Genomic DNA, 144,179 nt, shown 5'->3' with positions numbered 1-144,179 from the left:
ATCCAATAATTTTGTGACCTGATCATAGAAAGTAATGAGGTTGGTCTGACAGGACCTGCCCCTAATAAACCCATGCTGGTTGCCCTTGAGCATCCTCCCCTCTACTGGTACCTCCCAGATGTGATCCTGGATAATTTTTTCAAAGACCTTCCCTAGGACTGAAGTAGGACTAACAGGCCTATAGCTGCCTGGGTCCTCTCTCCTCCCTTTTTTGAAAATGGGAACCACATTGGCCTTCTTCCAGTCTTCTGGCACCTGGCCAGAGCACCACGAGTGCTTGCAAAGCCATACCAGGGGCCCCGCGATGATCCCTGACAATTCCCATAGCACCTTAGGGTGGAGAGCATCTGGACCTGCTGATTTGAACATGTCCAGCCCCTCCAGAAGTTCCCTAATTTGGTCCTCCCTGACTGTAGGCCTGGCAGAGTCACTCCTGAGTCTGTCCTGAATCCTGGTGGGGGAGAAGTCCTAGTTCCTACTCAGAAAAATGGAGGCAAAGAATTTGTTCAAAAGGTCTGCTTTTTCATCTGGTGCAACCACCAGATTGCCAAGCTTATCCTGCAGGGGACCCACATTGCCTGGTGCCTTCTTTTTACTCCCTATGTATTTAAAAAAGGACTTTTTGTTGTCCTTGATGCTAGCCCTAGTTCTGTCTCCACCTTCCTACAGACTCTTGTTATGGAGATATAATCCTCTTTAATGATAACCCCCCCTTCCACTAGATGTACACCTCCTTTTTGGCTTTTAGACATTCCTGAAAGCCTTTGATGAGCCAAGGGGGCTTTTGAGCACCCCCTTTGATTTACATTGGGACTGTCACCCCTTGGGCCCAGAGGATCATCTCCTTAAGGAACAACCCACTCATCTTGGGCACCTAATTTCCCTACTCTCTGGGACCACAGCATCTCACCTACCAATCTGCTCAACTCATTGAAGTCAGCCCTCCTGAAGTCAAGGACTACTGCCTTGCTGCAAACAGCAAGCACCTGCCCAACCCAGGTGGGATTTGAACTCATAATCCCCAGCTGCAGAGGCTGATGCCTTATCTATTAGGCCACTGTGCCTGACTTGTGGGCTGGACCTGGCCTATGGCATCCTATAATCTGGCCCATAGGTCTCGGGCAGATTCAATGTGCTGTATGCAGCACCTGGAGCTAGTTTGGCATGTGGGCTGAACCTGGCACCATAGGTGCTGCACACAACACAGGACCACACTCTGGTTTGCACTGTCAGAACTAGTGAATGGGACTGGTCTGGCAGGGTGCCACAGGTGGTATGCTCCCTTTGTCAGTCACCCAAGCCATGTGCAGCACACACTGGCCCTGTTCCCAGGCTTGTTCTACATGTGGTGCACAAGGGACATGCTGCATAAGGTGCCACCAGACTGGCCCTGTGCACTGGTACCGGGGCAAACCCATCCAACTTCCAGATTGGCCCACAACCCCATCCAGCTTGCAGACTGGCCCAGTGATCCTCATTCAGGCCATGGGGTCAATAAGTTAAACACCTCTGCCGTAGCCAATTAGCACAACAAGGAAGTGCCTCCCCATAATTAATCTAAGACATGGGCCAAGAGGGGCAAGGGAAACAAGAAGCTCCATCTGTGTGTGTTCACACCCACGCCACATGTGACAACGTTAACGATTGATGTCTAATGAACCTGCTGTTTTGTGATGACCCTTTTTATATAAAAAATTCATTATATGCAAGGTAAGTTCACTCTTATGTGATCAGTGTGGTAGAAGCCCGCAGTCAGCTGCTTTGTGCGATGAATTGTAGGAGTGACACACATCGAAATATAGTCTCCTGTGTGGATCTGTGCTCCTCTCTTGTTGTCTGCGACATGTGTTTCTGTAATTGACTTCCCCATTATGGTAACACTCATCACCACCCTGTGCTTGTGTGCACTGTCTGCTGCTGGTGACTACCAAAATTGTCTTGTAAAAGTGGTAGAAATGGGTCTGGGGGCCAGTACAGTCGAGGTCTTGAAACGTATCCCTATTTGTTACATTGTAAAGTGGGTTTCCTTTATGCGAATTCAAGTTATCTGCCATTTTCCAGGAATGCATGTACAGCATAAAGCGAGGGAAACCTGTATCTCATTTTGCATTTCTTTAATGGTGCCATTTTCTGTGTACTACCTCTTTGCTTCTTGCAGCAATGTCTGTTGCATTCAGGTTCCAGGGAAGCATGGTTGGCCCTTCTGATCTCCAAGACTAGGTACAAACATTCATAAAGCCTGAGGTGGAATCAATCTAAGTAACACGTTTTTCTGTAAGCAGCATAATTTAGATTGGTAGCGAACAGAACACACATTCACTCTCTGGTGGGGTGAGGCAAATCTTAGACCGGGTTCTGACATTTTTAAACTAGTCTATACATGCCGAACTCCTATTCTGTTATGGGTGCAGCCTGGTTTCCAGTCACTTATACCAGTAAAAGCATTAATGTTTGTATCTGGCCCAAGTGCTTACAAAGGAAGACAGAGTCCAGTCAATACTGGACTCTGTCCAATAACTTGAAATGGACAACAAATTGCTTATTTTTACCAGCCTGGGTTCACAGATATTTTTCAGTCTATCAAGGACAAACATTTGGGGAGTCCCTGAATGGAAACAAGAGGTGGCATTCCAGGACAGGTGGTATTACAGGTCAAAGATGATTTTTAAGGGTTTGGTAACAACTCTGTCTGCAAATGGGGACTAGTCAGTTATTGAGGTAGACAAGCAAAGTTTGTCCTACCAGATAATCTAACTGATCAACTAGAATGCCTGCTGCACGCTAGATTTGCAAGCATCAACTCCCAGCTTTCCCAAAAAGAGACTATACTCCCTCTACCACCACCTTGAGCCACCTTTAAAGAAGGAACACAAAAACTGAATAGTGTTGGCTTTGCTATTGATAGTAATTTATCTCCATAGAAACTATAAAAGCTCAACAGGACTTTTGCTGAAGAGGCAGCTTCCATGGAAAGAGACTTGCAAGGAAAGAACTGATTCCTGGTGAATGAATACAAAAACACTGTCCAGCAAAGTGGTCGCCATTTTCTGCAAAGTCAGATGACTCCAGCAAGATAAGCATCCAAATGTTTCTTAAAGGTATTCAAAGTAGGTGCTTGCACCACTTCTTGGGGGAGTCTATTCCAGACTCTGGAGACTTGGATGGTAAAAAAGATTTTCCTTATGTCCAATCTAAAACAGTTTTCCAGCAGTTTGTGACCATTAGACCTTGTCTTCCCTTGGGGTGCCCTGTTGAACGTTTTCCCAGTTCCTGATGCACATCCCTTATATACTTATAGGCTGCCACCCAGTCACCCATCAGCCTTCACTTCTTCAGACTGAAGCATCCCATGCCTCTCCATCTCTCTTCATAAGGCCTGTTCTCTTGACCTCTAATCATGAGCACGGCTCTCCTCTGAAAGCTTGCTAAGAAATTTTTTTCCAACTATTTCAGTTGGTCTAATAAAAGATATCAGCTTTACCCAAATAACCTTGTCCAGCTCTCCTCTGGACTTTGTCAAGCTTCTCCACATCCTTTCTAAAGTGTGGTGCCCAGAATTGGATGTAGTACTCCAGCTGCAGCCTCACCAAGGCCAAGCAAAGTGAGAGGATGATTTCTTGGGTTTTGCTTGAGATGCAGAAGAGATGAGAAGTTTTATTTGCTTTGCTGGCTGCAGCAACGCATTGGTGGCTCATGTTCATCTTGTGGTCAATCATGACCCCTAAGTCTCTTCAGTCATGATGCTAGTGAGCATAGCACTGCCAAGCCTATAAGTATATGTGCCTGCACCTTGCATTTCTCTGTGTTGAATGTCATCAGGTTTTGATCCACTCACCTTGTGAGCCTGTCCAGGTTGGCATGAATTGCCAGCCTATCCTCTAGTGTGACCGCACTTCCCCATAATTTGGTGTCATCTGCAAACTTAGCCAGTCCACTTCTGACACCCAAATCCAGACCATTTATGAATATATTAAAGAGTATTGGTCCAAGTACTGAGCCGTGGGGGAAGCTAATAGTCAACATGGTGCATGGTTCTATTGACTATTACTCTCTGGGTCTGACCACAGAGCCCAGCCATCAGACCATAAGGTTGTCGAGGCTCAAATTCTCCATTTTTACCATGAGGACATCATGGGAGACCAAGTCAAAGGCTTTTTTGAAATCTAAATATATGACATCAACCTCTTCTCCTTTGTCCAGGTGATGCACCACCTGGTCATAGAAGGAAATTAGGTTGGTCAGGCAATACCTACCCACAATGAGGCCATGTTTGCTCTCTCTCAGACTGTTGCCTCTCATTAGCCTGTTGTTGACGGTTTCTTTGATGATTCTTTTCCAATATCTTTCCAGAGACTGAGATCAAACTGATTGGCCTGTAGTTCTTTGGATCTTCCTCCCTTCCTTTCTTAAATAGGCACCAGATTGGCCGTTTCCAATCTTCAGGAACCTCTCTCAAACACCATGAGTTCTCAAATATCCTTACCATTGGTAGTGCTATGATGCCAGCCAACTCTTTTAGCACTCTTGGGTGCATTCCATCGGGGCCAGCTGATTTGTAGATGCCCAACCTCTCAAGGTGGTCCCTCACAAGATCCTCACCAATTATAGACATATGATCACCCTTACCTTGGTAGTCCTGCATCCTGTCAGGCAGGGTAATCCATTTGGACTTGTGGAAAACTGATGCAAAGTAATTATTGAGGAGATTAGCATGTTCCTGCGTGGCGGTTGTCAGCTGCCCCATTTGGTTCAGCCAGGGCCTGACGTTGCCCTTTTTTTTATTGACTTTCCATGTATTTGAAGAAGGACTTTGTCCCAGGGACACCGGGGCTAGAGGGAAACCCTGGCCCAAAACTAAAGGAAATGAAAATGCATACTTACCCTCTGCAGGAGTCGAGGGCAGCAGAGGCGTGCACGCTGGGAAACCACCCGCGCGGTTTATTAGCCATGCTTACATTCAGCTGAGGCCGGGTGACGTCAGTGAGAGGTACCACCCAGCGGGAATAAAGCGCGGCCCCAGGGACACAGGAGGGGCGCTGCAGGAGAACGCAAAGCCCGGAGGGAAGCCCGAGGACGGAAGCAGGCACCCACGGGGTGTCTCTGCCTTGGGCAGGATAAGCTGCAGCAGCGCCGGGAGCAGCGAGAGTGGCGAGAGCTGCAGCCACGAGGATCCCAGCTGCGGAGCCAATGCGAGAGCCGGTAGGAGAGCAGGGACGGGAACCACCGGTGAAAGAACCGGTGGAAGAGCCAGCAGGGACGCCGGTGAGGGAGCCGGAGGGAATGCCGGCAGGGACGCCGGCGAAGAAACCGGTAGAAGCGTCAGCAGGGACGCCGGTGAAGGGACCGGTGAAAGCACTGGCAGGGACGCTGGTGAAGGAACCAGAGAAGGAGCCGGCAGGGACGCCGGTGGAAGAACCGGTGGGAGAGCCAGCGGGACGTCGGGGAGGAAGCCCACAGGGGCAACAGAATCTCGGGCCTCGTACTCCTCAGACCGGAACCCAGCTCAAGTCACCAAGCCAAGCGGGTCGGGGACAAGGGAAGAGCCAAGGCAGGGCCGGTGATAAGAGGCTGAAAGGTCCATGACTGCAGGTGGCGTTGGCCGGGGTGTAGGGGAGGTTGGAGCCCCATGAGTGCCCGCCAAAGGCGTGTTGGCACTGGAGGCCGCAGAGAGGGGGACCCCACCACTGAGGGTCCAGTTAAGACCGCGGCTGGTGAGTTCCGGGGGTCTGCCACCGTCACCCGGGGCACCCTCTGGGGACCCTCCCGCGGGACTGGGGCAGACCCGGTCAGCTACCCGCGCAAAAGTAGCCCGGGAATGTCTTTTGGAGCAGAGGCGGGCACAGACATTTTATTGTCTTTGATTCCTGTAGCCAGTTTGAGTTTGGTTTCAGCCTTGGCTTTTCTGGTCCACCCCCTACAGATGCGGGCTGGTGCTGCATAATCCTTTGTAGTGGTAGTTCCTGACTTCCATCCCTTATTAACTTGTCTTTGCAGATTCAGGTAATCTATGAGTTCCTCTTTGAGCCAAGGGGGTCTCCCAGTCGTTTTGCTCCCTTTCCTACAGGCCTGAATGGATTTCCTTTGTGCTTTTAGGATCACATCCTTAAGGAGTGACCACTCATCGTGGACTTTTTATTATCCTGTAATCCATGAACAGTGTACAAAAAACAGATGCTCACACTGCCTCAGGGGGAAAAAAAGAAAACATTACACTTTCATTTTCTATAACAAGTCCTGAGACCCGTGGGTACCTATACACATGCCGGACATCCACTCAAACGTGTGCTAATTAGCTTGCATTGAAACAGACTCGATTAATGGAATATGCTAAAGCATGCTAATTAGCAAGCTCCAGCAGCCTCCGCATCATGTGTATTCAGTGTCTCTACACTTCAAAATGGTGCCAAGCGGCGCTTTAACTAATGCTTGTTGAATGAGCTTTAGTTAAAGCACCCCTACCACCATTTTGAAGCTCAGGACTCTGAATATATATAATGTTTCAGGCACTTTAATTAAAGTGACTCTTAGGGAGCCCCTGCTTCCACCCTGGAGCAAGTGTCAAGATATTCCATATGACCATATAAGTGTGATTAAAATCAATAAGACAATAGAAGAAATTCCATTTACTTTTACAATATTTTTCACTGCTTGGTGGCTGTCTTGGGAAGGCTGCAGGCCTGGGAGGCAGGGAAAAGGACACAAATTGCTGTATAAACCTCCTATGTGGTTTTCACTCTGACCTGCAGCTGGCCACACTGCCAAAACCCTCTGTAAATGTAAATTAATTAGCTAGCTACAATGAAATCCCTTCTCTCTTCTTCTAAAACTTCACACACAATAACAACTAATATGGCAGGTGGCTATAAGGCTCCACTTTTTCTTCTTCTATTTCTGCAGGGGTGTCTGTGGGATCACCATCAAACAGGGCCTCCTCAGAATGTCTGGGGAAGCAGTTTGCAGAGCAGATTGTTCTGGGTTCACTGCAGACTGAAGCACTGTAAAGGTCACATCCTGGGAATCCTGTCCAAGAGCTTTCTTTCTCTCGTTCTATCTGTGAAAAACAACTCCTCTGGAAAACTGGTTGTGGGAGTGTTCAGAGCATTGGCAAACACCTATCATGCTGCAAATAACAGGCATGAAGTGGAGGCATTTACCAGATCATTGGTTTGCATCTTTTGCCTTTTGGGTATTTGATATGCTCCTGTTACCATGGCCTGGCCTGGCACTGAGCAAGCTAGCTAGAAATGGTGTCATGAAGATTAATGACCTTATTACTTTGGCCAATATACAGTGTTTGAGTATTCTTTCCAGTATTAAAAAAAATGCACATATGCTGTCCTGACCAGGGAGCTGTCTAGGAGGAGTACATGCTCAGTGTGGCAGAAGAGAGCTTTCAGGCAGTCAGGAAGAGTCCACAAAGAAAATGAAGAATTAAATACCAAACAGGGTGATATAAAGTGCAATCCAGATTCAGAATTATGGGCTTACCCACTGAGGACTGCTTGTATTAGAGCCCTGTATCTCATAGTTATGCTGTAACCACATTGCAGATTAGGGAGAGGGAGAGAATAGCAACTGAGGTGAGCACACACCTATAACCTGAGCAGTGTTAGCCCCAGGATATTTGTGCAAGGCCTACCAAAATGGGTTTCCAGTTCTGAGCGAACCTACAAATTAACTGATTAATTAATACTAAGAGAATGCTACTATTCATTTATTCTTTTTTCCAATTGATTTGAAATTATTTAAAATTAACTAGGAGGAATGGGATGGAACTGAACAAAAGGACAACTAAGCTAAATAGCAGACAATATGTCATGGATGCAAGCCGGACATGTGGAAGGTTACGGTCACAGTGCTACAATAGTCACAGACAGAGGAGACATCAAAAAGACTGAGGCTGAATCAATTCAATCTTCACAGGTTAGTCTAAGATGCGGAGATTTAATTGAGAAACAACTGGGCGTACATTCACTTTTGATTCAGGAAATGCAGCCACATGCCTGTGGTAGCTCAGGCCTGAAGCTGGGGGGTGCTAGAACATAGACATGTAGCACATAGACAGCATGGGCTGTGTATTCATTTCCTCTTCCTGCTGCCCCCAAGGTCTCTGGGATTTGTGGTCCAGAACAACAGAAGCAGGACTCTGCAGGGTTGCTCATCATTTCCTTTTTCTGCTTTCAGGTGCTTCTGGGATTTGTAGTCCACAGTTGCAGCCAGCGGTAACTTTCAGTAAGTTTAGTAGAGCAGAGCAGCTCTGTACTCAGGGGGAGTGGGGTTTAACCTGGCCCCAGATGGGGTTTGCTGTTGGGGGGGGGGGGAGCAGTCTTTGCCTTTTCCCCACTCTCCCCCACAACCCTTCTCTGCTGGAGCAGGCAGCAGCCCAGCACTGCAAAGCATGCTGGGATGCTGGGGAATTCTGATTCAACTTAAACCAGGAAGGGGTCTGGGACAGCAGTTTCATAAACTGGTTTAACCTAAATCAGTTAAGTCTGATACTACATTTAATCAAGTTTATCTTAAACCAGTTTCAACCATTTTGAAACTGGTTTATGTGCACTGAACTTCTGTTCTGTTACAGGTTTAAACCAGTTCCTGATGACTTAAACCAGTTTATGTGTAAGTTCTGTCCCTAGCCAGGGAGTCCAACACTGAGGGTCAAGGCAGGGGAGGCAGGCTAGGATTCAGGCAGAAAAGTAGGGAGCCAAGGACCAAGTACTCTACAACAAAACAAGGGGAAAATGTGCTTTATTGCAAGCCCACAGAAAATTTCAGGAGCTACTGCTTATATGTAGCAATGACACAAGCGCTTTAATAGGGGCCAGCAGAGATCACTGTGGTAGTTGACAGCCAGTCCCATCTAAGCCATCAGGGCCAGCTGGAGCTTGTCTGGGCAGCAGGCAGCCAGACTGCTGACGCAGTAAACACTATCAAATCATGGAATAGTCCCATTATAGACAACTCTGCTACTTTATTCACTGAAAAACAGATTGCCTAAGTCCTTGAAGGCCTGGTCCATCCTGCTGCAGAGAGCCTGTCTTTATGAGTGCTCTTACACACCCTGGAGCTGGATGGTCTTGTGAGGATGCTTCAGACTGATCCCCAATGCCCACATCCTTAGAAAAAGACCCTATTCTTAAAAAAATCTTCCCAGAGCCACCCATCCTAGCCTTCAGACAAGCACCGAACCTCGCCAACCTCATCACCAGAAGCAAACTTCCTCAACCCCAGAACACACCAAAAGGATCCAGACCGTGCCATGACAAGAAATGCAAAACCTGCCCCCACATCTCCACCACACCCACCATTACTACACCCCACAACAGAGCCATCAGCATCCCAGGATCTTACAGCTGCACCTCCAGGAATGTGATATACCTCAGCCAATGCACCAAATGCCCTGATGGAAGATATGTAGGAGAGACCAGACAACAACTGCGCACTAGAATGAACGCACACCGGAAATCCATCAAAGACAGAAACACCCAATTACCGGTGGGGGCACATTTCTCACAGGAGGGCCACTCTCTCTCCAATCTCTCAGTCCTGATCCTCAAGGGAAATTTACACAACACTTCCCAGAGACGAGCCTATGAGCTCCATTTCATCAACCTGCTGGATACTAGAGATCAGGGACTAAACATAGACATTGGATTTTTGATACATTACAATCTGCCTGGCAACTGACTCCCCAGCCCAGCCCCTGGCTTCTTTACTTTTCATTCCATCCAGGAAGAGCACGCAGCAACTGCTGCAGCGTCTTTAGCCTGACGAAGGGTTTTTGAACCCAAAAGCTTGCTTAATAACTATTCTCCAACCATTTGGGTTGGTCTAATAAAAGATATCAAATTCACCCAAGGAACCTTGTCTGCCCACATCCTCCACATAAACTCACTGCCAAACTTCCCTCTCTAAATGGGTTAGTAGGCTTAGCACAGGATCCCCTCAGGCCCTCTGGTGTTGTTATATGCTGCTACCATAGCATCAAAAGCTCAGAGGTGTAATCTAGCAGGCATGATGCACACCAACAGTACTGACCCAAGCACAAAGCATAGCAACCACAGCCATTTCCTCTCAAAACCAAGGATTGAAGAGAGGATGTAGGTGCCTGTGATCACCTATTATACAACAGCTTGATGTTTAGAGTTTCTTCCACTAGCTGAGGGAGTCCTCTAACTATAAGGCTAGTATGTAAAACAGGGGTGGGCAAAATGTGGCCCACGGGCTGGATGCAGCCCACCAGGCCATTCTATCTGCCCCTACCTGCCTGTTATGCGGCCCTTGATGGCTTGCCAAAACTCAGTAAGTGGCCCTCCACCCAAAATAATCACCCACCCTGATGTAAAAGGTAGGTACAACCACCACCATAATCATCCCACTCAGTGAAGTGTTTACCCTCAAAAGAAGGCAGTGTACTCTGGGTTTTGCATATCACAGGCACTTCATACACAGCCCTGAATCATGAACAGTACAGAAGTTTGATGCACCAATCTAACCTAGATCAATCTGATTTGAGTGTACTTCAAACCAGGTCTGTCTTAAACCACTTGTGCCATTTTTAGATCAGTCTATGTGCCACAAACTTCTGCATGGTTATGGGTTTAGATCTATTTCCAATCACTTAGACCGATCTAAGTGTAATGTCTATGTGCAGCCCATATGTCTAACCTCTAGAGAGGGATCTGACATGCCCCTGTGTCTCATGAGGCTTTCTACTGAAAGCTCAGTATTTCCTGTTGGCTCTGGGTTGTTCTCCAGACTGAAGCTTAATTTACATCAGTGGTTTTCAACCTTTCTTCATTTGAGGACCCCTAAAAAATTTCAAATGGAGGTGCAACTCCCTTTGAATTGTAAGTGTGGGTATTCACATACTTCTGATTGATCACAGTCATCTTTCATGGACCCCTTAGACATAGTCCATGGACTACAGGTTGAAAACCAGTAGTCTACATAGTAGGTCTGTGTTCATGGCAGCTGTTGGAGCAGTGCTATGGCTGCAGAGTCCTCTGGTATAAACGGAATCCTGAATTCCTCTGCTCGAGTTACACCAGAAGTTACACCAGCTGCTCATGAATAACAAAGCTCTGCTGTAGGAAATGCATCCACACTGAGGATTTTGCCGGCATAGCCATGTTGGCTACAGGGTATGATCTTTTTCATACTCTTAGCCAATATAGCTGTGCTGAAAGAACTCTGTACCTGGCCATATGAATATTTGGGACACCTTAAGCTGCCTAAACCTAGACCAGGAGCAGTGCATGCAGGTGTTTGCCACTGTTGGAAGCAACACAGGGAGCCTGCAGTAAGTAACTTCGGGTCAGGGAGAGGGGCAGTTGGGATTGGGGGAGGCTAAAAATAGATCAGTCAGGGTTGGGTGGGGCAACGGGGGCAAGGGTAGGGGCAAGTGGCTGGGCTTTCCCAGCCCCAGAGTTATGCTGTGAACATGTACAGGCATTTACAGGATTGTGTTAACCTTTCGTAGATTGGGTTAACTCTTTCTCCATCTAAAGTTTGTTCACCTCCTGAGGTGAAATAATTTAGATAGGAGCACCATTTTTTGGATTATTTTAGTCTCATGAATGCCTGCATGCCTAGGCATTTAGATCAACCTAACCCTAGTTTGGTCAATCTATATGTAATACTTGTACATACCCATAGGCAAGGCCTGACTAGCTCCCAAACTCTCTCCATTAACTATATATTGAGTCTGTGCTGAGGCTATACTTGAGGCTATACTTGCCTCTGATGATTTGCTAACTTTTAAGTAGGCAGAAACCTAAGCTGAAGGAAACTGAGGGGCACGATTTGTTTTTAAACAATAGGCCTTGAGGGCCCCAAATGACAGTTTCAATAACTACTGTGAACAGCAGATCTCTGTTCACGGTTGGCATGCCTACATGTGCATATTGTGGTACTTATTGCACTGGAGTTTACTGCTCCCAAGTACCACAGTTACACATGTAGCAGGTTCACCTTTCAGAGCTTGGGTTGAGTCCCAGGCTTAAGATCCTGCTGTTTTGATTGATGGAGCCCATCCACCAATCAGGAGGCAGCAGGAAAAATAAAGTCACGCCTCTTTCCTGAGGGGAGGGGACAAAAGCTCCCCCAGACCTGATTGAAAACTGTAAACTGTCAGGTCTGGAAGACTTCAGGGGTGGAGCCCTGGAGCATATAAAAGGAGCTGCGTGCCCAGCACAAGGGTCAGATGCCACGAGGAACTCAGGAAGAGCGGAGCCAAGAAAAGCTGGGGAGCTCTCCTTCAGCGGGCAATAGGCCCAAGGCTCCTGAAGCTGCCACTGAAGGAGCAGCCTTGGGAGTGGTGCAAGACCACTCAGGCTGTTGACAGCACACAGAGACGGTGCATGAGACCCAGCCCTGGGAGCAGCGTGAGATTGCTTGGGCCCACCATGGTGCACAGTTCAGTGCATGGAGCCCAGGCTTCGGGAGCTGCAAGCGGCGGCTTGAGCCTGCAACCCCGGCAGGGCATTGGGGGCCATAGTGAGGCAGCTCAGGCCCCATCTCCCAGCAAGTGGCCAGGTCCTACGGTGTGCAGGGTGGCACACAGACCCAAGACTTGGGAGCCAGGGAGCAGTGGAGGCTGCTTGAGTTAACCACCCAGCATAAGGATGGCTGGCCTGAGCCTGAAAAGCCCAGCCTGTGCTAAAAGAGCCCTCAGTGCTGAGCCAGGGCACAGGGAAATGGTAGTCCTGTGGCTTGAGGCCCAGGAGCCAGCAGCTGAGAGGAGCTGAGCCCCCGGTGCTCAGCGCGGGGCACAGGGTGGGGAGGAACCCAGCAGCACAGGAGAGGCCTGGAGAGGCGCTCCAGCAGAGGAGACCCCATCAAGCTGTGCCCTGACCCCCGCCACCTGAGGGGATGAGTCATTAGGCCCTGGGGTCCCACAGGGGAAAGACATTTGGGACGGGCTAACCCAGAGAAGGGGCTGGGTAAGCAGCCCCCCGCCTAGGCAAGGTCCTAAGGGGAGGGGCCCCTGGTGCTTCCTGGACACCCACTCCAAAAGGGCCCCATTGGAAGGAGGACTATTTCTTGCCATGGGTCAGGGACTATATTAAGGGATAAATGTTATTAAGATTGTTCATGTTTGCGCCTTATATTTTGTAATTGAAATGTTGTATTGTGATGTTGTAAATAGTGTTATTTAGGGTTTGACCTTGGTTATTGGTTAGTGTTCACTGTGTAAATACATGTATATGATATTTAGTTTTATGTTCATGTATATTATAACTTAATAAATTGTATATAGTTAAGAACTTTGGGCTTGGCCCAACTTTATAGAGGAAAGAAGGAACTGCTTGAAATTCTGGCATCTGTCTCACAGCACCCGCTTCTGCCTACCCATCCCATTCAATTGAGAATAGGGCACACCCTTGGGTGTACCCGGGTTACATACTTGTGCCTGGGACTACATCATGTTGAGCCAAGTCGGACCAGCCCTGGCTGGCAGTGGGTCAGGGGTCAGCCTTCTAGCCCAGGGCTACTCTGACCCAACTTGATATGCAACAGAGGGGCTGGCTGGGGCACAAGTGTGCTCCAGCATGGGGCTAGCTGGCAGGCAGCCCCCACACTGAAGCACCCTTGTGCCCCAGCCAGCCGGGTGAATGTCTACGCATGCAATGCTGTGAAGTAAAAACTCTGCAGCAGGACAGTACTTGTATTTACAAGTACTACCCTACTGAGGAGTTTATTAGTTTACTCCAGCCTAATAGCACTGTATGTGTAGACACCAAGACATTTCCTGCAAAATTAATTTGTCAACTCCGCAGTAAATGTCTCATGTAGACATGCCCAGTAAGTATCAATTCTCTGCCAGCATAATTAATTCAAGGGAATTACAGCAGCAAAGACCTTGGCCCAAGAAACCCGGCACAGTTCTTAGGGAACTATCCATTTCAAAGGTGTTAGACATGTCTAGCAACAGTCTACTTGGGTGCACACAGCAAGAGAAATTTCACCTAGGGCCAGAGAGAAAATGTGCTGCAGAGAAAAAAAATGAAAAACCTGCCTGAAGAAAAAACATAGAAATACAAATAGTCATCCTCTTTCCCCTGGTAATGTCAGAGAAACAATGGCAACACAGATGTGATGTATCATCTTATAATGGGAACAGGTTTGGGTGCTACCATTCAGTAAGCTGCATGGTGAAATGTTAAAAGCATTTTTAAAAGACCAGCAGCTAGTGCACCTTCCTTTTGTGACTTTAGCTTTTAGAGCAAAGGATTTGACAGCAGAGTGGGGGAGGCCTGGCAGCTCCAAAACAGATTTATTTATGCTGTTACTACTCAGTCTAAAACATCCTTTGTTTTGTTTCATAGAAATCTTGGGCTTGTACAGGTGTCTGCCATGCTTGCTTCTTGTTTCATTAAGTGCAGATAGAACAAGTCTTGGTATAAGTGCCATGTCACCTCAGACCTACCGTGCTGAATCATCATACAAGCAGCTGACCTGATTCTTTATTGCAGAGCCAATTGGAGTCTTGCCATTGATTTCAGCGGGTCCAGGGCAGGACTTAAATTCCCTGCTTCCTGCAGCTTTTATATACTGAATATCTGTAATAGGGAAGTATGGGGGTTTTTTTATACCATAGTAGCACTTGGCTTTTAACATGCCTATTACAAGCTGGGCCCTGCACTGATCTTACACAAGTTCTTGGTGAGCTTGGAGTAAAGGAAGTACCTCGATTATTGTCCCCATCTCTTAACCTGGCAACTTTGATTCCCTTCTTTCCAGCTAAGCCCCCACCAAAACATACTGATCCTTCTGGTTTCCAAGTTCATCCTTGATCCACTGTTCTCTTTCCTTCCCTCAGCCAAACCTAAATTACTTCTTGGCTAATTTATTGCAATCACTTCCTCTGAGGCTTGTCTGACTTTCACCTGCCTGCTGTTCCCAACTGTCCAAAGTACATCTGCTACAATATTCTTCCTTTCTGTCTGCTTGTCCTGTATGGCTTCTTTTCAGAGCTCTTTGCTGATCAACTATGACTTCATTAGGAAGGAGGTCCAAACAATTTTCCTCTAAGAAATTCCCATACACAATAATGCTTATCTTTCTGTGGTCATTGTTTACTGTTTCCTTCTTTCATACCTTATTCCAGTAGCATAAGGATGGACAGACAATTGAGGCACAAACCCCAGGCACTGACTAACAGGGAGTGGAGCACCAGAACAGAATTGGGCGATGCTTTGTCCTCCCCCCCCCCCCCCTCCACCTCCTCCTGCAATCTTCCATCTTCAGCTTGCAGCAGTGGCTGTGTATGAGCGAGTGAAGGGCATCCTAGGAAATGCAATTCTGTGGAATGGCAGGACAGGGGGATAAGCTGGAGCTCATTGTTGCTGGGGACAGATGTCACCACATATTTTGCTTCTGAAAACAGAAGGGTTTTTGGCCCTTCAACGTGGGTGTTTGTGGCTAAAAAAAGAGGTGACGCTCTCCATAGAAGCAGCAAACTCAAACTACTGTTTCTGCCCCCCAGTCTGCTGCAAGAGCCCTGCAAAGAAGACACAGGAGGGAGAGGGGGAGGGACTGCCCCAGGCACAGTCCTGGCCAATCACACCTCAGCCTTATTCCACGCTTTTTTTCCTTCTATTGACATTTCTTTCTCTCCCAGGAAGTTTACACATGATAACCCTGTGAAGACTATAAAGCTGTACATGTTGCAGTGCAAGAAGAGCAAGCCCACTTATGTTACTTCACAATCCTTCCTGCCTTGCCTGTTGGTTGCTTTTTCTATTACAAATACGCCCTTCTGTCAGTTCCATTACTCCCACTTCTGGGCATATACACAGAATCTGATTCATAATATATACTGTCATGTACCTTCAACTAAAACAGAACTAATGCAAAAGGTCAAATTTCTTTCCTTGATTGCAAACCCTTTGATGTTATAGTTATAATTGGGGCTTATTCCAGTTTACAGGATTTACATATCATTTGCTTGATAAAAACAAATTAAGCATATCAGAGCTGAATTGAGCAATTCACCTTGAAGATTAAACCAAAAGCTAAGAAGGAAACAAGGCAGAATTTCAACAATCTTTTTTAGGACAGTATAAACCAGGGGTAGGCAAAATATGACCTGGGAGCTGGATCTGGCTCACCAAAGTATCTTGTCTGGTCTGTAGCAGGTCCCTTGGCCCTGCCTAGCCCAGGCGTGAGGGGCAGCCTGGCTGTGGTGCATGTGGCTGGCCGTGCCTCCCCCAGGTGTGCAGCAGTCCTGGGGTGTTATGGCAGCCAGACTCTGTTTGCTGGCAGCCCCAGTGGTGGCTCCTTCTGGTTGCTGTTACAGGACTCAGCCCCACAAGACCTGTGTGAGCAAAGTGCACAGCCAGGCAGATGGGATGGGAATGCGGACAGGCTGGAGGTCATGTCCAGGAGCGGAATGGGCGGGTAAGGCCAGGGCTGGGGTAAAGGCTGGGATCGTGGGGCAGAGCCATGATCAGCTCCCAGCACACCCCTGTAATGGACACTGGCTCCAAGGGCAGGTGCATGCAGGGAGTGGTTCACAGCTCTGCCCTGGGCCATGACCCTGTCCTGTCACTGCCCTGTGATCCTGATCCCTGGCCCTGCCCACCTGTCCCACTCCTGGAAGTGGTTCCATGCCTGCCCACAGCCCCATCCCATCTGCCCAACCATGCACCCTGTCCACGTGGATCCTGCCAGGTCTCTAGGAAGACCCCGGGATCACTGGACAGCAACGGTGTGGGGCCACGGCCTGGGGCAAAGCCGTGATCTACTCCTTGCACATCCCTGTCCACAGGGACATGTGGGGAGTGGATCATAGCTCTGCCCCAGGCCTAGGTCCCAGCCCCACACTGTCACTGCCCTGTGATCCCAATTCCAGCCCCAGTCCGCCCACCTACCCCACTCTTGGATTCCGCTCCCCACCCACCTGCAGCCCCATCGCAGCCAGCCGGCCATGCATGGGGACCACTTAGGGAGTTCTGATGATTTGCTGTGGGGAAGGAGAGGGGGGTGCTGACCTGACCTGTGACCACTCACTGTAACTCCCTAGGTGGCCCCCTGGTTTAAGCTGTACATGGGCAAGTACTGTAAATGGACTTCTAGCTTTGAAGAGTCTTTTTCATTAATTTCATTGATTGAACCTTAACTAGCAACCAGGTTACCCAGAGATACTCCCCTCCCCTCTCTGATTTAGAGTATTGTAGTTTTTAGAGTTTTGTTTCTTTTTACTTACCTTTCAATTGATATTGTTTCATAGTTTCATAGTTGGTAGGGTCGGAAGGGACCTGAGCAGATCATCAAGTCCGACTCCCTACCATGGCAGGAAAGAGCACCGGAGTCAAACGACCCCAGCAAGGTGTTCATCTAGCCTCCTCTTAAAGACCCCCAGGGTAGGAGCCAGCACCACTTCTCTTGGAAGTTGGTTCCAGATCCTAGCCGCCCTGACAGTGAAGTAGCACCTCCTGATGTCTAGTCTGAATCTACCCTCTGCCAGCTTGTGGCCGTTATTTCTAGTCACTCCTGGTAGTGCTTGGGGGAACAGGGACTCCCCAATGCCTGCTGTCCCCTCTGACTAGTTTGTAAACGGGCACTAGATCCCCTCTCAGCCTTCTCTTGTGAAGGCTGAACAGGTTCAAGTCCCATAGCCTCTCCTCATAGGGTCTGCCCTGCTGCCCCCTTACCATGAGAGTGGCCCTCCTCTGGACCCTCTCCGTGTTGTCCACATCCCTCCTGAAGTGCAGTGCCCAGAACTGGATGCAGTACTCCAACTGTGGCCTGACCAGTGTTACATAGAGGGGGAGGATCACCTCCTTGGACCTGCTTGAGATGCATCTGTGGATGCATGACAAGGTATGGTTGGCCTTCCTGACTGCGTCCCCACACTGTTGGCCCATGTTCAATTTGGCATCTATAATGACTCCAAGATCCTTTTCTGCCTCTGCACTGGTGAGAAGGGAGTTCCCCAGTCTGTAGATATGTTGCTGGCTCCTCATCCCCAGGTGCAGTACCTTGCACTTCATAGTTTCATAGTTTCATAATAGTTAGGGGTCAGAAGGGACCTAAATAGATCATCTTGTCTGACCCCCCGCCACTGGCCAGAGCACACTCTGGGATCACATGACCCCAGACAGGTGTTCATCCAACCTCTTTTTTAATTTACCCAAGGTAGGAGCAAGGACCACTTCCCTAGGAAGTTGGTTCCAGATTCTAGCCACCCTAACAGTGAAATACTGCCTCCTAATCTCTAACCTGAACCTATTCTCCAGCAGCTTCTGGCCATTGTTCCTCATCATCCCAGGTGCTGCTGGGGGCAATAGAACCTTTCCTATTTGCTGCTGATCTCCCCTAACGAGTTTGTAGGCAGCCACCAAATCCCCCTTCAGCCTCCATTTGCTGAGGCTGAACAGGTTCAGGTCCCTCAGCCTCTCCGCATAGGGCCTGCCCTGTTGCCCTCCAACCAAACGGGTGGCCCTCCTCTGAACCCTCTCAAGGCAGGCCACATCCTTCTTACAGTGCAGTGCCCAGAACTGGACACAGTACTCAAATTGAGGCTGGACCAATGTTGCATAGAGGAGGAGTATCACCTCTCTGGACCGGCTTGAGATGCATCTTTGGATGCACGACAAGGTGCAGTTGGCTTTGCTGGCTGTGGTCTGGCATTGGTGGCTCATGTTCATCTTGGAGTCAATAATGACTCCAAGATCCCTTTCCACCTCTGCTCTCAAGGGGGGAGCTCCCCAGCTTGTATGTGTGCTGTGGATTCCTTCTCCCCAGGTGCAGCACCCTGCACTTATCTACATTGAAGTCCATCCTATTACCATCTGCCCACTTCTGTAGTCTGTCTAAATCTAATTGCAGCTTCTCTCTCCCTTCGAGCGTGCCTACCTCTCTCCACATCTTGGTGTCATCAGCAAACTTGGACAACGTGTTTTCCAAGTCACTGATGAAGATGTTGAATAGTGTAGGCCCCAGGACCGAGACCTGGGGGACCCCACTATTCACATCCCACCAGGTCGAGTAAAACCCGTCCACCACCACTCTCTGGGTACGCCCCATCAGCCAATTTCTGACCCATCCAACTGTGTAGGCATCAATGCCACAGTCGCTCAATTTATTAATGAGAATGGGGTGAGAGACAGTGTCAAAGGCCTTCTTAAAGTCCAGAATGACTATGTCCATGGTGACACCATCATTCAGGGATTTAGTTACCTGGTCATAAAAGGCCATCAGGTTGGTCTGGCAGGACCTGCCTTTGATGAATCCATGTTGATTTCCTCTGGGCATGATCTCCCCTGCTGGCCCCCCACAGATGTGATCCTTGATAATTTTTTCAAGGATTTTCCCCAAGACTGATGTGAGGCTTATGGGTCTATAGTTTCCTGGGTCCTCCTTTCTCCCTTTCTTATAAATGGAGACCACATTAGCTAGTTTCCAATCTCCGGGCACCTGGCCCATGGACCATGATCGCTCATACAGCCGGGCCAAGGGCACAGCAATGACCCCTGTGAGCTCTCTCAACACCCGTGGGTGGAGGGCATCAGGACCAGCAGATTTAAAAATATCCAGCCCTTCCAGAAGATCCCTAACTACATCTGCGCAGACCCAAGGCCTGGCAGTGCTATCCCCAAGATTGTCCCTACCCGTGGTTGGAGAGCTGTCCTGGTCCCTGTCCAAGAAAACAGAGGGAAAGAACTTGTTAAAAATTTCAGCTTTCTCATCTGGCGCAGGCACAAGATTACCATTTGAGTCAGTGTTGTCAGTGTTGAAACCCATCCTGTTCTCATCCGCCCACCCCCGTAAGCTATCTAGGTCCGATTGCAGCCTATTCCTCCCTTCTAGCATGCCCACTTCCCGCCACAACTTAGTGTCATCTGCGAATTTGGACAGGGTGCTTTTTACCCCCTCATCCAAGTTGCTGATGAAGATGTTGAACAGCGTGGGCCCGAGGACTGAGCCCTGGGGGACCCCACTGGCCACATCCCTCCAGGTTGAATAAGACCCGTCCGTCACCACTCTCTGGTTGCGGCCCTCCAGCCAGTTAGTGACCCATTTGACTGTGTAGGTGTCGACGCCACAGTCCCCTAGTTTTTTAATGAGATTGGGGTGAGAGACAGTGTTGAAGGCCTTCCTAAAGTCCAGAAAGACTACGTCCACTGCTACCCCTGCGTCTAAGGATTTTGTAACCTGGTCATAGAAGGCCACCAGGTTGGTCTGACAGGACCTGCCTCTAATGAACCCATGCTGGTTGCCCTTAAGCATAATCTCCCCTGCTGGTCCCGTGTGGACATGCACCAGGATAATTCTCTCAAAAAGCTTACCCAGGATCAAGGTAAGGGTAACTGGCCTATAGTTTCCTGGGTCCTTCTTCCTCCCTATTTTGAAAATGGGAACCACATTGGTTCCCATATGATTAGAAGGAAGGTAAAGATAAGCTACTACCAACCTACTGAACTTCTCATCAGTTTTATGAAGCATACAAAGCTGTAATAGGCTAAACCTCCCCAGATGGTACTACACTGAAGACACCTCAGTAGATTTTTTTGCCTCCTGCTTTCACTGCCCTAAGATTTTAACTGGATTGAATTGGTTAACTGTAAGGGTCTGTACTGCTACAGCCTTACTCAATCACACAGGAAAGTAAAACCACCTCTTGCTCCCATTTTCAACCCTACTCAGACTATGAATGGGTGCACTGAGGAAAGCAGGAGCTACTGGTATTTGTTCTCGTTCTTTAGTCTGCTGTTAAGATTGTAGAGCTCTGAAATGCACTGACCTCAAGGCATAATGCCACATTACATTCAGCCTATAATCTCTGCCTCAAAAAAAGAAAAACAAAAAATAAAAACAAAACAAAAAACAAATCACAAAATCATCCAGCTTTGAGAGTTGAGAGAGAAGAAAAAAGCAATGAATATTCTACATATACTGAACTGTCTTGCATATTAGCACTTACGTGGTCTAATATGTCCTACCATTCCTTCAGCAATCAATACGCTCAACTTTAAAAAGCACTCAAAATGCTAAAGGGATAGTACACAAGGAATTAATGGATCTGGTCCTTTGTAAAAGACACAGCCAAATATTTTACGAAGATTAAGCTTGTGTCTGTCTGCAAGCCGAGTGCATTCAATTTACTATTGGGAGACAGTTCAATTATGTTTTCAAAGAACTATTTAAGTGTGAAACATTATTAAGGACACATACAAACATACTTTCACTTCAGGTTAAATATTCATTTGTGCATATTTTTAAGAAAAAAATGTTGCATTCTTCATTGTGAAAAAGCAGTGTTAAGCAAAATGACCCTTAATGTCCTCCTCATAAATGCAAATTTTGATATTTGCTGGGCTCAAAGGGCTGCTACCTGATATAACTAAAAATGTTAGTTTAAAATGTATGTAAACACAAAGGCAGACAAAGTTCTTTGGGTAAATCTGATTTTTTTTTATTAGACCAACTTAAATAGTTGGAAAAAAAATTTTAAGCAAGCTTTTGGGTGCAAAAACCCTTCGTCAGGCTAAGGAAGTTTCAGCAGTTGGTGTGTGGTCTTCCCAGATGGAAGGAAAAGTAAAGAAGCCAGAGCTGGGCTGGGCTGCATGCAAGATAAGCAGTCAGTGAAGATGTAGATTGAGGAGTCAATGGGTGAGAGACAGGCTGGGTGTGGGGGAGAGAAGAGAGATGAATAGCGGAGAAATACCTGGGAAGTCAGCTGTCAGGCAGGTTATAATGTGTCATAAATGCAATGTCTGTATTTAGTCCATGATTTTTAGTATCCAGGAGGTTGATGAAGTGAAGTTCATAGGCTCATCTCTGGGAAGTGTTGTGTAAGTTTCCTTTGAGGATCAGGACTGAGAGATTGGAGAGAGAGTGGTTTTCTTGTGACAAATGTGCCCCCACCGGTAATTGGGTGTTCTTGTCTTTGACAGATTTCCAGTGTGCATTCATTCTGGTGTGCAGTTGTTGTTTGGTCTCTCCTATGTATTTTCCATCAGGGCATTTGGTGCATTGGATGAGGTATATTACATTTCTGGAGGTGCAGCTGTAAGATCCAGAAATGCTGATGGCTCTTTTGTGGGGTTGTAGTGATTGTGGGGGTGGTGGAGATGTGGGGGCAGGTTTTGCATTTCCTATCATGGCACGGTCTGGATCCATTAGGTGTGTTCTGGGCCTGAGGAAGTTTGCTTCTGGTGATGAGGTTAGCCAAGTTTGGTGCTTGTTTGAAGGCTAGGATGGGTGCAACCTACACCCCTGTAAACACAAAGGCACTTAGCAGCACATAAGAGAATAGATAAGAGCTCGGTCATTCCCAGTTGGCAATTCTCTGGAAGTTTCTCACCCTGAAAAACATATGAAAGAGAGACTGGACATTTATATGGAAGACTGGAACATCCACAGTTGGTGTAGCTAATGCTAAGAAAATAGTTTTGGAAAGGCCATAAAATTACATGGTTTTCAATTTAAGCTGATCTCCAGCAAATAGACTAAGGAAAGGCACGTCATCTTACATCTACCTCTGTGGGGATTTTACACCTTCCTCTGAAGCATCTACTATAGGCCACTGTCAGAGACTATTCCTCTAAACCTATGTCTCAGTACAGTGTTTTTTCTTGATTTTGCTATTTAGGTGTGTGGAACAAAGATATGGTTGAGTAGTTGAATAGGAATTCAACAAATGAGTTCTTATTATAAGGAGCTGGATGATTTGGGAGAATTTCAGTTTTTTGGATGTGGGTTCCAATTGTTGCCCATACTTTTAATAGCCATCTGTATGTACCAAGGCTTGAATGGTCAGTTCTAAAAATGTTCATATCTGTATGCTTTGGAGCTAAAACAACATCATCATTGAAATTCTAAATTACTGCCATTCAAAAATAAATTCTTATTTTGCATATAGTCATTGTCAACATTATCATTTCATATAAAATTTCATAAGGAAACAAGTTTTTTAGATTGTGAAACAACCCAGCTCCAAAGGATGCAATTTTCATGCTAAATTTAATAAAATAGTGATTGGGGTAAATCTCCATTATCTAGCATATACCAGAGTTTTCCAACTTAGTTCAGTTCTTATTTAATCTGAACATTAGGAAGAATACATATATATGAACATACAACAAAGCAGTCCTTTAAACCAGACTAGCTGTTACCATAAATTATTTTTACAGGCTTATAAAATAGTATTATAGTACTTAATTTAAATTAATTACTAAGTTAATTAACTCTTGATTTAAAACCTTTTGTCAAACAGGTGCTAGCAAATACATAAACCAATATACTCTCTGATATAAAGAATGTGTCTTGCATATCTACTAGCAGATTCTCTTTGGTTATAGGGGTCACTTTCCAGTAACAATATTTTCCAGTACTTCAAAGCTATTTTCTTATCTTAGATATATGCTCAACTATTCATTCACTAGCCAATTAATAATAGTGATGAGTGAATACCACAAAGAACATACTGGGGACACAGAGCTACAGAAATATATCAAGTAATGAAAGAACAAAGGAATATCAAAACTGTTTCTAAACCAAAAAGAAAGAGAAAGAAAGAAAGAGAGAAAGAGAAGCTTGGTTCAGATTTCTCTTTCAGGATGAAGGTTTGAGTAAATTATTTTGCCCAAACCCTATAGCTTGTGTCTGACAAACCATATGAATATCTTGTTCTTTTGATAGAGTGTCATCAGAGTTACCATATTTACTTGCATACCAGATACACCTTGTTAACAAAAATTAGCCACCCCAAATTGGGCTACATGTTTTAAGTGAGAAAACTGACTTTGTGCTAGAATGGAGGTCTGGGGACATTAGGATGTCTGCTGGGGGTTGTGCTCAGCTCCCAGCTACATGGAGCAGAGTGGAGTCCACTCAATGGCATCACTAACTGTCCCCTGACCAAACCATTCATCACAACTGACAAAAGCCATAAAACATTTTGGTCAACCTGACCATGTATCTTTAGTAAAAAAAAGAACATTCTGGCTTAAAACATTCCCCCAACTGTACTAGCCATTTCTTCCATCAATATCCTAAGCAGCCCCTTAGGCCAGGGGCAGGAGCTAGTGAACAGTAACCCTTTGTGTCACGAGGTAGCACATAAAAGAGAGTGGAACAAGAGATTCAGGTCATGTATCCCAGTAGTTTCTGATCTTTTTTTATACCAAAACTAAACAGTCAGTCATCCCTTAGATGGACTAGGGACAGATATTACACATAAACCAGTTTAAGTGATCAGAAACTGGTTTAAGCCTGTAACAGAACAGACATTCAGTGCACATAAACCAGTTTCAAAATGCCCAAAACTGGTTTGAGATAAACCTGGTAATGTAGTGTCAGACTTAACTGATTTGGTTTATGCAATGTGTGTTCCAGACCATGATGACTAGAAGTAATTGCAACTCTTCTCCTGTGCTTTAGAAGAAGTACCAGGAGTGGTATGTACCATTACATATATCTATTATGTATTGCAATATTCCATATCATGCTTGTCTCCTGTTGTTGCCTGCTATTGTGCTTGAAGAGTGTTCAGCTCAGTCCTTTTGCTTGCTCAGTAAAGATGGTTGCCTTTTTGCTCCCAGTCTGATCTCACTGAGACAAACAGATCCCTTCAGTACACAAAACTGGCAATGGGGATGGGATCTCAGTGAGCAGGAAACTTCTAGTGTTTCTTCCTAAACTGATAAATATCAAGTGCTGTGGGGGAGGAGGGTACCCGCAGCACCTAGGAAGCCCAGACCAGGGTTTCCTTCCCACCAGGTGATTCAAAGCAGCTGCTCTCCACAATGGCTACCTTGGGCCACACTGAGGATTTGATGTGGCTGGGTCTTCATCCTACATGCAATGATACTGACTGCCATTGGTTCACAGCTTTTGACAGTGTTTCCTCATGGTTAAACCTAGTGGTAAGTGATACAATGACATCCTCTGCTAAAAAAAACAAAAACACCTTGTAGTGATTCCATCCACAACAGGTGGTTCCATTTCAACCAATGCAATCACCTGCCAAATGAAAGGATTGCATCAAACAGCTCTGCTGGTTGGCAAGAAAGTACTAGGATTTCTCTATTACCAGAGGATCTGGCCTCACAGACAAAGAATAGGGTTCAACATCCTTCCTTACTTTTAGGACAACCACTGTCAAATGTCACCTCATTTCAGGAGAGACTGATGACAGAAAGGCTGAGAACTGTAAGTTTGAAGATGTCCTCTCATTTGGAATTTATGAAGATATTTATCCAGTAATGGATAAAATGCTTGGCTATCAATGAGTCTATAACACCAATTGAGATTGTCCTTCCAAACTAATAGATTAGCATTTCAGACTGGGAACTGTGCAGAGAATTTTAATTACAAATATACAAAGCTATACCAAGCTACATATTGGCAATCAAGGAATTTGGGTGATGCAGATAATTTCATAGCAAGCAATGACTTAACAAAAAAAAAGATCATGTTATAATATCTCAAAGGGTGACTGATCAAGTTCCCCTGTGCTGCATTTCATTGGTGCATGACAGACCAGCAGTGTGTTGAATTACAACAGGCGTTAGTAGCATGTTCATGATTAAATACATGTCATTAAACAATGGCTTCTGGCTATTATGAAACCATTGGCTATTATAGACTCAGAAATAGAAGCCAAGTGATAATAATTTTCTTGTGATAAAGACTAATTAAAGCACTGTGCCAGATTCCAGATTCCCAATTTGTGCTACTCCAGCAGTCCAAAGAAGAGGAAAAACTGATGCTGACCCAGAACCACAGGGATTAGATTAGATCTGAAATCTCAAGTCCAGATCCACCAATCAGTTGTTGGTGTTTAACCTGGAGATTCCTGTTTGGGCAAGTATTAAAAGTTCCAGCTGTAGAGGCATTTGCTTTTACATCATAAAACATACATGTGTGTGTGAGCAGAATTTAAATCCTTAATCTATCAGAAACAGGTTCTATTATAATTAAAAACATAACTCAATAAAAAAAGCAATGGGTCCAATTAATTCTCAGAAAGACAAAGAATTTTTTTTGTTATATTTTTCAGTTTATGGGCAGTTAATCCGCTTTGCATAGAACAAAGTAGATTATGATTTGTATACATGACTGCAACTTCTGAGTATATTTAATCCTGTGTAAACAGGAGAGTGATAAGCCTATACGGTCAGCAGTTCAGTTGTCACTGTATACAGCAGCAAGTCCTTTCTCATAGAAAAATCATAGAAGAGAAATATTTTTTCTTTGACATTCATATTGCCATTGACATTCGGTGTTATCCTCTGGCAAAAATAAATTTCTGTTTAGAAAATGGACATATTGAAAATATAAATCAGAGGAATGGCAAGATAGGACTGCATTATTGGGGTTTCAAGGCTCAAGAAAGCCTGTGCTAAAGCAGTGGAAGCCCCATTGCTTTCTCCAATTGCTTTGGATTGCTATGACAGAAGAGGATCTGCTTCAGGACCTAAAATTCCTAAAGGTCCTATGCTATTTTCCAAACAACAAATCCCATCATTTAAACCAGGGCGCTACCATTTTAAATTCTGGGCTTTTAAAACAAGAGGGGGGCGTCCAGATGTGTGCGGTGTGGCCCTGCAAACATGTTTGCAGCACCACATACTGCACAATCTGCTGTTCTCTGTGCTGCAAGGGCACACTGCCTCAGTGTGTACTGTGTTGGGTTTTTTTTCTGTGGGTTTTTTTGATTCCTGGATATCCACGGAAAAAAAACCCGGAGCAATGCACACTTGGCCAACACGTGCTGCTGAAAAGCAGAGCCCCACTCCTCTACCAGCCAGGCTCTGTGCAGCAAAATTGCCATGGCTGCATTCCGGGAGGCCCCCAGGACCCCAGGTAAGGCTGCTGGGACCATCTTAGTGCTGGCCCTAGTCTCCCCTACCCCACTTGGGGCAATTTGCTGCATGCCAAAGCATGCATGGCATAGGCATTCTCCCGGGAGAAGTAGCGGCGGCGCAAGATGCACTGCCGCTACTTGTCCCCAGGGAACCAAACGTCTACGTACGTCTGGTTGTGTCCAAGGTGTTTTGTGCACTCTTCAGATGAAAACTGATCACAGGATATTTGCATGAAGCTGAACTATGGTCACTGCAAAATCTCAGAATCACATCCTTCATGCTAGAAACAATAGTAACAGTTCTAAAGGAATGAGATAAATGCTAGAGGAATGGAAGCTGTGCCAATAAAGTTTCTGAATAACATTGGATTTAGTGGTGAACTGAGGCATTTGCTTTTTCCTCATTAAAAATAAAGGAATCTAAACTCTGTAAATGCTTCAATAATGATTATTCTCTTTGGATTACTAAAGACTGCATGAGAAAAGAGACATACTGACAGTCCATATTACTATGCGGCACCTCTCCCGCAAGAAAGAGTAGTACTGTGCTTAAGACAGGCAAGAAAAAAACCTCAAACAAAACCTGCAGCACTGTATAGCTTCACTGATTTCAGTAGAGCCATGCTGATTTGCACAATCAAAGACTCTGGCTCTAAATATGGATATGGAGTTAGGGTAGCTGATAATACAGAGTATCGGAAAGGAGTTTGAAGCAGCTGTTGCTAGATGGTGTGAATGCACTTTTAAATCTATTTCTTCTGAAATGCTTCATGTTCTAAGAGCTGGTTTTATACAATTGTGCCATCATTTTCGGGTCTTTCTTTCTTTTTCCTAACCTCAACTTTTATGGCCAGACATCTCCTTCCTAAATACACCATCTCAGTCTACCCTCACTCAGCTTTTACCCATTAACAATCTTTGCCTGTTGTACCACATACCCCTTTTCTTCCCTTGTCAACTCTGTAAATTCACCTCAGCATCGTTGTCTTTGTCACCTTCATCATGCACAAATATTGCTTCTTCATGGCTCGTGACTCTGATACCACTGATCTTATTACCATCTTGTAGATTGTTTTCCCCATCACAAACCACTCCCTTAACTTCCCTTCATATTATGTAGTAGTATTACTAAGGGTGGATGAGCAGGGCACCAGCCCCAGGCACCGATTTAAAGTTGGTACAAGATTAGTGGTTGCTGTTGCACCAGTTCTGTCACTGCCCAGGGTGCAAAAACTGATTGTTACACCTCTGATTTCATCCCTGCCTTATTTATTCTGCTTCTAATTTTCCTTTTCTATTTCTCCATTTCCTTGCAACACTTGGCCTTGCACATAGATTGTATGTACCAGTACAATAGGTGTGTTCCCTTTTGCTACTCTCTGAAAATATACATGACCTGTACTCCATTTTTCACTCTTGCTGATGTTTGGACTGTACCTTGCCAATTGATGTGTCTCCATTTGTTTGAATAATTCTCCACCTGCTCTCTGCTTTCTGCAGCCATAAAGATTGTATAGGTAAACATCATGCACTAGGTGGCATCCTTCCAAATGCCCTTGGTCAGTGAATCCAGCACTAGCACAAAACAGGAATAGGCTTAATGCCGAGCCTTGATGAATTCAAACCATAACTTGAAAATCCTCCTCTCCCTGCATGGGCTTCTAACTCCTGTTGTTGTGTCTCTTGTACACATCTTGCACAAGCCTTACACAATTTTTTGGTATCAGTTGTTTCCTCATGTGTCACATCACTTATTTTTGTACATGATCATATGGTCTTTTCCATATCAAATAAAGGCAGGGTAGGTCTGCACCTTATAAACTAACCAAAGTAGATTATATATATCTACTGAAAACCAGGTGAAGTTTTCTGTTTTCTGTGTACTTTTTCCTTTGAACTCTCACTGTAAATAGCACAACCATTAACTTCCATAGCATGAACTTAAACTGACTGTCACCAGTTTTGGCTCCTAAGTCCTTGTTTGATTATTATTTTCTGTAATTTCTTAGTATGGCACAGTCATGTATGTTCCCCTTATTCTTAAATAGAGGCACCATTCTTAAATACTGGCATTTTCTTACATAACATGATTTTATTATGCTAGGACTTGAAGGACATTTACAGCTTTGCATCCTGGTGCTTGCTATACTTGTATCAGAATTCTGTCTAGACCTGTAACTACCTGCTTTTTCTTTTATCAAAGCATCAACTGCTTCTTTCTCTTTGTTATTAGTTTGAACAAAACTTGATTTTCTACACCTGTCTAGGCTACACTTCATTCACAGGTCCTCCACCTATTCTTATTCTTTCCTGGTTCTGTCAATAGCTTGCTTCCCTCATCTTTTAAGCAGTGTTCTTCCCACAATATGTCTTTATGGCTAGGGACAGACATTCAAAAAGCCTAAGCCTGAATTGATTCCATCTTTGCAGGTTAGTTTCATAGTTGGTAGGGTTGGAAGGGATCATTAAGTCCGACACCCTGCCAAGGGCAGGAAAGAATGCTGGGGTCAAACAACCCCGGCTAGGTGATTATCTAGTTTAATCTGCCTAGGTTGAACCAGTTTTCAACTGTAGAGTCATTTCCTCTGGATTGAAGAAATGCAGGCTAGAAGTGAGGGGGTGCTAGAGAAGCTCTCCCTTCCCTTCCACAGTGCTGAGCTGGGGGGAGGGGGGGAGAATGGCCAGGCCCCAGAAAGATGCTCTGATTAAGGAGGGATTTAAATCCCCACACTACATGCACCATCCCAGGCTTTTCCCCACTCACTGCTCAAAGGGCGAGAGTGTTGCCAGCCCCCAGCCCCTGGCTAGCACTCTGAGGCAAAGGGTGTGTGTGCAGTGCATGCATCTGTTGATGATACTGAGCTTTTCAATCTCCCTCTCCCTGTCTGCAAACCTGACAGGTTTGCAAACCAGCAGGGGGACTGATAAAACAACTGTGCTATCAGCCCATCAGCAAAAACAAAGTCCCTCTCATTAGTTCAAGCTCTTCTTAAACAGCTTTTCCCAAGGAAGCCCTGAGCAGACACTGTTCTGTCTTCCTGTCCCAGTGAAATTAGACACATTCTCAGACACCTCTCAACATTAGCTAGCATACCAAATGGCTAGGGTCCACAGGGCTGGAGGCCATGCTGTAGGAGATGGGAGGGGGAATCCCTGCTTCAGCAATGAGCAGGGGGTGGGGCAGGGGGAAGCCAGATAGACCCTGCTGTGCCTGCAGTCTCTGCTGGAGCTCCGGCTAGGGAGCAGAGGGGCAGGACCAGCCCTGTTCTCTGGAGCAGACAGCTTAGCCCAGCCAAGGGCTGCAAAGCATCTGGGATACTGGAGAACTCTGGTTTAATTTAAACCAGGAAGGGGTCTGGGACAGATATTGCATAAACCGGTTTGTCTCAAATCAGTTAAGTTTGACAGTACATTCAATCAGGTTTATCTTAAACCAGTTTCAGCCATTTTGAAGCTGGTTTACGTGCACTGAACTTATGTTCTGTTACACATTTAAACCAGTTTCTGATAACTTAAACCAGTTTATGTGTAATGTCTGTCACTAGCCAAGATCTCTTGAACCCTTGCCAGTGGGTATATGTCCTTCTCAGGTTCCTTTGTTTTTAGTTTGTTAGACAGATCATCCAGGGCTTTCATCTTGGTTTCTGTCACTACTTTCTGGATCTCCTTCTTGCTATTTTTGAAAGGATCAGGGTTTAAGTGGTCTGGCCTACTGGTTAGGCCACCAGAGGAGGGGCAAAGGCATGGGTGGAGTCCAAAGCATAAGCCAAGTCAAGATTCAGGAGTCAGAAGCTAGTGCCAACATCAGAACAAGCTGGGAGACAAAAATCAGAGTACATCTGGAACCAGAACTGGAATCAAGAGCCAGAACCAAGTCAGGGTATGCCAAGGTGCAGAGCTGGAGTCAGAGAGTGTATCAGGAGTCAGAGACTGAGTTACCGGATTGAAGGGGGATATCCAGAGTCAAGAAACATTGTCAAGAAGGGTCAGAAGTCAGAAAAATAGGCATACAGGAGTCCAGGGTCCAGAGCAGACCTTCAGAAAAACTGCTGACTAGCCTACAGTCCGCTGCCACAGGTGGAACTAAACGGGGCGGCTGCTCTCCCCAGGAGCCAATCAGGAGGCCCAGACTGGTCAGCTGGGGCCTGTTGCAGCCTCAGACAGGTGTGGCCCAGTAGGCAATTAGCCTAAGATGGGCTGCTTGTTAAGGCCTGATAGCTTTATATTTCTCATAGTTTTCTTTCTTTCTTGTCTTCAGCCATACACCAAACCTTTTCTTCTTTTCCCTGTACTTCCTCCTTCTACCATGATGTTTCCCCCTGAAAGTATAGCTTCTGTTGAGACATATCCAAGGGCTCTTTTGCATGTTTGTTAATGCATTCAAACATATATTTATAATTATTATCAATATTCATTTACACTAATTAATATCAATGCATATCATAATTCATTGATATTCTTGTTTTGATCTGCATTTTTAAGTCTTTCTAGGCCTCTGAATTTAAACTGTTGGCTGTTGCTTTCTTTCAGTTCCTCACATTCATTTTGGGAACTGTATCTTCTCACATACCACAACCCTCACCCCAGATAAAATACACACCTCATTTTTGGAAGGCAGAAAGTTTATACCTCTCCAAGACTGTCTCTTGGGATGCTATAATTCCTGGACACTATGTTCCCAGGAGCACTTGTTCTCTGTCATACAAGGTTAGGCCTCAGACCTTGCAAGGAAAGTAGAAAGACTGTTAGTTTTTCATTGCAAGCATTGTTTTCACATCACAAGCCTCATCAAAATACTACCAGCTTCTCACTTGCTGTTTCAAGCACAAGCAGTGGTGCTCAGCCAATAGCTCCAGCTGTGAGAAGGTTAACGCAGGACTTCACCCCTTCAGCTTGCTGAGCCAGACAAAAATGACAGCCATTTTGGCAACTGCATGACATGCATAGTGTCTCTCGGCATGTTTATTTTCCAGTAAAGAAAATAGCTTCCCTGCTTAAGACATGCTTCCCAATTTTGGGGGGCTGGTTTCAAGGAAATGGGTGTAATTGTGTATGTGAGAAAATACAGCCTATTGCTTTGATCTGCAATGGACCTGCATCTGTAAATACATACACTTCAATAGTTAGTTGTGCATGCTACATGGAAAGGCACTCACTAGAACTAACCCTACAACCCCTTACATGTTTAAGTTAATTTCCTGTGACCTGATCTCAGTACTTTGTGCCACAAAGTTTATCTAACATCTCACCCAACTATACAGTTGGTCCAAAAACCTCTTGTTTCTCACATTAGTGTGAATTCACTCACACTACAGCCCAAAGAACCTCAGTCAGTAATTTCTGTATTAGGCCTGTCACTCTCTCTCAGCTTTTTGCATGTCTTTCAGCCAGTCAGCATTGCATTAAAGACTTCAATTGATGGGGAACCTATCATATAGATTCATAGATGTTAGGGTCGGAAGGGACCTCAATAGATCATCGAGTCCGACCCCCTGCATAAGTAGGAAAGAGTGCTGAGTCTAGATGACCCCAGCTAGATACTCGTCTAACCTCCTCTTGAAGACCCCCAGGGTAGGGGAGAGCACCACCTCCCTTGGGAGCCCGTTCCAGACCTTGGCCACTCGAACTGTGAAGAAGTTCTTCCTAATGTCCAATCTAAATCTGCTCTCCGCTAGCTTGTGGCCATTGTTTCTTGTAACCCCCGGGGGCGCCTTGGTGAATAAATACTCACCAATTACCTTCTGTGCCCCGGTGATGAACTTATAGGCAGCCACAAGGTCGCCTCTCAACCTTCTCTTGCGGAGGCTGAAAAGGTCCAGTTTCTCTAGTCTCTCCTCGTAGGGCTTGGCCTGCAGGCCCTTGACCATACGAGTTGCCCTTCGCTGGACCCTCTCCAGGTTATCAGCATCCTTCTTGAAGTGTGGCGCCCAGAATTGCACGCAGTACTCCAACTGTGGTCTGACCAGCGCCCTATAAAGGGGAAGTATCACCTCCCTGGACCTATTCGTCATGCATCTGCTGAAGCACGATAAAGTGCCATTGGCTTTTCTGATAGCTTTGTCACACTGCCGGCTCATGTTCATCTTGGAGTCCACTAGGACTCCAAGATCCCTTTCCACCTCTGTGCCACCCAGCAGGTCATTCCCTAGGCTGTAGGTGTGCTGGACATTTTTCCTCCCTAAGTGCAGCACTTTGCATTTCTCCTTGTTGAACTGCATCCTGTTGTTTTCTGCCCACTTGTCCAACCTATCCAGGTCTGCCTGCAGCTGTTCCCTGCCCTCCGGCGTGTCCACTTCTCCCCATAGCTTTGTGTCATCTGCAAACTTGGACAGAGTACATTTCACTCCCTCGTCCAAGTCGCTGATGAAGACATTAAAGAGTATCGGTCCAAGGACCGAGCCCTGCGGGACCCCACTGCCCACACCCTTCCAGGTCGAGACCGACCCATCCACCACGACTCTTTGGGTGCGACCCTCTAGCCAATTCGCCACCCACCGGACTGTACAGTCATCCACATCACAGCCTCTTAACTTGTTCACCAGTATGGGGTGGGATACCGTATCGAAGGCCTTCCTGAAGTCTAAGTATACGACATCCACCCCTCCTCCTGTGTCCAGGCGTTTCGTAACCTGGTCATAGAAAGAGACTAGGTTGGTCAGGCACGATCTGCCCGCCACAAACCCATGCTGGTTTCCCCTCAGCATAATTTGCCCTGCCGGGCTCTCACAAATGTGAGCCTTGATAATTTTTTCCAAGACTTTACCAAGGATGGAGGTGAGACTGACTGGCCTATAGTTGCCCGGGTCCTCCTTCCTCCCCTTTTTGAAAATGGGGACCACATTAGCCCTTTTCCAGTCCTCCGGGACTTGGCCCGTGCGCCACGAGCGTTCGAATATTCCCACCAGTGGCTCTGCAATGATGTCGGCCAGTGCCTTCAGCACCCTCGGATGGAGCCCATCCGGGCCTGCTGATTTAAAGGCATCCAGTTCTTCCAAATGACTCTGCACCACCTCAGGATCTACGTATGGAAGTCCGGCGCCTTCCTGCTGCCTCTCTACAACCCCAGTGAGAGACTTGTCGTGCCCCTCACTTAGGAACACTGAGGCAAAGAACTCGTTGAGGAGTTCAGCCTTGTCCCCCCTATCTGTCACCAATTGTTTCTGCCCATTTAGCAGCGGTCCTATTCCTCCCTGGGCCTTCCTTTTACTCCCAATATATCTAAAAAACAATTTCTTGTTGTCCTTTACTTGGGTTGCCATCCTCAGCTCCATGGTAGCTTTGGCCCGCCTAACTGCCTCCCTACAAGCACGAGCAGAGGAGGTATATTCATCTTTAGTGATCTCACCCTGTTTCCACTTTTTATGTGCTCCCCTTTTGGCCCTTAGGCTGCCCTGGATTTCTCTGGTCAGCCATGGAAGCCTCCTGGCCCCTTTCCCTCTTTTGCCTCGCTCGGGGATCGTCTTGCTTTGTGTCCAAAGGATCGTTTCCTTTAGGCACAGCCACCCTTCTTGGGCTCCCATCCCATCAAAACTCCTACTCTGCAGTGCTTCCTTGACTAATCGCCTGAGCGCATTGAGATCAGCTTTCCTAAAGTCTAGCTCTTTCACCTTACTAGTTACCTTACCCACTCGCCGTCTTATATTGAATTCTATTATAAGGTGATCACTGTCTCCCAAGTGGCTACCGATCTGGAGGTCCCCTATCATGTCATCTCCCGTTGCCAATACCAGATCCAGTATGGCATTCCCCCTAGTGGGACCATGCACCTCCTGTGTCAGGTGGAGGTCCTGTATACAGGTTAGAAACCTGCGTGAGTGATGGGACCTTGCTGTCTGCGTCTCCCAGCAGATGTCCGGGTAGTTTAGGTCCCCCATGACTACTGCCTCTTTAGCTTTTATGGTCTCCGAGAGTTGCCTCAGGAGCCCCGCATCTATTTCTTCCCCTTGGTGTGGGGGTCTGTAGCAGACCCCTACCACCAAATCCCTTTCTCCTTGCCCCCCATGTAGCCTAACCCACAATCCTTCTACTTCCTCAACCTCGGATTCTGTCTTGATGAGGGTTGATGTGTATTGCTCACTGACATAAAGTGCAACCCCCCCCCCCTTTCTTCCCCGACCTGTCCTTTCTATACAATCTATAGCCCTCAATATGTACAGCCCAGTCATGGGATGAATCCCACCAGGTCTCTGTTAGCCCCACTAAGTCATAGGTGTTTAGTGCAAGCAGGAGCGCTAATTCATCCTGCTTGTTCCCCATGCTCCTAGCATTAGTATATAGGCACTTGAGCCCTGCGACTGGTGCCTTTGCTACCCCCCCGCTCTGAGTCCCAAGGGGCCCATTGTTTCTTACCTTCTTGTTTCTTACCTGTTCTGTAGTGCTGGTCTCCCCATGGCTTTCAGGTTCCCAATGTTCTCCTTCTTCAGGCTGGGCTGTCCTTGTGGGTGCCACATGGTTTGGTGGTCCACAGCTTCCCCTGCCCTCGTACTCCCCTCCCCACGACAAGCCTAGTTTAAAGCCCGCCGGAGGAGATCCTCCAACCTAGTAGAAAACACACGCTTACCTTTGGGGGACAGGTGAAGCCCATCCCAGCTGAGCATGTCCCTCGTCATGATGTGCGGGTCATTGTCCAGGAAGCCGAAGCCTGCCTCGAGACACCACTGCCGAAGCCGCCAGTTGGTCTCTCTGATGCAGTTTTCCTGCCGTCTTCCTCGTCCGGTCACTGGTAGGATGGAAGAGAAAACCACCTGGGCACCGAACTCCTTCAGCACGCCACCCAGAGCACAGTAGTCCGCCATGAGGTGATCGGGGGTTCTCCTGGCCGCATCATTAGTACCCACATGGACTAGGACCATGGGGTAATAATCGGTGGGCTTGATCCTGGCCTGGATTACCTCCATCACATCCTGAATCTTTGCTCCAGGGAGGCAGCATACCTCTCATGCCGAGGGGTCCTGGTGACAGATGGGTCCTTCCGTACCTCTCAGGATGGAGTCGCCTATGACAAGCACTCGTCGCCTCCTCCTCTGGGTCCTCGTGGATCTCTTGTTCTGTTCGGAGTGTGAAGAACGTGGTGTTTCTTCCTGCTCAAGGGTTTCCTCCTCCCCTTCCATCTCCTGCAGGGTCGCCAGGGCCTCGTACCTGTTCACCAGTCGGACTGGAGAAGCTGGTACCGGTTTGCTGCGAGCTGCTCCGGTCCTCGCTGTGACCGTCTGCCACTCTGCTGTGGAGGGCATTCCCCGGGCTGCTTCTTCCATGGGTGCCTGGGCCTGCAGGGAAAGGAAATATCTGTCAATTTCATCCTCCGCCTCCCTGATCCCCCTCAGCCTGCTAACCTCCTCCCGGAGCTCCCTCACCTGCGCCTCCAGAGCCCTAAGACGGGCACCTGCCGGACAGGTGTGGGGGCCCCCATTCTCCGCCCCCCCTGGCCCTGCTGGGGATCCCCTACAGGCCAGGAGGTAGGGGGACATCAGCTCCCCCATGGGCTCAGTCTGGGTGGAGGCCTCAAACCTGCCCCAGGTAGCCTTGCCCCCCTGGGCAGAGGCCCTAGCAGCACTCCTCGTAGACACCATTCTATAAGCTGCTGTTTGTAGACCTGCGCGGTGTCTACGCCCTACCCCTACAGGAGTCCCACTCCTGGCCCTCCTGGCCCGCCCGCCGGCGCGAACGCCTGCGTAAACGCCGGCGTGCCCTTACAGAGCGTGCCTGTTTGTGTGCTCTGTTCACGCCGCGCAGCTCGGGAGCACGGCTCCCTACCGGCTCAGCTATATGGGACCCGGGGGGCTTCCCCTCCGGATCCGGCTCAGCTGTGCCGGGTCCCTCCGCCCCACTTACCTTCGGGGGATCAGCTGCTGCTGCCCCCGCTGCCGATTCCTCTGCTGCTGCTGCTGCCGCCGCCGCCTCCGGTCAGTTGGTTGGTAAAGGGGCACACGTGCGTGCGGGACACACGTGTGCTGCCTCCTCTCCTTCCCGCTGCTGGTTCCCGAGTGCGGCGGAACAACTTACAATATCTGTAAGTTGTTCCAATAGTTAATCAGCTACTTTCACCATTAAATAATTATGCCTTATTTGTTTAGTTTCATCTTCCAGCCATCAATCCGGTTATGCTTTTTCCTGCTTAACTGAAGAGCTGTCTGCTATCAACAGCCTTCAACTACCTGAAGGGGGGTTCAAAAGAGGATGGCACTAGACTGTTCTCAGTGGTAGCAGATGACAGAACAAGAAGCAGGTCTCAAGTTGCAGAAAGGGAAGTTTAGGTTAGATATTAGGAAGAATTTTCTCATTAGGAGGATAGTAAAACCCTAGAAAGGTTACCCAGAGAGGTGGTGGAAGCTCCATCCTTGGAGGGTTTTAAGGCCTGGCTCAACAAACCCTAGCTGGAATAATCTAGTTGGGGCTGGTCCTGCTTTGAGCAGGTGGTTGGATTAGATAACCTCGTGAGGTCCTTTCCAACCCTACTTTTCTATGATTCTATCTATACCCAGTGTGAGAACGCAGCTTAACTCCGTCTCTCACTAACACCAACTTCTTACTAGTTGTTTTTCACAAAGCATGAATGATTTATGCAAAATACTGATTACTCTTCACCACTTAGGTACCAATTAAGGATTAATTAGAGGACAAACAGTTTTCTCTAGTCTGCCATTTCAGATTTATGCTTCCTTGTGGAACACTATTAGCTATTAGCATATCTGCCTATCTTCGTCCGGGGATGGAGAAAAATTGACTTTGTAAGAAAACCTACATGTAATGAGGTGCTATACATAAAGTTCCTGCCTTCAGGGAATGGATAGAGAAGGAATTTCAAGCCAAAAAAATTGCATTATAGTAACCCAAACCACTTACAGGAGCAAGTCCATTTAATTACACTTTTAAAAATTCATATATTTGAGAGAACTGCCTATATTTTCATATGCCACAGCAGAATAAATGTGTGATCCTTCTATTTTATTGTAACCCTGGTCTTTCCTTATTCCATCTCCTCTTCCCTGTGAGTTCCTGTTGTTTGTTTTTATCAGCTATAGTTTGAATTATGGAAATTCCTAAGGGCTCATTGAGCTTCCATTGTGTTGAGTGAAATACAAATGAATTAAAAAACAAATGTTCTAGCCCAGATTTTACAATATAAGCAGAAAAAAGAAGTATTACTGCCATTTCAGAGATTGAGAATGGAGGCAGAGGGACCCAGACTGGATCTATGGTAGAGGAAATAAGTGAACCCAGGTTTCCTATGTCCTGGTTCAGTACCTGAACCACAAGACACTGGAATAAGCCAAGAATTGTTGGCACAGAATAGTGTTTTGGGAAAAATCTTTTTTGAAATACTCCTGTGAAGCAGGGGACTTTGGTAGAATGCAGGTTAGGATACAAGTGCAGTTATTTAACTTCCAGTTGTTTAAAGTGAAGTCAGTGTTGGAGTTGTACCCCGGGTGTACTCGGATAAGTACTCCCTCCTCTGATTGAAGGTGGATTGTTAGCTGACAAGTGTGCTGTAGGCAAGACTGAAATCACTTACAGTTCCCCTCTGTCCCTATAGATCCAGGTCAGGACAGTTATAAAATTTAACTATGTACAAATGTATTAATATAAGTACAACTTACAAAAGAAAGAATAAAATTAATAATTCTCTCTCTCTCTCTCTATATATATATATATACACATATATTCAACACTCTATTTAGACATATATAAATTGCTATACATCTATAATGAACTTCTAAAGGATTGCTCTGAAGGGCCTTGAACCCACACAGGTAAATAAGAAATCTGGAACAGGTAAATACAGGTGAATTCAGATTATCAACAAACACACTTGGACACACCCAAATAAATACTGGGAATTGAAGGGAGATGTCAACGGTGGGGGGAATGGAGTTTCAACAAGGTATATACATATACTTATCGAGATACATAACAAATAAGCAACAAATGGTTATTAATGACAAATCTGAGGCACTGAATACAAAATATAAGGCACATACTGCCCTTCATGGTATCAACATCACTGTGATTACTAGAATCTCCTCTAGGGGAAAAGAACCTGGCACCAGCTCTCAAAGGGGGAAAAAGAGCCGACTCCCAATATCTCCCCGCTGTCCGGGGTGTGGCCAGGACCCTTCTCCTTCAGGATGCCCTTTTGCAGTTCCTCACCCTGCTCCTTTCCAAGTGGTTTCCTCCCCTATGGGAAACCCTTGCCCAATAACTCATGACTCCGGGGCCATGAAGGGGGATCAGCATTCTTCCATCCAAACTGCTCCTCACTGGGCTCCAGTTCCATCCCAGCTGCCTGCTTGCTAATGGCCCTGAGCAGCGGTCCGTGAGTGCACCGGTTCAGTCTGTGAGTGCGTCGCTTCAGTCTGTGAGTGCAATGCTTTGGTGCAGCGTGGGACAGTTACCGAAGGTAAGCTCCCTGCTTCTCACCCAGGGCAGTCAGTGGGGCCTGGAGGCTGGGGGTTAGGGACCTGGGGGATTGGGGACTGGGGCATTGGGGGCCAAGGGGCTAGGGGCTAGGGCCTGGGGGTTGGGGGCTAGGGGCCTGGGAGCCAGGGGGCTAGGGGCCTGGGGGCGGGGGCCTGGTGCAGGCTCTGCTGGCTCTGGGACACTGTTCTGCTCCCCCGCTTCACCTCGGGGAGTGAGGAGGCATGTGGCATCAGGGCCAGGGAGTGGAGCACTTCCCCAGAGCCAGCAGAGCCTGCAGAGCCTGCACAGCAGTTCCCCAGAGCTAGCGAAACCTCACTTGGGGCAGGCGGCTCCTCCCTGAGGTGAGGCAAGGCAGGGCTGGAGGCTGGGGCTGGAGGCTGGCGCAGGCTCTGCTGACTCCGGGGAACTGCTCTTTGGGCTCTGCCGGCTCCAGGGAAATGCTACACTCCCCAGCCCTGATGCCACGTGCCTCCTTGCTCAGTGAGGTGAAGTGGGGGAACAGAGCAGTTCCCTGGAGCTGGCGGAGCCCACACCAGTCTCCCGCCTCTGTCTCACCTCAGGGAGGAGCTTACCTTCTGTAAGTGTCCCATGCCGCAGCCCAGCTCCTATTCCAGTGGGTGCGTGGCCTAAAAAAGTTTGTGCGCAGCCAGCCTTTTACTTGTGCACAGCCGCACACACACGCACTTTAGAGGGAACCTTGTCCTGGAGGCTACTGACCTCTTGCTGGGGTTAGAGACCCAAGCCGTTGCTATCGGCTCCCAGGGTCTAGGTTCTGCTATGCACTGTCCCTGTGCACCAAGGCTCTGGTCACTTGCCAGGGGTTGCAAACCCTTGCAGCCTCTCACAGCTCCCAGGATCCAGCTCCGTGCAGCAGTGCCTGCACCGCAGTCTAGCCGTATGCCAGGGGTTGCAGACCTGAGCCCCTTGCTCCCAAGGTCTGGCTCCATGCAGCACCACCTGCACACTGTGTACTGGAGCCAAAGCCGACCTCTGCTCCTCCACCCGATTTTGTCCCTCGACGCATCTCTCCTCATGCTGGGCATGCTGCTCTTTATATACTCTTCAGGGCTCCGCCTCTGAAGTCTTCCAGACCTGACAGTGTTGAAGTCTACAGTCAGGTCTGGGGAGCTCCTCTCCCCCTTCACTCAGGAAAGGGGCATGACTTCACTCTTTCTGCTGCCTCCTGATTGATGGATGGGCTCCACCAATCAAAACAGCAGAATCTCAAGCCTGGGGCTCAATCTAAGCTCCAAAAGGTAAGCCTGGTACAAGGTAGATCCTATTCTTGACAGCCACATCCTGCCCAACAGGAAAAAAAGAGCTATCTGATACATTTAAAGAAGGCAGGTTATAGAGGAGATATTGTGCATGTGTGTGTGTGACGTACTTGAGCCAAATGAGTAACAAGGAAAATGTGAAAGAAAGCTAAATATGAAAACATAAACAAAATGAACCATTATCAAATCAATGCATATCCAAAAGGATACAGAGGGCAGTTGGAAAGGGAAGGTAGTCATCCATGGAAAAGCATGTAGAGTCATTTTGATTGTAGTGATATGACTAGACCAAGAATTCAAAAGCTGCCAATAGGGAGAAATACTGTTTTGGTATTTGAGGTGCAGTTCAAGATATAGAAAACTTTGCTCACTGCTCAAGACTCTCTGACTGGGATCACTTCGGTGCAGCTCTGCTATTTGCAAGAAAGGTGCAGTTCGGCTACTTGTCCGTGTAAAACAAAACCATTCCAGACAGTCAAAAACAATACATTCTTGTTATGTAAGGCAAAACCCATAGAAGGAGTGGCCAAGCATACAGCTATAAACCAGGAAGTATTCTAGAAGCAATTCATTTTTTGGCCTTGAGCAAGACACTCAAATTTTCTTCTCCTAAGGATTCCTTGATCTGCACTTAAGGATTCCTTTCCTTAAGTTTAGCACTTATATGTCAAAAGAAATCAGTGCAGTTGAACAAAAAATTTTGAAGGATTTAGTACTAGCTCTGTTGTGAAAATGTTTGAAAAAAACAGTGAAGATGAAAATGTCTTATTATTATTATTGCCATTGTTATTATTATCAATGCCATCTTACTCAAATACAAAATGTATTTATACTGTAAAGAAATAAAACACAACTTGCAACCCAACCAATTTTAATAGCATGCAAATCTAAGCAGCTGGCAGGGTAGATTTGCACCTTGAAAGACTAACTTAATCAAAGATGTATATAGCATAATCTGTTGTGATTCCAAGCTTACTTCATCAGATTCTGTGAGAGGACATGCACAGAGCAGTATACAAAATGGAAAGAATGATTTGAATATAGAAAGTAGGAAGGAAAGGATGAGAGAGGGAGGAGGTAAAGGGGAAGTGCTGGAGGAGTGAAACAAGCAAGCAATAAACCCATAGAAAAAAAAGAGTAGTTATTCAATTAACAAAGCTAGACTCAGACCTCACTCTGATCTGCTACAATACTAACTGTGGGACAAGAAAAACAGAATGCCTCTGGTTGTTACCTACAGCCATAGGTGGTAGAAGGTCGGGGCTAACAGAGATTAGCCCCCACCAAACTAATCTTGTAGCGACTGGCAACAGTGCCACCACCACAACTCACTACTGTAGTGCCATGCCCAGCACCACCCTGTGCACTCCACCTCCACTGTGCATACAGCACCAGCATCCGTCAGCCCCAGCATTGGCCCTGCAGGGGGGAGGAGCATGGGTCAAGTGGACACATCCTGCACCGCCCAGCACTGCCCCCATATAATATTTTCTCCCGCCACCTATGCATACAGCCTCCAGATTAAACCCCTCCAGCAGATCATTAATTATTTCCAACCCTTCCTGGGAAAAGCAACCATCTCAAGGTAGCCATAGGGGACAAACCTGTCCTAGCTTACAAACAATGCCCCAACTTCAAACAGGGTGCATCTACATGCGACATTTCACCACAAATTAGATTAATGTAACGTGCAGTAAAGTATCACTATATACACATGCACTGGACTTAATGTGCATTAAATTAGTCTAATACATCATTTGCTAGTAGCAACTTATATATGTAATAGATAAACAGCGCATTAGGTAATGTGCAGTAGCACACGTGAAGATGCTGACTGGAAGCAATTTTGCCACTGTTGCCTGGCTAAGCCCCAAGTGTGGGGGGTGCTGTACTGGCTGTAGGGGCAGCTGTCTCCCACCCCCATGCATATTGGGACCTGTTGTGGGGAGACAGCTGAGCTGTGCCAGCTATCCCAACATGTACAGGGTTGGGAGACAACTGCCCCTGCAGCCAGCACAGCTCTCCCAGCCCTGTGCACATCGGAACCAGCCCTTGTGCCCACTGCCAGCTCCCAGGCTAGCACCCAGGGGAGCCTGGAGTTCCCCCTGGCTTCTGCAGGGGGGCAGAGCAGGGCAGGAGCAGCCCTCAAATGGGCTGCTGCGACTGCTGTCACAAATCTTTGCCTGACAGGGCACACATGTAGATGCATTCCTGGCCACATCTTACTGCAGCTTATTTTACTCCATAATAGCTTTATTGTGAATTCATTTCACATGTAGATGCACCCACAATGTCCTTCAAGCAACTGCCTGTAGTCTCTACGACTGCTCCTGGCATCATAGGTACTGACTTTAGTTTTTGCTGGTGGGTATTTGCAGACGTAAACCCCTCACCAAAAAAGGTGCTTTACTTTAAACTCAGCGTGTTCCCACTCCAAGCCCCGCACAGATATAGAAGAAACAGCGTATTACTTCAACCCGGCTCTGCATTGTCTGTAAAGATTGGGCACTTTAGTGGGGATTGAATCAGCTTTAGCTAAAAGCACCAAAAAGCCCAGCTGAAGCACCCAATCTTTACAGATGCTGCAGAGATGGGTTGAAGTAACACACTGCTTCCTCTGGTAAAGTGTGGTTTGTTTGTTTGTTTGTTTGTTTGTTTTGGGGGGGGGAGTTTAATGTCTGCAAACAGCCATGGCCATGGTTCATGGATGCTGAACACCTGCTAATTTTTTTGCTGGGTGCTTGAGCCGTGGAGCATGCACAGAGTCACTGTCTATGCCTGGCATGCCTAAATCAGCTGTAGGTATGGATGTCTGAGTACCATGTCAGAATAGCTGGTGGTTCAAGCACTCGTTCAGAACACAAGCCTAGGTTCAAATCTCTGTTCTGACTGACTTGGAGCTCCCCACATCCAGGTGAGCGCAAAATAGCTAGCTCCTGAAGCAGAAGCTGATACTGCAACTGAGCTAACTGGCTTTGCTGAAAGGCACATCAAACAGACATGCTGCTTCTAGTTCAGGATACTTAGGTATTCCTGCTCAGCAGTTTTTTGCCATGTAGATATGATGTCAGTCTCCTTTATTACAAGTGAGTGCCCAAAGGAGCAAGCCTTTTTTGTGTCCCTAATATTTAATATACCTCTAGATTATACTTTTTGCTATTTCATACAGAATTTCTAATACACGTTTTAATCATTCTAATTTGATGGTCTCATAACACAGTCTTCTCTGGTAGAATTTTAAAAAGCTATAATTTCTTTTTAACTCAGGAAAACCTATGGCAATACCTTTTCTAAATACGATATTAAAACAAATATTTCATTCAGACTCAGCAATCTTTTCAGCCTTGTCACTTATTCAACTTTTCTCTAGTCACATCACAGAAAGGCCTTCCTGATTCATTGCATCTCATAGATCTCATAGATTTCATGGGTCAGAAGGGACCTAGTAGATCATCAAGTATAACCCCCTGCCCCAGGCAGGAAAGAGAGCTGGGGTTAAGCAACCCCAGCCAGGTGCTTGTCCAATCTCTTCTTGTACACCTCCAAGTTAAGGGAGAGCACCACCTCCCTTGGAAGCCCATTCCATATTTTGGCAACCCTCACTGTAAAGAATTTCTTTCTGATGTCCAATCTAAATCTACTCTCCTTCAGTTTGTGGCTGTTATTTCTAGTAACCCCGAGGGGTGCCCTGGTAAACAGAGTATCCCCTATTCCTTGCTGACCCCTCCTGATGAGTTTGTAGACAGCCACAAGATCACCTCTCAGCCTTCACTTGTGGAGGCAGAGGAGATTCAGGTCCCTCAGTCTGTCTTCATAAGATCTTACCTGCAGGCCCTCAACCATATGAGTAGCCTTCCTCTGAACCCTCTCAAGGTTATTCACATCCCTCTTGAAGTACGGCACCCAAAACTGGATACAGTCCTCCAGCTGCAGCCTCACCAATGCTGCATAGAGGGGAAGTATTACCTCCCTAGATCTGCTTGTGATGCACCCACTAATACAAGAAAGAGTGTGGTTAGACTTACTTATTACCTCATCACATTGGCGATTCGTGTTCATTTTTGCATCAACTATGACTCCGAGATCCCTTTCCACTGCTGTGGTACTCAGAATGGTAGCCCCAGTCTATAGGTGTATGGGAGGTTCTTTCTCCCCAGGTGCAGCACCTTACACTTATCCTTGTTAAATTGCATTCTATTCTGATCCACCCACTTCCCCAGTCTATCCAAATCCACCTAAATTCGTTCCCTGCCTTCCAGTGTGTTTATCTGCTTATTTAAAAGATGACACTTTTAGAAGATACACTTTGCTTATCTAACTTGCCTTATTAAAACTTCCCCGTTAGTTTCCATGGAAATATCATTCAATATATTTTCATATTTTGGATGCCCAGGAGGTTGGTTTCTTTGTGTTTTCCTAGGTTTTTGCACTACCCTGAATGCAGTCTCCTAGTATGTCCTACAATATTTACTACCCTAGCTCTCTCTCATGCACACCTTCTGGACAAATAGTATTGACTCAATTCTTTCAGATAGAATGATCACAAGTTCTGCCTCAATGTCCATTAAAAGGAATTTTGAGCAAGGTCGTGTGATGGAAGTGTCAAAGGAAATTGTTGATATAAACTATGGCTTTGAATGGAATCAACATACGATTTCTGTGCCATGTGTTTCTGGTACAGCTGACGTTCTGGCCAAAAAAGGTTGCTGTAAACTACCTGTATGTTTCCCAACCCATGGGTTGACTGAAGATTTTAGCAAGATGCAAAAATGTTATTGAGCTCTCTTTTCCAAGTGGTTTGCTTCTATATGAGAAGACAACGTGTATAATGACAACCACCACTACTAACATCCTGGAACATACATGTTGTTGTTTCCCGAGCAGTCTCTTTTCTGTCATGCTAATATGACTTTTCCATTTTTTCTTGCTCTCTGTCTCCTTTTTCCATCCTTTAAGAATGACGTTTGCAATGCCAGTTCTTCCCAGTGATGTCAATGTGCACCCCTTTCTCCTCCATTTCCTTTTTGTCTTTGTTCTCCCTCATCCAATTTCTTTTGGCATTTTTCTTCACTAGTGGTTTCTTGGTTTAAAACACATCAAAAAGATCTATTTTCTATAATTGCTTTTCTCAGCCCATTAGGTTATTTTTTAAAATGCTTTAGCTTGGTTTTATCTGATTTTTTTTAATTTTATTTTTACGCTTATTTTTCCCCTTTTCTTTGAAATGTAGCCTTATATTTTCTTTCCATTTCTGCTTGTAAATGTACTTCAATATCAGTTAGTGACATTTTCTGTCAACATAACTACATTGGACTGTGGTTCTCAATTAGCTGGTGAGTATACAAAAATGGGATTCAATTACTTAAATGAATGAAGTATTACACAAAACAAGATCATGAAGAAGCCTCCATTAGTTCCTTAAAATCATAACCTTACATAAAACCATCCCATTATATGTCTATAGTGTTTACTAACTTCTGGAGAAATGATCAGATTAATAAACAGCAGCTGGTAGCCTAAGACTCTGAATATATATTCTAACTTAAATTTGCATCTACAGCTGTTAGTCCTTTCTATGTTATTGCAAAATAAACGATGACACAAAATGTATGAAATTGCACAATTAAAAAATGCTTATATTCTACAATATATAACACATGTCAAGATATTTAACATGACTCATTATCTCCAAATTAATCCCATTAGCAAACCCTTTCACCCTTCCAGGAGGATCACACTATCAGGAATGGCACAAAGCAATCTGGGAGCAGGTGACAGGCCCAAAATCGATGTAGATCAGGTAAGGGAATACATTGAGAAACTGGACATTCACAAGTCCACGGGCCCAGATGGAATGCACCTGAGAGTCTTGAAGGAGCTAGATCCCCCTTGGCAGATTGCATCCTCCTTGGCAGAGATATTAAAAAAATTGTGGCAGTCGGGTGAGGTCCCAGATGACTGGAAAAGAGCCAATGTGCTCCCTATCTACAAGAAAGGGAGGAGGGATGACCTGGGGAACTGAAGACCAATCAGTCTGATGTCCCTGGAAAAATCTGTCCCTGGAAAAATCCTGGAGAAAATTGTCAAGGGATCCATCAACACCAGACTAATGGAAGGCAAGCTTCTGAATGCCAGCCAACATGGCTTTGTGACAGGCAGGTCTTGCCTGACGAAGCTCATCTTCTTCTATGACCACGCAACAAGTGCCCTGGACATGGGAGGTGACATGGACGTCATATATATGGACTTCAAGAAGGCCTTTGACTTAGTTCCCCATGATGTCCTCATGTTTAAGCGGGGAACTGTTCCAATGGCTAGGCAGTTGGCTACTGGGTCGGACCCAAAGAGTACTAGTTGATGGGAGCAAATCAATGTGGCTCAGGGTGACCAGTGGAGTCCCTCGGGGCTTGGTACTTGGGCTGGTACTTTTTAACATCTTCATCAATGATCTGGATTCGGGAATCAGATGTGAATTGGCCAAGTTCACGGATGATACCAAATTATGAGGGGAGAGTGGTCACACTGCAGGACAGGCTAGGGATACAGGCAGACTTGGACATGCTCTCAAGGTGGGCCGACCAAAACTTTATGGCCTTCAATGCAGAGAAGTGTAAGGTGCTGCACCTTGGTACAAAGAACCCCCAGCATACTTACAGGCTTGGCAGTGCTGCGCTTGCTAACACCACAACTGAAAGGGACTTGGGGGGTCTTGATTGGCCACAAAATGAATATGAGCCACCAGTGTGAAGCTGTGGCTGGCAAAGCTAACCAAACTCTGGCATGCATCCACCAATGCATCTCAAGCAAGACCAGGAAAGTCATCCTCCTGCTTTACTCAGCCCTGGTTAGACCGCAGATGGAGTACTGCATCCAGTAGTGGGTCCCCCACTTCAGGAAGGATGTGGAGAAGCTTGAAAGAGTCCAGAGGAGAGACACTCATATGATCCAAGACCTGGAGGGAAGGCTGTATGAGGAGAGGCTGAGGGACTTGGGACTCTTCAGTCTGGAGAAGAGAAGGCTCAAGGGGACTTGGTAGCAGCCTACAATTACATAAGAGGGGTACATCAGGACCTGGGAGAACAGCTGTTCACCAGAGCTCCCCGAGGGATAACAAGGTCTAATGGCCATAAACTCCCAGAAGGCCAATTTAGACCGGACATCAGAAAAAGTTCTTTACGGTGTGTGTGTCCAGGGCCTGGAACAGGCTCCTCCCAGAGGTGGTGCAGCACCTACTCTGGACTCTTTCAAAGAATAGGTGGATATATTTCTTGCTTGAGTCACTTGATCCCAGCTGACTTCCAGCCTATGGCAGGGGGGGGCTGGACCTGATGATTTCATGGGGTCTCTTCCAGCCCCTAACATCTATGAAATCTATATTGAAAACCTCTACAAAGTATATAGACAATTGCCTTGCCAAGTAGAGATCCAAGGAATGGTTTGAATGTAAGAGGAGCCCTGAGCTTTTTACAGTAAAAACCATAAAATAAAAAAACTATAAAGCTTTATGCTTCGTGCCCTTAACTTGCTTTATGCATTTATAGAGGTCTACCCAACTTAAGGGGACACCAGACAATTTCACGGGCAGATAGTGGGGCCAGCCACCATTTTCACAGATTTATTGTGGTGGCCTCCTGCCTCCCTGCCTCTGATTGGCCAAAAGGCCAGTGGCCCTGCCCCCACCACTGATTGGTGGAAAGGGCTATCCATCATACAGCCCCACCCCTCACTATCATATGGCCATGCCCTGGATTGCTGATTGGTGAAGAGGGGTGAAGACACACAACAGGTAGCCCTCTCAGCCAATCAGCGGTAAGAGGCAAGGGCAGCAGCCATCTTGCCCACTTCCCTTTGTACTGGCAGCCCCCTTCACTCTGGGGTGCATGACCAGGATGACTGAAAGCCCACTAGAGAGCCAGCATTTAATTTTTAGTAAGTTTTTTTTGGGGGGGGTTGTCTCTTCCTCCCCACAGATTTTGCAGAGATGGCCCGATTTCATGATTTCTTGCAAAATCTGTGAAATCGTGATTTGTGTAGGTCCCTATTTATAAAGGAATAAATAAAATCATCAACTTAAAACTGTCCCTGGTACAGGAAATGGCTACAAAATATTTTCATTATTGAAATCACGCTTTCCTCATTTTAGTTTTGAATATAAAAAGAGATGTATGACTCAGATAGGTATCCTATCATTACTGTTGTTGACAACAGCATTCATTGGTATTTTTCTCTGTTAAGGTCAACTGCCTAGGGAGGTTGATGGTACAGAGGCTGTGTATTAGTATCATAACTTCTTAGTACGCTTTCAGGCCTTGAAACACTTGTAGAAAAATCAGTTTGTTGAAACAAGAGAAATAACAATATGCAATTTGGTAACTACAGATAAATTAGTAAAAATGTCTATTGTCATCTTTGCTCTAAAGAACAATTTAATTATTATTCTAAATTGTATCACTTGTTCTCTTTGCAAAACCTAATGGAATGCAATTTCTAAGTAATATGTATGACCAAAATAAATATGGCCAACTGATCCTAATCGTCTCACTGGTGAAAGTTTATCTGCTATAAAGTTAACAATACTCATGGTGTTAAAGGGATATGTTTGCTCATTAAATTGGGTATAATTCTGTTTGCAGTTGTTCTCATATTGGATGGTTTAATTCTGTCTTTTTGATGGTGGACTGTCAGTCCATTACATCTCTCATATACTTATCAGAGTAGAATCATCATATAATGTTGATGTTTATAGGCTTATTTCTTGAGAGATAAGAAGAACCATTAAAATAAATAAAGCTATGACAATTTACTCCAACTGAGCATCTGTACTCTAACCTTGATTGTAGACAGTTTTGTAAAATGAACCACTTGAATTCAAGTGGCTTGTGACAAGGGCTTTTGATTATGTTGGAGATTACTTTCTTGTACTGGAAAGCTGTGGGTTTGGGGGTTTTTTGTTTGTTTTAATGACAGTTTCAAGCAAGAAGTTTGGAAAGGAGGGAGGTGAAGAAAATATGGAGTAAAGCAGAAGGTAGGGCAGGGTGACAGCCTAGATGCTAACTGCTTCAGAACCTCTCTGCCCTACCTTCTGCCTGACTTGAGCCTAATGCAGCTAACCCATTGAGTCTAAGAACATTTTTTTGGTCTTGATCATCTACTTACCACACCAAAGATTTGCAAGAAAATTTGAAAAAGATTAATACAGAAATGATACCTCATTCCACAAAAAAATAAAAAATAAGGTTCTACTCTGTAAAATGACCGGCAGTGCATAACTAAAGGGGGTTACCAGGGAAGCAGCCATTTGAGGGCAGTTGCCACCATTGCCACCACAACCGCTGGCAGCTAGGAAGTGCTGCTGCCCCATGCTCTTCTGCTGCCCAGGGCCCAGAGCTGCCCCGTCCCACCTCTGGTCACTGTCTAGTAGCACTGGGAAGTTCCATGGAGGTGATCACAGGTTTTCATGTGAAAATCATTCAAATTACAAGTAAAATCATACTCCTTTCTAAGTGCTAGACTCCAATACTTAACATTAGACCTGACAACCAATCTGCCTTATGAATTATCACCATTAACAACAAGTCTCCAGGGAAAATAATACCTTCACGCACTGTCGACTCCAACACCCTTCTTAGCAGCAAAATTTTGAAGCTAGGGGATGTATCTACACGTGCCCCTATGGCGTTACTGTTACTGCACCACCATTTAGCGCTTCCTTTTGGAATACTAAGTAATGGTGCAGTAGCAGCCCGTACTGCGCCGTGGTGGTGGCGCATGGTGATTTTTAGCCACCGTGTTGCCATAGCAACATGCTATACCAAGAGAGCATCGTGGTTAGCGCCTGCTGATAGTGATGTAGCTGCAGCATCGTGGTTAGCGCCTGCTGATGTTACGTCACCATAGTGCAACATAGCGTCGCGTGTAGACATGCCCAGTGTGTTCTTACCTGAGCCAACCCTGAACAGCTCTTGTCTGAATCCCCCAGAATCCCCCAGAGGAGATGAGCCTTTGAGGATACAGTTTGTCTGTTCAGGGATGCATAGAAGTGAAAGCAAATAGACTGACTTAGTCAAAGGTTTTCAGCTCAGTTGCTCTTTATTTAAGAGAGAAAGACCAAGAGGGTAAAGATCATGTAGAAAAGCAAGACACCTTGAAGGCACCTTTCCTTGAGGGATCACACAGTATTCAGGTAGACATGGTTCTCCCTGCCTCAGTGCAATCCTACAGCAGTTGCCATCTGCTTGAACTAATAAAAAATGGATGAAGAAAAAGCACTTGCTCTTTTATAATTCTTCAGCCTCTTGTGTCATGTAACCCATCAGCCTTAACAGTTGACTACAGACTGTATCAAGTGACTTTTCTGTCAGGCAATCTCTTAACTAATAACCCAGTATGGATATGAGTCTAAGGTGCTTCCATACATTTCAGTGAAAAAGCACTTATGTGACCTGTCTTTTATTGCTAGATCTATACCATACCCCTGGGAATGCCAGCCCATTATTAAGGTAAAAGGACAACAGACAAGACAAATAAACTGAACACTTAAGATGAAGGACAAGATTCAGATCAAAATGGCAGATTGATTCAAATTAACCTACAGTGACAGAGAATGATCTCCCTGCCTCGAGAAGGTGATCTAAAATGACAGAGTTAAGTATCTAAGTTTCCTTTACAGTCAATGGAGAGAGATTAGAGAACCTGAGGTGCCATGAGATCCTTTTAAGGGTGCCATGAAATATTAGCACTGTTAACCCACATCGGGGTTTTAACAAACTCTGGGTCTAGGATGAGCTACTGCAAAAAACACTAGTGGAAAGGAAGATCAGATAAACCAGTTATATACAGGCTGGAAGTGAGTCCTGCTGCACCGAACCATAAGAGAAATATGTGTCAGTCTGATCCAGAGCTGCAGCTAGGCAGTGTAACAGAACATACTCCAGAGGGAGCAAAGCATACTTACTAGCATACTGAATCCCATCGTATCTGGTTTTGATTATGGTCAGGGCTAACCATGCCAATAACTTCTTTGAAACTTTCAGCAGCAGCCTGCTGAAACCCAGCATGCAGATCCAGGGGCCCACACCCCCCAGGAAGAGCTGGGGAAGTGATCAGAGAGCTGGGGAATCAAACAGAGGGCTGGAGAATTGAACCGGGAGCTGAATGTTCCCCCAGCTCCCAGTTAGATTCCCCAGCTCTCCAAGTTTTCCCCTGGCTCTTCCCAGGAGTCACGGGCCCCCAGATGATGTGGGATAACAGCAGGCTGCCTCTGCCGGCAGGGGTCGGCGCTGGGCACAGCCTGTGCCAAGTGCTGGGAAGACTGGTGCTGTCACTGGCCCCAGCCAGCAGTGGCAGCCTGCTGTCATCCCGCACGTAGAGCTGGGGGCCTGTGTCCCCTGGGAGGGCAGCAGGGCTGTGCCAGACTCCTCCTCGGGGGTGTGGGCCCCCGGATCTGCGTGGGAAAACAGCATGCTACCACTGCCGGTTGGGGCTGGGGCCAGTACCAACACTAGGCTTCCTGGAGCTTGGCATGGGCTGCGCCCAGCACAGATCCCAGCCAGCAGCGGCAACCTGCTGTCATCCTGAGCGCAGATCCTTCGCCCCCCTGGGAGGAGTCTGGTACAGCACCACAGCCCTCCCAGATGGTGTGGGCCACTGGATCTGTGTGCAGGATGACAGCATAATGCCACTGCCGGCTTGGGCCAGCAGCACCAGGCTTCCCGGCACTCAGCATAGGCTGCGCTCAGCGCTGGTCCCAGCTGGCAGCAACAGCCTGGTGTCATCCCGCATGCAGATCTGGGGGGCCGTGCCCCCCAGAAGGAGTCTGGCACAGCCCTGCAGCCCTCCCAGGGGGTGCAGGCCCCTGGATCTGTGCACAGGATGACAGCATGCTGTCACTGCCAGCTGGGCCTGGGGCCAGTGCCAGCACCAGGCTTCCCGGCGCTTAGCATGGGCTGCACCCAGCTCCAGTCCCAGGCAACAGCAGCAGCCTGCTGTCATCCTGTGTGCAGATCGGGGGGCCTGCACCCCCCCAGGAGGAGTCTGGAACAGCCCCTCAGCCCTCCTGCAAGCGGGATGACAGCAGGCTGCCACTGCCAGCAAGTTATACAAGCTTTGTTTTGAACAGTTTGAGGTGCAACTTCCCAGAATTCCCTGCACCAATCTCCTTGAAACTAGGCAGGCTTCATGCCCTCAAAAGGGGCTACCATCTCTGCAATTTTTATCTGAATCAAGCAAGGCATGACAAAGTTATAGGCACTTTCATGATTCCCCATTATAGCCCATGGGTGAAACATTGAAATGCGTCAAAACAGAGAAACAGTTTTGACAAAATGAAATGGGACAGTGCTTCAAAATAAAATGAAACAACAAAATGAAACACCATCCCTTTGAAACAGTGAAACGGAAGTTGAAACAAAATGGTGCTGTTTCTCACAGCCCTAATACACATGCATAAAATGGACTGGCAGACATACACTAAGACAGGGGTGGGAAAAATGAGGCCCAGGGGCCAGATGCAGCCCACCAGGCCATTCTATCTGGCCCACGGGACCCCTAAAAATTTAGAAAATTAATATTAATCTGCCCTGGGCTGCCTGTCATGCAGCCCTTGATGGCTTGCCAAAACTCAGTAAGCGGCCCTCCGCCCAAAATAATTGCCCGCCCCTGCGCTAAGAATTCCACCCTGCTAGCTGATCCATTTTATTTCAAGATCCCTCCTGGCACATCTCCTATTTAGCTCATTCTTATTGAATTGTTTCTTACACTAGCAAGTTTATCTTCAAGGGCGTAATCCTACATCCGTTAGGCTCACTGGAACAATCCTCATGAATCCTCAATGAATTTCAATACAGAGGAACCCAGCTCTACAGAGGGCCCAGGTTCTCTTATATTGAGTTTATTGTGGACTGTGCAAGTGATTTTAATGGGTGCAGGATTAGATCCTTGAATAGAAACTTACTAGGTGATTATTCCCATGGGTGTGATGATCCTTGACTGTGAGGGATCCCTGATGAGTGTTAAAAACAATTCAGCATGAATTTACTAAATAGGAGAGCTGAGCAGCTGTTGATCAGCCAGAGGTACATACAAACAAACGGAGGTGTGGGACCTCTGCTTAACACTTTGGGACATCTGGTAACTGACAGTCAGGAAAAAACTGAACTCCTGAATGCCCACTTTGCTTCAGTATTTCACCGGACCATGGGGAAAGTCAAGCGAGACAAGGGTCATAGGGGGCATGCCGGGACTGACAGCCTCCCCACTGTGGATACTGAGTGGGTGCAATGCCAACTAGAAAAACTAGACATTTATAAGTCAGCAGGACCAGATGGACTCCATCCGAGAGTGCTGAAGGAGCTGGCTGAGGTCATCACAGAACCCGTGGCAAAGCGCTTTCAGAATTCGTGGAGCACAGGGGAGATCCCTGAGGATTGGAAGAGGGCCAACATTGTGCCCATCTTTAAGAAGGGGAAAAGGGAGGACCCAGGCAACTATAGGCCAATCAGATCTAGTATCCCATGATATCCTTCTGGGAAAACTGGAAGATTGTGGCCTCAGCTATTCAACGGTTCAGTGGGTGGGAAACTGGCTACAGGGTAGGACTCAGAGAGTTCTCATGAATGGATCCGTGTTGTCTTGGCGCAGAGTGTCTAGTGGTGTTCCTATAGTTTCATGGTTTCATGGTAGGGTCGGAAGGGACCTAAGCAGGTCATCAAGTCCAGCCCCCTGCCATGGGCAGGAAAGAATGCTGGGGTCAAATGACCCAGGCTAGAGGTCCGTGCTTGGACCGGTGCTTTTCAACATCTTTATCAATGATTTGGATTGGGGAGTTAAAAGCTCACTGGCCAAGTTCGCAGATGACACCAAGTTATGGAGCAGTGTGGTCACACCAGAAGATAGGCTGCAAATACAGGCAGACCTGGACAGGCTAGAGAGTTGGGCAAACCAAAACCAGATGAAGTTTAACACTTCCAAATGTAAGGTGCTCCATCTGGGGGCAAATAACACTCAACATACATACAGGCTCAGAAGTGACAGCCTGACCTGCACTACGGCTGAAAGGGACCTAGGGGTAATGATTGACCACCACATGAACATGAGCTGTCAGTATGATGCAGTGGCCAGCAGGCAAACAACATGCTGGCATGCATCAATCGATGCATCTAGGGTGAAACTGAGGAAGTGATACTCCTGCTGTACTCAGTACTGGTGAGACCGCAGTTAGAGTGCTGTGTCCAGTTCTGGGCGTGGAAAAACTTGAGAGGGTCCAGAGAAGAGCCACCCATATGATCAGGGACTTGCAAGGCAAGCCATATGAGGAAAGGCTGAGGGACCTGGGAAGAAAAGCCTAAAGAAGAAAAGGTTGAGTGGGGACTTGATAGTGGCTTACAGCTTTATCAGAGGAGTGCATCAGGAGCTCAGTGAACAACCGTTCACCAGGGCACCCCTGGGAAAGAGCAGAACCAGTGGATACAAACTCATGGAAGGCCGCTTCAGGCTTAATACCAAGAAAAACAGTCAGGGTGCTCAGACCCTCCTTCACAGTCAGGGTGATCAGACTGTGGAATAAACTCCCTCCAGAGGTGATGCAGTCACTTGCCCTGCAGGTTTTCAAGAGGAGACTGGACAGTTACCTTGCTGGAGTCACTTGACCCCAGTTGTCTTCCTGCCTAGAGTGGGGGGGCTGAACCCGATGATCCGCAATATCCATTCCAGCCCCTAACAATCTATGCATCTATGAATATACAGCCACAGCAAACAGCTGCACAGGACTGCTGAGATGCTGCAGTTGAGTTTTGAAACAAAAGCCTTAGCCAACAGTTGTGCTGCTGCCCTTCATTAAGCAATCTGCTGTGAATTAAACTGGCTGCACACTATTCTGATATAAATTATCCAAGTTCTATTGTAGTAGAAGGACCAAGTTCTACTGTAATAGAAGGAGCTGACCCTCCAACTGATTTCCTTTGCCCTTTGGAGTAAAACAGTAGCAGTAAAGCAGTAGCTGTTTTTTATGACTATTAAAATGCTTATCTAGAAATATTGAATGATCAGAAAAAGCTCACATTCTAAATGAAAAGGTCTCAAAAGGCATGTCTATCTGTGCTGATTTAATGTGCTTTAGCCCAATTTAAGGCGCATTAAGGATGCACATCCACACATGCACACCTTTAATGCACCTTAAAAAAAGGCGATTTTAGGCTATTTGCACATTAATGACCATGTAGACATGTTAAGGCACATTAACACTGTGTATGGACTGACTTGGGACTAACTTTAGTCCCAGATCAGTCCATACACACAGCATTAATACGCTTTAATATATGCACGTGTATACATAAGCCTGAATTGCCTTAATTCGCAGGCAGACAGGCAGGCAGGGGGAGAGGTGTCCTTGGAGGGATCCTGGTACTGCCCCGCTCTGTGATGCAACAATGGGGAGAACACATGGCATTTGGAGGCAGGCACTGGACCTGGGGACACCTGCTGAGTGGCTTTTCCTCCTACCAGGGCCACACCTGGGTCCAGGCCTGGTGCAGGGTGGGTGTCCCCAGGGCAGAGGAAGGAGGTGGCACTGATCAGGAGACAAGCGGGGATCCCATTCTGCCAATCCCCACTGCTGACTCCACCTTAGGCACTCTCACTCACCTCCAGATAGCCACAGCCGCCACTGGGAAAGTTGCTGGTGCTTGCCTGCAGAGTTAACAGGTGCTGTAACTACCTGATCACAGCCCCCTCTTTCAGATCAGCCAGGCCAGCTGCTGCGAGCAGCAGTGGGGCTCAGCATAGCTGGGAGCAACAGCAGTAGCAGCAGGTCTCCCTGGAGGAGCCAGCCGGCCCCTATGGGATCTAAGCCAGCTTGCACCTGGCTGCCCGGCAGCTCCTCTGCTGCCATGGGGCTGTCCCAGATGAGCAGTGCACCCAGGCACAGTGCCTGAAGCTGCTACATGGGGCCCAGGGGCAGTAGCCAGGGCATTACAAGCAGGGAAATGGCCCCAGCCAGGCCAGGCCCAGGGAGACCTCAGGGCCATTTCTCTGTTTGCAGTGCCCTGGCTGCTGGCCCTGGGCCCTGCGCAGGTATTCTGGGTGCTGTGCCTGGTTGCGCAGCTTGGCTAGGGCAGCCCTGCAGCAGCAGTGGAGCTGCTGGGCGGCCAAGTGCAGGCTGGCCCAGGTGTTGTGGGGGTTGGCTAGTTCCTCCTGGGGGACTTGCCACTGCTGCTACGCCTGGTCATGCTGAGCCCTGCTGCTGCTTGCAGTGGCTGGCCCAGCTGGTCTGAAAGAGGAGGCTGCAATCAGGCAGCTGTAGCGCCTGGTAACTCTGCAGGCAAGCACTGGCAACTTCCCTAGCAGCGCCTGTGACTCCCCAGAGGTGGACGAGAGTGACTCAGGCAAAGTCATCACTGGAGACTGGGGGAGAGGGATCCCTGCTTGTCTCCTGATCAGTGCCACAGCCTTCCCCTGCCCCAGCAAGAGGAGAAGCCTCTCTGCAGATGTCCCTAGGTCTGGCACCCACTTCTGAATGCCCCATGTTCTCCCCATTGTTGCATCATAGGGATCAGGCAGCTGCCGCCCCGCGGCAGGCACCCCCAAAGAGACAGTGGCCCAGCAGCAAGGAGTCCCCACCTCCTCCCTGTCCAGGGTGCTGGTCAGGGCCCTCTCTCCCTCTGTCCCTTTAAAATACATGAGTGGGGGGGCCCGGACCCCTGCTTGTGGTTGTGGGAAGCCCACTGGGAGGGAAGGCAGAGATCAAGGGCTGTGCAACACCAGTCCCTGCTTCACTGCATGGGTATGGGGAGGGGTGTGTGTGTGTGTGTGTGTGTGTGTGTGTGACAGACAGAGAGAGACAGAGACAGAGACAGAGAGACCCTTGGCTTCATGCAGCCCCAGCATGGAGGTGACTGTCCTGGCAGGGAAACGGGCCCCAGATCTTTCCCACTCTTCTGTCTGCAGAAGACCGGGGACCTGAAATGCTCCATTCTTGGAGGAGCAGCGCAGGGGGCTCCTCTCTGGATCAGGTCACAGAATCCTAGTGGAGTGGGGCTGGGAGGGACCTGCAGGGGTCACACCTAGCCCAGCCCTTGCCTGAGGCAGGAGCATCCCTGTCCAGACCATCCTCTATACACCCATACTTTAAACTCTACATAAGATGACAGGCAGCCCTGACACAAGGTTCCCCTGTCTCAGCTGCTTGAGTGGTGAGCTGGGCAGGGAAAAGCCAGACAGACCCTGGCTGGGCACCCTGCAGGCCAGGGTGAGGTTTAAACCCCTCCCCAATCACACTCAGAGGCCTTCCAGGGCTTGGCCCCACCCCTGCCCCAGATCAGCTTCCCTCCAGTCTTGCAGCTGCTGCAGAAGGGAAGGGAGCACCCCCTGGCTTCTAGCCTGAGCCTGCAGGCATGTGGCTGCATTTCCTTGCTTTCGAGCTCAATCTACACAGGTTAGACTAACCTGCAAAGATTGAATTGATTCAGGCTTGGGCTTTTTGAATGGCTGTACTTAGCCGAGGAGTCAGTTGCCTGTGAAAAAGGGACTGCTCCAGTGAAGTGTTGAACTCCTCAGTTCCTACTGACAGCTATGGGAGGTAGGGTGCCACCTACCAAGACCCAAGAACAGAAATGTAGGAATTGTCCTGGACTGCAGGATAAAATGTTGGAGCAATAGGAATAGTTCAGTGCCATTCTGTCCACTCCCAAATCTGAATAGCAGCACCTTTGTGTTTTCTTTTAGTTTATCTAAAATACCTGGAGCTGAATAACAGGGATGGAAATCCTACAGAGCAGAATCTCCACTATGACCCAGGTGACACATAACGGGGCTGGCAGGCAAAGCACCTGAATTCTACCTCCAGCCTGCTCTTGAACACTGTGAAGCTGTGAACAAGCAAGCCACCTCCCTGTGCCTCAGCACCCACCTGTTGCATGGGAGTGATTCTCCTTGCTCAATTTTGTAGAGTGTTTTTTTTTTGACAGATAGAAAGTAGAATGTAAAATATTTTCCCTGTTAATTTCTGGTCAGCATGGAAGTGCAAGTAGGCAAAAATGAAGAATAATGGGAAAAACTAACCAAATATATCTAAACCTGTAACATAGTCTGATTCAGATTTTCAACTATGGTGCAGGTAGGCTCTTTTTTCTCATCACTACTTGAAAGTGTATTTTGAAAAAAAATCATTATTTTGCATGTTTGTGTTAAATGAGGATCTCTGAATCTAAAATCTCTTTTGAGGTATAGCTGTCTTTCTGCATTTCTGCAACGTACTATTTCTGGAAATACTGCAGCTCCTAACAAACCGTAAAAAGGAACAACAAACATGCTACAAATGGGGGAAGAGATTATGGATTTCAAGAAGATTTACTCCTCAGACTCCAAATGTGCAACTACAATTAGTAACAGATAATAAAGGGACTTGGGAAAAGATACTACAAAGGGAGGCAGGAGCCCTTTAACTGAGCTACCCACTTTCTCTGTAAAGCATGGAGATTCACAGCAGGCTATAAGACAGGAGCACAGCACACATCTCCAGGTGCACTTGGATTAGGGAATATACAGGTCTGTTTGGATTTTTCATTAGTGGATCAAGCAGGATGATTTGTGGAGTGCCTTGTTTATTCATGGTTTTACTCATTCTGACTGGGAACTGTGTTACTAGGGAAGATTCTTCAAGGGAGAGAAGACTATGAATCATTGAACAGTGTTTATGTGTATTCTCATTAAGAGACAATCGGTGATTTGACAGTTTTATTGCAGCTATATGATCCAGGAGAGAACTGGGAGGGCTTAGGGGTGACAGGACTCTGCAGTCCTAGTGACAGAGCCATTGTCAGGCAAAATTGTGCAGTAAAGTGCAATACCGGTTTTTCTCCTGGTTTCCAAAGTTGGGATGGTTTTAATTTCCTCAACTCTGAAGGGCCTCATACAACTCTGAATACCTCACAGAGTGTAAGGTAAGTGCAAGCCACTATCTTCATTTACACAGGGAAAAGTAACTGTGGGAAACCAGAATTTTAAAATTTATGCCACATTTTTGCAAAATGATCGCACTTCATTTATACCCAGCTGATCAATACACCACATGAGAGTAATCATCTGACAGCACAAAGGCAAAGCTGTGTAAAAGGCTAAGAAGTCTGAGGGTCATGACTCTCTCCCTCCCTTTGCCTCTTCATTCTTGTCTCCACCTCCTCTATTCTGTGATTGCCTCCTGGGTTGGTAGTGCTGGGTCAGCCCAATCCTATGGACTGTTAGCTAGTTGCCTGGGGATTTCTATCAGAATAGGGAAAGGACTCTTCAATTCCCCCTCCCCTTCCTCTCCCCTCAAAGGCAGTCTGTTCTGCAGAGGGAAAGCTCTCATCTGTAGCTGCATTCGTTCTCATGAGTGTCATAGATCAGCTATAGGGAACCTGCTTTTTAAACTGTTCTAATGAAATGGGATCTGAAAGGGACTTGCCAATCTGGTAATTAGACATGTAAGGAAGAAAGTCCAGGAACCTTAGAGCGAAGAAAGTGTGAGGCTGTAACTATATGGAAAATGTGCTATGGAATTATACATCATACATTCCCTGTTGTGTTCAAGTTTTTGCAGGGGAGAACGGAGAAAATGTGCTGAATGCAATTGCCCAGCAGAAACAGCTCCAAGCTGGTGAAGATGGAGAATGGCACAGTGGATGAACAGAACCAAACTGGGCTGCTGCCAAGTCAAGAAATTATCACTACTGAATACCAAGTGGTTACCATCCTCTTGGTCCTCTTCATCTGTGGACTTGGCATAGTGGGCAATGTCATGGTGGTGTTGGTAGTTCTCAGGACTAAACACATGAGGACTCCTACTAACTGCTACCTGGTGAGTCTCGCTGTGGCTGATCTCATGGTGCTGATGGCTGCAGGACTACCCAACATTACTGAGAGCCTCTATGGATCTTGGGTCTATGGTTATGCAGGATGCCTCTGCATTACTTACCTCCAGTACCTAGGCATCAATGCTTCTTCTTGCTCCATCACGGCTTTCACCATTGAGAGATACATAGCCATCTGCCACCCAATCAAAGCCCAATTCCTATGTACTTTTTCAAGAGCCAAAAAGATCATTATTTTTGTCTGGGCTTTCACCTCCATATACTGTATGCTCTGGTTTTTCCTTCTAGATCTCAACACTGTAGTCTACAAAGATACCATTGTTGTGTCCTGTGGCTACAAGGTGTCCAGAAGCTACTACTCCCCTATATATATGATGGATTTTGGTATATTTTATGTTGTGCCAATGATACTGGCCACTGTCCTCTATGGTCTGATTGCGAGAATATTATTCCTGAATCCCATCCCTTCAGATCCAAAAGAAAATTCTAAGACATGGAGAAACAACTCAACTCACCAAAGCAAGAATGTGAACTCCAAGACAACAAACAGGTGCTTCAATAGCACTATTGCTTCTAGAAGACAGGTAGGAAACTCAAAGAAATAGCTTTTTGAAACCTAAATAACATTGCTTTAGGGATCCTCTAGATGTGTAAAAAAGTATAAAATGTACTATTTTTTTGTTAAGCTAGATGATATAAATATGATAAATACTTATAAAACATAGAGAAGCACTCTCAAACATATATATCACTTCTTTAGATTTTATGTAGAAAAATGATAAAAGTAGAGTTGATTAAAATAAAGAAGTATTCTTAGAGCATTTTATGTAGTTTAAAGACATGCAGAAAATCTTAAAATCTACCCATTCACAGCATTCAATTAGAGCATTTTACTAAGTATATTGAACCTATGGACTATCTATAAACTACTGCCTACTCTAGGCATATACAGGATATATGTGTTAAGAGATAACTGAGTGTCTTATTTTGATGTTCCAAGAAGCCAGCTATATATATATATATATATACTGTTAACATGAGGATTTAAATGTGAAGAAAAAAATGCCTTTCCCGTCAAAATGCACTCTGCTAATAATGCAGGCAAATATACCAGGTAATTCCTGAGTTATTTCTGTGATCTATAAATAGGGAACAAAACTGGAAATTCTTGAGACCTGAGTTTTGATGTCTTTCCTAGACTGTTGGAAAATTACTACCTTGTGTATCTCGGTTTCCCCAGCTATGAAATATAGATAAGTAGCTTGTGGTTGTAGAAGTCTGGAAATAGAAAGTGTTAAATGAACTCTAAAGTATCGGTATCACTATTATTCCATCTGTTGGGTAATTCATTGTCACCAAAGATATTAAATGATGATGCTTCAAAGTGGATAACAGATTTGATCAGATTAATTATAACTTGATACATATGCCAACATAGTTTAGAGGTACATAACTGTACCAACAGTTTTCACAATACTAATTAATATTATACTTGACACTGAGAGCAGTTCACACTTTTTTAAGATCCAGTCCTGAGAGGGCACCATTAGCCAACTGACCTCTCAGGGCCATGCCCAGGTCCATAATGTACTAAAATTTTCATTTAAGTGTGAGCACCTATTTCCACCTCCCCCCCCCCCCCCCCCCTTGCCTACTACCTTAGAATCTTCTGCATCAGGCTCTTGGTCTTCTGGTAAGTTCAAAAGGAAGCCTAATTCCTGTAAATATAATGTTTGAAGTTGTCATCAATTTTGAAATGCTCAGTACAGCAGGGGGAGGATGGGGTGTGCAGAGGGATAGGTGTAGGGTATGATCAAAACCTATAAAGGATGAGTAAGATGTTAGTACTTCCTAGTGTAAATTGTTACAGTTTAATGAGACTGGTTGTTTTTCTGCTGTGAGCACTGCATTCACCTCACAAGCTAATTGATCAGCAGGACATTCAACATGAGCAGGTCAAGAGATCTCGTGTTTAGAAATATACAAACTGTTTGCATGTTTGTTATTTGTATTTGGTTTTATGTCTCCCTTTCTACTTCCCTCTTTGAGCTAGAAGTGTTTGCATTGGTTTTGTAACATTAATGAGATTTTTTCCTCTTAGTTAATTTTCAATTTTCAAGCCTTTAATAAGACAGCTCTGTGTGCTTGGTGATGAGTACTTTATATTGGTTAGCATCCTTTGAAAAACTGGAACCATCTTTTTATTTAGGGTTTTACTTAATGTTTCAGACAGGGGTTATTGCTGTGTTATAAAACTAAAATGCAATGTACAATATATATTTTGTGTTTTATAAAAATTGAAAAGATTCTTCATAGAGCCACTAAACTGGATGGATTATCATTGCTGTATTTTTAGTAAAACTAGTGTTTGCATACATGGGGTGGGGACATGAAGGCATGCCATTATTACTGAAATTTCTAATATGATCTATATTATGGCAGCATCCAAAATGTGCTTAGTGCTACAAAATCAAATGGAAAAACATAGTGCCCCCAAGGAGTTTGCCTGCTAAGGGCACACACAAATGTGACATTTCAGCCACTGGAATCACAGTTCCACTGACAGAAATGCTCTGTGGACAAGCATTCACAGCACTTCAACAGTTTAAAAAATGGCCCATGTGGTAGAGATTTCCATCACACTGGATGTGGCTGAAGTGCCAATAACTGGGGTATACATGTTTGAAGGAGAGCTTGCACACAACCCAAACTGACTGGGGATGCAGCAATGCCCTTTGGCATCCCAGTGCACCCTGCTCCCACCTCTTTCCCTTCCCCTCCAGGGAGATGCTTTATGACTGACTGTGGGCTAATGCTGCAACTGGAGTGAAAGAGAGCCCCTCCCCTGACAGCTCAGGGGCTTTTCCCAGCTCCTCTCCACAGCTCAAACCATCAACCCCCAGCCGCTGATGGCAGGAGAAAGCCACCCACCAGCACCAGACCCTAGCCTGCCCTTATCCCAATTCTCTCTGAACTTCCTTAACCATCCCGACACTCAGACCCTGGCCCACCCCCAATCCTGCTGAACCTAAGCCTCTTAACCCTTGCCCCTCCACCTAGACCCTGGCCTGTCTCCGGCTTTGCAGTCCCCAGAGACACCCCCCAGCCCCCCACCATTACACAGGCACACATGGACACAGTCCTCTCCTGCCCATTTCCTCCCCCTTTCATAGACCCTACCTGAACATGTGGCAGGGGGGTGGCAGGGTCTCGGGTCCTGGTGGAGTGGGACCTCACAGTTTGGGGGCAGGTTCTGGCAGATTACACCCATCCTCTCCTGCCCCCAAACTGTGGGAATCCCACCCCACCATTCCTGCCCCCCCCCCGCACACAGACATGGCTCAGCCCCACCCTCACCCCCAGAGAGCCCTGTGTTTCTGGGTTCTCCCCCCCTGCCCCCATTCCCTCCTCCATGCATCCTATCTAGAGCAGTAGGCTGTGTCCATGCTCTGGGGGCATTGTCAGGTCCCAGTGGGATGGGATCCCACAGTTTGGGGGCCCTCTTCTACCACCAAACTGTGGGGGACCCACCCCCATACCTGACACTGCCCTCCACGTGGACATGGTCTGGCCTACCCCTTTCCCCCATTCTTGGAATCCTCTTTCTCCCACCACCTCTGTTCCAGACTCCCCATCCCCACTCACTCCCATTTCCTGCCCCACCTTGTAGCACCTATTCCTCCTCCACCATCACCTCACCCCTACAGACTCTACCTGGATCACCAAGCCATGCCCATGTGACACCAGGGTCTCAGGTCCTGGTGTGGCCTTGCAATTTTTGGACAGAAGAGCATGGGATTTGGTAGACTGACCCTGCTCCCCTGCCCTCCCCCCACCCCCCGCCCCCCGCCCATTCCTGGACCCAAACTCTGGGGATCTCACTCCCCATGGGGATTGGGTACTCTGGACCCACCTCCCTGTACAGACTGACCCCTCCCCAGGGAAGGAAGCTGTACTTTGTGGAGGAAGGGGCGGGATCCATCGGGCAGCAGCTAACTAGCCCTGACCTGTGCCCTGGGTCTCCTATCTCCAGGCAGAGAGAAGAGCCTGTAAAACTGTCTGCCAAGCATGCAGATCACCCTCTGCACTAATGTACAGGACAAGCTGTTTGAAATCAACTGGCTACTTCAGCCAACTGAACTTCAACCAGTTGATTTGAACTTCACCCTAAGTAAACAGTAACACATACCCAGGAAAAACTCCTTCTGACCTCAAGGAGTTATGAAAAGAGAGGGCAGACTTAAGCCCTGCTGGCCACATCTATATGAGATGCTGACTGCACAGTAGCCTGAGACTACTGAGCAGTAGTGTCACATGGCAGAAAGTATGATGCAATGCTACTGCACAGTAGTCTCCAGCTTCTGTGCAGTCAGCGTCATGAAAAAGCCGTTTGACTACACTACTGCATGGTAACTCTGGTTACTCTGTTTAAATAACTGTGCAGTAACAACTATGCAGTCAGCATCTTATGTAGATGTAGCCACCAGGAATATTTTCTTTTCATTCCCAATAGTTCTTTCCCATTCTTTTCATTAGTGTTACACTAGAGTAACAGGGTAGAATTTGATCCCATGTGTGCAAAAAGCAGGAAAAGCAACTAAAACCATGGGGAAAAATTAAGCAGACTCCAGTACCCTGATCATGAGCATGTGAGTGAGCCCAAGATAGAAAAATGCTGATAGAAAAAGCAGCTGACCAGTTAGCAAGATATCCTTAGTCCTGTGCACTTAAATGTGTGTTATCCCACTAGTGGCTTTGGGTGTTTCCTCATGCCTCAAACCACTGAAGTGGCCAAACCAAGGATGGAGAGTACCTGAACTTACATCTAGAACAGCTATATACTCAGGACCAGGAAGGAAACAAGTACAGTGTACAAGGCTTTTGTCAACTGAGAGAGGCAGGAGGCTTTTAAGTGGTCAACCCTTGGGTCTTAGAAGGCTTGCGATGAGCCAGGGATTTGCATCTCAGGTATGACAGAAAAGCAGGTAGGGAGACTCAGGTTTAAGGAGGGAGGTAGCTATTGTAGGGGAACTATGATGGAGAGATGGGACTGAATTTGCTCAACTCACTTTCTTTACTGTAGCATGAGCTACAGAGCGTGCTTATCCACTGAAGTAAAGATTAAATTCAAACTGCCTAGGAAAACAAAAAGTCTCTTTTGCCTTTGGGGGAACTATAAAAAACCTGAAATATTAAAAGTAGTAAAACTTATAGAAGTACAGCATGGAAATTGAAAATCTCTTCTATCATATTTTTCCTGGAAAACTCAATAGATAGCTGCAAAACCATAAGTATTATATTAGCGCAGACTCAGAGTAGCATATTTGAGGTAGAAAGTGATTTTTTTTCTCCATTGAGTTGTTATTTTAATTAACCTTTATTTATGTCAAGTACCTGACAGGCAGAATGCACAAGTATATTTGTCAATGACACAGCTCTGATCCATGCATCTTCAATTAAGGGAAGTCTGTCATATACTGGAGTCCTGTAATGCATACTTTTGCACAACTAGGCAAGACAAGAGAGAGAAAACAAACAGCTTTCTAAAACTTTTCTATTTTTCAAAGTGATTTTTTTTTCCCTCAAAATATGAGTTAGAAGAGGAGGCAAGGCATAGGCCTGGATTTTTTTCTTCCTTCATTCTCCTATTTATAGTACATTTTATATAGCCACTAATGTGGCTATTAGTCAAATACCACCTCTGTTGGGTAATCATTTTTTGTTGATTATGGGCAGTTGGTAAAATTAGGACAATTTACCAGAACTATTAAATAACTATATATTATAGTAGAAGATGATAAGTTTTTATTTTAGTTATAACCTTGTAAAGCTAGAATAACCCTGTTAAAGTCACTTTGGTTTGATACAAAATTAATGGAGAGCAGAATTCAGCTTAGCGTATTTTAAAATTAATTAAAATGAAAACTTCAATACAGTGTTACACATGGAGCTCCATTTTGAATGGTATCCAGTTCATCCTGAAGCTTCGGTCTTCTGCATAGGCCTCTCCATGGGTTCCCCCCTCCTCCCCCCCAGCCCCCTAGTTCAGAATTTGTATTGACTATTCCAAAAAAAACAGGAATCAGCTCAGTCTCCCAGCTGGCTGTATAACATCACCTGGCATAAAATGCAACAGAAATTTAAGATCAGAACCCTCCCTATTTAAGTTAATGGGAGTAGCATAAGTAGGGGTGGGTAAGTGGCACACAAGCCTGGCACTGACTTAGAGCAGGCACCAGAATGCCAGCTTCCTGGGGAGTCTGTACCGTGGCAGTGGCAGTTCTGGTGGGCAGCCTCTACTATGGCAGCAGTACCTCGCTCTCTGGCAGGGTTGTGCTCATGACACAAAATTTGCTAGTTAAGACAATGGATGTCCTCTTCAAAGAGTTTTGAATCAGGCCCTTGCCAGTCACTAAGGTTATGAGATAATACTTAATATAGGGTGGAGAATTGAGTTTTGGGCCCTTTTTCCTTTTTGGGGCGGAATTATAGTTCAGGATCACTTTGGCAGTATGTTGTACACTCTGCTCCTGATCCAGCATAGAGCATTAACCCATTACTTGAGTTTAAGCAGGTTTCCTAACTTCAAGGACATGCTTGACCCCAGTGATTTCTAGTAGATTTCTGAGATCTAATGATGACAGTATGCTCTTTCAATAATCTTGGCAAGATAAAATGGTGTGGTTAATCTGCTGAAACAAAGAGTTTGATGTACTGCTGAGAAATACCATGGGAGAATATTTGGGTTCCTAGAGAAGGGTTCTAATACTAAAGGAAACTTTGATTTAATGTCACCATACTGTTCTCCAGGTGAAATGTGGAAGAAACTGCACAAGTCAACAAGAGTGAAGACATGTCCCTTTGGCTGTCATTGAATGAAAAAAGATTATCTAGACATTTTGCTGGGCGTGGGCCATTTGAGCATGCACAGTTTGTCCAGTTCATTGTACTTGAACCAGTCCACAGCACTTGAAGCTGTTAAATTGATTAGGGGTAAGATCAATAAGAGTAGAAGACAGTATCTTGTCAAGAGTGTCTTTTGAAGCCAGACAGTTCAAAGTCTCATTTGTTTCATGAAGAACAAAAGGGGAGGGTGTCTATGCAAATTCAGTGTTTGAGGTCCCTGATAATTTGGGATGGATAGTTTCAAGACAATGAACTAAAATAATGATTCTGATTGCTTTTTTTCTTGGTGTACATCACTAATTATGAATTTAGGACTTTACCTTTAAATAGATTACTAACAAACATAAAAAAATCTTAGTGCTCATCCCATCCAGGAAGAGCACACACCAACTGCTGAAACTTCCTTAGCCTGACGAAGGGTTTTTGAACCCGAAAGCTTGCTTAATAAATATTCTCCAACTATTTGGGTTGGTCTAATAAAAGATATCAAATTCACCCAAGGAACCTTGTCTGCCTTGGTGCTCTTGGAGTATTTAGAGGGCTATATTTGTTCCTGTATGATCCATACAAGAACTATCCATATCTGATAGCAGGAAGAACAAAGATGGATATTGGAAAGCATTTTTTTAGATACGGGTGAGATCCTAGCTCAATTTCCACAGGCATTTGATTTAACCAAAAGTGATACTCACTTCTCCAAAACTTGCTGTCTAATGTAGTGTCACAACTTGTGGATGTACAAATAGCTTTTTAAGACTCCAGGGAAAAATATTAGAATAGTCATTCTTACAAAAAAAATAAGACACTAAAGCATTAAACAGATATTCCTTTTCTACTTGACATTCAGGATTGAAAAATCATGCATTCCCTTTCAACTGATGGTGAAGCTGATCTCACTAAGTGCATGTTCAATGAAAGAACTGCAAGGACACAATATTGTGAAACAGCAGCAGTGGTCACATGAAAAAATATAGTCCCATAATTAAATGTTTTCAGGACTAGAGCTGTGGTACATTTGTGCATTTTGTATTATTGCCAAATCTAATGCCCCAATCTTGTGGCAATTTCCATGTAAACCTTTCAGCAGAAATTCTTACTCAGTTGATGACTCCTAGTTAGATATTTCCTTTTCAATTTTATATTAGAAAATGAAAAGACTCTGGTGTATACAGGATATGGCTGAATAATTTTGAACATTAGTCATTCAGAAGCTAACTCTTTCACCAGAGATGAGCATTGCAATCTTATTCTTCTGAATTATCTTACTTATGCATATACATCAATAATATACTCAACTGCACTCATGAAGACTACATTCTTTTAATAATTTTCTGCCCTTATTGTCTATCCTGAACTTTTCTAAGGTGCTTTAGAAATCTATTTTAATAACACTTCTACAGAGGAATTGTGCTTTTTCAGTCTTTGAGAGATCCTACTTATCAGGCTTGCATGTTTCCCCAAAGAGCAAAAAGTGAGAGATTGAACCTGAAGAAGCTATTGATGTATTTTCCCATTTAAATATCTTTAACATGTGCAGAGTACAGCATAACAGAGGATTTAATTACACAAATTTGAATTGTCTGACAGCAAACAGATTGGTGCTCAGAGCTAGTGAGAGAATCTGCCTCTTTTCCCTCATGCATTTTATTGATATTAGCCATTTTATGCAAACTTATTCCACAAGCAAAAGATTTGTTCTTTAAAAGCATGTGAACAGGCTGGAAGGATGCTTTACAGTGATGTTTAACATCTCTGAAATTTCTGCACAATAAAGCTAGTTTGGGTCTCAAAAATACCCTGTTTGCTATAAGCCCTATAGAGAAATTTCCTACAAAGTTTGAAGAAAACTGGTTAATAATTTGAATTAAATGTCACTCAAATCTGAGGAACTGGCTTATGTTCCAGCCTCCCTTTGTATCCCCCGAACTCAATCAAACTTCCCGTTGAAAGCAACATGAAGAGAAATTAAACAAAATTGTTAATTACTGTTCTAGGTCATTATAATGCTTATGCAGTAGTGTATATACATATATGTATAAAAATACACACACACACACACTAACACTTAGTCTGTTTACTCATTCTTTTGTGTGCATTGTGTGGATTTTCTTCAGTTTGGAAAACATTAAAAGTGCCCATACCTTGGCTTTGAATGTCCTGCCTATCACTGACAATTGCTAACAATACATAATTCACACAGCAGCCTCCTTTTAATCAAGCAGTGTTAAATACTCAGATTTTACTCACTCGCTTTACATTAGCCTGTATCATAGCTCCCAGTGCCTCTCTTCCAAAGCCAAGTGAAACAAATGAGCCCTGAAGTATGCCAGCAGATCTGGGCCATTTAAACACAGGGTACTTAAGGCCAGATTCAAAATGTCTCAGTGGGCGCATCTACATGTTCATTAATGCACTGTAGTTACTGCTGATTAAGTTTAGCACTTGGTTAACCAAGTACTAAATCAATGCACAGTAACTTGAGCTACTGTGCAGTAGCGCTAGTGCATGAGATTTTGGTGATGCTTACAGCACAGTAGCGTAATACTACTACATGGTAACATATTAGCATGGTTTTTGCCCAGTACAGTACTGCACGGTGTTATTAGCCTACTGCTCCATTAACATCTCACGTAGACATGCCCAATAGGTGCTTAATTGGGAGCAGGTTGGAGTTATTTCAGTTTTTCAAACTCTGTAATATAAAACTATACTGGGGAGTCTTATTCTGTAGCCTAGGGGTTATGGCATTTCTGTACAGAGTGGTTCCTGAGCCCTGCTCCTAATGTTGTTTATGTCCTTTACTTTCCATCATCATTGTGTGCAAAATAGAAATAATGCAGCCACAGGGACTCTAACTTTTAGGTCAGAAAGAGACCATCTCTTCCTTTTTTCTGCAACTCTCTGCTTTTTAAATTTCACAAGTCACAACATGTGATGATGTAAGATGTTGCCTACAAAAACTTATGCCTTTTTGAAACAGTTAGCCTCTAAGGGTGCATCTGGATGAGTGTAGATGTGTGGTTTGTGATGCTGCAGACCCATCTGTGGTGCCACACATCGCACACACCATACATACAGGCATTCCCCGCGCTGTTAATTTGCACTGGGGGGTGGGGTTCAGCTTCTCTATCCCACCTGGGGCATTTTCCCCTGCACTAACCCCACATGTGGGGGGCGAGGAGGGGGATTGTAGGGGGTGAGGGAGGTGTACCAGAACCTTGTGCAGTGGCACAAATTTGTGCTGCTGCTTTTTTCCCCATGGCACCGTATAGCCCTCTCTGGGTATACAGTGCTAAACATCTCTGGGCTGGTTTTTTGTTTGTTTGTCCTTACCATTCCCCACTCATGGCATAGGACACCACAACCTGAATTGCTCTGAGGTATCTCCAAAGTGTCCCCATTGATGCTATGGAAATCCTAGGTGTCTGGATCCTTTGAATCACCCTCTGGGGCAGATGATCAGAAGTAAGGTGGGGTGAAAACTATCATTTGAATCTGACCATTACAGCACATATCCTGCCAGCCAGCACTTCTCTCTTATATCACCTATGATTTAGAACGAGCATGCTTCTGACCACAGAATCGGGATCATACATAAGTAGGCCTGGAAGGGACCTTGGGGGGTCATCTCCTCCAGTCCTCTGCTTAAGACAGGATCATCTCTGGCAGACAAGCATCTCTTGACAATTTCCAGGGATGTAGATTTATAATATATTCACCTACCATATATAGAGACATCATCTCTATTATATTATCACTATGTATAGTTTGCCCTCTGATTGCTGGGCACAGTTCAGGGCATACATAGGATTGTCTAGCATAGTAGTGCTAAGGGTTTCTGTCTGGGGACTCAAAGGACCAGAATTCTTTGAAAATGTTTGCCATTTTTTATTACTGTTTGTCTGTTTATTTTTAAAAACAGATTCACTACAGATTTGCACCCCAAGGTGAGCTGAATTGAATTTGGCTCCATATTCTTATCTAGAAAACCACTAAGATTCAATCTGTTTATTTATTTATGCATTTATTTCTGTATGATAATGCTGCAATTTAGTAATGGATAATGTGATATTCACAGAGTAAATGATCAAACTGCATAAGGAAAAAATGAGCATATCTCATAATGATCCATTCCAGCTGACCAGTGTTTCAGTACAATAGATACAAATACTGTATAGTGTAAGTACAATAAGTGCTGAAGGATGGAACAAACTGAAAAGAAGGAAGCTGTTACTACTTATTTTTTTGCTTGTTGGTGTTTAGTTTGATTTTTTTTCCTCGTCTCTAGAGGAGGGAGTATTGGAGGGAAGAGGCCCATTTCTCTTAAATTCTGGAAGGCTTTTTTCTCTTTCTCCATTTTGAATGGTTTAGTTCCCCTCAGGAAATAGACATAAGGAAAAGTCTTACAGACTAGACTACTGAAAATAGAAAGAAGAGGATGAAACGAAGTCAGATTTCAGGAAGAGAAGGGAGTCCAGGACTTTGCTACAGAAAATTTTCTTTTCTTTGCTTACTCCTCTACTACTCTCAATTCTCCAGTCAATAACGTGTTATGTTTTGCACAGGGAAATGTCAGTTTTTAACAAAATGTTATAACAAAATGGTTATGCAAAAATACAGCCTTAGCCAGCATTGTTTTATTGGCGATGAAACTTGTTCAAATCTATCTGTATTATTATTGTTATACCAATATTCTAGATTCATATCCTAGACCCAATCCTTCTACTTTGTGCATCCAACATTCTCAAGACTTCAATAAGCGTTGAAAGCTTTAGCTTTATGGTGTGGAAAACAAAAGAAGAGAAATACCAGAAGCCCTTAAAACCTTGTAATACTTGTTTAGCACAGTTAGAAAGACTAAACTTTTTATCTGCTGACAATAAAAATAAGATTCAGAGGAGAAAACAATTATCGTAGTTAGCAAAGCGGGAATACTCTGAATATTTAATTCTCTCTCATATAAGAGTACTTAATACAAAGAGGTTTTTGAGGCCATTCATAGAGCAGGAAGTATAAGAATATCAATGCAGAATTAAAATACTAAGAATCTGTTTAGTAGGAGCCTTTTGAAATGTTTTCCAGAACATTTTCAGAACCTAAATCACTGGATCTTAAGAGTGGTAAAGTACAGCCAGAAATATATTCAAACTGAACCACTTCATCCTTATTGAAAGTACGCTGCTAATTTGGCCTAAAATGGATTTGCCCAAAGCCATTCAGTCATGTTTTCAATTTCCTCGACTAAGAATAATTTGTATTCTGAATCTACAATATGAACTGCACATCCCCAAGAAAAGGGCAAACAAACTGTGCTATCCTTCATATGAATAATTACTGAGGGATTTAGAGCCTGGTGGCCTGATCCAAACTCTATGGAAAGCCATCATAAATCTATATGTTGTCTTCAACAGGTTTTGAATTGGGCCCTTTGCGTCATTAGAAGGAAAGTAACAAAATAAGGTTGAAAAACATGTAAATCCTGGTTCCTACAGCAGCCCTGCATTGATTAGCTATTACTCAAAAGAATTTGCCTTGAAACATAGATAAGGTTTAATTATGCTTAATACCCGGCAGCCTGAAAATTGGCACAGGAGCTTTAGTAAGATTATTATACTTAAACACATTAGACTACATTCTCCTTGGTACGCCTGAGCAACCCCAGTGAGGTACGAACAGGAATATTTGGCCCATTATTCCTCAGTAAGTAGAAATCCATAACAGCTCATTCAGATCAACTCATGTTGTAGATTTAAATCCCTTTGAGAACCTGTAAGAAGTATTTCATCTTGGTTTACATGCAACAGACCCCAACCTTCAGTCCTTGGAACTGAATGAATGAGGGGCTTTTAGAGTTGAAACACAACCACCTACAACTTGAGTGAGAATGTCATTGTTCTGTAAGTGAGACTTTTAACAACTCCTATTCTCTGTGACCACTTCTGAGGGGACTAGAAACGCTTACTTACCAGTGTTACAAAAAGAAATAAATTTCCAACAAAACTCAGCCCTTTGCAGTAGGTCTCCCATTCAATAATCCAGATGTAATTAAATTTTACCAGCTCAACTCAGACTTGATGCATACATAAGAAAGCCATGTCTTCATGAATGGTACTTGAAAGTACATTTCTCCTTGTTATTTTTCATGTTAGTCCTGTTTACACCCAATATGCTTTCAGTAAGCAGGCTGTGACCCCAGCAGCACTCCCTGAACTCTCTTCAGCACAGTGGCTGGGGGGTTTAAATGGTGAGGGGGTCAAAGAGTGTCAGACCAGAAAAAGGGACAGAGAGCAGAGATACCAGTGGGCATGCCTACACGAGATACTATGTCACTGTAGCATCAGTGGGCATGAACCATGATGCCAGTGCTACTGTGAGTGAGGTAGCAATAAGCTACTACATAGTATCTGATTACTACTGTGCAGTAGGGTTGGAAAAGACCTGTGTACTGCCAGGATTGCACAGTAATGGTTATTACCGTTAGTCCAGCTAAATGACTGCACAGTAACAACTGCAGTCAGGCACACATGTAGACATGTCCAGTGTCTAGGGCCCAAGTCCAAAGCCCACTGAAGCCAGTGGAAAAATGTCTGTTGACTTGAATGTGCTGTGGCTCAGACCCACAAACCAGGAGTCAGCAACCTTTATGAGTGGTGGGACACTCCTTGTAACCCAGCCACTGCTGTGGGCTATTGATCCCCTGTGCAGTGCCCTAGACCTCCCTGCTCTGTGCCAAGGCTGCTGTCATGGCCCCTACTCCAGCCTCCACTTGGAGTTGCCACCATTCACCCCTACTTTTCATCACTAATTGTGATGGGTAGCTCTGAATTCAGCAGCAAGAGTAAGATTAGGTTGCAGTAGTGGAATGAGAGAACAGTATGTGGCACAAAGCTGGGCACATAGCCTGTGGCAGCCACCTGCTAGACACTGTCCAGGGCACACTGGGCAGGGTATGTAGCAAAGAAATGTAGGAGACAGGATGGAAAATTTTTCCCTGCTGTTGTATGCTGCTGATTCCCCCCAGTCATGGGTCAAATCCAATCTTTTCATGGGCCTGCAGGCCATGCATTCCCAACCCTTGCTGTAGATAATTCATTTTATACCACTATATTATATGAGTTATTTTCCTTAAATCCCATTAGTAAGAACTCTTCATTTCTTGATAAAGAGAGTGTGATTAATTTTCTCCAAAGAGAACAGAGAATTCAAACTTATACCCACTATAACTATTATAAGTGAATGTCTGCACTATTCTCCATACAGCTATGCTAAAATTAAGATGATATTTAAATAGCCTGTGATTGGCTAGAGATGATCTCAAAACCCCTCACTGAACATTTGGTAAGAAAATGCTTTCTATCTGTGAAGATTGTTGCTATTACTCATTCTCTCTTTGAACGCCTATACCAAACTGCGACATTTGCTAGTTGGTCTGGGTCACACTGGAAAAACAACCAGTACAATGAACCACAAACATGATAGAGTTCTTTCTCCCTTAAAATAAGTGGATCATTTCCCATGAAGAGTGGTTATTCTCATCTGAATATACTTGCTTCATTTTAAAAGCTTATCTGCAACTGAACTCAAAACAACCTTGGAGGGAGGAAGGAAAGAAAATAATAACAGTTGAAACTTTGTTATCCAGCCTGGTTCAGTCCTGCCCAGAGTGAAATGGGGTAACAGTATAGCATGGCTGACAGAATTACAAGACACTGTTACCCTGATCCAGAACATGTATGTGTTAAAAAATAAAACTTAGGTACAAGTCAAGTGCCTGAATCCAAGTGAGGGGTTTACAAAAAATACCTACAGCTTGGGTGTTTGAGATTCTGTAGCTATCTATGTGGCTTCAGTGGTGTAAACTTCTGCTACTGCACATGCCCAGAAGCACTGTCAGGATGGCTGAAATGAGCTTCTTGGTACCTGTCTGACATTTTAAGCTGTTTGGCCTTCACAAAAAAAGGTGTGCCCCTATCTAAGGCTTAGGAGAGGCCAGGTCCAATACACATGTTCTGAGCATGTTTCACACAATGGCATTGAGTTCAGTTCAAATCTCACTAATGAGGGCTCATTCAAAAACACATTCCTGGGAAGTGATGTAACTGCCCATCTTTTATACAATAGCCTGAAGATCGTAACCAGGGATAAAATGAGATTAAACAAGTGGAAATGTGATCATGTAGCTCACTGATCAAAGTCACTTATTTGGATCTGGGACTTCTTGTTTCCAGTCCCTGATCCATGACTGTTCTTATGTTTTACCAATACTGGGTGCATCTACACATTCATTAATGCACTTTAGGTAATGCACATTAAATCTAGTACCTCTGGGCTCATCCACAAATGTGCTTTAATGCTCACTAGACTATTTTACTGTGCATTAAAGTATCACGTAAAAAAAAGTTACATTATGCTAATGCACAGTAAAATAGTCTGTTGCACATTGTCACTAAAAAGCATACTAATGCATTACTATACGTTAGCGCAGCCTCTTGTGCATTAATTTAGTACCCCTCATTGGAGGACTGCTACACAAGTGCAGGGAGCCTGCTTTGACATGCTGGAAATCCAGTGCATTGGAGCAGACTCGATTAATTGAGTCTGCTGGAACATGGACATGAATGCGCTCCACCAGACTCTAGCATCACATGTATCAGCATCTTTGCACTAAAAAATGGTGGTGGGGTGCTTTGAACTAAAGCTCATTAAATGAGCATTAAATAAGCTTTAGTTCAAAGCGCCCCACCACCATTTTTCAGTGTGGAGACACATACACATGAAACTCAGGCACTTTTAATTAGCATGGCTTGCTAATTAAAGTGCCTCCCCACGCCTACCAGAGCATGTATAAAAATGCCCAGAGGTACCAAATTTAATGCACATGAGAAAAGATGCATTAATGCAAGTGTAGACACACCCTCTATTGTGAAGTACTAGAAAAATGTGCATTGACCTATTTTAATGTACATTAGCTAAAGAGCATGTTTTTTTGTGACCCTTTAATGCACATTAAAATAGGCTAATGTGCATTAAAGCACACATGTAGCTGTAATCACTGTATAATCAAAATGAGATTAGAAACCAGAATTCAGATAACCCCTCTCTTAGTGGAGAGGGGTTGTATCATCAGGCTACCTCTACTGCTCCCTCTCTCTCTCTCTCTCTCTCTGCTCCTATGCATCATGCATGCCTTTCTGCTCAGTGACATTGCTTCAAAATGGCCAACAGCCTGATGGTTAGAGCACCAACTGGGAGGTGAAAGTTTCACCCTGCATCTGAGGAGGTTACTACAGCTGGGTCTACCACTTCCTGCATGTGTATTTTAAATTCCTAAGCTATCTCATAAAATGTGGAATAAACAGTTACAGGTTTAAAATTGTATAAATATAAATAATTATAAATATAAATATCTGTAAGTAAGATGAGAAAAAACACAAGTGTGGAAAACTAGTTATAGCTGATATGTCTTTTTTTACCCAGATAGGGGAAAGTGTATACCTTGGGCAATAAAACTGAAAATTTTCTACATAATGAACAATCTGATTACAAAACAAGAAAATTATGTCCCCTCCTACAGTTTAATAAAGACATAAAAATAAAATAAGCAAACATAGTCAGAGGGGTTTTAGGAGAGTTAACAATGTAAACGTCAGGCCCGTTGCTGAATTAATTAAAATGTATATCCTTCCTGGAAGCAATGAAATTATACCCACATAGCCTGAATAACACTTATTGCAGTAGGAGCTGCTTTAGCATTGCCATATTTCTTCTGCTACTCAAAGTAAGGAGGCTGGGTATAATGAGTAACAACATTGATCAGCTGGTGATAAATTAGTTTGTCAGTAAGTTGCAATCATTCTATTTTGGCAAGAGAAGGAAAAGACAAAGAAACACAATGAAGACACTTTTTTCAGTTAACTAGTAAGTATCCTGACCCTGCCCAGTTCCTGCATACAAAACTGCATGTGTTCTATATTGATTTACACTGGGCAGTCCTGCTATTGATGTGGTGGTATATTTCCACTGGGCTAACTCATCATCAACAATATGCCACCTTGACTATTAATATGTTTCTTAAACTTTCTTAAATGTTTAACTTGCAAATACTGCCTTTTACTTAGCAAACACTGGTAAACCTAACATTCTTAAAGTGATACGTGCATTTGCAATCGAAAGGATCAGAATAGGAACACATTGATTTTTGCACACACATTTTTCATTCTTTTTACTGAGTTTATTTAAGCTCTTTTGGATCTCTCATAGGTTAATATTTTTAATTTCTTTTATTAAAAGAACAAACTCAGTAAATTTTCCTAGAATTCTAAAACTCAGAAGATTATCCCCAAACTTTAGGATATAATTTAAAATTTTAAATCATGGAATATAAACCATCTGGCAAAAACCTAGTTTTAAATTAAATGCTTAGGCTTTTAAGATTAAAACAAATCTGAGTCAGACATGGATGGGGGTTAACATTAATTTTGCACTCAACCATTACCTTGGTAGTAGCCGTTGAAGTTGGTAGGTAGCTCAGTGGTTAGCAAGTTCTTAATATTACTGAAGAAAACATGAGTTCCTTTCCTTCGAGTGGGGGTAGACACTTCTTCCTGATTATAGTAGTGGCAAACAGCCTTAGATAGGGATTACATATAGGTGACCATCAGCCCTAATGAACCAAACCCTATTCTATAAATGTTCATGGGAGTTCGGATCTGTGAATTTGTCTTATTGCAGCTTAAAAGGAATGGGGTTAAATTCTGAACCAGATGTATTTCAGATCATCGTGAAATTCGGGAGGTTTAAACATGTAGTCTGAAGTTGGCCACATGATATATAGCTTGTAATGTGCGTTTGCCTAGAAAGCACTGAATTCCAATCTTCTGTTTATCTTTGTGTTTCCCATAGGTTACCAAGATGCTGGCCGTAGTTGTAATACTCTTCGCCTTGTTATGGATGCCATATCGGACATTGGTTGTTGTAAACTCCTTTCTCTCCAAGCCTTTCCAAGAAAATTGGTTCCTGTTATTTTGTAGAATCTGCATTTATCTAAATAGTGCCATCAATCCTGTGATTTACAATCTCATGTCCCAGAAATTCAGAGCAGCCTTCAGGAAACTCTGCAACTGCCAGCAGAAACAGTCAGAGAAACCTGCTAATTACAGTGTGGCTCTAAACTATAATGCCATAAAGGAGTCTGAGCACTTCAGCACTGAACTAGAAGACATTACCATCACCAACACCTACCTGTCTTCTGCAAAAATGTCCTTTGATGATACATGTTTGTCTTCTGAGGTAACATTTAGCAACACTTAATATGCTATTCTATTAATAATAACCAATATGTTGTGTGCATATACAAGGAACCAGACCACAAAAAAATAAAAATAAAAATCAAAGCTAGATCCTCATCTGGTACAAATCAATACAACTCCTTTACTTTAGCAGTGCTAATGTGATGTACACCAAATGAAAATCTAGGCCCTTGAAACTCCTGGGAAAATGTACAAGGAGAGCTGCAAATATATTTTACTTGAAAACAGGAGGAAAAATAGAATGTTTTCTTAGACTTTTAGCAGAAGGATTGTTTACCTTTAAAAATATTCTGATTTTTTTTGGCAGACTTGAAATAAATTTTCATTAAAAATTGTAACATACGCACATATTCTTGTAGTCCAAAATTCCCACCATTGTTTGATTTTGAATATACCGCTAATGGCTGTTTTCTAAATTGTTCTCACATATTCACGACTAATTGCAGTCATTTTGCACATTGGACAACTCCATTCTCAAATACCATGAAACGTTCTAATTTTGTTACAGAAAAACTAATTTTATGCTTATTTGAAAAAACTGCCATTTTTCAAAAAATTGAAATAAAGCTGCTTAACTTCACATAAAAGTAAATTATGTGAAAAAAAAATGCAAGCAAGAGCCTGAACCTTCAAGCTCAATGGTTGGACCATTCATATGTGAGGTGGAAGAATCAGGTACAAGTCCATGCTTGTGTGGGTCTCAGACATGAGTTCAGTGCCAAAAAACTTGGTATTATCAAGGTTTAGCTGGCTCTGTGCATGACCAGGGGCAGAAACATAAGTATCAGGGGGCTTTTGTTAGCAGAAACTTAGATGCTCATAAGGTCACGCAAGGATTCTTTAGATTTTGGACTTAGGAACCTAAAGTCACAGTTAGGCACCCAGGTCTTCCTCGTGACTCTAGCTCCTTCTGCCATCACACCATTGGCAGCTGTCCAGTATTAATAAAAATGTCCAAAATCAATTTGCATAAATACATGAAATGGTAAGGAGTTACATTTTCCTAAATGTTTAAAAGTTGGGGGTGGGCCTGCAAGGGTTTGGACTAGATGACCTTCTCAGGTACCTTCCAACCCTAATTTTCTATGATTCTATGGTCCATTTTGCTGTATATTCAAAACACAGAATACATGAGGGAGTTGGAATCAAATCAACTTCTCCTCACCCAAATCAATGGGAGCAATGATACCCAGGACAGCAGCCCCCAAGCCTTCAACTTATTACTTGTGAATTCTTCACATAAAATCACATCAAAGTTTTTTTTCTAAAGACAGTATGCATTGGGCTTGCTTCTCCTGAATCATGAATAATGCAACATAACTCTCTTAACTAATGTACTTTTTCAGTTTTGGGGCTGGAATGTGTTTGCCACCGTTCCCCTATGGACATATATGTTGTGGCTCCTTGGTACACTGACTGCTCATGTGGCTCCTGACTCACCAGCATTGACTATCACTTGTTAGAATGAAATTCATCTCCCTCCTGGTAAGCTCAGCTACTGACCCCCTTCAGTATGCATGGCTGTAAAAAAAGCCAGAGAGATTCAAGGCGCTCAACATATAACAAAAGGTACTTGGTACCCTTCCAGAATCAGCTTTGTGTGGAAGCTGAAGATCATGAAATCCACTCCAACGTGGAGGCAGAGGATGGGCAGCTGCGGCTAGAATGCAGGAACTGAACAGAAACATAGCAGCTTGTACACGCAATGGGGGTTTAATTCTCCCTAAATTGAAATGGTGGGTTTTCTAAAAGACCACTTCAATATAGGGAGAACTAAGCTAAACTAAACCCTCATGGCATGTACACAAAGGTGGGGACCCAATCCCTACCTGCCTCTTGGGGGGGGGGGGGGGGGGGGGAGGAGAAGGTAAGCTGCCAGCGGGCCGAGTGGTCCCTGAGCTGCATGGGGGCTTCCAGGTGACACCAGCCTGCTGTCACCCAGCTCGGGCGTCCCAGGGGAAGTGGTTGTACAGCCGCAGAGGGAAGCACCAGTCCCCATTCAGCCATGGAAGGAAGCACTGGGCCCCAGGGCAGCTCAGGCAGGCAGGCAGGCTCTGGGGAGAAAAGAAAAGAAAAGAAAAGAAAAGAAAAGAAAAGAAAAGAAAAGAAAAAGATCAATCTTGCTGCTTTTTTTTCCTCTTCAGTGGAGCCTGTCTGCATGGGCTGCCGCCAGGTCCCATAGCCCCTGAACTATTTGGGGCCTGCCAACCCCCAGCACATCGGCTTCCAGAGCCCCGTGCACTGTTGCACTTCGTTAAGTAGCAAACTAAATATCTTGCTACGTATCAGTCATTTAAAGTGGAATACGCTGACGAATGTGCAAACAGCAATGCCTTTAAAGCGGAATACACCATCAAACTTGCAAGCAGCAAAGCCATTAAAGCAATGCAAAAGGGCATTTAAGCTGCTTTAAAGACCATTTTTGTGGTGTGTAGAAAGGGCCAGACACTGCACACCCCTCTCCACACACTTTTGCATCAGCAACATTGTTCCCACTATACTGTAAACCAAGCAGCTCCTCAGTTATGTCCTACAACTCCCATCCCTAGAGGGTGTTGTAGAGTCAGCATGAATCAGACTCTTTCTTTCCACACATGCAGCATTGACATGTTTCTGTGGATAACCAGCACCATTTGTTCTTAAAATAGTACCATGCTTGCTTACAACACCAGTAGGGCTTAACTTGGTCTACAACAATATTTCAGATGACCCACAGAGTAGCTAATTTTTTCCATTTCCCTTTACAGGTGATATGAGAATGAAGGAAGCTGTTTCTATTTTCCACTTTGTTGCTCCTCTCAGTCTTACACCACTACAGACCAGCCTGGTCTTATTAATATTTCTATTCACTATTTACAACAACCTGTATTAAAGCCAAAAGTACTCACAGACTCAGAAGTCCACTCAGACTCCAGGAGAGACCACGTATCTCTGCACAATATCTGCTTGTTTGCAGCAAAAGTAGGTTCCTGGGGAGGAAGAAAAAAATATTAAGGATCTGATTCCATAAAAAAGCATCTGAGTTGGACTTCACACATGCTTGATATTACATATGTGCCAAATTGTATCACAGGTTCTCACTTTCTCTCTTAAAAGAACAAGCTTCCCTTTCAGCTACACCTGCAGTCTTTACTTGATTTCATAGAGCCAGAGTTCAATGGAAGTTTTGCCTAACCTAAGACTACAAGATTGGGCCCTATTTGTGTTAAACTATATAATACAGGAAAGAGTGTGCAAATATGATGCCTTTGCCAGTGAAATCAAACTGAACCTGGTAACACTGCAATAGAACAGGCTTATCTAACCAGGATATTTCTTAAACTGCAGAGTGCCTGCTCAAACCTCAGTACAATGGATGCCTCTTGTGACGTGCTGGAATGAGGGTATTCATCATTTTACTTGCAGTGCTCAGTACTTCAGAAGGAAGAAAACTGTATTACCCTATCATTGATAGACAATGTAATTATGGTATTTTTGCAGAACAATTTGGGTTAAGGGTTAGAGAACAGCAAGAACTCTACTGCTGGTTCCAGTAATTATCTAGCTTATCCTCCCTCCTTCCAGACTAGCACACATTTAATGGTACACATCATAACACACTATAATGACTAGATACCTGATGGTCAAAAGCATGAAATCCATTTTCTGACTTTTCATAGCATGAAATAGGAAAACATGCAATTGGTTCACAGCAGGGAATAAACAAGTGAAAAACTCGGTAGGAAGCTTTGCAAAAAATTTTAACCAGAAAGTATAAAGACATTCTGCGTAGAATACATCTCTTCTCATACTAAATCTATCTGGACTTGCCATGTACAGAAGAGTGTTGGAAAAGACTTATATACTTTGCTAGTTTATCTAGGCTAAGTAAATAATTCACAGACTGGATTAGGTTAAGTACTGTCTCAACAGAAACTCTGGATTCTTATTCCATTACCTGGACTAGCTTTTATGTCCCTCTGCGGGGTGGGGTAACTCAGTGGTTCTCAACCTTGATAGACTCAAGGCGCCCCTTGCTAGATTTATGGCAACCCTCAGAAAATGCCAGCTCTTTCTTTACTCTGCCTTTTTGACTACAGAAAAATAACACAGCAACTCTTCTGTTGCAAAGAGCTCAGAAAGACCACAACATGGGTCAGAATGTTTTTAACATTATGAATTCCTACTTGAAAACTTTGGGTTTATCTTGTGAATTAGGTTTGCACGTCTAACAGAGCTCACATTGCATGGGACACCATGGAATCCTTGAAAGGATCCCAAGGCACCCCAGGGTGCCACAGCACCCTGGCTGAGTGAGAATTGTAGGGTTAACTGCTTTGTTTGTCCCTTTTGATTTCTTTGACCCACAATCAGCATTCTCAGCAGTCCCTCTTCCTCTATCCATTCCTCCCCATTTTCTGTCCTTTCTATTTAAATTACTGTTTTCCTTCCTATTTAAGAATTGCTCTAGTATTTTACTGTAGTAAAAAAAAAGAAGTAAAAACTAAGATCTGTCAGGTTTCAAAGAGTGCTTTGAGTCTAACAAGGGGTACCTTGGGTCTAACAAGGTTGAGAACCACTGTTCTAAGGTGCCACCCTACTCTGCCTTCAACTCAACAGAAATTGTTTCTCAGATAAAGAGATTTATGTTTTAATATAGATAATGCCTAGAGCTGATTGGAGAAAGGGGGAAAGCCTAATGAGAAAAATGCCAGTTGTTTTCATTATTTTCTCAATGTTCTCTTTAGGCTTTCCAAAAATTCAAGATTTAAAAATATTTCCTAAAAATTGACTAGCTCTAAATTTGTCTGAAAAAAAGGAATTTTAATTTAAATCTCACTATTTTTTTTAATTCTGAAAATTCAGTGAAAATCCAGGGAACATTGACCAGCTCTAATACTATGTTTTGAAAATCTGAAACCAAAACCATAAGTTTGATATGGGAGTGTAGCACAGCATATGACCCAGCACAAACCTAGACTAGTCCTTGCCCATTTTTTTACCATTGTCATAGATGCTCAGGAGGATGGAATGATGCCAGTGTATACCTGGTTGCACTTCTGAGAAGAAACACTCAAAATTTAACATAAAGTAAAACATGCATCGCAAGCAAAACTAAGGAAGTTATTCTCCCACTCTACTCAGCATTGGTGAGGCTGCAGCTAGAGTGCTGTACCCAGTTCTGGGTGCCATACTTCAAGAAGGATGTGGAGAAGCTTGAGAGAGTGCAGTGAAGGGCCACTCATATGATTAGAGGCCTGAAGAGCAAACCATACAAGGAAAGGCTTACAGATATGGGACTGTTCAGCCTACAAAAGAGAAGACTTCAGGGGAATTTGGTGGCAGCTTACAAGTATATCGGGTGAGTATCGTGGGCTAGGCAAACAACTATTCACCAAAGTGCCCCAGGGGAATACCAGGAGCAACAGTCATAAATTCATAGAAGAAGGTTTCAGACTGGATGCAAGGAAAAATTTCTTCATGGTTTGTGTGACCAGACTCTGGAATAGACTCCCAGCAGGGGTGATGCAGGCACCTACCCTGGATATCTTCAAAAGGAGACTGGATGTACACCTTGCTGGGGTTATTTGAACCCAGCAGTCTTTCCTGCCCAAAGAAGGGGGGCTGGACCCGATGATCTCAAGAGGTCCCTTCCAACCCTAAACTTCTGTGAATCTGTGAATAATCATGGTCACTTGCTCGTTTCCTCGTCTACAATGGCCGCTTCTCACATTATATATAAAATACTGCACAAGTGCTGGGCAATGGTATGTTCATTAAGGAAGCCTCAAACATACTGGGTGAATCTACACATGCAATGAATGCGACATAATAAACTCCGGAGCAGTTTGCTCTGGAGGGCACTGCTCCTGGGCACAACATCTACATGTGCGTCTGGGACAGCAACATTTTGAGCCAAGGCGGAGCAGCCCCAGCCTGGCACTAGGCTCAGGGAGGTCAGCCCTGGGTTGCAGGTGGTAGTGTTGGGCAGCAGAGGGGCTGGCTGGGGCATGAGAGTACTGAAACTGTGGAGCGATGTGGTTGACCCTCCCTGCTAAGCCTTCCCCCCAAGCAGTGTGGGGCTGCTCTGCCCTGGCCCAAAGTGCTGCTGTCCCAAACACTGTCCACATGGGCATTGCAGCGCAGTAAATGACTTCTCTGTAAGATAATACTGTCCCTGACAGTACTATTTTCCTGTGGAGTTAACTAATGTACTGAGCCAGTGCACATGTAAATGGTGATGCTTTACTGAGGAGCTAATTAGTCAACTCCACAGTAAAGCACACATGTAGATTCACCCACTGAAAGATTTCTGCATGAAGTCTTTCCTGTATGTGTACTAACACCTTCCCAGCACATGCCTCTTCCATGTAATCATGCATTCATATTTATATTAAATAAAAGATCGCCAGCATGCAAAAAGCATAATATGACACTATGATCCAAAGTGTAGATTCCCCCTAACGTGTTTAGACACAGCAGTGACATGGGGCATATAAAGCAAGTGGAGAAGAATATGTCACCTGTGGAAAATAACTAAGTTAAAAAGTTAAGACTGGCTGAAATGCCTCAGCTTGCTCACTTAAATCAACAACTGGATGTAGGGAGAGTTTCAAAAGGAACTTGCAATGCAGCAAGGGTCAGTGTTGAATGGAGCACGTGTAATTGTGCCTTTGCTATCATGTTGATAAGGAGCTCCCAATCACTGAAAGGCACCACTAGATGCATTCTATTCCAGTTTGCCTATAATAAGCAGTCTCAGGTATTGCTAGCTGTATTTTTCAATCTGGCTGCAACTCATCTAGCCAGGGATAAATCTCTTAGGAAACAAGACACTGTTTCGTGTGTCTTGAGAGCCTTTTCCTCTTTTTTTTCTCTCTGTGCGTAATAAAAAGTCAACATTTAATGGAACCATAAAAGTTAGCAATAGAAAAGAATTCCTATCTCTCCCTAGCATGCATGCCAGCGCTGGTTATAAATCACCACTGTTAATCACTTTTGGAGCCATGTCTTTTTAACTGGCTTCCCATGTCATGAAGTATTGCGTAGCATTTGTACTAGGCTCTGTACATTTCGTAGAAGAATTGTGACTGAGATTAGAGTCCAGATTTTGAAATTCTTCCTCAAAAGAATTCAAGGAATTTGAATCTGAAGTTTTGGTGGTTAGAAACATCTGGGTTAGTTGCAGAATTTGGATCATAGTGTCATGTTGTGCTTTTTTCACTCTTCAGTGATCTTTTATTATATATAAATATGAATGTGTGATTACATGGAAGAGGCATGTACTGGGAAAGTTTTAGTACATGTACAGGAAAAACTTCATGTAGAAATCTCTTGGTGTGTTTGAAGCTTCCTTAATGAATGCACCACGGTGAAGAACTTATGCAGTATTTGGGTAATCAAAGACCTGGCTGTGAGCACCACAATGAAATACAGCACACCCTTTCTATATGGATTACTTCCCAAACATCTGTAACGAAGCTGCCAGAGCATAGCGTGGGAATACACCGGCAAACCTACCCAACACAGAGAGTTTATTGCTGTGCTACCTGCACCTATATAACACAAAGGTAGCTACATTATATCTGTTTTAGGATGTAACATGTTGGGAATGTCTACATTGTGGTACCCTCTACAGTCATCATTTTGATGGCATATACATACCCCTCAATCCTTTGGAGTATTTTGGAAATAATATGGGGAAAAATAGTTTCAAATTAGTCCACAGAGCAGCAAAGCAATGAAAGGAGGACCTCAGTGTCATGGCAGGAAAAATCTATTTTGTGCTTTACAGAGTGCTTGATTATTATATTTTGTCACCAAATGTTTTTGGGGGGTTAATACTGCACTGTAAAGACATACAGCTTCAACAAAGTCCCAGGTTTGAATGTACGCTTTCAACTCTGCCTTATTTAATTTCTCAAAATAAATGGTTTCCTAAAATGAAGGTCTATGATCATGAGAGAAAGTCAAAGAAGGCACAATTTCCTGAATAAGTTTCTCTCCAAAGTAAGTGTCATTATAAAATGAAATTTTCTGAGCAATCCTACATAGCAATTTATGTTTACTCAGCGCACACATTCAAAATGTAATTTCACAGTGTTATAAACAAATTCTTATTACAGTAACAATGATTATGAACTGAAGCATTTGGATACGCAGAACATTCTTGAAGCATGATATTGTAACGGTGTGCTGGTAGTGTGGGGGCATGGGGAAATACACACAAGATACTGAAAGTCAATTTTGTTATACATAAGACCAAGACTATTTTTTCCCATTGCACAAGCACTCCTCAGTGCAAGTGCAATACATAAAATAAATTAAGAATGCAAGAGAGAGACAGAGGAGTCTGTTAAATCACAAACCAGTCTGCCAAGTTTCCAGACTATTATTTTTATACGAGATGTAAAGCCCTTTCTCCTAGGCAATGCATGCTGTAGGAAGAGAATGTGACATTAAACAAGATATCATAATTAGTACCAGGTTTAGGGGGCAAGCAACCACGGGCAATTTTTCCAGGCCCCAAATCATGGGGGATCCCCAGTAGACTAAATTAATGCAAGTCACCCAATGGGTGGGTGAGAGGCGGGAAGGAATTATACTTTCACCTTCGCTTTAGCCTCCACCAGGAGTCCCCACAAGTTTAGCACTGGCTCTGAGTAGCAAAAAAAATTGGAGGAAAATCTCAATAACAACAAGAAGTTCAGAGCTGTCTATGCTCAAAGTGTCCTATGAAAGCTTTTTGAAAATAGAATAACTTACTCCTAATGGCCTTACATTCTAGCTACTCTTAGCTTGCAAATGATAAACTAAAACTTTGGTCCAGGTACTCAACCATGTATTCTGTGATATGTTGCATCAAACTAAGCATGTACTTAAGTCTTTACAAAGTTAGAACCTATATATTTTATTATGAATATCTTTATCTTTCTCTGTATATCTCTGATGAGACCAGTTCTTCAGGGCTCCATTACCTACATGTAAATAACCCTCTAGTACATGGCTGCAAGTGCACTAGCCCTGCTTTCTAAAAGCATAATTACTGTAAATAATCCAAAATTTGTAAGTATGACTGATCTTTTCCCTTCATCCCTCCATGCTTATGGAAGTCCCTGGAACCAACAACATAATTCATGCTCTGGTAGCAATTGTAAACAAGATCAGTCCTAATGCCTTGCTGTTCATGTTAGAAGCAAATAGTAATGTTGTGAGCAATTTAAAAAAGATTAAATTAATCTAGATATGTTTTTATATTTAAGATCATATATAAATAGATAAGTCCATTAACAGGTGTGAATTCAAATGCATATATAACCTCCTAAAATTCATATTCACTTCAAACCTTGATGGTCTCATTGCATTTCCAACAAGACCTTAAGTCTTGTTAGATGCAAGGCTTTCTCTAGTATGGTGTTAAACAGAGTCAAAGTAAACATTTTAGAAAGCATTTTGAGACCAGGTACAATGAATGAAATCTATCTATCTATGAAGCACATAGGATTATAGGAAAGTAGGACTGGAAGGCAACTCACAAGGTCAACCTCCTGCTCAAGGCAGAATCATCCCTGACCAAACCACCTCCACCAAGTGTCTGTCCAAACTGCTCTTGAAAATTGCCAGGGATGGAGTTGTCGCAATTTCTCTAAGTAGGACATAAGGCCATTCTTCTCCAGTGATCAGCAAAGCAAATACATGACTTATCCCAAGGAATAGTTTTGGTTTTTCCAGCCACGTCATAGGACAGCTATATAAATCTCAGTTATTCAGTATGGAATTTGAGGATTTCATCCTTACAAAAGCAGTTTTCAAAATAAGGTGAACTGCCAAGTGAGGATTTTCTCAGGGTGTGCTTCATGAAAATGAGGAAAGAGATTGTCTTTTGTTATTACACCAGACACCAAAATAAAAATACCTTATCTCTGTTTCTCATGTTCACTTTAACAACATTTCAGTTAAATGACCAAGTCCTCAACAGTTGGAAATCTGTATGGCTCCATTTATTGATTGATTTGGATTTCTAGGAATGAGACTGCCCATCCAATGCAATCGTTTAAAAATACACTAAGTGAATATATTTTAGTGGAATTTCTACTTAGTCACATTAAAATACCATTGCTTCATTAATTATTGAGCTTCTGCTTATAACACTCAGTTTGAAACTAATGTCTTAAATGAAAGCAACATCTGCCTGTATTTTCAATGAATGGTTTTGACATAAAACTCTTAGTTGTTTGTTTGATATTTGAAAAATATTATTTGAAACATACTAAGATCCTTTGTAGATATGGCTCTGATGACTACACTTTAGCACAGCCCTCTGTATCCAATGTGAAGCTCTTAGACCAGACAGACTTTTGTAGAACGCAAATTCTGTGGTTGAGCAGTTACAGATGTAGCCTCCTCACAGTGCCTGGAAGAGGCAGGGGATAGCTCACTGCTTTCTGAAACATCCATTACTTGCTACTTTTGGAGGCAGGCTTCTGGGTTAGATGAACATTTGGTCTGACCCATTATGGTAATGTTTATGTTCCTATGAGCACAATGATCTCTCTATACAGGCACAATCAGGTACGAAACAACATTAGCGCAGTTTCTCTTTCAGGTCAGAGTTAAAAAAAATCTAATTTATTCTGACTGATCTGAGCAAGCTCCTATTAAAATCAATGGTATAATTCCCACTGGCTTCAGTCATGCAGGTTCTTACCCAAATAGTGAGGAACTGATCCTGAGAAGTATTAGTCATTTTTGACTCCCCTAGTGCACAACACCTGCTAAGATTGGCCCCTTGCTCTGTACAAGTGTCATAAAAGTTCAGATTTTAAATATACATATAAATATAAAACAAATAGAGAAGAAATGGTCTGAGCCTTTATGCTGTGGAACAAATCTTTCAAGAGTGGAAAGAGATGTGAAGTCAAAGCAATGTCTTTTAACAATACTGTATGTCCTTATTTATTTGCCAGGTATGGTATAAATTATACTATGTATGTGTGTTATTTGTTACAAGTTGTGGTGGCATTTCAACATTATCTTTACCTGCTCTGTCATGTCTTCAAAAGCTTAATTTCTTTATTGATATGTTACTCTGTTTTTTCGTAATATAGAGTTTTTTAAATGGTCTTTAACTAGGTCTAGGTAATCCTGATGCAGCCAACTAAGGTGAATCAGACAATGCCAGGTGATGAGGACACTAGATTCCCTTGGTCTAAGAGCTGGATCATGGGAAGCTACATACTCATTTGGATTACTCAAAGACCGATGCTTTAGAAGGCCTCCCATTTCTTCTTCTATACAGACCAGTTTTGATTTCATTCTGTTACTGCATGTAGCTTACTATGTAGTTATGAACAAGAACCTGAACTCCTTCAGTCCTGATTCAGAGAAATGGGCTACTGATTAGAGCAATCATTTAAGTGAGGAGAAACAATATTTACTCAGAAGAAACATTTTTTTCACTCTTTTGTGTGTGCTATAGTAATTACTTATTTTGTGACAAGGATTTTTGTTGCTATTCTAATAAAGTGTCAAACAAACTAATTACTTTCCAGCTTTCATTTCTAACAAATTTTAAATGATATGTTTTATTTGCTCTTTTCCCCACTGCAATGGAAAAACAGTACAAATACAACCCTTGCCATATCTAAAATAAGAAATCTGAAAAAATAAGGTACTTCCTGCAAACATAGGGAGGGATCACCTTAAACTGCTGGAGATTCTGTTTAAACTTAGTCTTGCATTTTTTTCTGAATGCATGTCCTTGCAAAACTTGTCAATTTAGTTCCTAAATCTATTTACAAATAGACTCTCTTATACAATATACTTTTATGATCATTCATGCAGCTTGCCAAATACAAGAAAAAATCATCTGCTGAATGAATTGTTCCATAAAATTAAGTTATAGTTTCCCCAGTAAAGTAGTCAGCAAATAGCTTTTAAGCGATTTTATCATTTACATAGCACAAAGAGTGTGCTTGGTGCAGACATACATGACCACTAGCCCTACCCTCACCTTATGAGAAACAATGGCATAACACAAAGACAACATCAGCAACAAGTTAAAAACAGATCAACACATACTGTGCTCCTCTCACTGGTCATTGTCATATTCATTTGCTGAAAGACCGTGATCAGCTATAGAGCACAATGGATAGGGTGTTAGCTGAGAGTTGCCAGAGCCAGGTATAATCTTGGATTCAATTAAGATCTAATAAAAGTGAAACACCTACAGCAGGAGAGAGACCCGCCTAAGAACACAGGCTTGCTTACTGGGTAGGGCACACTCCTAAGAGAGTGAAGGTTTGGATTCTAACAGGGTATACTTTTTTTTTTTGCATTTCTGCCAAGATAACTTTGGTTTCTTTCCCACTTGGAGTGCTGGGTGTTTTGAAGTTCATTCTTAGGCAACTAAATCCCTCCATGCACTGTGGGAAGAACCTCTAAATCTTGAAATCCACTAGGTGGCACAGCACCCCAATGTTACCCTTTTTAATGCTGAGCCTAACCTCCCCCCCCCCCCCCCACTTGTGACTTTAGCCTTCCAAACAAATGTTCTCAAACATTTTAGACTTGGTACACCTTGTTAGAGTCAAGGAACCCCTTGGAAAATGCCAGCTCTTAGTTCTCACTTGTTCTTTGACTATAGAAAAATAATAGAGCAATTCTTCTGTTGCAAAAAAGTCAAGAAGACTGCAGCATGTCTGAATGTTCTTGATGCTATAGATTCTTCTTTGAAAATTCTAGGTTGATCTTGTTAATCATACTTAGAAGTGTTTGCATACTTAGAAGTGCTAACATTGTGTGGCACTTCACAACTTCTTTAAAAGGATGTCAAGACACCCTGGTTGACAATCACTGCTTTAGACCTTTAGGCTAAGTATGGACAGTCAAAAAGCCTGAGGCTGAATTAAGGCCTTTCAGGTTAGCCTAAAATACAAAGATTGAACCAATAAGCAAATGAACAGACGCTCACTTTTGATTCAGGAAATGCAGCCACATGCCTGCAGGGGCTCAAACCAGAAGCCAGGGGGCGCCAGAACATGGCTCTCTGGCATGTAGCCAGCATGGGCTGTTTGTTTGCTTCCTCTTTCTGCTGCCCCTGACGTCTCTGGGATTTGAAGTCCACAATCACAGCAGCAGGACTCTCAGGGTTGCTCATCACTTCCTCTTCCTCCTTCCAGATGCCTCTGAGATTTGTAGTCCACAGTCACAGCCAGCAGCAAGCAAGCAGGACAGGGCAGCTCCATACTCAGGGAAAGGTGCATTTAAATCCCCACCCTGGCCTCAGACCCCCATCAGGGTTTGCCTGGGGAGGCCAGTGAGCCAGCCAATGAGCCAGCACTCACTGCTCCAACTAGGGAGCAGAGGGGTGAGGCCAGCCCTGCTCTCTGAAGCAGACAGCACAGCCCAGTCCAGGACTGCAAAGCATGCTGGGATGCTGTGGGACTCTGATGCAACTTAAACCAGGAAGGGGTCTGGGACAGAAGTTTCATAAACTTGTTTGACCCAAATCAGTTACATCTGATATCACATTCAACCAGGTTTATCTTAAACCAGTTTGGGACATTTTGAAACTGGCTTATGTGCACTTAGCTTCTGTTCTGTTACAGGTTTAAACCAGTTTCTGATTATTTAAACTAGTTTATGTGGTAACTACTGCCCCTAGCCTTACACAACATCATGTTCAGCTTCCATCAACTTAACTATATGGAACCTCAGAGGTCCTTTCAATCAGATGTCATTGTATAAAAACTCATTGTAGCTACTTTCTTACTCAAACCATATTCATGTCACCCACAACTAAAATATCATGTGATATTTTCCTTTATTGCAAGAGTGAGAAGACTTTTTTTTAAATAATTTTGGGACACTGTTTTTTTGACCAAGTTGGAATATATTTGTCACAGCACGTTGGTATGCCTAAATAATCAATTGATGCAGATGGCATATTTTTCTTTTGACACTACTTGCTCAAATTATTTACTGTGAAGTAGCCATAGAGCATAAATTATCTAACTAGAGAGACTATTAGAAAGAAAACTTTACAATACTGCAAGTATAAAATATATAAACTCCATTCATTCACGCTGAGCGAGTCATTCTTATCCTGCAAACACCCTAGGTTTTAACTCTAAAGAAAAGTAGAATAATAGATCCTTAACCACCCACTGCTCCATATCCCCAAGTCTGCCTAGTCGAAAAGCAATAATGTAAATATCTTGTTCAATAAACTTCTGGAGTTAACTAGGCCTGACAGAGACTCCACAGAATAATGGCAGGGCCAATCCATCAAGCTTCTGAGCACCCTCAAATCCTCTTGAATTTCACTAGGAACTGAGGTCACTCTGCACCTCACAGGTTGGAAACCCAGAATTTAGCTTATCTTACCTTCCTTCCTGCATTTTGCACATATATGGCATTTTACCAAAATTAACTCACAAATCTTCACAGTACTCCTGTGAGGCAGAAAAGAATTAGCAATGTCATTTCAAATGTAGAAATGGAGAAACTGGGAGCATTGATGTGCTGGACAGAACAACAAGGGGCTTCCAAGAGGCATCCTGAAAAACTGACACCAAGACAAAGGACATGCAGGCTGATTCCTTACCTGCTGATGGATCTCAGCCCTCTTTTGAGACCACTTGCTATCTTCACCGTTAGAACAATGAGGCAGTGGAATAGATTGCCTAGGGAAGCTGTGGACTTACCATCATTGGACGCGTTCAAGAAGAGGTTGGACAGCCACTGGTTACAGATGATATAAGCATAGCTATGCCTATGTTCAACTATGGGTATTTCCCATGGTCCTGGGCTTTGCTGGTTGCTGCATGGGGCTGTGAGAGAATTCTGCATCTGTCCCTGCCACCACCACTTTCTGCTTCATGTGTCAGGATTTTTTAAAATCTTCTTCAGAGGCATTGGTTGTTGGTTGTAGCCAAGGCTGGGGATTTTGAATGGGGTGTGCCAATGCTCCCACTTGGAGGGATGTTCCTGGATCTCGCCCCTCTTCTCAGGGTTAGACCAATCACCGCATTTGAGGTCAGGAAGGAATATAGCCTCATGGCCAGTGTAACAGGGTGTCAAAGGCCCCTGTGTTACTAAAAAGGGAAAGGCACAGCAGGCTAGCCTGGCGTTGTAGGTAGGCAGGAGGGATCCTGGTTTTCCAAGATAAAAATTGCAAATTCTTGAATAAACCCCCCCAAATCCATGATTAAAATTAAAGGTCCCCCACAGCCCTCCTCCCCCCCCACCTTGCTGGTGCCCCTCACTCCCCACCCACAGCCCCCTGGCCCTGCCCATGCCTCTCACTTCCCCCCACCCCACAGCCTTGCTGGTGCCCCTCACTCCCCACCCACAGCTCCCTGGCCCTGCTCGTGCCTCTCACTTCCCCCCACCCCACAGCCTTGCTGGTGCCCCTCACCCCCCACCCACAGCCCCTGCTTCCCCAACCCTGCCAGAGGGGGGCCCCCAGCTGCCAGGGCTATGGACCTAGGTCCACAGCCCCCTGCCCCCACTCCACCCTGCTGCTGGCTCAGGCAGGAGTTGGGGGAGGGCTGGCTCCCCACCACTGCATACACTCCCAGGAGGCAAGGGTGACCCACACCCCCAGATTTATACATGGGGTAGATGCAGGCTGCGGGCTCTGGCTCCCACCCTGCTTCCCTCCCCCAAGGCCCCCACAGTCCAGCGGGCACAACCCAGCATGGCAGCTGAAATAATAGGGAATGGCATCCCAAGGGGTCATAGTAAGCAGGAGCCACATGTCCACCAAGGGAGCCACAGTGCTGCTGGGCATTGGTCTTGTCCCAGTCAGATTGGTAGGGACTGTGGGTGGTTTTGCCTTCCTCTGTAGTGGGTGGTGTAGTGATTCTTTCTGGTATCTCTTGAGCATATATTAATAACCTTTTACAGAATCAGGACTTTGGCTGGCATGGTTCCCCTACTTTACCTGTGGCAAGTTAGGCTGTTATATAGAGGCGCACCAATACATCAGTACATATCATATCAACACTGATAAAAGTAAAAAAAATGACATTATTGATAAATGGCTTTTTTTAGCTGATGTTGCCAATAATGTCACTGATAAATGCCGTGTGCACGCACGCAGCCACAGCATGCAGGCAGCCAGGAGTGCAGCCTGGCAGATTGGAGAGCAGTGTCCAGCTGGTAAATCAATTCTGTGGGGGAAGGGGTAGGAGGCAGAGAAGAGATGCCAGTGGGGCGCAGATTGAGGCCTCCACTGTGAGGGAGAGAAAGGGGCTGAGGCTGGGGCAGGCACTGCCCAGCTGGGGCAGGGTGCAAGATAGCCATGGGCAGCTCCTGCCACTGCACATCCCCCAGGGGAGGCATGGGGGACATGTGCCCCCCTGGATCTGTGCATGGAGCAAGGGCAGGCTGCCACTGTACCGTTGGCACTGGGGCTGCTCCAGCCTCTTCCCAGAAGCTGCACTTGGGCTGGGTGGGTTGGGGTGGGTAGCAGTGGTACTGAGAGTGGGGAATACAGTGAATTCTGGGGTGGCTCTGGCCCCCTCCTCCCAGCACCACTGCCACCCACCCCGCCCTGCCCCACCAGCCCAAGCACGGCTGCCAGGAAAAGACTGAAGCAGCCCCAGCCCTGAGCGCACAGTGGGCAGCCCAACCTTGTTGCATGCACAGATCTGATGAGGCACATGTCTCCCATGACTCCCCCAGGGGTGTGCGCAGTGGCAGGAGCCACACCCCCTTCCTGCCCTCGCAGGGTCCCCCAGATGAGCCACAGCTCCATTCCATGCCTTGCTTCAACCCAGCTGGGCAGTGCCTGCCCCAGCTCCACTCCCTCCTTTACCATGGGGGCTTCGATCTGCCCTCCCATGCCCCTTCTCTCCCCCACACCCTTTCCCACAACAAACTTATCAGCCAGATGTTGTTCTCCAAGCTGCTGGGCTGCACATTGGCAATTGGATCAGTATTGGCAGATATGGCTGGCTGGTCATTAATTGGCTATTTGTATCGGCCCCAAAATTTTTTATCGGTGTACCCCTAGTGCTATGTCTTGTGTTGTATCAGTGTTAACAGTAGTTTTACTAAGAAGTTTCATAGATTCATAGATTCATAGATGTTAGGGTCGGAAGGGACCTCAATAGATCATCGAGTCCGACCCCCTGCATAAGCAGGAAAGAGTGCTGGGTCTAGATGACCCCAGCTAGATGCTCATCTAACCTCCTCTTGAAGACCCCCAGGGTAGGGGAGAGCACCACCTCCCTTGGGAGCCCGTTCCAGACCCTGGCCACTCGAACTGTGAAGAAGTTCTTCCTAATGTCCAATCTAAATCTGCTCTCTGCTAGCTTGTGGCCATTATTTCTTGTAACCCCCGGGGGCGCCTTGGTGAATAAATCCTCACCAATTCCCTTCTGTGCCCCGGTGATGAATTTATAGACAGCCACAAGGTTGCCTCTCAACCTTCTCTTGCGGAGGTTGAAAAGATCCAGTTTCTCTAGTCTCTCCTCGTAGGGCTTGGTCTGCAAGCCCTTAACCATACGAGTGGCCCTTCTCTGGATCCTCTCCAGGTTATCCGCATCCCTCTTGAATTGCGGCGCCCAGAATTGCACACAGTACTCCAACTGCAGTCTGGCCAGCGCCCGATAGAGGGGAAGTATCACCTCCCTGGACCTATTCGTCATGCATCTGCTGATGCACGATAAAGTTACATTGGCTTTTTTGATGGCTTCGTCACACTGGCGACTCATGTTCATCTTGGAGTCCACTAGGACTCCAAGATCCCTTTCCACTTCCATGCCACCCAGCAGGTCATTCCCTAGGCTGTAGGTGTGCTGGACATTTTTCCTCCCCAGGTGCAGCACTTTGCATTTCTCCTTGTTGAACTGCATCCTGTTGTTTTCTGCCCACTTGTCCAACCTGTCCAGGTCTGCTTGCAGCTGTTCCCTGCCCTCCGGCGTGTCCACATCTCCCCATAGCTTTGTGTCATCTGCAAACTTGGACAGAGTACATTTCACTCCCACGTCCAAGTCACTGATGAAGACATTAAAGAGTATCGGTCCAAGGACCGAGCCCTGCGGGACCCCACTGCCCACACCCTTCCAGGTCGAAACCGACCCATCCACCATGACTTTCTGGGTGCGACCCTCCAGCCAATTCGCCACCCACCGGACTGTGTAGTCATCCAAGTCACAGCCTCTTAACTTGTTCACCAGTATGGGGTGGGATACCGTATCGAAGGCCTTCCTGAAGTCTAAGTATACGACATCCACCCCTCCTCCTGTGTTCAGGCGTTTCATAACCTGGTCATAAAAAGAAACTAGATTGGTCAGGCACGATCTGCCTGCCACGAACCCGTGCTGATTTCCCCTCAGCATAATTTGTCCTGCCGGGCTCTCACAAATGTGAGCCTTGATAATTTTTTCAAAGACTTTGCCAAGGATGGAGGTGAGACTGACTGGCCTATAGTTGCCCGGGTCCTCCTTCCTCCCCTTTTTGAAAATGGGGACCACGTTGGCCCTTTTCCAGTCCTCCCAGACTTGGCCCGTGCGCCACGAGCTTTCAAATATTCCCGCCAGTGGCTCTGCAATGATGTTGGCCAGTGCCTTCAGCACCCTCGGATGGAGTTCATTCGGGCCTGCCGACTTAAAGGCATCCAGTTCTTCCAAGTGACTCTGCACCATCTCAGGGTCTACTCATGGAAGTCTGGCGCCTTGCTGCTGCCTCTCTACAACCCCAGTGAGAGACTTGTCGTGCCCCTCACTTAGGAACAATGAGGCAAAGAACTCGTTGAGGAGTTCAGCCTTGTCCCCCCTGTCTGTCACCAATTGTTTCTGCCCATTTAGCAGGGGTCCTATTCCTCCCTGGGCCTTCCTTTTACTCCCTATATATCTAAAAAACAATTTCTTGTTGTTCTTTACTTGGGTTGCCATCCTCAGCTCCATGGCAGCTTTGGCCCACCTAACTGCCTCCCTACAAGCACGAGCAGAGGAGGTATATTCATCTTTGGTGATCTCTCCCTGTTTCCACTTTTTATGTGCTCCCCTTTTGGCCCTTAGGCTGTCCTGGATTTCTCTGGTCAGCCAGGGAAGCCTCCTGGCCCCTTTCCCTCTTTTGCCTCGCTCGGGGATCGTCTTGCTTTGTGCCCAAAGGATCGTTTCCTTAAGGCACAGCCACCCTTCTTGGGCTTCCATTTCTTCAAATCTCCTACTCTGCAGTGTGTCCTTGACTAATCCCCTGAGTTCATTGAAATCAGCTTTCCTAAAGTGTAGCACTTTCAACCTACTAGTTACCTTACCCACTTGACGTCCTATGGTGTATTCTATTATTAGGTGATCACTGTCCCCCAGATGGCTACCGATCTGGAGGTCCCCTACCATATCACCCCCTGTTGCCAATACCAGATCCAGTATGGCATTCCCCCTAGTGGGACCGTGTACCTCCTGTGTCAGGTGGAGGTCCTGTACACAGGTTAGAAACCTGCGTGAGCGATGGGACTTTGCTGTCTGTGACTCCCAGCAGATGTCTGGGTAGTTTAGGTCCCCCATAACTACCGCCTCTTTAGCTTTTATGGTCTCCAAGAGTTGCCTCAGGAGCCCCGAATCTCTTTCTTCCCCTTGATTTGGGGGTCTGTAGCAGACCCCTACCACCAAATCCCTTTCTCCTTGCCCCCCATGTAGCCTAACCCACAATCCTTCTACTTACTCATCCTTGGATTCTGTCTTGATGAGGGTTGATGTATATTGCTCACTGACATAGAGCGCAACCCCTCCCCCTTTCTTCCCTGACCTGTCCTTTCTGTACAATCTATAACCCTCAATATGTACCGCCCAGTCGTGGGATGAATCCCACCAGGTTTCCATTAGCCCCACTAACTCATAGGTGTTTAGTGCAAGCAGGAGCGCTAGTTCATCCTGCTTGTTTCCCATGCTCCTAGCATTAGTATATAGGCACTTGAGCCCTTCGACTGGTGCCTTTGCTGCTCCCCCGCTCCAAGTCCCAAGGGGCCCATTGTTTCTTACCTTCTCGTTTCTTACCTGTGCCGTAGTGCTGGCCTCCCCATGGCTTTCAGGTTCCCAGTGCTCTCTTTCTTCAGGCTGGGCTGTCCTTGTGGGTGCCACATGGTTTGGTGGTCCACAGCTTCCCCCGCCCTCATCTTCCCCTCCCCCTGACAAGCCTAGTTTAAAGCCCGCCAGAGGAGATCTGCCAACCTAGAAGAAAACATACGCTTACCTTTGGGGGACAGGTGAAGCCCATCCCAGCTGAGCATGTCCTCATTATGATTATGGCTGAGCAAGTTAGATTATGGATTTATATAGGATGGTTTGGATAGGAGTTATTCTGCTTCAGGGAGGGGGTTGGACTAGATGATCTATGGAGGTCCTTTCAAGCCCTACTTCTTTATGATTCTATGATTTACCAAAGATCCCACAAATACAAAGCAGTACCTCTAAAATGCAGATCATTCTACATTTGAAGTGACTTTGATTGCTTTTAATTGCAAGCATTTACAAAATATCTCCCAGAAGGATATAATCCCCAGAAAACTTTATCATCATCATCCTTCTTGCCATATTACCCTGTTGAACTCTTCAGTGCATAATCAATATACTCAGCATATTTTTTCAAGATTGAAAATGTCAACCTTTCCAGCAAACGGCAGGTTTCTAGAAGTCTGGTTTTCAAAGATTCTTATGTTGGACATAGACTTAGAAAGTCACTTTGTTTAAATTGGAAAATAAATTAATCCAATGGCCCCAGTTACTTTTGTTCTCTCAAAGAACATCTCTACCCCTGTGGCCACATCTACATGAGATGTTTACTGCAGAGTTGCCTAATTAGTGCCACAGTAAAGTCTTAGCATCTACATGTGCAGCCCTATTAGGCCAAAGTAAACTAATAAATGCCACTGTAGGTTAGTACTTGTAAACACAAGTACTATCCTGTGGTGGTGGTATTTAGTGCGTTGCAATGCACGTGTAGATGCTGATGGAGCTGGCTGGGGCACAAGGGCAGTCAGTGCAGGTGCTGCCTACTGGCCTGCCTGCCGATTCCTTGGGCCCCTGCCAGCAGGGGGTCCAACGTGCTGCATCAAGAGCAATGAACTCTGGTGTGAACTGAGCCAGAGTGTATTCAATCACATTAATAGCAAGTTTAGATGTGCCCTGTGACATGGAACTGCAAGTTACCTTTGTGAAGCTGGAAGCTGAAGCTGTGCCTGAAGTATCTGAAAAATATGAAATTAGTGCTATGAGGCATTTTGCTGCATATGACCCTTGCTAAAATACAGACGGCACATCACTGACACAGGTTAAATGACAAACTCAAGACCCAGCGTGAGTTAGTATGAGAGGACAAGAACGCATGAGTTTGTGAATCCCAGTCCTAATACAGCCAGCCCAAAGACCCAAGGCATTCAAGATTCAAGTGCCCCCCTCCCCACACCACTTCCACTACCACCTCCCAAAGCATGAATTTTGCTTAACGATTCTGAAATTGTTGGCTACAAATGTCCAACTCGGGATCCTTAAAATTCTAGTTTATTAGGCGGATTGAAACACTGTAATCATAAACCTTGGGGCTGGTCCCCACACACACATGCACACATGCACACACATACACACACACACACAGTAGCAGGCTACAGAGTCAGGTATACCTATCCTACAAGCGCTGGAGTCTGTCGTTGAGGCTTCTTTCAGTGTGGTGTTATCTTCCAGAAGGGGGTCGCCAGCTGGTCCTTCTGGCTGGACAGGTCTGGTCGAGTTGGAGATCAAGAGGGCGCCACTGAGGGTCACTTTTCACTGCCTTTTATCTGTCCTTGGCAGACTTTGGTGACTCCCCAGTTTTCAGGTTTGCCCAATCCAGGGGTCATTGACCCTCGTGGGACTTCCCCCCACTCGGTGGCTACTGGATGGCATCTGTCAGTCCCAGGGGTCGTCTGCATGTATGTGCAGGTTTGGGAGTCTGTTGATGAATTTTGAATAGGGCTCTGGGAGCAGTTGATCTGGAGATATTCAGACCAAAAGTTGGTCCCCAGCGTTGATTAACTCAGGCCAGGGCTTCTAGCCCTTGATCAGTGACGTTTAGAGATTTCCCAGTTGTTTCATTGTCTTCTGTTGAGCTCTTCCGTTGGCTGATCTGCAGCTTTCCAGTTGTTAATTGCTGTGTGCTACCTTGTTACACATTCAATCACTGATTCACTAGCTGTTTCAGAGGCCAGCCTGATACAGAGAAGGACAGTTTGATTCCTGCCCTTGTTAACATTGATGAGTACCCTTGAAACTTTTATTTTTTTTATACTTTGGGAACAGCTTTGTATGTTTTGAAAAAGTATTTTATCTAACCAAGGGCATAGAGTAGGTTGTTTAGGCTGGGGGAGATCGCTTGTTGCCTAGTTGTTTAATTGCTGGCCTTGCTAGAAGGAAAGGCTATATCGGCAAGGTCCCTAGAGGGGGTTGGAAGGGGAGTTACTTGCTGGGCTTGCTGCACAATTTACCACATCAGCAAGTTCAACCTGTCACGTAGCTATATAAGGCTGATGCCCACTTGGGTGGGGGTGCTTGCTTTGCGAACGATTGCCAAGCACCGCTTTCTGCGCAGAAATAAAGTTTAAGTTGGATCCTCCACCCCTGTGTGTTTATTGGCAGAAGCGCACCGGGCACGTACCCGCTGTCCTTTGGGGACAACAACATTGTTACAATGTATAACTTACTAAAACACATTTAGTTGAAAGTTGAAAGGTGAGGAGTATAAAATATAAGCTACAAATGCCATGGCACACAAATAGATAAAAATACCAAACTACAAGGGGAGATACAAAATGCAAACATACAAATTTTAAAACACAATTCCTTATCTTAAAGTGAAAGAGAGAGGGAGGAAGGAAGAAAAGGTAGAAAAAGAGAAACATATCCAAAGAGGGGAAAGCAAATGCAGGCAAGAGGAAAAGGGGGCTTTCTGCTACATTATTCCCCCCCTTGACATTGGCCTTACACAAGGGTGATGTCACTATACTGTTTGAACACCATTGTTCAGCTATATAGACAGGAGGTGTGTCATCTTCAGCTGGTTTGAAGTTAAAACAAAACTTAGGCAGTTAAAAGATATTGAAAGAGAAAAGCCTTGGGGGGAGAGAGAAAATAATATAACAAGGTTGATTTGAACATTTACAATGGTATAGTTATCTCTTTGCTTATTAAAATATGACTGAATGTAGTTTTTTTTACACACATCTTGTTATACTGATATTCTAAATAGCATTTAAATCCTTAAGAGAAGTACAGAGAAAAAACAAAAACAAAAACAAAACAAAACCCCCCAAAAAACCAAAGTACACATGATCCTTAATAAATATTCTTTTGCTAACCAAGTGGAATATAAAACCTTTTGAGAATTCTGCCCTTGTTTCAAATGTCAGAACAACTTTCCAGTCCAACCGGACGGAAGTGTTCTGGTCTGGGATCCACAGACAGGTTCAATTTTTAGAGGAGGTATTACCAATTACTCTTATTATATTTTTATGATATCATATGTATTTAAATTGACAACTTAAAACAAACCAAACAAACAAACACAAAACATATAACAAGACACCACAAACAGACAAGACAATTTTTGCCATGGCTGTGATGAGGAAGATGCTGCTGATGGTAGTGAGGCCTCATGGTTTGTCGGTCACCTTTGACTACACTGTGGTTTCTGCAAGAAAACAAACACACACAAACCTGCCAAGGAAAACTCCTTGCAGTGGCTGATTATTCGTATTTACAAAGTGCAATGCTGACATGTGCAGTGGCAGTGCACACAGCATTTTCCATTCTTTGGGTGCTTTTCTTTTATACTGAAAAAGTGGAGCAGTTACCTACAGGAGGGTGGCCATTCTAAGTTGCAGATTTTTTTTGGCCTTTTCCTGCCTCAACATCGAGGTGGGCACTGATCAGCCCGTCCGATGTGTATTTTCCAACGGCTCAGAGCACCAAGAAGGGTGGCCGGCAGGATTAAGAGATTGGTTGCCCTGTTCCTCGAGGGTCAGGTGGTTGGTGGCTCACCTTTTTTTTTTTTTTTCCAAGCTGGGTCACTGGGATGCTCTGCTCATGACACAAGGAATCCTATTAACAAGGCTAGATTCAGGGTTATTCTGTCCCCTTAAACAGTTTCAGTTGGGACACATGTACCCATTTTCCTGATTCAGGTCCCATTTCCTCCCAAATACATTTAGTGCAGCTCCGGTGTTCAGGAGTGCGCTGCTATGCCCTTGAGTTCCCACCGTAACAGGTATTTGGGGTCTCCCTCCTGGATCCCAAATGAGGGTCCCCAATTTCTCCCATGAGCCAGGGCTTTGCTCCAGGGTCCCATTACAGGGGCTCCGTCAGTGCTCCTCGGAGACCGGGGCTGGGGCTGAGGCTGCTACCCTGTTAGAAAGGGGAGGTGCTGCTCCCTCCCTAGTCAGCTCTGCCATTCTGATAAGCAGCTCGGCTAGAGGCTTTCTATGCCATCTCCCTTTCGGTTCCCCATGCCGCATTAAAAACTTCCACACTGCTGACCGAATCCCATTTTCCCTCTCTTTCCTTTGATACCCTGGGGTTAACCCAGTGTGGGCTGGGGCAATAATTTGGACCCCCAACCCCCGTATCAGTTTTGGGGTATGCACTTTCAATAGAATAGGTAACCATATAATTTGGTGTGTCATTAAGCTTTTCTTTGAACTGGGTGGCTGCAATTGCCCCCCCTTGACATCCAATTAACTTCTCTGCATCCTGAGCCCGGGCGAGGACTTCTCCCAGCACATATCTCCCAGTCTCTCGGAGCGGCCCCATCAGTCCAATTATGGGCTGATGCATCCCCTCCTGTACCTCCTTCCAAAACCCAGGAGGGTAATCTATACTTCTTATGTCCGATGTCCGTTTGTTCTCCTTGTCTAGGGGCAGAACCATCCCTGACAGCAATCCCAACACAACACACTGGATCACATAGTCCCTAACAGGTTCCCCAGGTGTCTGGTGGCTAGCCCCAAACTGACCCTTAAATGTCTTTCTCCCCAAACTGATCCCCAAACCCACTATGCTCTGGAGAATATTGTCTCCCCCAAAGCTGTCCTCCTGATCCATAGCTGCCTGAATCTCTGGGGTGACGCAAGCCCTTAGTAGGCGGTGCCATTCCCAGACACTCAGGGTTTCACACTCCACTACATTCAGGGATTTCTGCAACCACTGTCCCAAATTCCTAATGTTAGCAGATCCCAGGGTCTTGCCCAGGGCTGCTAGATCAGCTCCGCTGAGGGGGACTGTTACCTGTGTGGTTTCTGTGGGTTTTCCCTGAGCATCCTGAGTGACTGAGGTCCGCGTGATTGCGCTCACCTCAGGCACCAGGGTCCTTCCCTGATCTGACCTAGGGTCTTCAGAAGAGGGCTCCCCTACATCCTCTGGATCTCCCCACATCTCCCCACCCCAAATCTCTCCTGGATTGAAGGGGATGTCTGGATCCCTGGCTTAGTCTCCCCAGATGACAGCTGCTACTTGCAGGCTGCACTCCTGGAGTTCCTTTTTTAAACGGTTAATGGTATTTAGACAGGGGCCATGGTTGACCTTGGCCCCCTTCTCAGCTTGGTCTTTAGCCATTGTTTTTACCAATTTTTGCAAGGCTTTTTGGCTAGCCTTTTCTTGGTCCAATAATTCCAACTGTTGGGCATTGTCTTGATTTATTTTTCTCAATTGCTCATTTTCATTTTCCAAGTTCCGAGACAACCCCTTTAGGGTCTGATTACTGGTTTCCAATTGAATACATCTATCTTTTAGTATTTGGATTAGCTCCTCCTTTTCCTCAATTTCAGAGGCTCGCTGAGCTTTTTCCTCAACTGCTGTTTTTACAGCATGCCATAGCAGCCAGACCAAGGCACTGTGTTGCCTTTGAACCAAGGGTGTTTCACAAAGGCAAAATCTTTCAAATTGGGATTCAATGTCCCCTATGGAAAAGTCTGGGGTGCACACATCTTCCCTCCATGGGCTGGGTCCACCCTTCAGAATCTCCCTATGGAGAGGGGAAATTTCCTCCCTCCATACCCACTTATCTTCTTGGCCTCCTGCTCCAACCTTAGGGGTTTTTTTCCTGAACAAAGACATTTTCCTCAACATGCCTCAAGCCTGTCAGCTCCCTTGAGCCCTTGCGCTCCCAACCAACTCTGCCCCTGCCCCTGCAGTTCTACAACCAAATCCCTTCCTTGGGATATGCCCACCCCCTTGGGTGACAACTAAATCCAGACCCTCCTTGAGTCTGCCCACTCCCTTGGTGAGTCTAAATCCTAGTCCACCCCCTTGGGTGACTTCTAAATCCAGACCCTCCTTGAGTCTGCCCACCCCCTTGGGTGAGTCTAAATCCTAATCCACCCCCTTGGGTGACTATTGCCCACCCACCTCCATGGACGTGGGTTCTATCTGGAGACACAGTCTCCCCAATTACCAATCCTAGAATAATGCCTGCGTTCTCCACCAAATAATGTTGGCTACAAATGTCCAACTCAGGATCCTTAAAATTCTAGTTTATTAGGCGGATTGAAACACTGTAATCATAAGCCTTGGAGCTGGTCCCCACACACGCACACATGCACACACATACACACACAGTAGCAGGCTACAGAGTCAGGTATACCTATCCTACAAGCGCTGGAGTCTGTCATTGAGGCTTCTTTCAGTGTGGTGTTATCTTCCAGAAGGGGGTCGCCAGCTGGTCCTTCTGGCTGGACAGGTCTGGTCGAGCTGGAGATCAAGAGGGCGCAACTGAGGGTCACTTTTCACTGCCTTTTATCGGTCCTTGGCAGACTTTGGTGACTCCCCAGTTTTCAGGTTTGCCCAATCCAGGGGTCATTGGCCCTCGTGGGACTTCCCCCCTCGGTGGCTACTGGATGGCATCTGTCAGCCCCAGGGGTCATCTGCATGTATGTGCAGGTTTGGGAGTCTGTTGATGAATTTTGAATAGGGCTCTGGGAGCAGTTGATCTGGAGATATTCAGCCCAAAAGTTGGTCCCCAGCATTGATTAACTCAGGCCAGGGCTTCTAGCCCTTGATCAGTGAGGTTTAGAGATTTCCCGGTTGTTACATTGTCTTCTGTTGAGTTCTTCCCTTCGTTGATCTGCAGCTTCCAGGTGTTAATTTCTGCTTGCTACCTTGTTACACATTCAATCACTGATTCACTCCTCTTTCAGGGGCTAGCCTGATACAGAGAAGGACAGTTTGATTAACATTGTTACAATGTATAACTTACTAAAACACATTTAGTTGAAAGTTGAAAGGTGAGGAGTATAAAATATAGGCTACAAATGCCATGGCACACAAATAGATAAAAATACCAAACTACAAGGGGAGATACAAAATGCACACATACAAATTTTAAAACACAATTCCTTATCTTAAAGTGAAAGAGAGAGGAAGGAAGAAAAGGTAGAAAAAGAGAAACATATCCTAAGAGGGGAGACCAAATGCAGGCAAGAGGAAAAGGGGGCTTTCTGCTACAAAATTAAGATAGTATAGATCCTTCAGGGTCTTATTCTTTGTCTACTGATTTTGGAATCATTAGGCTACATTTGGGTCACATTTTGTAGTATTTCCACACAACTATTAGGAATTTACCACAAAAAGTAAGCTAAGCTTCTCTAATAACCATATAACTCATAGACTGATTCATAGATTGTAAGGGGCTGGAAGGGACCTCCCAAGATCTTCAGGTCCAGCCCCCTATACTAGGCAGGAAAGACAAATGGGGTCAGGTAATCCCAGCAAGGTGACTGTCCAGTCTCTTCTTGAAGATCTCCAGGGTAGGTGACTGCATCACCTCTGCAGGGAGTTTATTCCACAGTCTGGACACCCTAGCTGTGAAGAAGTTTTTCCTAGAGTTAAGCCTGAAATGCCCTTCCAGGAGTGTGTGGCCATTACTCCTGGTTTTCCCCACTGGTGCCCTGGTGAACAGTTGTTTGCCAAGCCCTTAATGTATTCTCTTGATGTAGTGGTAAGCTGCTACCAAGTCCCCTCTCAGCCTTCTCTTTTTTAGGCTGAAGAGGCCCAAGCCCCTCAACCTTTCCTTGTATGGCTTGCCTTGCAAGTCTCTGATCATACGGGTGGCTCTTTTCTGGACTCTCCCAAGCTTTTCCATGTCCTTGCTGAAGTGCAGTGCCCAGAACCTGGGCTCAGTACTCCAGCTGCGGTCTCACCAATGCCGAGTGAAATGGAAGAATCACTTGGTTTTACTTCAGACACATCATTTGATGCATGCCAGGGTATTGTTTGCCTTGCTGGCTACAGCATTGCACTGATGGCTTATGTTCATACTATGATCTATTATTACCCCTAGGTCCCTTTCAATTGTGGTGATAGTCAAATTGGCATCACCAAGCCTGTATGTTGGGGATTTTTTGTCCCCAGATGGAGCACTTTACACTTCTCAATGTTGAACTTCATTTGGTTCTGATCCGCCCAACTTGCCAGCCTGTCTAGGTCCACGTGTATCTGCAGGCTATCTTGAAGTATGACCGTGTTCACCCATAACTTGGTGTTGTCTGCGAACTTGGCCAGTGGGTTCTTTACCCTGACATCCAACTCTAACCATGGAGACTTAAAAAAAAAATCAGAGATCCCAAGCAGAGTCATAACTAGCAATTTTGATGTTTTGGTGCCCTGGGTAGAGATGCCAGAGTGTGTGGGTGTGTGTAAGGGGAATGGGGGCGGAGAGGGTGTGGTGGATGCTGAATGGCAGAGAATCTACTGCAGCCCCACACACACAGCAGCCTCTCTGAACTGAGTCCCAGGGTGCCCTTGCTCACTCCACCCTTGTCATGCTACTGCTTGAGAGGCTCACCACAACCGGCATTACTGCAAGCCTGTGGTCAGCCACTCAGATTGTGATATATATATTTTTTACAGTTTAGAAACTTTTTTCATTATTTATCCTAAGGTTATTTTTTAAATTATTAGCTGCTATATCAAATGAATGGCTGTGTTGTAGAAAAGAAAAGGATCATGATTTAGTTCTCCTATTTTTCTCAAGTCTTTCAAGATTTAATAAGGTAATACCCTCCATTTGCCTCTACAGGGGGCTGCAAATTTTATCATACTGTGTCAAGACCTAATATCACAGCCCCTAGTTATTACAGAGCAGAGCTACTGCTGTACTCCAGGAGAGACATTTCAAGTTGAAATGTCTGGGTTTCCTCATTTAAATTCATAAGCCTCTTTCACATTTCCCAAGGATTTTTGCTGGGAAAATATAGGAGGAAAACATTTGAAAATTATTTGTGTCAACTTTTGCCAATTCACCATACACATTTTCAACACCCACACTCTTCAGATTCTTTCATTAAATTTTAGGAGAGTGAAATGTTTCACAGGTCAACCTGGTAAACCAAAAAATAAAGCTTACTGTCTGCAAAATTTCTATTAGAAAGGTGGATTTTTTTTCAAGGGTACTTGCCAAAATACAGAGATGATAAACTGCGGATTAATTTCAGTTCTTGGGCCAAGAGGATCTAATGGTGTTAATGTGACCCTGGTCATAGTACAGAACTAAACTGTTAAACATTCCTTAGGTTTAGCATCACACCTTCAATTTAACACAAGCAGCCCCATCTTCAAGCAGTTTAGCATGTTTTAAGTGCCTAAACATTGCAAAATTGTCCCCTTTCACAGAAGGATTATCAACTCCTAACTTTAATAGGTCACTATATCCCCATGATGTTGGCAACTGTTGCAAGTGAACCTGAGACAAGGCCCCTATTTTGTTTCCTTGATGGTCTCTAGTGTGCTTAGTTCACCGACTACTGCTCCATATGCTCTAACCTGTAAATGAGGCTGGTGGAAGGTGTGAGGATTGTAAACCTTTAAGGGTCAGACCAGGGGTGGGCAATTATTTGGGCCCACAGGTAACAAAAGGGATCTGCACCTTTCCCTTGCACCACAACTTGCCCTTGCACCACAACTTGCTAAAACTCCCTATGTAGGATAGGGCTGCAGGCGGAGAATACGATAGGCAAGCAAGGCTGGGATCATGGGTCAGGGCTGAATGGTGGTGACAGCATGGGGCCGGGGCAGAGCTGCCATCCACTGCCCACATGCCCTGGTGCTGGGTGCTAGTTCCATGATCAGGGGTTTGCAGGGACTGGATTGTGGCTCTGCCCTGGGCCCAGTCCCATGCTGTCACCACCCCAAGCACACAGCTCCCTGTCCACCCATGCACTCTGCCTGTGTGGCTCCCCGCCAGTCTCGATGGAAACCCCAGGATCATGGGGTGGTGACAGCATGGGGTTGAGGCAGAGTTGTAATCTGCTCCCCATGCATCCCTGCCCACAGGCCCAGGGCTGTCACTCAGATCCTCTCCAGGATATCACCACTACACACAGTTAGAGATGGGTGGGGTTTGAGAGAGAGTGATGAAAAAGGAGTCTGCCTGGGTGCTGTTGGCATGAATAAATACACCTCTTTGCTAAAGTGGCTCCTGACTCAGTAAACTGAACCCACAACACAGCATGATCCCAAAAGAGATTGAGAACAGGTGACTGCATTGTGTGGAGTGAGCTTTGAAAAGAAAAATGGAGCAACTACAGGCTCCAGCAGAGCTGAAACTCTCCATCCATGTGGCAGAGAACTGAATGAGGATCTGAGCAACAGTTCAACCTGTACATGAGGGCTAGTGGAACCACTGAGAGAACGTGAGCAAAAGGGGTTTTTTGGTTTTTGGTTTGTTTTGTTTTTTTAATATGGAGGTGCTAAGGTGCTGGATGCATACAACAGTCTGCAACTGAGCCAAGCAGAGCAGACTGATTATGAGATATTGCTCAAAAATGTAAGGAGTACTGCACTCCAAAAAAGAATGAGACAATATCAGTTCCATGTGAGGTCACAAAATAGGGATAATCATTTAGGGATTTTGAAAAGGATCTCAGGTTGCTGACACAATCCTGTGATTTTGGAGAATTCACAGACTCCCTGATTAGAGATCAGATAGTAATAGGGATCAGAGACATGCAGCTCAGGAAAAGACTGTTGGAGGATTGTAATCTCAAGCTAGAAAAAGCAGTCAGCATGTGCAGAGCTGCAGAGATCACCCAGACGAGAACGAAGTCTTTGGAAGGAAAAGCAGATGCTGAAACTGTTGACAGAACAATAAACCCTCCCAGAAAAGAACAGAGACAAAACAGAAATTTCAATGGGAAAAATGCAATCAAGGAGAGCTTAAGAATAGAGCTGTACATGTTGTGGTAACAAACATAGACCACAGCGGTGTCCTGCTGTTGGACAATGCTGCAATAAATATAAAAGACTAAACCATTTTGCCAGAGCATGCAGAGGAGAGGACTGCAGACATAGAAAGGAACAGAGTGTGCTACTGCACACCAAGTGAACTGCAATGTTGCAAGCACTCAGCTCCCCTCCAGGATATCACTTACACTTAGATAAAAATGGGCAAGGTTTGAGAGAGAGAGCCAAAAAGAAGCCTCATGACTGGGTGCTGCTGGCATGAATAAAGAAACCTCTTTGCTAAAGTGGCTCCTGGCTCAGTGAACCAAACCCACAACATGACATGAGGCTGAAGTTGGTTGTTTATTCCTGGTTCCCAAAAAGGATTTCTAGACAATCCCAGCCCAAAACCAGTTCCTTATTCGAGCTATTATACTTAGAATAGTGGCTGGGGTGCTGTCAATTGGCAGCCTGGGATGGCCAAACAATATTTTGGGCCAGGTAAGTCTCTGGCCAGAGATGTCCAGAAGAATCCCCTGGTGGTACAGAGGCATGGTGTGGAGTGGCCAAAAAAAGATTTCTAACGATAAACCCAGCCAAAACCGGTTCCTTATTGAAGCCTGTATACTTAGTAAAGTGGGCATGGGGAGGATAATGAACTGGCAACCTGGCACACACAAACCACACTTTGGGCCAGGCAAGACCCTGGCCAAAGATGTCCAGGAGAGTCCCCTGGTGCCATAGAGACATGGTGTGGGGTGGCCCATAAAGGATTTCCAATCATAATCTCAGCCCAAAAACCAGTTCCTTAGTCAAGCCATTATACTTAGTACAGTAGGTATGAGGGACTGCCAGTTAGCAGCCTGGGATGAACAAACTGCGCTCTGGACAGGGCAAGACTCTGGTCAGGCGTGTCCAAGAGAGTCCCCCAGTGCCACAGAAGTATGCTGTGGGGTTGCTTAAAGAGGACTCCTATCCATAATCCCAGCCCAAAAACCAGTATTTTATTCGAGCCATTATACTTAGTACAATGGGCAAGAATCATGACATTCTAGCAAAGTGATTTTTTAAATTATATTAAAAAGCTTTTTGAACAAACAAACCCTGTTTAGCTGCCTGAATTGTTGTTTGCTGTATTAGAGGAGTGATACCTATCAGGCACTAATTTTAATTTGATTTAGTTGCTGTAACAGAAAACAGTGCAAAGGCTAGTCCAATAATTTGTGCTTATGATGGTGAATTCAAAATGTGATATGATTTGTGTTCCTTGTGCTTTTTAAATACTTAAGATTGTTTGGGATTATTTGCCTTATCTGGAACCCTGAGCAGGGAGCCTTTTAATTTATCAACAAAATCCTTTTCTACAGATCACATCAGAAATTTTTTCTCCTGGTAAATTCTCATAATAGTCTTAGATCCTGAATATATGTCTACCTTGCGTTTTTTTCTCTTTTGTTGTTGTTCTCCATCTGGTTAGCTGATCTCTTAGTTATTTTGTCTTTGTCTTTCTAAGAGTAAAATTATTCTTGCTGTCCTATCTTCCTGACTCCTTGGGGACTTAATTCTGGACCAGATCACGCAGAAAACGATAACCTGGGAAATCTTTATTAATAGTTCGTGAAGTCAGTTTCAAGGCTGGGTGGGAATATTCTTACTGCCAGCTACATCTAAGTGAAAATTAGGAATTGTTCATGAAATCTCTGTATATTGCCACAATTCCACACCCTATTTACTTCATGAATTAAAAAATGTTTATGTACTTGAGATTTTTTTTCTCTACAAGAATTTTTTCTTCTTACTGAATAACTAGTCCAAGAAATTAACAAGTTTTAGAAAAGACCTGAAAGTCCTGTAGTCTTTTATGTAACATATAGATCTAATTTTTAACGTCTTGATGTGCCTCTTTTTGTTCCATACTAGACCCATCCCTGGGCTTAGAACGATAGTACTGCATTTGCAAACATTTTATATTTGAATCGGGGGTAAAAGTACCATAAGCTTGCACCCTAGGTGGCAGTGGCAGCAGGTATGACAGCAGGGGTCAGACTGCCTATGACAGTGGTGGTGGCTTGTCATTCTTATGGTCCTCTAAATGGGTGCCCTGGGATAGTGCCCTGGTTGTCTACCCTTTGTGTGCAATTGGAGTTGCAGCTCGCAAGAGATGTGAATGGTAACAAGAAAGGTTTCTATAAGTATGTTGGTAGCAAGAGGAGGATCAGGGAAGTGTGGGTCCCTTATTGAATGGGGGAGGCAACCTAGCGACAGAGGATGCAGAAAAGGCTGAAGTGCTCAATGTCTTTTTTGTCTCAGTCTTCACAGGCAAGGTCAGCTCCCAGACTGCACTGGGCAGCACAGTTTGGGGAGGAGGTGAGTGGCCCTCAGTGGTGAAACAATGGGCTAGGGACTGTTTAGAAGAGCTGGACATGTATAAGACCATGGGGCTGGATAGGATGCACCTGAGGGTGCAGAGGAAGTTGGCTGATGTGATTGCAGAGCCATTGGCCATCATCTTTGAAAGCTCATGGCTATTAGGAGAGGTCCCGGATGATTGGAAAAGGGCAAACATAGTGCCCATATTTAAGAAAGGGAAAAAGGGGGATGCTGGGAATGATAGACCAGTCAACTTCACCTCAGTCCCTGGAAAAATCACGGAGCAGATTCTCAAGGAATCCATTTCTAAGCACTTGGAGGAGAAAAAAGTGATTAGGAACAGTCAGCATAGATTCACCAGGGGCAAAGCATGCCTGACCAACCTGATTGATTTCTGTGATGAGATGACTGGCTGTGTGGATGCAGGGAGACTGATGGCTATGGTGCACTTTGATTTTAGCAAGGCTTTTGATACAGTCTCCCAACAGCATTCTTGCAGGCAAGCTAAGGAAGTAAGGGTTGGATGGTAGATAGAAAACTGGCTGGAGCATCAGGGTCAGAAAGCGGTAATCAACGGCTCAATGTCTAGTTGGCAAATGGACAATGTCTAGTTGTCAAGTGGAGTGCCCCAGGGGTCAGTCCTGGGGCTGGTTTTGTTCAATATCTTCTCTGACAACCTGGAAGATGGCATAGAGTGCACCCTCAGCAAGTTTGCAGATGACACCAAGCTGGAGGCAGTAGTGAATACACTGAAGGGTCGGGCTAGGATTCAGAGTGACCTAGACAAATTGGAGAATTGGGCCAAAAGAAATCTCATGAGGTTCAACAAGGACCAGTGCAAACTCTAGCACTTAGGATGGAACAATCCAATGCACTGGTACAGGCTGGGGGCTGACTGGCTAGGCAACAGCTCTGCAGAAAAGGACCTGGGGGTTACAATAGACGATAAGCTGAATATGAACCAATAGTGTGCCCTTCTTGCCAAGAAGGCTAATGGCATAGTGAGCTGATTGGTAGGAGTGAAATCAAGGGAAGTGATTATTTCCCTCTATTCAGCACTGGTGAGGCCATATCTGGAGTACTGTGTCCAGTTTTGGGTCCCCCACTACAGAAAGGATGTGGACAAATTGAAGAGAGTCCAGTGGAGGGCAAAAAAATGGTGAGGGTACTGGGGCACATGATTTATGAGGAAAGACTGAGGGAACTGGACTTATTTAGTCTACAGAAGAGAAGACGGATGGGATTTAATATCAACCTTCAACTACCTGAAGGGGGTTCAAAAGAGGATGGAGCTTGACTGTTCTCAGTGGTGGCAGATGACAGAACAAGGAGCAATGGTTTCTAGTTGCAGCAAGGGAAGTTTAGGTTAGATATTAGCAAGAATTTTCTCATTAGGAAGGTAGTAAAACAAGGGAACAAGTTACCCAGAGAGGTGGTGGAAGCTCTATCCTTGGGGGTATTCAAGACATAGCTAGAGAAAGCTTTAGCTGGAATGATGTTCCTTTTTAGCAGATACTATTCTGTGGCCATGTTACCATTTCATATGTGCTGGCAGTCTATGTCATGTGCAGAAACTGGTAGCCATGCAGCCCTAGGCATTTGGCTCCAAGACATCTTGCTTGCACAGCTCATTAGATGGAATTTGATGCAGCAGTCTGTCTCAACCTGTCAGCAGTCTGAAAGCTTACGACAAGGCATAATGAAAATGGCAGAAGTCAACCCATAAGCATCTCATCATGTCAGGAGTAAGGAAGGCCATGACAGCAACAGAATTTTAGCCCTTAAGAGATATAAGCCCTCAACCAATTTATGAGGAATCATATGGAGAAGTTCACAAGGGAGAGGCTTTGCAGAGGTCTGCCTGGCCAAGTGGGATGGCAAACATGCAAAACTTCCAAAGCCCACTAGTGGGGGAGGGCAGGGTCATAGAATATTTACAAGTATGGAAAGACCCATACCTTCAAGTAAAACATCACATCCAGCTGTTTGTGGAGCTGAACCACAGACTGTCTGACCAGGTGGGCTTTAGGGGACAAGTGAAAAAAAATCTGAGGGCAACCCTGGACAACATCCCCAAAATGGAAGTGATGGGGATCCTGGGAACTGCTACCTTGGATATCCATCTGTGGCAGCAGCATAGATAGCCAGAGTTGTCACACACGGCATGCCTGCTCTTTACGATGACAGGCTGAGAGCCCTGGGGCTCTTTAGCCTGGAAAAGCGCAGGCTCAGGGGTGATCTGATGGCCACCTACAAGTTTATCAGGGGTGATCACCAGTATCTAGGGGAACATTTGTTCACCAGAGCGCCCCAAGGGATGACGAGGACGAATGGTCACAAACTACTACAAGATCGTTTCAGGCTGGACATAAGGAAGAATTTCTTTACTGTCCGAGCCCCCAAAGTCTGGAACAGCCTGCCGCCGGAGGTTGTTCAAGCGCCTTCATTGAACACCTTCAAGATGAAACTGGATGCTTATCTTGCTGGGATCCTATGACCCCAGCTGACGTCCTGCCCTTTGGGCGGGGGGCTGGACTCGATGATCTTCTGAGGTCCCTTCCAGCCCTAATGTCTATGAAATCTATGAAATCTATGAAAATGTGATAACAGCTGTTTGTGCTGATTGGCTTGGAAAATATACCTAACCCCTAATCTCAGTTCAAGGAAGAGCTGTCAGTACTGAATGGCATTTTGTTCAAAGGCTCACAACTTCTTGTTCCAGCAGTGCTAAAGAAAGACATGTTAAACTGAATATATGAGGCATCTAGGCATTGAAAAATGCAAAAGGAGAGCAAGGGGTGCTCTATATTGGCCCAGCATAAATAATGACATAGAAGATGCTGTAAAGACTTGTATAACATGCCTAAAGTACAGATAAGCACAAAGAAAAGAGCCCATGATGGTCATAGAGGAGCCCGTAGCTCCATGATATCAAGTGGGCATTGACTTATACATATTTTTTTTCTGCATGTATGAATTAGTGCTGGATTATTATCCTCACTATCCTGAAATTGCATTGCTCAAAAGCACAACAGCAGACCATGTCATAACTCACATCAAATCAATTTTTGCTAGACATGGGATTTCCACACACAAACTGTGAGAATAGACAATGGACCTCAATCCAACTGTCTTGAGTTTGAAGAGTTTGCAAACAAATGGATTCCATCACAACACTTCAGGTCCTAAATATCCACAATCCAATGGTCTGATGGAAAATGTAGTACAAATAGTGAAGAACTTGTTGGAAAAAAATACAGATTCACATCCTGTCACTCTTAAATTATAGGCAACACCCATGAAACATGGATTGTCCCCAGCAGAAGTGCTGTTTAAATAGGAAACTCAAAATCAGGCTGCCAAATCCTGTGGATGATGCTTGTCAGAATGAAAAGCAAGACATGAAAATGTTAAAAAAAATTCGATGAACTCAAACAAAATGTTACTAGGAGTTCCAGGGAGTTACCGCAACTGCACAACAAAAACATGGTGCTTATTTCAGATGGATGTGGAAACAAAAAAGCACTAGTTTCCCCATCAAGTAGTTTCCAGATCCTATAAATTAGTCACACCGGAAGGACTAGTGTTAAGAAAGAACAGATGACACTTGCAGCTCATGAAGTGGAGAAAAGCAGCAGCATCACGAGATTAACTGAAGGAGAGAGCTAACATCAAAGCAACAAGAAAGAGAGGAGATTGAAAATGACACGGAAGTAGGGACATCTGAACAAGGAAACCAAACAACAACTGAAGCAATAAGGATTAGCTAAAAAGTCAACACAAAAACTAATAAAGACCTGTTAAAATGTGCTTTATAGGTTGAACCAAGCTATCAATGTTAGTATAACATAGGGATATGTTACATGCAAATGGGGAAGATGTGTGGATACCTTTAAGAGTGTAATGTATAAGTTGTCACATGGGCTGGGGGACTGCAGGAGGGACGAGCAGAACAGTAGGCAGAGTACTGCTCTCTGAATAAACAAGATTTATCATTCTATAAGCTTAAATCCTTAGTCTTTTGAAAACAACACACAGGAGAATGGATGTCTTACAAGGCCCAGTGCCCACTTTGTGTCCTAAATCTAGAGGATGGATACTGGAGGAATCTTGATGCAGAAGATTTTGAGACTTTTCAGATTCTAAAACAACAAATTTCCAGGAAGAACTTAGCCCTTAGGCTGCTGTGGGATGGCATGAAGTAAACCACAGGTCTTATCAGGAATTGGAGACCGAGCTACTGGATCAAAAGCTAAATCCAAAACACAGGCTGTGTCAGAGTTCAGGAGGTTGAGACTAAGTTACCAAATCTAGAGGGAAATCCAGGGGCTGAGTTGGGTCAAGGTCCAGGAATCCGATTCCAAGTTACCAGACCCAAGGGAAAATCCATAAACCAGAGTCCAAGAACGGAGCCAAGCAGCATCAGGAACCAGGAAGGCCAGAGAACACAGGAACAGAGGGGCTTAGCAAAGCTCTGAACTTCTGGCTGGCCTGGAGTCTGTTGCTATAGCTGGAGCTAAATGGAGAAGTTTCTCTCCAGGCAGCCAATCAGGAGACCCAGACAGTGGTCACTTGGAGTCATTAACTGAGTTAATATTGCCAGTCAAAGACCCAGGCGGGTGTGGCTTAGTATTCAATTAGCCCAGGCTAGGCTACCTGTGAGGGCCCCTGACAACTGGGGACAAGTAGTACATTCCCAGGAGCCTGCATCCTGAAGAACGTCTTGCTGGAAGGAATGCAGGTGCCACATGTCCCACCACAGCCAACACCCCTGACCTTCTGTTAGCTGTTCCCAGGTACAATCCCAGACTGCAACTTAGACTCAGCAAAAGCCAATGTTTGGGGATAAAAAACAAGGTGGGGCACTTTGCTGGACTTGGCAGTGGGGGACACACTGACAGTCACATCTAACAGCAAAACCTGGCCTGCTTTGGAAGATCTTCTGCCCAAAAGGTTAAAAGCAATAGGTCCATGGGGCCAATGCTCCATGACAGAAGAGAGCTCTGGGGTTGGTGTACATGGTGCCAGGGAGGAAGACCACCAGACACCAGCTCCATGAAGATATTGAAGTTCACCCTTTTGACCACAGGAGGGATTTAGTCACTTTACCACCTGCCCTGATGCACCAGGCTGCCCTAGTTAGCCAGGAGAGAACTGGCAGTGTATTTTTTTCTGACTGCTAATCATTGGACTTCTTGGATTACATTTCCAAATATACTTCTGTGCTGATCTACCCTGGCAGGTACCGGTATCTCCCAACCTCTTTTGTTAACTCCCCACACGTAGGCAACCAAGACTCTAATCTGTCTGGCCTGGTCTATTCTCAGGTCACTCCTGGGGTACTACATGGTTAGCACCTGCATGGACCAGTGCCCACTGCTACTGATGCCTGCTGAGGGCTCTCTTTCCTTTGCTTCTTCCTCATCCTCTGGCTCCCTCATTGTCTAATCCCTCAGGCAAAGAAATCCAACATTATCTTGTAGAGAAAGCTGTAAGACAGGAAAAACCTACTGACTTTTCCAAGGCTGCACTGCAATTTCCCACCAGATGGATAAAGACATCACCAGCACATTATAATGCAGTAAGTTTTTAAATATCTGGAGAACAAATGTGTGTTGGGATGGATGGCCACTAGGAGCAAACATTAATTTGGGGGTGGGAATAAATCATGTCAAACCAGCTTGATTTTTTTACAAGATAATCAGTTTAATGTATAAGAAGAATGTCCCTAACACACCTATACCTTAGCAAGGTTTTTGATACAAACCCACATGCCATTTTTGTATGCAAGCTGAAGAAATGTGTAGCCAGAATTACAATTAAGTACATAAAATCAGCTGAATAAGCAGAAAGCAAAGAGTACCTATTAGTGGACTGATATCAAAATGGTAAAAGGTGACAAGTGGGATGCTGTACAGGACTGTTCTCTGTCCAGTGCCCTTTAACACTTTCACTAATAACTTGAATATAAAACTAAGCCAGGCAAGGAAGATTTGAGATAACTAGGTATATTTAGTTTAGAAAAAAGGAGATTAAGGGAGAGACATAATAGTGATTTTCAAATATTTGAAAGAAGAATGAGAAATATTGTTCTCCCTTGCCACAGAGAATAGGACATATGGCAATAAATTTAAACTACAGTAAATCAGACTTAGATAAAGCAAAACCAAACCTCTGTAACTGAACAGCAAGGTAAAGGAACAAGCTGCTGAGGGAAGTTGTGGTATCTATTAAGGACAGTTTAGGAATAGCAAATTTGGCATCTGTGCAGAGAATTGGATAAGTCATAGAGAAATAGGGCTGAAAGAGTCCTTGTGCGATGAGGTATATAGCAGAATTCACAGGTTCATTGGAATCTGACAGGGCTGCGCTGTGAGCACTTCTGCTATGACCTCAAACCTGCAACCTCTCGGCTAGCAACTGTGTGTGTTGCCACTCACACCACCCCAGCCACAATTAAAATCATAGGTGATGTGTAGGGGGGCATAGAGGGGCACATGCCCCCCCTGAGATTGGCAACCACCAAAGCCGCTGCCGGCTTCTGTGGGAGATTGCCGCCCCCTCCCCGCTCACTGTCGACGCAGCTGCCAGCAGTCCCTGCTCGCCGCCACCAACATCACGGACAGTGGCTCCAGATGGTCCCTGCTTACCACCTGCTGCTTGCTACCCCTGTCCCCCCTCCTGCCGCCAACACCGCTGTGGCTGCCTGCAGGTGGTTCCCGCTTGGCCTGCCCTCACCGCCGACGTGACCCCAGCTGCCTGTGGGTGGTCCCCACTCACCACTGCCATTCCCCCGCCTGCGGGTGGTCATCGTGTTCCACAGCCTGAGGAGGCACACATTGTTCATAATTAAAATGCTAAATAAACCCCTGGCCCCCACCTCTCAAGATTATCTAGTCTAACCCCCTGCCTGAGCCAGGATCATCCCTATCCAAACCATCCCATACAACCATAATCTAAGATGATTCCCAAGGTCCCTTCAACCTCAATAACTTTATGATGTTCAGTATGTACTTGGCTCTCTGTATAACAGACCTAGTGAGTGTGAGGATGCACTTGTATTGCCATTCTGCATTGTCTGCAGAGTGCTGTTGGGAGTCAGGACCAGGAGAGATCATGTGAGAAAAAAGGGGGGAAATGGTGCCTGAGTAGTAGTGCATGCATGTCCTAACCAGTTCCTATAACCTTGTAAACCCCTTTTAAACCTCTTTCTACTAACCTCTCCCTGTCCTAACTAAGCTAGCCTGCCTTCCTAACTCCCAACCTACCTGCGGCCCCCTGAAGTCACCTCCATTTGTTCCATCTTCCTTAGGAGGAGTAATAGTACATCTAAAGACAGGAACTTTGTCCTCTATGTACCAGCTAAGTCAGTTCCCTTTCAACATTTACCAGCTAGGCGCCAGGGGCCTGCTAATGTCCTGTGCTGGCTGGCTTGAAGAAATTTGTTTACCAAACTTCCTGAGCTGTCTCCTTTTCTTCTTCCTGCCCAACTTCTTTTATTAATTGGTTAGGAGAGGAGTCTCTTGCTACTGCATAAGCTGAAGTGTCATTGAGATCAATTAGTTATATAAAGTCCTTAGAATTTGAACCTGTTTAATGTAGTCTATTTGCTCACAGCTCATTTCTCCTTTAACCACAACTCTGAAATAATTTCTCCAGCATTTGTATGTAGACTGTGAGATTTTTTCTAATCAGTATATGAAATGTAAAGTCCTTTGTATTCTCAAGACTTCTGAATGTCTAGCCAAGGTGATACAGTTCAGACAGACACTTTCATTAACTTCAGGATTATTAATTTTCAAGGTCTAGACCATATCTAATTTTGGGTCTTTATTAGGTACCTTATTTTTCAGCCTCTTATGAGGCCTTAGAGGCAACATTTCAGAGGCATGCTCTAACCACTGTTCAAAAACTTCTTTCCTCAAGTATGGTGACTCTGGCCCCAGAAAACATTAACATCCTATAGGGGCCAACTCAGGATGAGGCGGTATAACTTCCTCTAAAAATCTGTGCCAGAGCCTTGAAAAACACATCAGATGGCAGCTGTTGTTTGAAACCCAGTAAACCACGCATGGTTCCCTTTTATAAGAAACCTGCCATTTTCTTTAAGAACCCTACATCTGAAGCAAGTCCCACTTACCACCTTCCACTGCTATTTCACAGGGAACTTGCAGGAGTTCCACTGCTACCTACAGATCACACTGCTGCAGAGGCTTTATCCTTCTTTATAAATGTAATCTCACACACCTCATTGCCCAGACAGCCTATGGCTTTCTGTAAAGTGTAAAGTGTAAAGTGGTTTTAATGGAAATCCCATTGAGAGCATCTGATATTCTAATAATTAGTACACATTCCTTGGCGTGGGCAACTGGTGCCTCCTGAGTCTGGGGGGGCACCAGATCACTGATGGGAGTAGGAGCAGCAGCCAATTGCTGGCTGGGGGGGAGTCTCTCAGTGGCTGATCGCCAACCAGGAAGGAGTCCCCTAACAGTAAATCCAGAAGTGCACTTCTGGTTTTGCAGCTGGCACTTCCAGGGGGTGCACGGCCTAACTCAGGGGGTGCGTGTGCACCCACGTGCACCCCCTATGCATCACCAATGTTCCTTGGAGACCACATACATCCCTTTACCTCAGTCCTCCAACAAAGACGTTACCATCATTTAAAATAAACTTTGTCTGAATATAGCAGAAAGGGTCTATCCCCAATTGAACTAACCCAGAAAATCCTGGATGAGGTTTAAAACATGTACTCCTTCTGCCAGGTGCTTTTTGGCACTAACAGGGGCCAGGTTTCATTTCTAGGAGTTCCTGCTTAAAACAAGTAAATAAATAACAAAGAATGCTGCTTTGCAGTTCTACCCAGAAACTTGGAAAAATTAAATCAATCCAGACACTTGTGATCATCAAAATTTCACTCTCACAAGCAATGAATCCCAGTGGTTATCCAAAAAGGACTTCTTTAAGGGGAAAGGAAAACATTGTTAATACCACCTTAGGAAAACCTGGATAACAAAATAATAGTAGGTAAAGCTACCCAAAAGTTCTTGTACTAGATATGACCCAGACCCCTTCCCATAACCATGAGCTCTCATAAGGTAGATAGCCACTGCAGTCTTCCCTTCTTTATACCTCACTGACTGTTCATTGTCATCAGAAGAATCCAGGTTTAAAGTAGGGTGACCAGCTTTTCAAAACGGAAAGGTGGGACACATGTCCGCTTCCCCCACCCATGGCACGGGTGGAGCAGAGCCAAATGGAGCCCATGGAGTATGGGGGAGGATGCAGGCTGCCTGCTGCAGGGTCAGGGCAGCCCCCTTGTAGCCTTCCTCCTGCAAGTCCTGCACCATGGCAAGGCATCCCTTGCCCAACCAGCAGCAGCAAGGGGCACAACTCTGCAGTGCTGCTGCTGCCCCTGCTACTGCCAGATGGGCAGAGGGTGCCTCACCATGGTGGCGTAGCTGCCACCGAGCTTCCAGGGTGGCAACACCAAGCCTTTCCACCCTCCCATGCCAGGTCCTGGCCACTGGACTGTGGAGCCCCTGGGTGGAAGGTAGTAGGGCGAGTAGCCCCAAGCCAGCAGCCCGCATCCATCTCCACCCTGAGCACAAAGCTGGGGGAAGCATGTGTTCCTGTATTCCCTTCCTCAGGAGTGCACACAAAAGTGGAGACCTGCCCCTCCCCTCACTGCTCCCTGGACGAGCTGCCCATGGCTCCATCCCATTCTCTGGCTGGCCCCACAGCCATGCTTTCCAGCCCTGGGCCCCATGCATCACCCCAGCTGGGCAGTACCTCCAACCCCAGTCCCACTCCCTCCCTCACCATGGGGGCCTCAATCTGCCCCCCTTGCCCTCCCTATGCCCCCTCCCCCATAGATTTACCTGCATGCATGCAACAGCTCTCCTGTGCTGCCTGGATGTATTCCCAGCCACATGCATGGGTGTGCGTACACATATGCATGTAGCACCCCCTGCGTCCCGCTCCCCGCAGACCCTTGAAGGCTGGAACTCTGCCATCCTACAAGGGGGATTCCATCCTGCTTTTTTTCTGCAGCAAATGGAAAGCCAAGATCTCTGCCCCTGATACTGGGAATCCAGGAAAAATGCTGTCCCAAAGTCATTCAGCCTGGGACTAGAACTTGATGTTCACATTTCAGGACTGTCCCCTTAATTAGGGACAGGTGGCCACCCTAGTTTAAAGACAAGTTGATCTCTCACTTTTTCAAGGTAGCACCTTTAAGTTACTATTTATCCCAAGTGAAACAACTGTTGTTGGGCAGGACAGCCCATGTTAGAGTTCTTCATCTAGACTGCCACTAGGATTTCAGTGGTTTGGTTCACTGTCACTGATCTGTTGGTCTCAGTCATTGTCATTACTACCACTTTGCTGGACTTCCAGGCCACCTTGAAGAAGCATCTATAATTGCAACTCTTTCAGATGTGAACTAGTGGCGTGCCAAACCACAACGGAGTCCTTATAGGAAAACAGCCCTGGAAAGAGTTTCCTTACTTTCAGCTTCCTGAAGGAGGCTTCAATAGTACAGAGTCTTGACAGTTACTATCCCAAGACAACAATCTCCATCTCCTTAGTTTTGTTCTAGGCTCCATCATCACACCACTGCCAATTGCAGCCCTGGTTATGGTAAGCCTTGAACCTGTACACACTTTGCATCTTATAAGGACAACTTCTGGTTGAATGTCACGAATCACTGATCTAGAGATTCAAGTGAAGGAGAAAGAAATGATGTCATTTTAGATTTGAACCAGGGATATGTTACCCAGCCACAGCCAAAAAGGAAGGAAAGAAACCAAGGGTGAACACAAACAGTCTGGAAAGTAGATCTGTGTTCTGGTTGAAATTTAACTACTTTCTCTAAATAAAGTAGATAAAGTGGTCCTGAAATGTCAAAAAAATTAAAGCTGATGACATACTTTTTAAGTAGTCACCTCAGTTAGCAAAGAATTTATTCATAGATTCATAGTCAGAAGGGACCTCAGTGGGCCATCTAGTCTGACCCCCTGTCCCTGGCAGGCAAGAAAAGAAACACCAACCCTGGAGTCATGTGATCAAAGCCAGGTGCCTGTCCAGTCTCTTCTTGAAGACCCCCAAGGATGGGGCGAGCACCACCTCCCTTGGGAGCCCATTCCAGATTCTGGCAACCCTGACCATGAAGAACTTTTTCCTAATGTCCAGCCTAAACCTTCTCTCTAGCAGCTTATGGCCATTGTTCCTTGTCGCTCCAGGGGGTGCCCTGGTGAACAGATTGTCACCTACTTCATGTTGCTCTCCCCTTATGAATTCATACACCGCCACAAGGTCCCCTCTCAGTCTTCTTTTGGAGATGCTGAAGAGGTTAAGGTCCCTTAGCCTTTCCTTGTAGGGCCTTCCCTGCAGGCCTCTAATCAGGTGAGTGGCTCTTCTTTGGACCCTCTCCAGGTTGTCCACATCCCGCTTGAACTGTGGTGTCCAGAACTGAACACAGTACTCCAGCTGCGGTCTGACCAGTGTTGCATAGAGGGGGAGAATCATTTCCCTGGACCTGTTTGTGAAGCACCTACAGATGCACGACAAGGTGCGACTGGCTCTGCCAACTGCTTCATCACATTGGCAACTCATGTTCATCCTGAAGTCAAGAGTGACTCCAAGATCTGTTTCTGCCTCAGTGGAGCTGAGAAGGTTGACCCCCAGCCTGTAGGTATGATGACAGTTCTTGCTCCCTAGATGCAGCACCTTGCACTTGTCCTTATTGAATTACAGTCTGTTGCTCTCTGCCCACTTCCCCAGCCTGTCTAGGTCAGCCTGGATCTAGTTCCTCCACTCCAGAGTGTTAGCTGCACCCCATAATTTTGTGTCATCCATGAATTTGGACAGGGTGCTTCCCACCCTGTCATCCAGATCACTGATGAAGGTGTTGAACAGCACCGGCCCCAGAACTGAGCCCTGAGGGACTCCACTGCCCACATCTTTCCAAGTTGACACCGACCCTTCCACTATCACCGTCTGAGTGCGACCCTTGAGCCCATTTGCTACCCAGTCTACTGTGTAATCACCCAAGGCAAATCCCCTCAGTTTATTTATAAGGGTGTCTGGGATACCTTGTCAAAGGCCTGTTTGAAATACAGATAGATAACATTCACCTCGACTCCTGCATCTAAACAATTGGTGGCCTTGTGTTATTATGTAGGTGATAAGTATAATTCATTCAAACATAAATTGAACAGGGGTCAATTATTTTAAAGTGGTACAGCTAATGAAGGGGGATCTAGTCTATTATCATTTATAATGAAGGGAAGGGGGAAATATTTTAACTCTATTAAAGGCTCTTGAGGACAGATAATTTTACCTGTCAAATTTCTAGGTGCCTCAGAATGTTTGATTTAGCATGAAACAGGTAGAGTTGTATGAACAACCTATAAGAAATCATTCACTTGATGAAGTTTTCTATTTGCAAATTCTCCATAACCAATTTGTAGGGTTTTTTAATTTATACATTATCTTAAATTAATTTGTTTAAGATTATCATAAATCCTTACCTTTAGCTTAGCTCTGCCTTCACTAATGTGAAACCAGTAGTAAAACTCCCAATGACTTAAATGACATGAGGGCTGAACCAAGGCTGCAGCCTTATGGAAATAACATCCTTGATTAATAATGTCTGCAGAAAAAGAAGAGATATATGATGTGTGTTTATTTAAAAGGAGTTCATTATGAGTCATATGCAATCAAAATTCAAAGCACCTTGATTGAAAAGTTTAGTCAGGTCACAGAATATGTTTCTATTTATTTAGAAAAAGGGAATTGTCCATGTCAGGTTTTCAGGACAATATTCATATTCTAAATTCTTTGCCATTAATCTTCAATAATATGATTACACCTGGCAATTTGGTGAGCTTTCAAACTAACGTTCTTACTTGCTTATATAACTCCCAAAGTGAATTCAGATGATGTGAGACCAACTCGAAAAGTATTTCATACCAAAATTCCACCGATTTAATGTTTATTTCCCTCACGATCCGTCTACTTCTGCTACCAGCTGGACAAACATGGCAGCAATTGTCCACTCAAGAATAATTCAAACACAGGCATGAAACAGAGATGATGAGTGTTGGCCAGAACATGAGGGTTATATTCACCACTTTTTTTCCTGAAAATTGCTGAGAGATCTTTCTAATTTCTGTTTGCATAACTACTAGAGACCAAGGAGGGCTGTGATCCAGAATGTCAGGGGATGTTTGTGCAACTACTCTACCATTCTACCAAGTGTGGATGAAAGGATTAAGAGGCATTCTGTAAGTTTAGAGCACCCTTTCAAAATAAATAAAAGGAGATAAGAATTACAGCAAATGGGCTGGCTCTTCCAGACCAAAAATGGACATAAATTTGACCTACCTGAGCTACAGATAGAGTTTGGTTTTTATATAAGGGAATATGTGCATAGGACTTTCCCTTGCATTAGCCCATCTCCCTAGCTGCTGTGTTTTGTTTTGTTTTTTGCAAATAAATGCAACTTTGTTTTGGAGATCCTGTTTCTGTGTTTCTTTAATCAACCACTAGACATGAAGGGTTTTGGAACCTCTTTGCACCTGACAGTTTAGCAGAGGTAGTAAACAAGGGAGCTGCAGCCAAGAGATCCAGTCTCAGAGGGGTAGGATAGTGCTGTTCCCCACAGAAAGAAGGAAGGGAGTGAAAGGGGTACACACATGGGGCACATCCAGACAAGCGCTCACGTACCTCTGGCAGTATCTTGAACCAGTGTAAAATGCCACAAGAGGTACAGTGAGAATGAAAAAATGTTCCCCATGCCGCATATTTGCAGTGTGGGCTCTAAATTTGACACCTGGATTTCCAGGTACCAAAAAAAAATCATGTGGAGAAAAAGCAGCGTAGAGCACAGTTTCACAGGGTGGCCTGAGGCAAGCCAGGGCTGGGACCTCCAGAGATCCAGCCAGAGCATCTCTGTGGTTCTCCTGCTGCCCTAGCATGCTGCCTTTGTGTGTGGGGCAAACAGAAGTAGGGCAAGGATGCAGCATGACCCGGTCCTGAGTGCTGTCCCAGGTAAGCAGGGACTGGGTGTGGGGGGGGGCTGTGTGGTTTGGGGGGGGGGTGATGAGTGTGGGGTGGGTGTGTGGGGGGATGTGCAGAGTGATGGGGGTGTGTGGGGGGATGTAGGGATGTGGGGTTTGTGAGGAGGTTTGAGGTGGAGCTACCACACCCCCCCACCCCCCTACAGTGCACAGCCCCCAGTGCTGGAAGCAGCACTCAGCAGGGCTGTGCTTGCTCCATCACTCCCTGACCCACGGTCTGTTGGGAGAGAATGACCCCAGCCCAACCCAACCCGGCCTGCTAGCATGCCTTTGGACAGAACTGGGACATGCAGCTCTGGGACCTGCAGTTCCTGTCTAAAGGTGCACCCTAGCTGGGCGGGCCAGGTCAGGTCACATTGGGCTAAGCCCATTCTCCATGAGGGTCAGGCAATGATGAATCACCACAGGGCTGTGCCATGGCCCACTTATAGGCACGGCCTTGTGGCCGGGCATCGCCACCTGACTCTCCTGGAAAATGGGCCTGGCCCAGCCAGCTAGCCTTTGGACAGGAGCTTGGGATCCTGAAGCCACGCATCCCAGTCCTGTCCAAAGGCACACTAGTGGGCCACACCAAGGCAGGTTGGGTTGATTCAGGCCAGGCCCATTCTCCCTGCATGGGACCATGGGTCAGGCAGCACTGCAACGGATGCAGCCCAGCTGGCTGCTGCTGCCAGTACCAGTGGGCTGTGCACTGTGGGATGGGGGGAGAGGGAAGGTGGATGTGTGGTGCCCCCCCTCTCAAACTCCACATCACCCCCACCAGCAAATGTTACATCCCCCCATCACATACCCAGGGTACCCATCTACCAGACAGGATGAGACCTGTTGGGGCAGGGGCGGGGCTGTGGCTGCAGGGGTAGCTGTCCCTACCTGGTTAGTAAAGGGGTCAGGAGAGCTCTAATTTTTCTGTTAAGAAAACCAAAATCAAACATCAAAACATGGATATTTAGAATTTATTTGATGATGCTGACAGAACAATTGGCAGGCTTCCAAATTGCTTTCAAATTGTAAATATAACAATAAAACATTGCCCAACTGGTGGCTCTGGCTTTGGCCCTTGTTTTAATTGTGGAAGAACATGGATTTGGGCATGGGCGACTGGTGCTGCCTTAGTTGCAGGGGCACATGTCCCCTCCTGTGACCAGTCCCACCAACTGGGGGGAGGGAGCCCTGTGGGTGATCCTGTGAACCAGGGGGGGAAGGGTCCCCCCCCAGGCAATCCCACAATGGATGATCACTGAGATCACTGCAGCTGCTTCCAGGAGTGGCTGCAGCCACTTCTGGGAGCAAGCACCGGCTGATCGCTGCAGACACTCCTGGAAGTGACTGCAGCGATCACAGTGATCAGTTGGCGCTTGCAGTGGGGACAGCAGTGCCCCCGCCTACACCCCCTGCCCATTGCCTAAGCAGCGAGTGCAGCCAGTGAGAGGGTGCACCAGCGTTCTCGGGGGGTGTATGTGCACCCCCATGCAGCCCCTATGCATCGCCACTGGATTTGAGGATATTTTAAAGAGTGAATTTGGGATTTTTTTTATGAGAGAATTTGCAGTTTTTAAATAGGGAACACCAGGAATCCTGCTAGTGAGGCAAGTGGTGGGACCCAGGCAGAGGAGCCTGCTCAGGGCTGGCACCCAGGACATAGCTAGTTGGCAAATGAAGTGGCTGACCTCCTGGCCATTTGGGGCCAGGAGGACATGCTTGACAATTCAAAGTGGGCCACCACACTGAGAAAATCTTCCTAGCAATAGCTGCCCAGATGGCACGGCAGGGACACACAGGGCAGCAGTGCTGCACAAAGGCCAACTGTGTAGCCACAGCCCACCGGCAGCTGGCCCAGAGGTGCAGACTCCTCTACTGCAGTGCCCATGCTACAGCCCATACAGTCCCCGTCCAGGTCTGGCAGGTGCGTAGCCGTGGGGCCACATGCTGTTGCAAGTAACAGCAGGTCACAGCCAGGCAGCAGCCCCCACTGCCAGACTGCTGCAGTGGGTAGAGGGTGCAGGGAACTCTAAGTTAGGGGTGCTTCAGCAATGCAGCTGGTACAAGGAGCTAGTGTCCTTAGATATCAATTGGCCAGGCCCCAGAAGTTCCTGAGAGCAAGTAGCCCTGAGCTGCTTGCCAGGGCAGCTTTTTATACTGCTGGGGCCAGCACAGGTGCTGGCTGCAGGCTCTAGCCCCCCCTGGCTGCAGATCTGGGTGGAGCTGGGCAGGGTCAGTTTGCCCCAAGTGGCACAACTTGCTCCACACCAAAATGCACGTTCAGGCACATGCGCTGAAGCAAAAATCCCTTGTCACAAATTTGTACCACTCTTATTTGAGCTGCTGCAAGTGCACATGCTGCATGTGTGGACGTGCCCATGAAGGGCAAGAGAATCTATAGCACAGTTCACCCCTGAAGCATGACAAGGGGCACAACCAAGCTCATAGCCTTAATATGCCTGCTGGTTGAAAGGCAAGTAGTTAATTCCCATCCATCTAAAGCCCTCTCATGAACTAGCTAGAACCCATGTTGTTTAAATTAATATTCAGGGGCATTTTTCCCTGCTTGCTTTAGACCAGTAAATTTATCAGTGTCAAGTCTGGTCCATTATTGCGGTATTAAATCACATTATCTCTTGAGATAGTTTCACAGTTGAATCAAACTCAATATCTTCATCGGCGACTTGGATGAGGGGGTGAAAAGCACCTTGTTCAAGTTCGCAGATGACACTAAGATGTGGGGAGAAGTGGGCACCCTAGAAGAGAGGGACAGGCTACAACTGGATCTGGACAGGTTACAGAGGTGGGTGGATGAGAATAGGATGGGTTTCAATATGGACAAGTGCAAGGTGTTGCACCTGGGGAGGAAGAACCAGCAGCATACCTACAGGCTGAGGAACTCCCTTCTTGTCAGCACAGAGGCAGAAAAGGATCTTGGAGTCACTGTTGATTCCAAGATGAACATGGGCTGCCAATGTGGGGACGTGGTCAGGAAGGCTAAGCTCACCTTGGCCTGAATCCATAGATGCATCAAGAGCAGGTCCAGGGAGGTGATTCTCCCCCTCTATGCGACATTGGTCAGGCTGCAGTTGGAGTACTGCATCCAGTTCAGGCTGCTGCACTTCAGGAGGGATGTGAACAGCATGGAGAGGGTCCAGAGGAGGGCCACTCACATGATCAGGGGGCAGCAGGGTAGGCCCTATGAGGAGAGGCTATGGGACCTGAGCCTGTTCAGCCTCCAGAAAAGAAGGCTGAGAGGATATCTGGTGGCCAGCTATAAACTTGCCAAGGGGAACCAGTAGGCAGTGGGAGAGTCCCTGTTCCCCTGAGCACTACCGGGAGTAACAAGGAACAACGGCCATAAGTTGACTGACAGTAAATTCAGGCTAGACATCAGGAGGCACTACTTCACAGTCATGGTGGCTAGGACCTGGAACCAACTTCCAAGGGAAGTGGTGCTCTCCCCTACCCTGGGGGTCTTTAAAAGGAGGCTAGACAACCACCTAGCCAGGATCGTTTGACCCCAGCATCCTTTCCTGCCCATGGCAGGGGTCAGACTTGATGATCTGCTTAGGTCCCTTCCAACCCTACCAACTATGAAACTATGAAATTATCTCTTTTTCCACCACTGGTCTGGTCCCTCAGAGCCAAATCTGCACCTGCACTGATTACCTGGCTATGTGCAGGATTCAAAGCAACTAGGTAAAGAAACTGAGAACCCAGAACTCATGCCCTTGACATAAGCCCCTGAGTTTTCAGACAAAACTTCCTAGCTCTTCCTTTACCCCTGGTTTTGGGGCTGTGTAACCCCATGCCTCAAGCTATACATCTCTTAATTTCTCCCTTACCTTACAAAATTCAGTTATATGTACTACAGACTCTGATTTCTAAAAGCAACACAATCAAATTCCAATAATACATCACAGAATACTCTACAGAAATGCACTAGTGTGTTGTACTATGTAAATCAAGCCTGCCAGAGCTGGCTTTTCTCCTTTTCCCATAAAGAAGAACAGAGACCAGTTGTGTCTCCTAAACTCCAGGGTTTGTACTGGCATTTGGTACTCTGTTTTGGAGGCTGAATACCACAGATCTTCTAGAAAAATATTAAGGGAAGGCGAAGCTGTATTTCACTTGACAACTCTGTATTCCAAGTCCATTGTGCTGTTTTCTTTCAGCTGGCCAGATATTTCTGCTGTGGAAATTCTTCCAAACCAAATGGGGCTAGGAATATCAAACCTCTCAGCCTGCCATAGCCCAAATACAAGACAATGTAGGAGGGGGGGAAAAAACAGAATATGAAGGACATACGTAAGTAAGTAAATAAATAAATAGCCAGGTGTTTTCTCATATGCATGTTCTGGGCACCTCCTCACTCTTGTTGTTGAAAACGATTTACATAAGAAATAACAAATCATGAAAATGACAAAGATTTCTTTACACTGAAGCAATAATTCATGCCTGCTGCAAAATAGTTTTTAACAGTAAAAGTAAATATACAACATGGATAAGTTTGGTCTAAAATAAATGACACCCCTCAACATAAGGAATGTTTGAGATGTGTGGTGAACAGGTTCTGGTGTGGGTTTCCTTTCACATAGGTATGTAAGGAAACTCTAGAAAACCCTTGTTTCCCATGGACAATCCCAGGGTGATGTCAGTTTCTGGGTTTTCACATGTTGCTTATTCATCAAACCCAAAATGGAAAGAGACCCAGCACTGATGCAGCAACCAGTAGGGTAACTACAGGTGGGTGAGCAGAGCATGAGTCCTGGCTGCTGAGTTCAAAGGGCACAAGACTGCTGGCCACAGCTTCTGCTGGCCCAACCAAAATTGCCCACGGCACAAAAACTGCTTGTTGGGCCTCTGCAGCCATAGACATTTCTTTCCAAGATTTCCCTTTCAAAATCTCGGCAATGACTGCATGAGAGAAAATATAAAATAAGACCAGTTCCTGATATTTGGTGGGATTCCAGACAATATCGCTCAAAGGATGACAAAATCTACATGAAATCTGGCATTAATTCCTGCACAATAAAGAGCAATGCAGAGTTAGGAGAAAATTATAGAAAAGTATAAGATCACTCTCTTTAATGCCTTCACTCAGGAGGATGAAGAGCAGATAGAACAAAAGGCAGAAAACTTCTGGAGGGAAGGGTTGAAAGTGATGTAGTATGGTGGAGCTGGAAGACAGCTATTTTGCAGTTGCTCTTTCAGAATGACTCTTTAAAATGCAAATAGGATCCAGGTACCAAGCCTGGTTACAAAGCTGCATGTAAAATGGTTAGTGATTATGATAAAATATATAGTGGACACAATGGGAGAGCAATGACATACACTACTCTGTGGGAAGGTAGCTTGTTCAGTAACATGTTGAGCATATGAAAGTAACCTGAAAAGAATGCTAGCCCTGGGAGATGAGACAGTAAGATGATACAAGATATCTGCAAGCAGAGGGTCTGTTTAATACATCAGTAGTGTAAGTCAGGGGGTGGTGGGAACCACACTGCCACCACCAGGAACATGGCAGCCAAACATAGACTTGTGTGCCTCTGCAGCCTAGGCACAGAGCTGACCTGTTATACATCTGTGATGTGCTATCTATGCAACGCGTAGCAGGGGCACGTGCCATTGAGACTTGCCCTCACCACTGGAGAGTAGAGAGTGCTGACCAGTGCCCCCCCTGAGAAGCACCAGCGGTACTTCTGGTTTTCATAGTTTCATAGTTGGTAGGGTCGGAAGGGACCTGAGCAGATCATCAAGTCCAACCCCCTGCCATGGCAGGAAAGAGTACTGGAGTCAAACAAGCCCGGTGAGGTGTTCATCTAGCCTCCTCTTAAAGACCCCCAGGGTAGGAGCCAGCACCACTTCTCTTGGAAGTTGGTTCCAGATCCTAGCCGCCCTGACAGTGAAGTAGCGCCTCCTGATGTATAGCCTGAATCTACCCTCTGCCAGCTTGTGACCATTACTTCTAGTCACTCCTGGTAGTGCTCAGGGGAACAGGGACTCCCCCAATGCCTGCTGGTCCCCTCTGACTAGTTTGTAAATGGCCACTAGGTCCCCTCTCAGCCTTCTCTTGTGGAGGCTGAACAGGTTCAGGTCCCTTAGCCTCTCCTCGTAGGGCCTGCCCTGCTGTTCCCTGATCATGCGGGTGGCCCTCCTCTGGACCCTCTCAATGCTGTCCACATCCCTCCTGAAGTGTGTCGCCCAGAACTGGACACAGTACTCCAACTGCGGCCTGACCAGTGTTGCATAGAGGGGGAGGATCACCTCCTTGGACCTACTTGCGATGCACCTGTGGATGCATGACAAGGTGCGGTTGGCCTTCCTGACCGCATCCCCACACTGTCGGCCCATGTTTATTTTGGCATCAATAATGACTCCAAGAGCCTTTTCTGCCTCTGCACTGACGAGAAGGGAGGTCCCAGCCCGTAGGTATGCTGCTGGTTCTTCCCCCCCAGGTGCAGTACCTTGCACTTGTCAGTGTTGAAACCCATCCTGTTCTCATCCGCCCACCCCTGTAATCTGTCTAGGTCCAATTGCAGCCTATTCCTCCCTTCTAGCATGCCCACTTCCCCCCACAGTTTTGTCACTGGTGCTTCCAGGATCTGCAATTGGCTGCTGGGGGACCTCCCCACCAGTCAGTGATCAGCTGCTGGTGCCCCCCAGAGTCAGGAGGCATGAGTCACCCATGTACCAGAGGTCTTCAAGGAGAGAAAAGAGGAAGTTGGAATAAACAGGATGAATTCTGCTTAAGTACAAGATAGTATTAATTTTCTTGTATTATATGAAAACCTGCAGTCTCAGACTAAATACTTTCCACATGCTCTTTGTTATTGTTCCTTTCCTAATCAAATGATCCTGTTGTACAAAAGGTAACCAAAAAATTACTCTTTTAGAGAAACAAGGAGAATAGAAAACTAAATACAATATAACTCCATATTTATCACATCATATCATACCAAGTTCTGTTGGTTCATGGCTTTATGTTAGAAGTAAAAACAGAAGCTGGCAAAGAGAAAAGATAATCAAGCTGTGGAGAGCAAAGGGAACATGACACACAGAGACTGGTGTGTCAGATCAAAAAATGTCAGAGCAGCTAAAAGCCATTCTAACGGAATGGCTTGCAAGTAATTCCTATTTCCATGTTAGAGCAAACTACCTGTTCTCCAGTTCAGCAACACATTTAAGTGCATGCTTAAGTCATCTTTATTCATCAAAGCAATTACATTTGTACTTCAGTACTACTAAAATCTTTATTTCAAGCAAATCTTTGTGATGCAAGCATGTGCTTACAACTAAGTATGTGCTCAAGTGTTTTGCTGTCTAGAAATGAGCTACCAAATTTGTCTTTTCTTTTTAAAGTGCCAAGGATACACACAGTAATGTTGCATCTGTGAACTGAGCTATTTCATCAGAATTTAGCTACACACCAGAAGTCAGCACCTTATAAGACTGTTTGTATTTGGAATAGAAATTGGTTGTAAAAGTCAAGCATATGCTTGGTGTAATCTTGTTTATTCACAAAAGGTATATAGAAAATTCTGTTTCTCTAGCCTTGCTCAAAAACTCCAGGTCTGATGCTCCAGTGAGATGCATGCTCAAGAAAGTGTGCCTCTTTGCTGCACTGCTAACTCATGCTGATGCCTTGTTCCTTCCAATAGACAGAATGAATGGGAAAGCCTACAGCCATGAAAGTACATATCTGGCATAGCAATACCTTGACCATGAAGCCTCATGTCTTTGGCATAAACCTTTTCTGCCTGCATCTGTTTTCACTATATAATAGCATTTCATTACTCATTCCAAATTAGAGTGTTTGGCATCAATCAGGTTTAATGAGGTCTGTTATTGTCTTTGGATTCAAGGCCCCAATGTTGGCAGCCATTAGCACTTTTCAACATAACAGCATAAAAATGAAACTGTAGTTCCATTAGGAACCAAAATAATGTCAATCAGATGCACATAGGACGGAATTTGTGAAAAAATATGATTTTTGCCATTATAACCTAATATTGTATTAACATATGGCATTAAATCCTGAATAAAGACATGCTTTCTGTTCTTATCCAGTAATAGGCTATCACCAAATTTCCACACATGATGTGAGCCTGGTATCAAACCGGAATCTTACTCTGTTGAAAGGTACTGCAATAAGAGAATACATTAGAAGTAGTTTGATTTCCCTCTAGAATGGGAGCAGTAAGTAGGGAAGCTCATCCAGTCATATAATACAGCTGAAATGCAAGGCATTTGTTCAGAAATCTTAAATCTATTCCATGACATGTGTTATCCTCTAGATATCGTCTGAGAAACCAAGATGGACCTGAGAGACCTGTCCCAACAATATCATGGAGTCTAAAAGAATGGTTGTAAGAAAACTTTAATAAAATTCTTAATTTTTCAGTCCAGTAAATTAATATGGAACTGTGCAGAACCTCTATTATTACAACTATAATCAATAATATATTGTTGAACCTGGAAAAAAGGAAATGGTTACATATAAAGAACAGCTAGAATCGAGGGGGAATGGCTACAAATACTGAAAAAGATTAAAAATCTAGGAAAGGTTACAAATGAATAAATGATTATATAGCTGAAAAGTTACTGAATAACCCTTTTCTAAAGTGATATCCCCTCACCAAGGCTACAGGGATGTATCAGCTATGTATATAGCTGTATACAGATACAGATGTATCAGCTGCATCAGCTATGGGGTTTCCCTCCTGTGCCCGATGAGTGTGGGGAGTGGTGGGGAAACAAACAGCCTGGTGGGGGCTGCACTCCTCGCTGTGATGTGCAGCACTAGACAGAGCCAGACACCAGCACCCCCACCTGCTGCTGTGCCATGGATGGAGTATGGGGGGGGGGTCCCCACACCCCTGCCATCCTCCCTTACATCCCACAAATCACACACACACACACACACACACACACACACACCAGTGTTGCCTGCAGGAGAGGACAGTGTGTTCCAGAGCCACAACCCCCAACATACCCTATGCACCCCCCACATAGCCACACCCCTTCACAAACTCCTCCCACCCCACCATACACATCCCCCACCATCCACACACACCCCACCATACTCCCCCCACCGTACACATACACACACCCCCAACCACACCCCCACACAATATAAAAAACTAAGAATTTTAGTTTTAAGTTTATAAAAAACTAAACCAACAGGGAACAACTCCCTTGGCTCAACAGGGAACTCATGGACCTCCTGTGTCTCAAAAGAGAGGCTTATAAAGGACAGAAGACAGGAAACTCCACTAAAGAGGAATATTCTGCACTGGTCTGCACCTGTAGGGAGAGAACTAGAAAAGCCAAGACTGCAACTGAACTCCAGCTGGCTACACGAATCAAGGACCATAAAAAGTACTTCTTCAGATATGTGGGGAGTCGAAAGAAAAACAAGGGCAACATTGGACCCCTGATAAATCAGTTGGGGCAGCTGACTACTGACACCCAGGAAAAAGCCAATCTGCTTAATGGTTACTTTGTGTCAGTGTAAGAGGTTGGTGGCATGCTGCCTAGAGCCGAGTTGTCTCTCTGCTGTAATAGTCATGTTCTGTTCTTCAAAAATCATCTCCCATGCCTTGATGTTAGAGAGAGAGAGGTACCAAACACTTTTGAGAGACAAAAAGGGTTGGTTAAAGGCTGAGGAGTTCAGCTTATCTTTGCAGGGCTCCACCATCTCCATCCCCTGCCCTAACCACACCAGATGTTCTGGGCCTGTTGTTGCTTGCCTACTGGACTGAGGGTCTGGTCTTAGTCTTATGGACTCCTTTGTTAAATAAATCTGCTGGTCCAGATAGACTGCACCCAAGGGCACTAAAGGAACTGGCTGACGCAGCCACTGGCAAGAATATTTGAGAACTCGTGGCGCTTGGGCGAAGTACGTGAAGATTGGAAGAGGGCCAATGTGGTACCTATCTTCAAGAAGGGGAGGAAAGAGGACCCAGGGAACTACAAGCCTATCAGTCTGACTTCAATCCCTGAGAAGATCTTGGAACAAATTATCAAAGAAACCATTCTTGGCAGGCAACATTTTAAGGGATAGCCAGCATGGGTTTGTTGTGGGTAGGTCCTGCCTGACCAAACTAATTTCCTTCTATGATCAAGTGACATATCTTCTGGAGAAAATGGAAGAGGTTGATATAATATATTTGGACTTTAAAAAAGCCATTGACCTGGCATCCCATGATGTGCTTATGGAAAAATTGGGCAACTGCAGCCTTGACTACATCACAGTCTGATGGCTGGGGAACTGGCTCTGAGGTTGAACCCAGAGAGTAGTGATTGACAGAACCAAATCAACATGGCACTCAGTGACCAGTGATGTCCCCCAAGGCTCCATTCTCAGACCTGGACTCTTCAATGTCTTTATAAATGATCTGGACACTGGTGTCAGAAGTGGACTGACTAAGTTCACTGGTGACACCAAACTTTGGGGAAGAGTATCCACACTTGAGGATAGGCTGGTGATCCAGGCTAACCTTGATAGGCTTGCAAGCTGGGTGGATAAAAACCTGATGGCATTCAATACGGAGAAATGCAAGGTGCTCCACCTTGAGAAAAAACCCCTTTATCACACTTATAGGCTTGGCAGTGCTACACTTGCTAGCACTATAGCCAAAAGAGACTTGGGGGTCATGATTGACCACAAGATGAACATGAGCCACCAATGTGATACCGCAGCTGGCAAAGTGAACAAAACTCTGGCTTGCATCTACCGATGCATCTCAAACTTGACCCAGGATATCATCCTCCTGCAGTACTTGGACTTGGTGAGGCTACAGCTGGAGTACTGCATCCAATTCTGGGCTCCACAATTCAGGAAGAACATGGAGAAGCTTGAGAATCCAGAAGAGAGCCACATGCATGATCAGAGGGCAAGAGAGCAGGCCTTATGAAGAGAGGCTGCGAGCTATGGGACTCTTCAGCCTGGAGAAGCACAGGCTCACAGGTGACTTGGTGGCAGCCTATAAGTACATACAGAGTGTGCATCAGGATCTGGGGGAATGCCTGTACACCAGAGCACCCCAAGGGATGGCAAGGTCCAATGGTCACAAACTCCTGCAAGACTGTTTTAGGCTGGACATAAGGAAAAGCTTCTTTACTGTCTGAGCCCCTCAAGGCCTGGAACAGACTCCCCCCCTGACGTGGTGCAAGCACCTACTCTGGACACTTTCAAGAAACATTTGGACGTTTATTTTGCTGGGATCCTTTGACCCTAGCTGACTTCCTGCCCCTTGGACAGGGGCTGGACCCGATGATCTTACGAGGTCCCTTCCAGCCCTAATGTCTATGAAGTCTATGAATTTATTTTTGTGTTATTATGCGATCACCTCTATATTCAGTACACAAACACAAATCATAACAAAAATATTTGTTGTAATAAAATTAAAATATGTTCTAGTCAGTGACTTTTAGTGCATAACTTCTTTTTTTCTGGTTCTAAGATAACAACTCCTCCCTCCCAACAGGAGTATTTCCATGGGGCAAGGGGAGGCACTTCTGGTGGCAAAGTTTGGAGACTAGGGGTGGGACTTTGAGACCCCAGATGGTGGCCAGGTGGCAGGACACCTGTCAAGGGGTGGGGCTACCCAGGTGGCCCTTGACAGCTCACCAAACCTTGTTAAGTGGCCCTCCGCCCAAAATGACTGCCTGCCCCTGTTATAGAATGAGTCACATGAGTAACTTTTATTTATTATTTTTCTGTGTTCATATGAAAGCAAGTAGCGGAAATGAACACACAATAGCTTGTGGCCTGCTTGTCTCTCTTGTACTTTACTACAAAAGTAATCGTGGGATGCCTTGATAATGCATTTCAATTGTGATATTTTCTAGTTCAATTTTGCTTCAAATTAAGAGGCATTGCTAACACTGTCCTGAGCTAATCTAACACTCCCCCTTTCTCAACACTCCCGCAGTTGTCCTCTTATCTCCTAGCACTCTATTATTCACAATCACTATCCTGTTGCCACTAAATATTTTTTATATATATATTTTTTTATGCCAAGTAATTAAAAATTTTCAACTTGTGGTAGTGTGAATTCAAATTCCCAGACTTCTAGTCATGAGTGTTTCCCCTTATACAGCTTGTTAGCAAACTGATCTTCACTTTTTATTCAGAAAAAATAATTTACCAAATATTATTTATATTTTTGTCTATTGTCATTTATGGTCATCTCCCATTTGCCCCATCAACAATATAAACAAATAATGTCATTATCATTATACAATTATTTTAGCTTAAACACCTGTAGGTAAACTAGTATATCAGTCAGTTTGCTTCTAGTTTCTCTAACTCCTACTCCTAATAAAGTTGCAATTTTAAGAAAAGAATTGTACACAGTCTTCCTGAAAGTAGGACCTAATTGTCTGCACGCAGCTTTGATAAGCTGAGCCACCCATTTTCATGAGAGAGAGGCATATAATGTTTTAGATTCCCACATCCCTAGGAAAGTCTGAAGTTCTGTGATTTGTGCTCTGCAGCTGTATGAGCCCCCAGGTTCAGGCTCCATCACTCCAGCTCAAGATCACAGGACTATCATAGTGATGCTGGCTGGCTGCTTCTCCAGCCACTGTGGTTACCAGCAGTGTTACCCTCTCATGTTGACAGGTTGGGCTGCCATCCTCATACCATTTCTGTAGCTGATTCGCAGTACTGAGCTGAAATGCTGTGTACAACCAGTCTGATTAGCTGGATCATCTTTGGCCTTCTAATGGTTGCACCTCCCTTGTGGCACAATTCTGCAACCCTTTTCTGAGAGAGTTGCTCGTACACTGAATCCTCAGACATTGCTTTGAGTATGCACTCTGGTGTCCTGCTGCTGGCACCACCTGTCATAGATTTGGGAGGGAGTAGGGGGTTGTTTATTTTTTCCTTAAATCAAGTTTTATCAAGTTACTTTTTCCTGAACTTGTTCTGTAGATTTTTTGACTGAAGTGAAATGAGAAACAGCAATTCTATGTTTGACCCACCCTGTAAGTGACTTATCTAAAGTTGCAAATTAATCTTGTAGAAGAGCAAGGAAATGAACTTCAGTCTTCTAGTTCCCAGGCCAGCAACCTGACCTAACCAGCAACCTCCTAGCTGTGGGATTGAATAATGATCTGAGAATTTGAAGTATAAGCGTTCAACACAGATACTGAAACTGATAATATGTCTGATATCTAGAGATAAGCCCTGGCTAAAAGCCCAGATCAATTGTTTCCAGATTTTTTAAACATTTGGAACATTTTTTTTTTCTGATTTGCCCTGCAGGCCTATTTCATGACCCTGTAATAATAACCTGAAACTAATTCCAGCTCTGAACATCCACAAGACTTTGCGAAAATGTGGCTTCCCACTAGAAAAATCACCATGGGTGTCTTTCTTGATATGTCCCCTTGGGCACAGAAAAAAATACTCTCTCCAATGACTTCCATTTACTCAAGTTTCTCTTTTTGTACATGATTTGTACAACTTCTGCTTTCAATCCTATTTCTGTCTCTAGGTGCTATTCTTTGAATTTCAACATTCATGGTTTTCATTTTCCAGAGAACATTCAGTGCCTATCAGGTTGTCTTGGGAGGTGGTATTTATTTTCCCCTTTTTCTACAGATGCTTATTTCTAAGGATTGACAGTAGCCTCCACACTGCATAACTCGTCCTTTTCCTAATTCACTTTCATGTTCAGGTACCATTCTGATTTTGCCTGCTATTCTCTTTCTGTTTTCATTTTTCTTTCCTTATGTTTTGCTTTATTTCTGAAGCATTTTCTTTCTCTCATTATTTAAACAATGTTACAGCCTCTTCTCCCCTTGTGCTTAATGAGAAAGAGGTTTGGGGAGCAGATCTTCAGGCACTGCTCTTTGTTTATGATATCTAAGTGACTTAAAATGTCTGATTTGTAAACACAACTGGGAGCAAACAATCACAGGAATAAAACTGAAAGTGCAAGTTTTTGGTGCTAGCAGGTCTGCATCTTCAAAAGAGCAATACTGCTCCAGAGGATGGACTGAAAATACAACCCTAGTTATTGGATTTTCAAAATGTTTTAAGACTGGATTGTCAAAGACTGAGCTTCCAACAGCTTTGCCGCTGGCATTTAGGGCCAGTTTTGGTGCCTAACTGGGATCTGAAGCAATTTAGATGCATGGAAGCAGAAGGCTGGCCATGATCATTCCCCTGCTTTACGTGCGGCAAGTATAATGGTATGTCTTGTGTTGTGTCAGGGTTGATGGCAGTTTTACAAAGAGTTTAACTTTAGATTATGGGTTTGTACATGATGGTTTAGATAGGGATGATCTTACCTCAGGGAGGGGGTTGGACTAGAAGACATCTGGAGGTCACTTCCAGCCCTGCTGCTATATCCTTCTATGATTCCATGATATGAATTCTCACTCAGAAGTCTTTAAAGAGTTCTTGTATAACTCTGTATTTTCTCCCTGTCCCCAAGAAATGAGAGCTCCTGAACTTTATATGTGGCATGTTCACTTGCTTGACCTCCTTCTTTAGTTTGTTTGTTGGTTAGTTGGTTGGTTTGTTTCTGCTCATATAAATAGAGCTTGTTCTCCTTGAAAAGGATGGAACTTGGATCCCCTTCTAGACTCTTCCCTATTACTATCATAGTACACAGCTGCCAGGATATAAATTTCAAATACATTCTGTAGAAGAAAAAATGTCCATTAGTGATCTGAGGCAAACCCCGCCCAGGTTGGACAAGCAGAGGTAACGTAATCCCACCTTGCTACAAGACCACCCCTCTGAGATACTATTCTTCCTTTTGTAAGACCCTTAGAACTCTCCAGCCGGTCCCAGATTCATTTGTAAATAAGCAAGGATAAAGGAAGGACATGCAACCATGGGTGGATCTAAGACCTTGGCAATAGCCAAGGGTGTGATTACCACCCCTTGATGTGATCCTGGATATCTCTGAGCTTACTGGCACAGCTCCACATGTGCTGTGAGCTCCATGAGTGCACTGGCTGGGCAGAATTTGGGTCTGCCCAAATTCCCTGCACTCATGCAGGGAATGCTCACTCTGCCACTCCTCCTGCTCTTTACGCTCTGCCGTCTTCCCCATCCCCCACCAACAAATTCAGGGGGGAAAAGGAGACTAGAAGCAGACGTGCACAGCCCCTGGGCTCTGAAAACTGTGTGAAAGCAGAGGCTGCTGCTGTTACTCACCTCCTCCTTTCCCCTGCTGCTGAATTCAGGGTGCTGGAAAGGAGAGAAAGGAAGAGCAAACATTGCTTGGGCTCCACAGTCACTTGAAAACAGGGACTCCGGACAAACCCCACACCCACCAGCTGGGAGCTCACAGCCTATGTGGGATCTCTGAGATCTTACTGTGCATGTGGTACACAGGCAAAGTGGGGTATGACTGCTGCTGCACCCCCTCTGAATGTGCCCATGCCTGCAATGTCCCCCACCTCCAGCTCTGCAGGAATCACTGAAACTCTACATTTCCAAACTCTAACCAATCTCTAACAGTAAGGGTTCAAATTAGACCCATGTGAATATGTATATACACACATGAATGCAGATTATGGCTGTAGTGATGTTTAAGGTATGTGGGGGGTCACATTTTAATTTGAAGTATCTAGTGTTGACCATGGTCAGGAGGAGGATGCTGGGATAGACAGACCATACATCTGATGCAGTATAGTGACCCTGAATCCTCCTCTGGCAAATTCCTACAGCCTGCCTTGCAGAAGGCTGATAGCATCACTGAAGAACTTGTCAGCACTGGTTGATTTGGACAGCCAAATGTTTTGTATGTATCCCCTCTGGTGGAGTCCCTCCAGGCTCTAGTTTCTCTATCTGTTTCAAAGTTTCATGAAACTATGAAAAGTAGGGTCGGAAGGGACCTGAGCAGATCATCAAGTCCGGACCCCTGCCATGGCAGGAAAGAGTACTGGGGTCAAATGACCCGGCAAGGTGTTCATCCAGCCTCCTTTTAAAGACCCCCAAGGTAGGAGCCAGCACCACTTCTCTTGGAAGTTGGTTCCAGATCCTAGCTGCCCTGACTGTGAAGTAGCGCCTCCTGATATCTAGCCTGAACCTACCCTCTGCCAGCTTGTGGCCGTTATTTCTAGTCACTCCTTGTAGTGCTCGGGGAAACAGGGACTCTCCCAATGCCTGTTGGTCCCCCTGGACTAGTTTGTAAACGGCCACTAGATCCCCCCTCAGCCTTCTCTTGTGGAGGCTGAACAGGCTCAAGTCTTGTAGCCTCTCCTCATAAGGCCTGCCCTGCCAACTCCTGATCATGCGGGTGGCCCTCCTCTGGACCCTCTCCATGTTGTCCACATCCCTCCTGAATGGTGTCACCCAGAACTGGATGCAGTACTCCAACTGCGGCCTGACCAGTGTCACATAGAGGGGGAGGATCACCTCCTGGACCTGCTTGAGATGCATCTGTGGATGCATGACAAGGTGCGGTTGGCCTTCCTGACCGTGTCCCCACACTGTCGGCCCATGTTCATTTTGGCATCAATAATGGCTCCAAGATCCTTTTCTGCCTCTGCACTGACAAGAAGGGAGTTCCCCAGCCTGTAGATATGCTGCTGGTTCTTCCCCCGCAGGTGCAGTGCCTTGCACTTGTCAGTGTTGAATCCCATCCTGTTTTCATTCGCCCACCCCTGTAACCTGTCCAGATGTAGTTGCATCCTGTCCCTCCCTTCTAGCATGCCCACTTCTCCCCACATCTTAATGTCATCCGCGAATTTGAACAAGGTGCTTTTCACCCCCTTGTCCAAGTGTCTGATGAAGATGTTGAATAGTGTGGGCCCGAGGACTGAGCCCTGGGGTACCCCACCACCCACATCCCTCCGGGTCAAATAAGACCCATCCACCACCACTCTCTGGGTGTGGCCTTCCAGCCAATTTGCGACCCATCTGACTGTGTAGGTATCAGTGCCACAGTCTCCTAGTTTTTTGATAAGAATGGGGTGAGAGACAGTATCGAAGGCCTTCCTGATGTCCAGAAAGACTATGTCCACCGTGACACCTCCAAGGATTTTGTGACCTGGTCATAGAAGGCCACCAGGTTGGTCTGACAGGACCTGCCTCTAATGTACCCATGTTGGTTGCCCCTAAGCATAATCCCCCCTGCTGGCCCTTTACGGACATGCGCCAGGATAATTCTCTCAAAAAGCTCACCCAGAACCGAGGTAAGACTGACAGGCCTATAGTTTCCTGGGTCCTCCTTCCTCCCTTTTTTGAAAATGGGAACCACATTGGCCCTTTTCCAGTCCTCTGGTACATCGCCAGAGCACCATGAGTCCTCGTAAAGCCATGCCAGGGGTCCCGCAATGACCTCTGCTAATTTCCTCAGCACTCTGCTAATTCCCACAATGACCTCTGCTAATTCCCTCAGGAATCTGCGTGCAACCAGATACAGGGGTTCTCAGCAATCACCTGTGCCATGCAGAATAATTTAGCAAATCCAATTCTTGCCGTCTGTAGGACCCTGTAACAGGGAATCCAAACCCTGTTTTTTGGACACAAAGGAGGGAGAGGAGGACTGGAGCCAAAGCAGGCTAGAGAAGGTGGGAGATCAGACAGGTGGCATCAATGAGGGGACTGAGAGAGACATATGAGAGGGGCGTGGGGATTAAGCAGCCAGAAAAGAAGCAGCACCAGTGAACCTGGGGGCTCCTGTCACTTTAAGCAGCTGGAGTGGCAGAAGCACAGGCTGACAATTAAGGGAGAACCCAGCAGTGGGGGAGGAGAGGGGGTGCAGGGGAGAAGGAAAGTATGTGATTGGCAGAGTGTGGTGCTCCTGGGACACAAACCAGAGCTAGAGTGGGCAGCCAGGCCCTGCAGGCACACAGGAAGGGAGCTCCCACAGAGAAGCAGACTGCAGGAAGCAGGCCCCTGGGAGAAAGTCTAGCCCAGGGAAGTTATAGTTTGCCAGAGGTGGGCTTTGCAAAGGCAGTATGCATCTGTTTTAGTTGTACCGTTATACATTTAATATTGCTTGTTATATAACCAGAGGA

At 45.3% G+C, this 144,179-nt stretch overlaps 2 protein-coding genes and 2 long non-coding RNA genes across 5 annotated transcripts; 1 reads left to right on the top strand and 3 right to left on the bottom strand.

Moving 5' to 3' along the window:
• The first annotated feature begins 59,825 nt into the window (after nt 1-59,825).
• Nucleotides 59,826-81,469, top strand: TRHR (thyrotropin releasing hormone receptor). 2 transcript variants are annotated; one of them, XM_019495820.2, is made up of 3 exons: nt 59,826-60,943; nt 78,168-78,554; nt 81,322-81,469. In XM_019495820.2, the coding sequence occupies exons 1-3, from the start codon at nt 60,113-60,115 to the stop codon at nt 81,328-81,330; spliced, it is 1,227 nt and encodes a 408-aa protein (XP_019351365.1). In that variant the 5' UTR covers nt 59,826-60,112; the 3' UTR covers nt 81,331-81,469. The 2 variants fall into 2 exon arrangements, with proteins under 2 accessions (XP_019351365.1, XP_006265839.2); XM_006265777.4 differs by lacking the exon at nt 81,322-81,469 and having other exon boundaries at nt 78,168-78,588.
• LOC132249242 (uncharacterized) lies at nt 78,671-81,550 on the bottom strand. Its single transcript, XR_009460641.1, has 2 exons — nt 81,463-81,550; nt 78,671-80,628 (listed from the first exon to the last, which is right to left on the bottom strand). It is a non-coding gene; the product is annotated as an uncharacterized LOC132249242 (long non-coding RNA).
• An 18,165-nt stretch (nt 81,551-99,715) lies between these two features.
• Nucleotides 99,716-103,968, bottom strand: LOC132249241 (uncharacterized). Its single transcript, XM_059723808.1, has 2 exons — nt 100,188-103,968; nt 99,716-99,755 (listed from the first exon to the last, which is right to left on the bottom strand). Exon 1 carries the CDS (start codon nt 103,966-103,968, stop codon nt 103,018-103,020), a length of 951 nt encoding a protein of 316 aa, XP_059579791.1. The 3' UTR covers nt 99,716-99,755; nt 100,188-103,017.
• A 1,076-nt stretch (nt 103,969-105,044) lies between these two features.
• LOC109285184 (uncharacterized) lies at nt 105,045-142,746 on the bottom strand. Its single transcript, XR_009460640.1, has 4 exons — nt 141,367-142,746; nt 140,490-140,843; nt 124,650-124,771; nt 105,045-105,736 (listed from the first exon to the last, which is right to left on the bottom strand). It is a non-coding gene; the product is annotated as an uncharacterized LOC109285184 (long non-coding RNA).
• Between the last annotated feature and the right edge of the window lie 1,433 nt (nt 142,747-144,179).

Source organism: Alligator mississippiensis, chromosome 3 (assembly GCF_030867095.1).
Source record: "Alligator mississippiensis isolate rAllMis1 chromosome 3, rAllMis1, whole genome shotgun sequence".
In the NCBI taxonomy this organism is placed as follows: domain Eukaryota; kingdom Metazoa; phylum Chordata; order Crocodylia; family Alligatoridae; genus Alligator; species Alligator mississippiensis.
The sequence above is the reverse complement of the archived record's forward strand: the minus strand, read 5'-3'. Positions and strand labels throughout refer to the sequence as shown.

Bases quoted from the DNA above. Each gene is read 5' to 3' on its own strand.
- TRHR (XM_006265777.4), top strand. From the start codon at position 60,113: ATGCAATTGCCCAGCAGAAACAGCTCCAAGCTGGTGAAGATGGAGAAT. The intron at 60,944-78,167 runs GTAGGAAACTCA...TGTTTCCCATAG, and splicing joins CTATTGCTTCTAGAAGACAG to GTTACCAAGATGCTGGCCGT.
- LOC132249241 (XM_059723808.1), bottom strand. From the start codon at position 103,968: ATGTGGGGAGATCCAGAGGATGTAGGGGAGCCCTCTTCTGAAGACCCT.